The 144179-nt window shown below is 43.6% G+C and overlaps 5 protein-coding genes and 3 long non-coding RNA genes across 10 annotated transcripts in view; 5 read left to right on the top strand and 3 right to left on the bottom strand.

Moving 5' to 3' along the window:
• Positions 1 to 2735: 2735 nt before the first annotated feature.
• On the bottom strand, positions 2736 to 17074 carry sdc4 (syndecan 4). 2 transcript variants are annotated; one of them, XM_035388355.1, is made up of 5 exons: positions 16801 to 17074; positions 5532 to 5721; positions 5176 to 5207; positions 4848 to 5043; positions 2736 to 4549 (listed from the first exon to the last, which is right to left on the bottom strand). In XM_035388355.1, exons 1-5 carry the CDS (start codon positions 16852 to 16854, stop codon positions 4398 to 4400), a joined length of 624 nt encoding a protein of 207 aa, XP_035244246.1. In that variant the 5' UTR covers positions 16855 to 17074; the 3' UTR covers positions 2736 to 4397. The 2 variants fall into 2 exon arrangements, with proteins under 2 accessions (XP_035244246.1, XP_035244247.1); XM_035388356.1 differs by having other exon boundaries at positions 5532 to 5718.
• An 18970-nt stretch (positions 17075 to 36044) lies between these two features.
• gdf5 (growth differentiation factor 5) lies at positions 36045 to 41041 on the top strand. Its single transcript, XM_035387237.1, has 2 exons — positions 36045 to 37356; positions 39389 to 41041. The coding sequence occupies exons 1-2, from the start codon at positions 36612 to 36614 to the stop codon at positions 40252 to 40254; spliced, it is 1611 nt and encodes a 536-aa protein (XP_035243128.1). The 5' UTR covers positions 36045 to 36611; the 3' UTR covers positions 40255 to 41041.
• A 22107-nt stretch (positions 41042 to 63148) lies between these two features.
• LOC118211989 lies at positions 63149 to 65036 on the bottom strand. Its single transcript, XR_004762135.1, has 3 exons — positions 64618 to 65036; positions 63669 to 63733; positions 63149 to 63285 (listed from the first exon to the last, which is right to left on the bottom strand). It is a non-coding gene; the product is annotated as an uncharacterized LOC118211989 (long non-coding RNA).
• A 13211-nt stretch (positions 65037 to 78247) lies between these two features.
• Positions 78248 to 79073, bottom strand: LOC118210852. The gene is made up of 3 exons (XR_004761919.1): positions 78823 to 79073; positions 78410 to 78541; positions 78248 to 78312 (listed from the first exon to the last, which is right to left on the bottom strand). It is a non-coding gene; the product is annotated as an uncharacterized LOC118210852 (long non-coding RNA).
• Positions 79074 to 85555: 6482 nt separating this feature from the next.
• Positions 85556 to 104651, top strand: LOC118210611 (ubiquinol-cytochrome-c reductase complex assembly factor 1). The gene is made up of 9 exons (XM_035386929.1): positions 85556 to 85814; positions 86602 to 86697; positions 88332 to 88439; positions 89224 to 89296; positions 90494 to 90551; positions 93142 to 93250; positions 99501 to 99578; positions 100696 to 100809; positions 104051 to 104651. Exons 1-9 carry the CDS (start codon positions 85740 to 85742, stop codon positions 104183 to 104185), a joined length of 846 nt encoding a protein of 281 aa, XP_035242820.1. The 5' UTR covers positions 85556 to 85739; the 3' UTR covers positions 104186 to 104651.
• Positions 104652 to 113816: 9165 nt separating this feature from the next.
• On the top strand, positions 113817 to 122664 carry fam83c (family with sequence similarity 83 member C). Its single transcript, XM_035386740.1, has 4 exons — positions 113817 to 114771; positions 115595 to 115762; positions 116944 to 117068; positions 120283 to 122664. Exons 1-4 carry the CDS (start codon positions 114268 to 114270, stop codon positions 121523 to 121525), a joined length of 2040 nt encoding a protein of 679 aa, XP_035242631.1. The 5' UTR covers positions 113817 to 114267; the 3' UTR covers positions 121526 to 122664.
• Positions 122665 to 130438: 7774 nt separating this feature from the next.
• Positions 130439 to 131090, top strand: LOC118211760. The gene is made up of 2 exons (XR_004762084.1): positions 130439 to 130615; positions 130897 to 131090. It is a non-coding gene; the product is annotated as an uncharacterized LOC118211760 (long non-coding RNA).
• An 11016-nt stretch (positions 131091 to 142106) lies between these two features.
• mmp24 (matrix metallopeptidase 24) overlaps positions 142107 to 144179 on the top strand; it is a 25295-nt gene continuing 23222 nt past the window's right edge. Inside the window, exon 1 of one of the 2 annotated variants that reach the window (XM_035388737.1) lies at positions 142107 to 142640. In XM_035388737.1, coding sequence (XP_035244628.1) covers positions 142515 to 142640 — 126 coding nt within the window. In that variant the 5' untranslated portion in view covers positions 142107 to 142514. The remainder of the gene's footprint in view (positions 142641 to 144179) is intronic. The other variant, XM_035388738.1, reaches the window with a different exon arrangement.

Genomic DNA, 144179 nt, shown 5'->3' with positions numbered 1-144179 from the left:
TTTGTGATGTAAAAGACTGGGAAGCAAATTAAATCTTGAGACGCCCTCTCCAATGCAGACATGTTCCCACTGATGTTTGCATGCACAGCTGTACAAGAATGACAATAAGTCGGGGCTTGCCTTTTGGATGCGGTCACAAAGACCCAATAAAGGCACACGCACCGTGAAGAATTCCTGTAATGACCTGTCTGCTCGGCTGCCTATGGTAACAGTCGAGCGAGCGCCATTGTGTAGCCGCTTGTTTACGACTCCTTCACCTGTCTGCTGGAAACCCCCAGTGCCTGCCCCAGTGCCTGCCTGCCTGCCTGCCTGCCATACCCCCCCCCCCACCCCCTTCCTCCTCCCTGCAGGTCTTTCCACATCGAACACAGCATGTGCCAAGAAAAACAAAAAACAAGGAACGTCTGCCATTTGCCTAAGCGGGAAATTCACGACGCAAAGTAAAACAGTAACTATAATCGAAGTGGATTTGACCTTTTAGAGGGGAAAAACACTAGCCTTGCCTTGTTTTTGTGGTGGTTCCATTTCTTTCATTTAGGAACTTTCACATTAAAAAAAAAGTTCCATATAATATTCAGTTCAGGTGTTGTGCAAAGTTAGGAATTATGAAGGTCTGTGATTATCGTTTTTCTGTAATGATTATCTATCATTACCAGCCTGCGAATTTCTTAATTTTCACAAGAGATTGCGCAAATCCTGAAGAAAAACAGGTTTAAAAAAGAATAAACCTTCAAAGACTTGAGACACCTTGGCGTGTTTTCCCCATAGCACTATCTCTGTAGTTAAAATTCATATTTAGGTATAAAGTAACAGCCTATTAAAATATGACATTACATAAGGACACAAATAAAAACTCCCCCTATGTTTGAAGTCTCCAAATCATCTGGGCAGCTTCTGTGCTGTCCTTTGAAAGGGAGCAGCAAACATGCTTTGGCACGCTTCTCCTCACACACACCGCTGAAAGCGAAGCATTGTGGGGACAGGGGATTACTGAACTCCTGTTTTTTTTTATTTTTAGGTGGGGTAATAGTCACAGCACCCATTCCAGCGGCAGCAACACAAACACACACGCATTTCAAGAGAGTCTGACAAAACCAGAACTACATACCAGGGACAAGGCCAATTCCATTTCAATTCAGCCAATAGGAATTATATTTGCGAACTGAAAGATGAAGGTTTTTTTTGTTGTTGTGTAATTCAGGACAGAATCAGAAACATCTTTATGAATTTAAATGAAATTCCCCCCCCCCCCCCCCCCCCCCCAACCTGCTGTACACCCTCAGTCAGGCAGATTTGAGCCATTGGTCATGAATTTGAGCACACACAACTTTTTTTTTCTCCTTTTTCTTTTTTAATAAATTCAGTAACAGAACAACAGAATAGGACAATATAAATTCAGTATGTACAAAAGAGTGAGCTAGCCATCCCTCATTCCCAAATCGATCGGACTCGTTCGGCAGGACCCCCTCCCCCCCCGGGACAGGAAACCGTGCGGACGTCCTCAGGCGCGGGCGATGGCTCGGGCACACCGGGGTCCTCGCCCGGCACGTGATTTACCGGCACGCGGAAAGCGCCTGACGCCGCGGTGCGGCGCGGGGGGGGGAGGGGAGGACCCGCGCGTCTATTTACGGGCAGGAAGCAGGGGCGCGGGGGCAGGTACGTCCGGACCCGGCGCGTGACGTACATTCTGCCGCGCCGGGAGAGGACGGCGGTTATTCTCGTCGTCCCGTCAGAGCTCAGCTCAGAAACGGCCCGTGAACGTCGGACAGGCCTCAATCGGACAACGTGCGGCGAACCGTTGAAGACCCCGGTGCAATAAACAACGCCGTTCTTTATCGCACGCGGTGAGACTCCAAAGGCGTTGGCTGCTATTAAGCCCATTTGAATCATGTGTAATTTGAAATGTTCCTTTTTAACACTGAAAGCAGCAAAGCCCTTACGCTGCGCGCTGCGGAAGGGATCTGGGGTCGATTTGGGATGCAAATGGGATTTGCATTTTCATCAATTGGCGGCGCGACCGTTCAGCCAATCAGAAGCGAGCCCGAAGAGGACATCCACACAGAAGGGACACTCCGTGCCTCGGCTCCGCATGTCTCTAGAGCTCGGGTGTTGAGATGGCACACTTCGCACTAAAAGGAAAGGTTGTCCTTCTGCGGTTTATAAATCTGAAGAAAAGCCATGCAGCTTTCTCCCTCGGCTTAACGGACGTGCTAAATTCAGGGAAGGAGGGATTGCACAGGGCCATTACCAGCTGCGCAGCCAAAGACACAGCTCTGTCCTGAGGGTCCAACTGCCAGCTCAACTCTGGGCCATTTAAAGTGGAGGATTGAGCTTCTACAGCGCATTCAATTACTAACTTAGGAGATGGATGCTCTCCGACTAACAACCGTTTCCACCCCAACCCTCCCCAATCAAAAGAACCTTTTTTTTTTTTTTTTTCTGATTGGCCGCTTTAATTCCAGTATGACTGACCATTTCTGTATTAATACTGAGCAAGGAGTCCTCGTGCCAATTAAAAATCATTGCCCTTCAGAGGGAACGGACCTACGACCGCGACTCAAAATGACGCCGCCCAATTAAGAGTTTGTTTACCCAACCAACCTTTACAACTTAATCAAGTTAACCAATCAGACAATGGATGAAAGGCGCTCTGCGATTAGTTAGCGACTCAGATGTTAAACCGATCAAAACACAGCAGCATTCAGCATGAGAATGGGTCAAATAATTTAAAAAGCTAACATGCATTAAAATAGCTTTATTTTCAAAGAAATCAGATCCTGCATGCAGAAATCAATGATTCATTGACTTCTCCACTGGTGAGTGATTCACATCTCGTGATGAAAAAGCAGCAGAATTTTTCCCCATGCGAATGACACATGGTTTAATTCAGAAGTAGCCCTGAAAATGACATTGCATTCCTTCTACAAAACATAAATATAAACTGCTTAAAAATGTCTAAAAGAAATACAAACTTTTACAAAATAAAACCTATTTGCTTCTGAAAATCTTGAACTAGCGTATATAAAAATTATTATTTTTTTCACATATACAACAGCTTAGAGTCCCAACCTGAAAAAGGCAATAAAATATTTCTGACAGTTAAATTAATACCAAAAAAAACAATTCTTGAACTAATAATCTATCAAACACTGAAATAGAGAAACATTAGTACTGGCAACTAGCATGGGTATTAAAAAAAAAAAAAAACATCCCACAAGGTCTCTTCTGAGGTTAAAAACAGAAACCCTGAATTCCAGGGTTTAAAAAAAAAAAAAAAAAAAAAGTTAATGGAACATTTCGGGGGGAAAATAATTTGGCATTTAAATATTTGGTAAATAAAAGTCTGCCAAGACAATGGCTAAGTACCAAGTTTTCTGTTTTTATTCAAATGGCTATATACAGATCCCTGGAGTAGAAAGTCCATGCGCAGCGTTTACGTTATCGTTTCCGCTTTCGTAGCGCGAAAGGTCTTTAACTGCGCCACTTACGAGATCGGGGGGGGGGGGGGGGGGGAGAGATAAACGACAGCGGTAACGATGCGTTAGTTTGACGTGCGCTACGCGCAGCCTCCGGTAAAGGTGTGTCAAAGCTTGCCTTGTCCGTACTGGGTGGAACGTAGGCGTACTCAACAGTCTGCGTTCTTGAGCGACCGTTGGTATATTCACAACCGCTGTCTTCACAAAGACACTTCGATTATTATATATATATTTTTTAAAGTTTAAAAACATCATTTAACACGAGTCATTTGTATCGTCATCATCGTTCGTTTATTTTTGGAAAAAGTGAGATTCCGTGAGATTCTAATTGGCAATAGGGGGGGGGGGTGGATTGCGTTTCGCCGCGCATGGACTTTTTACAATTCCGTTACAAAGAATTCGTTACCATGACATCGTCGCCTGTAGCACCAGTGTTGACGCAAACATCGGCGCCCACTGCACATTGAAATTACAGACTACCAGTGGTCAGCGCAGACGAGGAACAAGAAATGTCAGTACCGTCGTGGCGGTACCGTGCCAATTCACCGGAGGCGAAGGTCTCGATTAAATTCGTAGTGTTGCGTTACAGCGGGGAAGAGGGGGGGGGGGGGGGGGAACAGAACACGTGACACACTGGGATTCGCTGCAGGTTTAGGACAAAAAAAAAAAAAAAAAAAAACTTCAGGCCATTAAACCATCTTTCGTACCGCGGGAAGCCGTTCCATCGGCTCCTCCCTTCGTTATCTCGCGCAACGGGCTTGCTTCCCGTCCCCTGGGTTTGATCAATTGTTGCATCTAATGGTTGAAAGCACGGAAAGTGTTTTTTTGGTTCTCCCTCCCCGAGTGTGTGAGGTTGGAGAGCGGATAGTGGAGGTTGTTTCTGAGGCACTGTTGAAGGAGTCCTGAGAGAAGCACACAGTCTTACGCGTAGATCTCCGTGGTGGGAGCCTTGGTGTAGATGGGCTTCTTGCCCAGGTCGTAGCTGCCCTCGTCTTTCTTCTTCATGCGGTAGATGAGCAAGAGGATGAGGAGGATGGCGAAGAGCAGGCCCACTGCGCCCCCGGCGATCAGAGCTGAAGGAGAAATGGGAGAGTGGTTAGGCACGCGAGCGGCGAGGTTCTCACAGAAACAGAGATATCAGGATCCCTTACAGAAATATCATAGATGTCAGGATTCCACACAGAAACACCAGAGATATCAGGATTCCCTACATAAATATTACAGATATCAGGATTCCACACAGAAATATCATAGATATCAGGATTCCTCCCAGAAACATCAGAGATATCAGGATCCTCCTTGCCCAAAAATGATGTCTATGAAGTAGTCTGGCCTTGCGATGCGGGGGGGGGGGGGGGGGGGGGGGCTCACCTGCGAGGACCTCGGGCTTGCTGAACACGCCCTCCTCGCCAGCGTGGGCCATCAGCACGTTGGGCGGCGCGTTCTCTTGCTCTGCAGCCACACGCGGAACCACCTCGTTATTCCACACGTCGTCGTTGTCGTTGGACTTGGGCTTGGGCCACACAGGCTTATCCTTATCTGGGATATCGTTGTCAATCACATCAGGCTAAGGGGGAGAAAAAAGCAGGTGTTACACATGAATACATAAACATTCACGCATTACATTCAACATAAATGAGAAATAAATATTTATACAAATATAAAGTATTAAATGATATGATAAGTATAGCAATGGTACCTTGGTGGGCACAACGTTGATCATTTCGTTGTCTGTTGGATGAAGAGAGCAATTAAATTGATTAATACAAAGAGAACAGAACAATGGCATTAATTAAATCCAACTAGGGCCCTGTGTTTGGGGTGCTGAAATAGGGCCCTCTCAATGTTATCAGTAAATCACAGTCACCCTAGTCAGTGATTTCAGTTATTAGTTTCATGACTAAACAATTTAACGATGACGGACTGTCAGCCAACCCCTTACCCAAATGTTAAAAAGTCAAAGAAACAAAAAAATAAACATCAACCTTCGAGGGCTAGTAGCAGTTCAGGAATCTGTAGTTCTTCACAGCGACATCAAAAAAAAGAAACACTTACCCCCATCTCCGGATCCTGAGAAGTCGTCCTCGTCGTCATCGTCCTCGTCGTCGTCGTCATCCATGCCGTACTCAGTATCTTCGTCATCGTCGTCGTCGCCGAAGCCGAAATCTCCGGATGAGACCGGCTCGTCCTGCGGCCCGTCGGTCTGAGACTTTATGGGCATCCATGTCTCCGTCTCCCGTACCTGCTGATCGCAAGACGCACACGCCCGTTAGAAGGCTCGCGCTCCAGCCATTAAAATCAAACAGGCCCAAACAACAATAACCATCTGTGACAATAACCTGTGACACGTACTGAAATACTGTGTTTCATCCAGGTCATTACTGCATTAAGTCCTAAAATGTTTGCATCCATATTATCATCCTCACATTTGGTTTTTGCAGGTCATACGGTCGGTCTGGTACGGCATTGCTCGTTATCTTATCTACATGATAAGGGCTGGCTGAGTAACTGTGCGAGTCAGACACCAGTGCATCACCGGCAGGAATCTTCCAGAAACTCCTACGGGCCTTGAGCAAAAAGCACAAAGGGAGTGTGCAGCTGGACGGTGGGAAACTAAATGTTACCCCCCTAACGAGGCGGTTGTCCTTGGTACCGACTCGCACGCGGTTGCGTAACCTCTGTAGAGGGTGTGAAGGATTGCCGTAAATAATGCTTCTTAGCATGCTGTTGACTTTGTGAGCAGGCAAGCCCTTTCTGCGTAAATAAACGGTTCTTTTAATAGGATCAAGCGTGAAGAGTTTCCCCCTCTTTATTACAAGACAAGGGTGGATTTTTCCTTCTCAACCCAACACTTGAATAAGCCAGATTTTGTGCAAATATACAAGTCACTGTCCTTATCATATTTCAATAAAAATATTACAAACCTATTGCACAAGATTTACACTCCTGTGGAAAAAAAATCTATTTTGACTGATCTAAAATGTCGGCAGACACAAAGAACCAATTATTTTAATAAATCCGGTTCACAAGTCCTAGGGGAAATGTCTGTGTAGAGTTCGAAGGTCAAACAGGAAGCGAGTGATCTTTGCCCTTTTCTATTGGCTCCACAGGTAAGACTGGAAGCAGCTGACAGGGGGTGGGCCAAAGAGGCTAACTGTCTTCCTGATTAGCAGCTTGAGTGGCAGCCAGTCCCCCGCCAGTCTTTGATGGCGTTTTAATACGTTCATTTTGTTCCCAGTTTTCACTTCCCCAAAAGCCCCAGGTGTGGTACTTGATGAAAGAGCCCTTATTTGTGGAAAATTCCAGCTCTCGTTGGTAGGCCCTTCCACTTGTTGACTTGCACAACTTTTTGCACAGCAATTACATTGAATCCATTCATAGAGCTGGATATATACTGAAGCACCGCAGGTTAAGTACCTTGCTCGAGGTTACAACGGCACTGCCCTACCGGGGAATCGAACCAGTTACCACTCCAGATAGACAGCTGTTGCTCAAAGACCTCGGTCTCGCTAATCACATTAGCGCGCTTTAAACCGTTGCCGATGGGGGCAATCGAATTATCGGCAGCAAACGAGATTAAAGGGAGCCGTCTTTGTGAGCGAGGCATTTACATTTTGCACAGGGGGGACCGGGGTGAAAAAGTGTGAAGTGGAGGAAGGGGAAAGGGGGGGGGGGCGCGTGGCGGCAGCGGAGGATTCCTGAAGCACATTTAGGCAGAACGTGTTTGGGCTGAAAGCTGCCGCCTCGAATGCGCGCCCCGTCAGATAGCATCGGGCGGTCGGGTTAGGGGCCGGTTGCCGAGCGATGAGGAGGCGGCGGCGGCGGCGGGCACGGGCCGCTGGTTAAACCGCACCTGGCCCGGCTGCGCAAACACGCGCTCCGTCTGCGATCGAAGCGACAGTCCTGCATTATTCATTGTTCCTCTGCGCTGGGGGGTGAGGGGGGGGGGGATCGCTTCTGCATGACTGCACACGGCTTTCTGAGGACTCTGTTCTGGGAGCCAGGTGGTCCACAGACCGCCCGCTCTTTTATGTAAACTTTACAAGACTCCTGTCTTTAAAATAAACGTATTTCTTAATAAAATAAAAATGTTCAAATAAGCAGGGTGTTTACAGATCAGGCAAGGAAACTGCAGCGATTCTACACAAGTCAATGATTCTCTACACTATGATGGATAGTAGGCCAGTTGTGTACGAGGTCAGTGTGGTTTTATTCTTCACTTGGAGGCTGCATTAATGTGGGGGGGGGTTGTAGTACAATCTGTTTTTGGAAAGGGATGAAATCAGCCACTGCAGTGCGGTCTTTCAAAGTCCAATCTGCAGTCATTTGTGAGCTTTCTGAATCTACAGCAAGACCGACTGAGGTGAACTTTTTGTAAAGCAATGTTGATCTTCTCGTACAATATGTGCTCAAAATCTAAAAGGACTTTCAGTGCTCAGGCATCTGAACATGGTGTTCATCTCAACAAAGGCCCTCCACACAGGTGTGGTTGGCCACCTTCTCCTGCCTTTTCACTTCCTCTCGAGAATAAAGACATCCTGTTCCAGTCTCCACTTCTGCACCATGATCTCTATTCTACGGTATGTCACATTCACCATGATCTCTCCATTCTACAGTACGCCACATTTACCATGATCTCTCCATTCTACAGTACGCCACATTTACCATGATCTCTCCATTCTACAGTTCACCCCAAACACCATGCTCTCCATTCTACAGCACGCCCCATTTGTGGAATGAGCCATTTCAGCCAATTAAGTTCCATTTGGCTTCAAGAATTCACAGCATATCTACTAAATCCATTCCTTTTCAGACACACCTGAAACGTCTGCGATTTCACAATAGCGAAAACACGCTCAACATGGGCACCAAAGACAAAGGACCAAGGACCAGAGCATCTACTGCCCCTCTGAAGGAGGATCGAAGCTTCTACTGCTTTTGCGTTTTGTTTCGGCTCAACAGCTCACAGGTTATACGGGGTGAGAGCCGGGCATTCCTCCTTCCCTGCCGGAAGCATTCAGACACACAAAAAAAAACAAAAAAAAACACAACCCTCGAACAAAAAAAAAAAACCCACATTCCTGCTCCAGTGTTGACTCTGTGGAGCCACCACGTTATCATGTTTTTCCTCAGATCACCCTGACAACACGCAGGCCTGCGTAAAGGGAATTTCAGACGTGAACATTTGACACAAACAAGTAAATTCTGTGCACACAAAATTCAAATGCAAAGTCCATGAGAGAACCGCTTCAGGCTGCTCCTAGTCCTATCAGTAAGACAGGGGCGGTTGAAGTGTTCAAAAGTTCAAATGCGTTCCCCGGCAACGCTGTGGACCAGCGAGACGCATTACCCACAATTCAGGCTCTCATCTGTTAGAAACGAGGTTCCCAGAGCCAGCTACTGTGTGCGATTGAAACAAACGAACAGCTACGTTCGAAAACGAGAACGCAAAAGGCCTAGCCGGCAAAATGCATCTGGCACATCTACATGCCAACAGCCCAAGTGAGCGGCCTTTGATTTGCCTTCATGGCTAAAAGACAAAATCAGCGGTTAAGAACGCGGATGTAATTAATGCTGGAGTGCGGCTTTGTTCTCCTGAAAGCCCTGATTGCAGCACAACACCTACTTAATTCTGTTAACCGCAGGAATCATCACACAATCAGCGCCTCACCATTTTCAGGGCAGCCATTACCACACAGCCGCTGCTTCAGTCCCTTAATGGCGGTAGGCAAACACTACGCAGGCAACCTGCATGTTTGCTTACCTTGGCGTACGACCCTTTGAAACAACGGCAGGCTATATTATGTTGAAGGCATAAACTTGTGTTCAGCAAGTACACGTTATCAGAAGTTGCATAACAAAGAAAGATCCAACATAAATCAGACCAAGTTATAGGCTATATGCTTGAACAGGCTATTTGCGGCCTATTAGAATCAGACTTAGTTACAGTGATGTGCCCAACTCAGCAATGGAATTTTATCACTTGGCCTTCCACTGAAGGCAGTCTTCGTCGCTCTGGTTACCACACACGCGTTTCCGATTCAAAAAGCAAGGAGAGCACAGCGGTGGACATTGGGCCTATTTTGAGCCATTTTCAGGCCCACTCGTTTCCAACGCTCACTGCGAGCCACTGCAGACCACCCGTTTCCAAGGCGACTGCTTGAGAAGAGAAAGGAAATCAAACCTAATCGCTCAGAAAGGTAGACCTACGCTAATTCTGCATTGGCCTCTGTAACATTCATTTCTTATGAGGCGATTGGAGAAACCACATTCCTATCAATGCTGCACCTGCCATTTTAAGACGGGGGACGGGCGCACCCCCTCCTTGATCTTCTCAGTATTTTGGTTACTGCTGAGCCGGGGCTGTGGTCTTTGATACAGAGCAGCAATGAAAGCACCCACGGGCCTGTAGGAGTCGATGCGTGCTGAAACTAGCGTGGTTTCCCCATTCTTTCAGTTTCCTCTCAAGCTTTGAAATGTCAGGCAGAAACACCGCACACAGAAAAAGTCCCCACAGCTCATGACGAGATGATTTGATTAAAGGAAGCAACCTTTAAAAAGAGAACCGTAGAACTTTCCCGTCAGGCGAGAAGAAACTGTTCGGCTCTTCCCCGTACCATCAACCACCTGTGACTAGCACAAACAGCGAAGTCAGGACTCGGCAAGCTACTGAGAACAGAAGTGCTAACCGCACAGTCAGAAACACTACTGCTAACAGCATAGTCAGAAACACAAACGCTAACAGCACAGTCAAGACGATCACTGCTAACAGCACAGTCAAGAAGTCCACTGCTAACCGCACAGTCAGGAACACAAACACTAACCGCACAGTCAGGAACACCAATGCTAACAGCACAGTCAGGGACACAAACAATAACAACACAGTCAGAAACACCACTAACCACACAGTCAGGAACACAAACGCTAACAGCACAGTCAGGAACACCACTGCTAACAGCAAAGTCAGGAACATCACTGCTAACAGTACAGTCAGGAACACAAACAGTGTGTTTGTCAGTCAGGAACACAAACACTAACAGCACAGTCAGGAACACCACTGCTAACAGCACAGTTGGACGAGGCCCATAATGCTCGCAGCCTGCAGTTCTCCACTGGGAGGCGGTTGTAATGTAAATGTGGCAAACAGCCAAGTGAAAAGTGCTGTTGCCAAAACGAAGAGGTGCCGCATTACGGATGACCTGTCCGCATTGGTCCCCAATGGGAAAGCACTGAATGCTTGCTTAGCACACAGCATAAGGTCAGCCAGCTTGCACGGATTACAGTTTACATATGAAATGTCTACAATTACATTTTGATACAATTTGGGTCTGGCGTGCTTGCACATGTATTGCCTTGACTACAGACGTGTCGTTAGAACAAAACATTTTTAAAGCTGACATTTACTGATAGTGTACCAAAGCCAGCCTATATGGTGCTTGTGGAAAAGATATGTTCTCATTTTCTAGTGACTGAAGAGGAAGAGAGACACCAGGCAGAGATGATGACAAGAACTGGAATGTTAGTGCACCTGTATCACAGCATATGTGGTAGAATGTTAGTTCATACAACAACATGAAAAACTAAGATTAAGGGTATGGATTCTATGCTACAAAGGATTCCTATAGGTGCTATCAGGCCATTGCGTTTCCAAGATAAATGAGCTGGGATCAAGTTGCTGAAGGAATTCCTTAAGCTTGCCTGAGGTATGGCTGACCTAAAGCAGGTTTAGAAAAGGGCATCTTATGTTCAGCAGGGTAGTTCCTTAAATAATATATCTACACCAGTGCTGTCCTCAACAGTACCAGAACTACTTTAAAGCCATTTCAATCACTGCTGTGGAAGTCCAAAGGAACTCTGAGGTCAGATCAACCTAGTACACAATGTCAGACGATTTTCAGAAGGGGTTGGTTGTGTTCACGTCTGTGGCAATGCTGCCGGGTGCCCAGGCGACACACAAATTAACAAATTAGCCGGCCCAATCTTGCCTTAACACAGTGGGTTCAGCAACCCCCCAGGAACAAAATCCCTCCCATCTGCTAGCAAATTCCCCAGCATATGCCCCCTTTCAGATAATGGCCGCCTGTTTACGTAGCTCCAAGAAAGGCTCGGGAAGGGACCGGGGCACAATGGCGAAATATCTCCTTACAGTTTCTGATAAGGGACCTCCTCCAGCTGAAGGTCAAAAGTCTTTCAGTGTTTTCCATACCTGCGCTACAGGGTTTTTTTTTTCTTCTTCTTCTCTGCAAAGCACTGTTGACCAAAGGTTGCAACATAAAACCAAGCCAACCACAAGCACAGAGGTTTTCTTTCCTCACAAAAGAGAGAGAGAGAGAGAGAAGGAGGAATGCGAGGTTTGTATTGCAAGTGTGATCCAGCATGGTTGTAAACTGAAAAATGCCTATAATGTTCCGTGTAGATTTTTCAATTTGTGAACTGGATTCTGTGAAGTGGCCGATGGAATCGCCCCCCACCACCACCACAGTGACCCTACACTGGCGACAGGGGTGCAATGCACCCGCCCGCCCTCCGGAAGGACAGACGGACGGACGGGCGCGGGCCCCCGCCTTTAGCACGTATACCCCACGCTCGCCTGTCGGGAGAGCGCCAGATTCCTTCCACCTTCGCCGCTCTATTAATAGCGCCGCATTTTCAACCTTCTCAAATGTGAGAGAGAGAGACAGAGAGACGCTCGTCTCCCTGTCCCCTGCGCCCCTCCGTACCGAACGGCATTTTAACCGCGGGAGGACGCGCGGACGAGGACGGGCAAGTTCGTGGAGGCCCAACGAACGCGAGCGATGCACAGTTCTGAGCAGTTCCAGTGTTCTGGAGCGCTACGGAAGTACAGCTGGTCCTGGTCCCAAAATCCACACGAGCCACAGCTGTAACGTCCATCGCCCGGGTTATTTGGACATCAGTAAAGCGGCGTCGGTGGAAAAAAAACAACTGCAGAACAAATAGTTTGAGTCACGTTTACTGGCGGTGGGCTGAGTCATGGGGCCAGAATGCAACCTGGCGGTTGACTAATCCCAGTGGAGCCGGTGGAGACTCATCCCCGCGTGTCCGAGGCTTGTCCGGTCCCGCGCGGGCCTCAGGTGATTCACTGCTTTAGCTGGGAGATCAGAAAGTCAAATTTGCCCCCGCCCGAGCGCTCTGGAAGTCCTCTCGTGACTAATCGCATTCCCTCGGTGGCGGGTCATTGCATCGCTTGTGCAAGCAGAAGCGTTTCTGGACAAAAGGCAACGGGCCGTACGGAACGTAATGGCTCCGCTCTCATCTTGTGCTCATTTGCTGGCAGTTAAACTTTTTTTTTTTTTTTAGATGTTTTTTTACTGAGCAGTACATTCACCCCCTAACACAAGCACACAAAGCAGTAATCCCCTCAAAGACATTAAACTGAAGGGATTTATTTTGTTGAGCCTCTTTTCCAGTCTGCACCCCCAGAGCAGCACTGGAATACTGATTATTAGCCAAACTGAGGTTGATTTTTAGCACTGATTAAGAGCCAAACTGAGGTTGCTTTTAGCACCGATTAAGAGCCAAACTGAGGTTGATTTTAGCACTGATTCAGAGCCAAACTGAGGTTGATTTTTAGCACTGATTCAGAGCCAAACTGAGGTTGATTTTTAGCACTGATTAAGAACCAAACTGAGGTTGATTTTGGGCAGTAAAACTCCCTTCTCTAAAGCTCTCCATTCCCTTCAGTCTCTTGGATGATTTATCTCTGAAAACACTTTGAGCAAAGAAGTCTTTGTTCTTTTTTTTTTCTGTGTAACTGAATTAAAGCACCTCAGGCCAAACTAAGAGTAAATGACTTTCCCTCATGACAAACTGACATTTTTGAGAGGTGCTCATTTCCAGATTTAACACCTGGACAGTGTGGGTGGCTCATTTAACCATCGGCATTTAGGGGAGTTTTGATTTCATCTGCAGAAGGCACCATGGTAAGGCAGCCATTTTGTGACTGCATCATTGGTGGGGGGGTCAAAAGCATGAAACCAATTAATTTGAGATGGCTACTATGGCTACAGCCACACTGAGGCCAGGACTCTACCATTATCGCTTCCTCTCATTGAGTAGTGAAAAATGCACTGGTGACGCATACAAGCACCCAATATTAAAACAAACAGAAAATTACGATCAGTCCCCATCTTCCCAATTCAAGAAGGTCGGCTGTACTTGTGCCTTGCAAATGTGGCCAACGACTTTGAAACCGGCAAAGTGAAATAATAAAATTCTTAACTCCTTTAGCCCGAGCTGGGAACAAAACCCTCTCTCTCGCTGCCAACATTCCACCCTGCAAAGGGATTTTATAGCCCAGTGGACAGCAATGCCGCAGCCATAATTACATCCTGGTGAAGTATTTATCATGTTCTCGCCGCGGCCTTTCACTGGCATTGAATTCAGCCCATCAGGCAAAAAAAACAGCCTCATTCTCGTGCAAATGACCTCGGGACGCTTTATGCAAGAACCGCATTCCAACCGCACGCTGCAAAACCGCGGAGGACCAACAGACAGCACCGGTCATCCTGAAAGCTGACAATGGCCGATGGGGAGAAACAGGTCGATGCCCGGGCATTTCAGCGAAGAGGGGAAGCTTTTAGCGGTTCACTTGCAGGAAAGCGTCGCCACTTTCCCTTCGAGAGTGCGGCTGCGGCGGCCAAGGGCATCGCCTCCGGCTCCGGTAACGGACGCGATGCGGGACGTAATGGATACGGTGGGAGAGGGGAAATGCCGAGCGTTTTGTCGGCTGGCGATCCTGGGCGCAGGACGGAATGAAAAGCAGCGCAGCAAACATGGTCTCGCTCGCGGCGCAGAGAAAATTCCAGCAGACCGGCTGGGTTTGTTACATTTGACTATACAAAACAAAACGGGCGGGGTAAAAGACCGAAGAGTGGAGCAGCAGCAACGTTTCTGCTCGAGCCTCTCTCTCTCTCTCTTTCTCCGGCCCGCTGGACGGGCGGGAGGGCCGATGAAAAAAGCCGGGACCATTTAAATCCGCCCAAGTGTGCGAAATCCCACAAGAGGGCCGGTCAAGGTCAGCAGGGGTCAAATTCCAGAGGAAAACGCGAAAGGGAGCGAGGCCGGGCTTCGGCGGGGCCCTGAGGAATGTAACAGACTCAATTCTACGCTCAGTGGTGCTTGAAAGTCTTGCTGAATCCAAAAGGCCATGTGGGGTCTTTTGATGTGTACGCAAGAACAAAAATCCCCTTCGGGAAAGGAGAGGAAACCAGCCCCAGCTATTCAACGACCGAACAGAGGCATTTTCACCCACCTCCGGTTTTCATTCCATACTTGGATGTCGCTCAAACCGCTCGCTTAATTGAAGTTTAAGACTAAGACTGAGGCCATCTGATGTGTTGTCCGCTTAGCCTCGTGTAACGCAGATCACAGAGCAATTAACCAAGCTACTGGGCTAATAACAAGAATACAGAATAGAGTATAGCCCTGGTGTGAACTTAGTCGTAGCTGGATGGCGAGCACTCAGACAAAAACTCCCCTGTCTCTTGTGCAGATGGTGAGGGTGTGAGGTACGCGTATCCAGGAAGGTTGTTATACGGCCGTGGAATTTAACTGCATCTGTCCTTGGCTGCAAAGTTGGCCAGTCACACGGGTGGCCTCTGTTCTCCTCCCATCCCATTCCATTCTATTCTAGCACAGACCCGTACTCACGACAAGGAGAACATTTGCACACAGAAGCACAACTCCCAATGGTCCTAAAGAAATGGTCTAAAAACAACAGCATGATCAGGTGGTCCAAAGCAAACAAACAGGCAACCAACTTTACAACAAACATACCATTGTTTGGTTGACATCATTACACTAAATTTTAGCCATTAGGGGGTTGTTATTATAATCAAGCCCCCTAATCTGCTGCTGTGTTGTGGCATTTCACAGTAATGGAAGATTCCAGCAAGTCCTATCATTCCCTTGGAGCACTCAATGATGACGCAACGAGAAGACAATTCCAATTTAAGAGTTTCCAAATGGCCGGTAAACCCTTATATGGAAATCCCATGGCACAGAAAATGTCACTCGGATGTCACAAAATCAAACATGCATTTTAAAAGCAGGGCTAGGTTTTTTTTTCCAGATTGGGGGGGGGGGGGGGGGGAGGATTCTCCTCCTAAAGCTGGAGCTAACAAAATTATTTGGGGTTAATCATGGGACACAACTACTGCTAGAGGAAAATGGACGCGAGAGTTAAAGGTCCAGGGGTTATATGATCATTTTAAAGGCAACGTTGGACTTCCTACGAAGCTCAGTGCATCTTTCAAAATAATTACACACCACAATCTTGCGAATCGGCAAGCAAAAACACACTTGACAGTCGCATTTCGTAGGCAAAATTAGCAACTGTGACAGAGGCGAACTAGTCGTCCTTAGCCATGATACTAACTAGCGAGTTAGCTAGCAACCCATCCATCCTCCAGCCAGTTGACAAGATAGTAAGATATTTTCTTGAGTTCTTCACACAAAGACTATCCAGCAAACTATGATTTCAGCTGAATTTTCCCACAACACTAGCGACATTGTATGTTCAAAACAGCAGCCACTAGGTTATCAGGACACTGGTCATTATGGTAAAAACCCCTCGCTAGCCTAGCCAAACCTAAAACCTGTAGCTATGTAGCCGACTAGCCTGCTTCCGAACTATAGCGATGGCGGGACGGTAATTAGTAGCTAGTCCGTGTCTGGACATTGGCTAGCAAACGAAGGCCTTTCTACATTTTGATTTAGTTTAGTGACATTCTCTTCAATAGTCTACTGCAGTTATCCTTAAAAAGCATTAAAACAAAGTTAGATAGTAGACTAAACTACTTTTTTTAACACCGAAGGTCACAGCTAGCTAGTTGCCACATCCAGCCATGTCGCATGGACGCAGCAAATGAAACATTATCAGCTGGGCAACAACATTGTAATACTTGCTAGCAACTAAACGCACACAGTAAACCAGATAGGCTACAGTAGCATTTTTTTCAATATTACTATCGGTAGTATAAAACAACTACGATGGCGAGCACATCTACCATGTTAGTCCAGTATGATGGCTATCTTAACAGTAAGCGAAAAACTTTCAGAGTGGTCAAATCCGCACAAAAGACCCACACGACCGTGCTAAATAAGACGCAGGCTGGCTAACGTTAGCGAATCATGTTTGGGCACTTGCCAGTTAGATTCTTTAAATAGCAGAATTAGACTGTAATAGGAGAGGAATTAAATTAACTAGCTAGCTCAAAAACAATCGTATTTCTTACAAACGACTAGTCATAGTACGTGTTGGAAAAGGAGAAGCTAATTAGCGAAATGACTTCGATTTACTTACCGACTCAGCATACACCGCCACGAATAAAAACAACAGGAGCCAAACTTTTTGCATGTTTCCCGAATCTTCGTATCAACAGGTAGTTAATGATAGCTTAAATTTGCTGGTATAAACCTTAAAATGAGCTACAGAAAGTGGCTTCCAGATAACGTACGATTGATGGTCCCTAAAATAAAAAATCTCACTGTTTCTATGACACTTTTATAACTTAATCCTTTATATACCTACCCTACGCAATAGCTTTTATCGACTGGTGAGAACTTTAAACTGAACTCCCTATATTTTCGTCGTGCAACGTGACTACCCCTCCCCTCACATGAACAACCACCAATAGGAGCCATAGCTACTTTCCTTTCGTCACAACCGTTACCGTAAATGCGTCCACGGGGAGCAACACATCTTTCTTTACTACGTTTTATTAAAAACATATAGCGTGAAATTACTGATGTTTTCATTTGTATTCTACAAAAGTAAAAATACCATGTGTCACATCAGTTGAGAATGAATGGCATCAGTTATTTGTTACTTACTAAAACCTATAGGCTAAATTATAAACTTTGTTGATTCACATAGTGTTCCTAAAACCTTTTTTTCATAATAAAAGGTATTGTTTAAGTATAATAGACTTGTTGAACATGCAGTTTGGATTTATTTGCTGGACAGGTGCGACGGCTGGATATTATAATTTCACGATAAATTGGCCTACATATAACCGTTTCCCTTTCACTGTTAAAAAAGAATATTGGTGATAACAATTTGGTAATAGGTACAGAGTTCCATTAACAGACCATTCCCACTGAGCCTCTATTTCAATATAGTTACATTACATTTCTCTTTCGGTTCGTTTTCTGACGATAGAAAACGAACAACTTTCCCGGCAAACGCCTGTATGGAAATTAGGTGGCGACTTTCAATTCTCGATGGAAATTTCAGTGACGCAATCTTCCGGAAAATTCTTACTTTGGGGAACTCCCCTCCCCAGATGCGTTAGAAAAATGAAACGGTAGGCCTACTTCATAGTTATAGCTAAGTCAGAAGGCACTTTTTTTTTTAAAGATCAGCAGGGGAAGTTAGAAAACAATAACACAAAGCGAGACACTTTTGACCTGAAGTTCTTTAACTTTCTTTGTCTTCGTTTTCGCTTTCTCATATTGTACTGCGGATGGCAGTAGAACTTCCTACCTTTGTAATAATAGCCTAGCAGTGCATAGACATATTATACGTAACACTATTACTTTTTGCGTTGCAATTTTGTGATTGACCTGTACATTAGTTTCGTATCTTAAAGCAATAAATTTGCGACTGGAATCTAGCTGATCGATGTAACACATTTTTTTAAAAATAACGATCACTGGCCACTGGTGATCAATATTGTTCTACAGAAGTGTTCGAATTACGCCGGGGACTGGCGGGGTCTGACCCCCCTAATTAAGTCGAAACATATATCCTTCTTACTTGTAATCTTAAATATTACAATATATTTCCCATCAGTGGGGTCACTAGGGTTGGTGTCTAGTGACGCCACTGATGGGAAATATTGTTGTTTTTACCTCTTTTGAGGGGGTCGAAGTCCTAATCCCCGCCGTAATTCGAACACTGATCTACAGAATCTGAAAAACAGATTGGCACCCCCGCACCTCAGTTCCGAATGGGCACGCAGTCTCTTGGGATCAAAGCTTTTTTCAGCACAAAAGGAGAAAAAACCCTTTCAAACGAACGGGAATGAATAGAATTGGGCGGGTTCCCTTAAAATTCCAGTTAAGAATTACATTTTTATATATGACTTAAGCAATGGAGCTAAGGGGTAGTAACACGATGAAGCAACCATGTGTTCAGCTGCAAAATACAGCGCAAATTAGTTGTCCTATCAGAACAGTACTGGAGCTCTTTAATTTTCTACACGCAACACTGGAATTAATTAATAACCTATTTAAATGTCCGATGCTAATTTAAATTGAATTAAACTACCCATTGCACAGCATGATTATTTAAATAAAATCTTTTTTATTTCTGCAGACACTGAGTGATAAACCACTGTCATAAAGTGAACTTTTGGCCTATTGTGATCAACTGTAAGCAAGTAAAATAATAACTTTTTTTTATTTATGTCTTGTGCCAATTTTTATCTCTGCAAATATTGAATTGCATTGTACTTTTAATTTAATGAACCAATGATCTATAGTCATCAAATGCCAAGAGAGGTTTTTTTCCCCAACCCATTAGCCTATATTTTCCTTCTTTACATTTTGTTTTTGTTATGTATGCACTAAGAATTTTGAAGAAATTGACCAAGTTCCTGTTTTAGTTCGCTTTAATAACTTTGTATAAACATACAGTTATTAAAGCATTTAGCAGCAACGCTGTGGTTAGTTCTAGCCAGGTTTAACCTGCCTGCAAAGATTAGCAGTTGAGTTGGCATGAATCATGGCCTTTGATTAGAATTCCACCTACTGCAAGCCCTTTTATCATTTATTAGTGTGACCGGATTCACATTACAGATAGCATAAACGGTGAGTTAGAGGTTCCTGGGAAGGATCATATTGCGAGATTTGTTTTTGCTGTGTGATTATTATTATAATGACTGTGTGTTTTATTAGAGAGTCCTAAAAGATTTTTTTTAAAAAGGCAGTATATGCAACGGCCCTTTTGCACAGTCACACGCAGATAAGGGGTTTTCTCACTTGCTTGTGTGGTTAGAAAGTCATTGATGTCCTTTGTGATTTGCTGTATTATACACATTTAAGTTTAAGGCTTGTAGTTATTCAAACCTCCATGAAGAGACTTAGTGAGACAAACAATTGTGATCTGATGCTGTGTGACTGCAGTCAGAATGTGATTGGTCAGAACCATCTGAAAGGCAGAAATGGCAATCTCTTCCTCATTTCTCATTTTAAAAAAAAACTCATTTTAATGAACTCTGTTGAATATCTCCACCCTTATAAACTGTTGCTGATGTCCTCTGCCACAGCCTGATTCTGCTAAGAGCTGGAGAACAGAAAGCCGGACTCTGCTAAAAGCATGACTGTAGAGCAATGATAACAGCTCTATCAACCCATATTTCCGAAGTTAGTTGTTGCAGCTTGGCACTAGATCACCTTAACAAATGAATTCATGGATGAACTAGTTTTATTTCTTTCATAACCCTGAGTATTGGGGACTGAAGCAAAGAGAATGTTCAGGTTCTGGCCCTGTAGGAGTGTAGTATCATGATCCCAGGTGGACCGATGTTGACATGTTTGACTACATCCATCCATTATCTATACCCGCTTATCCTGATCATGGGGGGTGCTGGAGCCTATGCCAGCGTGCATTGGGTGAGAGGTAGGAATACACCCTGGACAGGCCACCAATCTATCGCAGGGCACACACACCATTCACGCACACATTCATACCTATGGGCAATTCAGAGTCTCCAATTAGCCTACCTGCATGTCTTAGGACTGTGGGAACCCGGAGTACCCGGAGGAAACCCACGCGGAGGACATGCAACTCCACACAGAAAGGCCTTGCTGTGAGGCGACAGGGCTACCCACTGCACCACCGTGCCACCCCTGTTTGGCTACAATGCATATCAATTTAACTTTGTTCAAATGTTTGTTGTTGTTTGGTTGTGGTTGGGATTATTCCTGCTGTAGTTGAAAATGTAAGAGTGCCAATGTATATGGTAATGTTGAAACTAGAGTAATTATGTACAGGTAATCAAAATTAGAATTAGATAGTCAGGGCACATTATAGAATTATAAGGTGTGAACATCCAGTTGTAAATGCAGCATTCAGCATGGTCACCCACCATCTACTCATCTCCACACGGGCTGAGATGGGCATTTCTGGGACTGCCCTTTCTTGTTTGCCTGCTATCTTGCAGATAGGTCCTACCAGGCTGCCTGGAAGGTCTGTCTGTCTCTGTCTCTGTGCCTCATCTACTTGTTACAGGAATCCTGCAGGGATCTGTATTGGGGCCTCTTCTGTTCTCCATTTACACCAAATCTCTTAGCTCAGTCATTACTTCACATGGCTTCTTTTATCACATCTCAACATGGGTAGCCATGCATCACCTGAAGCTGTTGTACAACATCAGGAGGATTTGACCATACCTGACCATGTACTCCACCCAGTTACTCGTCCAGGCCATGGTAATCTCCCATCTAGATTACTGCAATTCCCTTATTGTAACCCACCAGCCTGTGCCATATAGCCACCGCAACTAATTCAAAATGCTGCTGCTCGACTTATCTTCAACCTTCTAAAGTTCTTGCATGCCACTCCCATGCTGAGGCCACTCCCCTGGCTACGAGTTGCAGCCAGGACCAGGTTCAAAGTCCTGACTCTGGCCTGCACTGCAGCCAACCGGACAGCCCTTGTCTACCTACCGGATATGATTCAACCTTGCACGCCAGCTCGACCACTCCGCTCGGCTGCAGCAGCGAGACTTGTACTTCCTGCCATCCGGGTGAATGGTTCTCGCTCATCCTGACCATGGAGCTTCTCCACCCTGGCTCCCCAGTGGTGGAACAAAGTCCCCATTCCTCTACGAACCACTCCGTCACTGCCCATTTTCCACCATAGTCTGATGACACATCTCTTCAGACTGTATCTTGACTAACCCTAACACTACTCCTCTGCAGCATTGCTCCCAATCTCGGTCACAGTCTTATATCACTTGTATTCTTGTATTTTGATCTTCTAGCACTTTCATGTCACATTTGATCTTCATCTAGCACTTTTGTGTTGCACTTGTACTATCCTCTTGATGTTGTAGCTCTTTACCATATCTCTTGTGATCATGTCTCACTTTTCTAGATTGACTCTCCATAACTTTACTGACTTAGCATATGTTTACTGCATGAACTAGACTTGATGTTCAAAGCTATACATAACTGATAAGTAATGAGAATTGTACCTCATTGGACCTGTGTTCTATAGTTGTTCCAATGACCTTTGGTACGCACTTATTTTATGTCCTTTGGTTTAAAATTGTAAAATGTAAATGTGATGCTAATTAATTAGTAATAATTTGTGATAATTTTTGAGAGTAATTAATGATTGTTCTAATAAAAATAGAAGAGATTATTACATAACAAATTAAGCAATGCTGTGATTGATTTGTGGACCCAAATGAACAATAATCAATGGTGATAACTATTATTGCATAAAAATACCACCAGCAACAGAAAACACTTTCCGTCAAGGAAATGCAATGTTTTTCAGTATATTGCAAATATGTTGACTTATTTAAAAATATAATGATAAATATATTTCACATATAACAGTTTTAAAATAAAATAATAAAAAAAGAAAATTTAAAGCCAACTCCAAAATTGGTAATAGTGGAAATAGTTACCCATACATTTTGAACTGCTTCAATATATTGATAATATGCTTTATTTCAATGTGTTTTCAGTATATTCCAGTGTCTTAAGACTTCTTAAGAACTAATTAGAAAATCAGAATGCACAGTCAGTTCCATGGCCTGTGTCTCAGCCTCAGCTGGGGAAGAAAATGTAATTCTTGTTCCCATATCAGAAACTCCATCGCTCTTTCATGCTGCGTCATGGAAATGTTAATTTTACACAAAGGCAAGCTACGTCTTTTTGTTTATTGAAAGTAAAATATGATTTCAGGAGCTATAAAGCTTTGAGATGTACAATAGTGTTATTGATACCCCAACGTGATACAATACTGTCAAAGTACATTACAAACGGATTTTAGTGGGCAGTTGTGAATGTGAGACACTGAAGGGGTTTTCCGGGATTAGCTCTCAGTCTGTGAGATGTTGTCTCTGTGTACAGAACATTTCCCCAGCCGATGAGATAAGAAAAGTCTATGAGATTAGAAAGTCCAATAAAGTCTGGTACATTCCCATTTAATTTTGATATAGCCTGGGGAGGCATGCCATTCTTTTGTATTACTTTGTTACATTGGCTCTTGAATGTTATTGAGAATATCAAACACATTTTCTTGTTTTATCTTTTTCCATAAGGTTGTGATTGTGACAATTCACCACCCCTATACCTCTGAAGGTGTAAATACGAACTGTCTGGAGCTCAAAAGAGGTTATATGTATTGTTTAAGGTTTCAGCTGTTATTTCAGTTTCATTAGAGCAGAATTGGTCCCTTTAGAACTGAAATACGCATTGTGTTTAATAAACCGGTTTTTCCGGTAGTATTGGTTTACCATAACTGAGTTTCCTCAATGAAGAAATACGTTCATATTTATTCAAATATGAAATGTGAAAGTAGGAGTTGTAGTTAAAGTTTGCCTGGGGAAACTAAATTTTCTGCATAAATTAACTGTTCAAAAAGAAGGAAAATACGTGTCAAGGAAGTGTGTTCAGTTGAGGATAAAGAGCACGTTCAATGCAGGTATGACTACCTGTGCCAGTCCCAACCCAATTAAACAAGGAAATTCCACTTGGAATTTCCTCATTTCCCCATGCATACAGACGGTCCGATATACTGTACGTTAGTGGAGACTGTGCCATAAATATTTGGAAAAAAAAAAACAAAAAACAGGACGTGATTCAGCCTGGGTGGTAAACATACGTTAAGTGAATAGTGAATATGTGCCACCCTCAAGATGCAGTGGAAAGAGTGTAGTTTAATATCACATGGAAATCAGTTCACAGCTCTGTGACAATGGAAACATGACTGGCAACAAACTTACAATATATGTAATAAGCATCATATACTTGCTCCATTCAAACAAAAAATACATTTTTACATGATGCCTTACATTATTATTACAACCTGTTAAATTGGCTTTATCTACTGGGGGGAAGAAATCCCTTGTACCTTCATTCTATTGTATCAGCTGTTGCCAGCACCATCCATCTCCACCTCTCCACCTCATTCCCTCTATTTTTAAAATGCATTTCTCTTGTCTTTGATGTCCAAAGACAACGTCCTTCTCCTGACCACGTCACTCCAGTCCAAATGTGTTAAAGATGACCAAATGCATACAATATTTCAAATGCATTATTCCGTAATTCTCAATGAAACTATATTTAATACTACATACAGACCTCCATAATGATTGAAACAAACTTATTTTTTTCTTGATTTAGCTCTTAACTTTTTTAAAGACAATTTTAGATTTGTAATCAAACAATTTAAATGTGATTAAACTTCAGATTCTCAGATATTATTAATGGGTATTAATAATTCCATGTAGAAATGACAGTACTTTTTATACATAGTACCTTCATTTCAGGGTGCCATAATGTTTGGGACAAATGGTTTCACAGGTTTTTCTGATTCATTGGATGTCTTCCTTACTGTAGGCATAAGAGAGCTTTTTGTATCTAGACTTGATTCTAGGCTTTTGATTTCCTTTGGAGTCTGTTGTCTGTCATTTTTCAACATGAAGACCAGATTTGTGTCAATGAAAGACAGAAAGGCATTATGAGGCTGAGAAATAAGAAAAAAATAGTCAGAGACCTCAGGCTTATCAAAATCAACTGTGTGGAACATTGAAAGAGCAATGTTCATAAGAAGAAAGAGCACTGCTGAGCTTAGTAATCACAAAGGGCTTGATAAGATCTGTACAGGTGATGACCAAAGAATTCTCACCTCAATATATAGAAGAAGCCCCAAACACCTGTCCAAACAGATAAAAAACACTCTTCAGGAACCAGGCCTGGATGTGTCAGTGACTACTGTTAGCAGAAGACTTCATGAACAGAACTACAATCGATATATTGAAAGATGCAAACCAGTAGTTAGTTGCAAAAACAGGATGGTCGAGTTCTGGAAAACGGTCTTGTGGACCGACAAGACCAAGATTGCCTTGTATCAGTGAGTGACGGCAAGAGCAAACTGTGGAGGCCACTGTGAAGGAGCTGCTCGTGATCCAAAGCACCCCCCCTCCAAACTCACGGGATGCTTCATCCCACAGCAAGACAATGATCCAAAACATACTGCTAAAGTAACAAAGGCATTTTTCAAAGACAAAGACTGTCCAAGTCATTCTCCCAAGTTGAATCCAACTGAACATGCCTTTCGTATGCTGAAGAGAACGCTAGCCCCCGAAACAAGCAGGAGCTGAAGACGGCTGCAGCACAGGCCTGGCAGAGCATCACCAGAGAAGATAGCCTGGACCAGGTGATGCCTATGGGTTTTCAAGCAGTCACCACACGCAAGCAATATGCGACAAAGTACAAAGCATTACAAGCATTTACAGTAACATTAATTTGTCCCAAATGTTATGGTGTGCTGCAATCAGGGGGGACTATGTATAGTAAGTGTTGTAGTTTCTACATGGTGAAACCAAGGTGTATAAATATAGCCTTAAATGAAACCAGAGAACGAGCAATTTAGTCACATGTGGATTGTTTACAAATTTAAAATAGCGGAACACAGAGCCAAATTAATGTACGGAGCCTAGAGTATAAGCGATATGAGTGGCTGCTTAGGGAAGTGTGTTTAATATATTTGCATACACACTTCCCTAAGCAGCCACTTACATCACTTGTACTCTAGGCTTCTGTAAGCCATGCGACATGCAAAAAAAAAAAACTTTCCTCCACAATCCCCTCCACAATACCCTACTGTAACCTACTGTTCATTAATTCAGTTAGCTAATTACAGATGTGTCACTGTTCTCCTAGAAACCAGAGCAACCACTGAGAGTAGCAGGAAACTCCCTGCCCAACTGTCTGTCATAACAATTCTATAATGCTCCCAAATTGATTTGTTTATCTGCCCAAGCATGAAAAAATACCTTCTCATCCATGCACATCAGAAACTCTAAAAGTGTTGTTGAGAGCAAGTAGAATGGTGAAGTTTTGTGTAAGACCCATTTCCGTTAGCTCTATTACAATAAGGATGAACCATTAAATATTAAATAGAGAACAATTCTCCTTCATTCAAATTTGAGCGAGAAAGCGTCCATAATTTAAATCATTAATATGATAGATATCGCATTTCATCCACTGAGTGGAGAAATTGAAATCCCGTTATAAAATGTTCATGGAAATGCACACTTGCCTATCTATAAATTTAAAGCTGACCATAAAAGGGTTTTCTAATCTAGAACAACCACAAGCACTTCAGGGAATTTTTCCAGTCTAAAAAGATCAGATGTTTTTGTTACCTCCCTTTCTCTAAAACAAAATAAATCAAGGTTCCAGAACCTATTCCTGAATGACTCCTGTTTCGGTAGCTTTGAAATAGATCTTATATGAGAAATTTGGTTATATCCAGAAGTATAAAAACCAATTGAATTGGTAAAATTCAAGATTCAGAATTATTTACAAGACTCTTTAAACCGAACTATTAGCAATATAAAAAGTTTGAGTCTGTGAAAAAATCATAAATAATATACCCAGCTGCAGCAGTTCCTCTTCTGCAGCATCACAATCTACTTGTGTGCTTAACTTAATAAGCTGTTACTCTGGAAAAGCAATTAAACAACGATTGAACCACACAGCACTTTGCATCTCCTTCTAAAAATTCCAAAGTCCATAACAGACATAAATGTGTGTCTGGCTGGGAGCTGTTTCATATCTTTTGCAGTGCTCAAAGCTCCTCCCACTGTTTGTGAAAAGAGGTCTTCTTTGTGCGAGTTCTACCGTGTAGCTGTCATAACTTTGACTTTAGACGACCCGCTTTTCAAAAGACCCTTGTGGGCAAGTGCGAACGTGTCGCCGTGTTCATTATTTCTATATGATGACAGTAAACATATAATGGACGTGTTAAGTTCTGGGCTCTTTGTCAAAGTGCCGTTTTCAGAGCGACGGGCCCTTCCATTTTAATGACAATGGCGTAAGTCATCAGGGGATCCTGTGGGGAAAGTAAGACGGTCGGAGTTCTCGTTTAATCTTTATTGTGTTGCGCGGCATTTACAACGCACTTGTCTTTACAAGCCGAGGGAAAGTTCCTCGCTTTGCATGAGAACTGGGCGCTTTATGTCCCGGTGAGGGGATGGGTCCTGCTCCGCTGGCCGTGCCGATGGGCGTGCGGGGGACGGCACAATAGGTGGCATTTAAGGACACCCTCGGTGGCGTGTCTCTTTGGCCCCCGGAGCCCAGACTGATCCACCCAGCTCGCCTCCCTGCCCCCACTTGTCCTTCAGTCATCCTGTGCTGCTCAGGGCTGATCGGAACAAAAGAAAAATGAAAGGCCAAGTGTGGGCAGAGCTCCATGTAGTACAAAAACAACTGCCAAAACGAGAAGCGATGCTCTTATCAGTAACTGCTTATTGTAAAACAACAGGCCAATATTTATATGACACGGGACACCCATGGTACTTCCTGGCTACTAGAAACCCTGGAATTTATGGGACACTGTATGCTGCCCTCTTCTGGAAGACAAAAATGGTCACCATGGGAAGTATGGGAGATAGTCAATAGCTTTTTCAGTGATTAACAGTTTTAGGCAAGCAATTATGAATACTTAATACTTATTATTTTTCTTCTGTTTGTTCTTCTTGCTAAAAAATTTACTTTGGCCTAGAGAGTAGAGTGTATGTGTGTGTCTGCATGTGTGTGTGTGTGTGTATGTGTGTGTGGGTGGTTGGGTAGGTGTGTGGGTTTATTATATTGAAGTCACTCCCTCCTCCTGGTTTTTGTTACCTGACACCCTGCCTTACCGGTCTCTTTACCACACCCCTTGCACACACCACTGTTTGGAGGATTATTCAAGGATAGACTGTGAGCTAAAGTATACCACCCCCTGGTGGCTCTGTAGAGGGATCACAAGCAGAAGCTGTGGATGGAAATGCGGACTTGCATTTTCATTCTGGAGATGAAGGGCAGGAAGAATTCTGGCTCTAGAGCAGTGGTTCTTAACCTGGGTTCGGTCGAACCCTAGGGGTTCGGTGAGTCGGTCTCAGGGGTTCGGTGGAGCCTCCGCCGCAGAGGTCCACCCCTCAGTCTAGTCTGCAGTTAGTTAGTTTTTTTACTAAAGAAGGGTTCGGTGAATGAGCATATGAAACTGGTGGGGTTCGGTGCCTCCAACAAGGTTAAGAACCACTGCTCTAGAGGCTGACAACAATATCTTATTTCCAACAGGAAAAGGCAAATTAAATATTTTTCTGATCACATCTTGGTCTTCAATGATACACAAGTGTCAAACTCATAAATAAATATTTGATTGATGAATTGTTGATCATTCAAAACATTCTTATTGTTTTAATGGTTTTACATTTATGCTCACACAGGTTCTTGTCTATAACAAATTCCATATAAGACAATAAAGGTTCATGCATTCATTCATTGTGCTAATTAACTTATTTTAAATATAATAAGTTTATGGTTGAGTTTTTTAAGCACCGCACTTGATATTTGTCTGACTCAAGTTACTTTAAAGGCAGTTCTGAGAGAACCTACACCACTAAAATATACCAGAGGCTCATTAACTCACAGTTTTCAAACCTGGGTTAAAGACTCATGTTTTTAATTTAGGATACACGAGGTCTATATGATTTTATCGCTATTCTTCATGAGCTTTCAGTTGCTATCTTAGATATCCCTACTTTGTCAATATCACCTTCCTGAATATCTTGATTTTTAAACAAATCGATTCTTTACCATTTAGCAGGAATTTGCCACTGTGGCAAATGTGCTTGTCTCCATTTTTTTTTAATTATTCAAATGCACCATATGTGTATAGAATTACGGTTCACAACAAATAACTATTTAAATAAATAAATAAATAAATAGGCCTTGTCACTGGTGTCAAACAGGAAGTGACTCTTCCCTATCATTGGTTTACATTATTGGATTATTTGTATTACAGTTTTTTTTACAATTGCTAACAAGTGTACCTATACTTAAGATACTTTTTCTAAACTCTTAACACAGCAACACACCTACATCACACAATTAGCGAAATAGTTAATTTTCTGCTCAAAACCACATTTTGTTCATTAAATACCAACTATTTCAAAATGCAAAACAAATTTCTCTACATACACTAACTCTACCAAAACACGGCAAACCCGACTCAATATCAAATCATTCTGTCAAAACATTAGCTCGTGGTTTCTATCCAAGAGGAACATCTAGTCAATCATAGCACAACGACTTTCAAAATACTAACAGTTGATGGCATTACAAAAACTGCATTACTTTTCATGTTTCAGTTCTACCTGCATACAATAGACAATAGGCAATCCATTGTTTTTTATAATTTCAGTTTCCTTTTACGGTGAACCACTCTACATTTTTTGGTTGAGTGTCGAATGTGTGCATTTTCGGCAACATACTATCTATAAAAGTGAATGAGTCATCTTTACTTTATAGAATGTAGTAGAAAAAAATAGTAAGTGACAGAATTGCTGCAATAAAAGCTTTATTAGCAACATGAAATTGCTGCCAGTGATCAACAAAAAATCCAACATACATGGCCTTTGGTTCCAAATGTGTAAAAATAAAATACACAATTACAGTAAATCAGCTATTTCTCAATGTTTCAATGATCTGTTCGTTCAAAAATGCTTATCAGCTGTTTCAATATAGCTTTTGAGCTGCTGTTGTTGCAGAAGTAGAGGTTTTATACTATATTTAAGGTTTTGAACATTAGGTTTTCTTTTCTGGCATGCTGTGTGCAAGCATTTGTAAATAAGACAAGAAAGGTCCATAATTTTGGTACTGGGTAAGCTTGTATGTAAAGAAACTTTAAGCATTTTAGAAACGTGTTAATTGACTGCATATTCTGTGAAAACAACATGCATTGTGTTAATGGTATGGTCCACAACAGACGGATGTTGTGCTAATTGTGTTTAGAGTTTTGAAAATGTGACTACAGATTGAACAAAAGGATGTTACCGATTGTAAAAACTGTAACATAATAATTAAATATGTGAAATACTTGAGTGGCATTTGTGCACACACGTCTTCTAGAGTTCACCACAAGATGGAGATATCTCCTCTCAAAACTGCTTTGATAAATAATTTCAGTTGAGAGCTGCGGCAATCGTAATGACTGCACTTTAAGGGTGTGAACAGGCCAATACCACATATAAGTATACGCCTGTGATCTGTCTGTATTGAAAGTCCACTTGCATGTGCAGGGTGGCTGAGGATATCATATTATGAACAAGACTTTTGTCCTATATCAAAATATTCTGCGCAGAACTCTCAGCGTGAAAGCATTGTTTTGTTTTGAAGAACTATTTAATATTTTATATATTTAATGTAATTGAATACCGCAACAGCCGAAGTAGTAAATAAAAACACCGGAACGTACGTTTCTTGCATAGGCTATTCATGAAAAATGGTAGTCAGCTAGGCTAGTTAGCTGGGGTCCCTGTTCTTCAGTTACAGAGAAAATGAGGAAGTGCACTGTGTTCGGTAGCTCTGTGTGTCTGAGGTTGAAATATTCTCCCGGAGTCATTGCCAGATGCCAAATGGGAGAGTGGAAAATGGCTCTCAAAGCTCCCTATGAAACCTGAATGCGAAGATGAATGAAGGTGAACAAATCACCGTGAATTAACGGGTGTGGCGGTAATTATTAGTGATTGAGTTTCATTCAGGTCTTTCATTAATGAGAGCGCTCACAATTGGCGCTCTGTTTGGGCCGTGCCAAGGCCTGGTACTTGGGTTTATTTTATCATCTTAAATCTAACGGTTAATACCTGCATATTTCCAGCATAATATTGTCTCTGGCAGAGAATGCTAGAAAACGCAACCTCGCGAAAATAAACCGGTGCGTCTGAACAGGGAGCAAAGAGAGGGCCATGTGCTGGAGGGAGCATGGCGAGGGAAGGGAGGATGTCGCCTAGGAAACGCCAGCGAAAGTTTGTTGCGGCTCCACCCATATTGGTTCAATGAAACCCCACTCTCTCTAATTGCAGGTCTTATGACGTCTATAAGTAAACATTAAAAGTTAAAAGTCTTCAATAATTTCATATCAATGCCTTCATTTCCTGAGTGTGTAGGAGCACGATGAAAATATTATCGTTATTTGTTTGTTTTAACGTCAGTATCACTTCAGGGGTGTTTCAATGTATGGATCTCTCAGAATGGTACTTATTTCAGTGTTGCATAAGTTAATGTTTACCACAGCCATTATGTCTTACATTCAAACAAACAAGATGAAACATTTACAAATTTAAATGTGCATGCCACCAGGTTCATGCATGACGCAATGATACCTTTATTTCCAGAGGAAATCAATTTTACTTTTGCAGAACTGTGAAAAGGAAGATATAACTGTAGTTTTTCATTCACCTTAAATAAGAAACTATGATGCATCATGTTTACAAGAGAGAGGGGAAGGAAAGGGTCAGCAGGTTGGCAACAGTGAGAGTTCCAGGCTGCCATTGGCCAGAACATACTTCGCAGCTGACCAATAATCTCATCCTTTTCTCCAATCACAACCACCGGGTGCCCTATCTCCAGGCTTGCACATGATCCAGAAGACTTTTTTTTTCTTTTTTTACAGCCAAGACCAGAAACACCGACAAGGGCATCTTATGCCTGTCATTACAACAAATGCATTGACGTGGCCTTTGGTTTATTATGACGAAGGTTCGGGCCGCCGCAGGACCGGAACGCGAACGAGACGGAAGCGTTAAAACGGAACGCCAGGGGTCCCCGTCCCCGCTGGGGAGCACCCGGGCCAGCGGAGAGAAGAAGGAAAACATTTCCATCCCAAATTTGAACCGAATGAGGCCTGACCACTCAAAGCCACAGGCACGAAAAGAAAACACCTGCAGCTCAGGTGGAAAAGCACGGTGGTGAGCGGGGGTGGGGGTGCGGAGGGGGGGTGCATAGGCGCCTCTTTCTTCGGCCCGCGGGGGCCTATAAGGGGTGTTGAGGAGAGGGCTTAAAGCCACACTCATTATCTGCTGAGGGGTGCGGTGCAGAACTGGGGTGCAATCAGGTCAGGGTCTGGAGTCCCGCCAAGGGCCTTTAAATGTAATGTATGTCCGCTCAGGATAACTAAATAAATCCAGGCGAGGAAAAAAAAAAAACTCAACTGAAATTTTCCAGGGAAAGAAATTGAGGAGTCCGGTGGAAAGTAATTATGTTTTCAGTGAAAAAAAAAGCATATCCAGATCTTAGTAAGGACAATTATTTTACACATAAAGTTGTGGAGCATTTTTAATCCATTGCTGCATTCATGTCTTGGTTTATTCGACCTAATTTTCTTACATTAGTGATTGTGATCAATTAAGATCACTGGTTTATTTTGCTGAAAATTGATTTCTCCAAATATTCAAGCCAATACAAATGAATTTTATTCCACTGAAATGAATATTTCTCCTAAATATATTAGGTGCTCTTTTCAAAGCCTGGAGAGTCTCAGTGGCCATACAGTAAGTATCTTGTCAAAGATAATTCTATTGGACGATACGGTAATCTGATGTCATCTGTTATGTTTTAGAGCCAGCCATTGCATGATTGACAGGTGGTAAAGGGGTGGCCATGCAAACATCATGCCTATGCAATTTGCCAGTCAAAGCCTTCTGCCTGTGTGTGAGTCATTGTACAGGTAGAGTGCCCATCAAAGGGCACCTGGTCTGCTTGGGCGTCTCCCTCTCATCATCCAGGGATTTGCCTGGCAACCATTGCCAAGCGCCAAGTAGAGCGTGTCATTGTGGCGGCATGACCTAACGTCTGCTGGGAGCTCCACGACCATTCTGCCCCATAAAAATCACCTCAGAGCCACCTGTGCTCACTGCAAACACAAATCACACACACCTCACACTCAGTGTCTGCACTGCACTCAACCAGGATCAGTGTCTGCACTGCACTCACCAGGATCAGTGTCTGCACTGCACTCAACCAGGATCAGTGTCTGCACTGCACTCACCAGAATCAGTGTCTGCACTGCACTCAACCAGAATCAGTGTCTGCACTGCACTCAACCAGGATCAGTGAGTGCACTGCACTCACCAGGATCAGTGACTGCACTGCACTCAACCAGGATCAGTGTCTGCACTACACTCACCAGGATCAGTGACTGCACTGCACTCAACCAGGATCACTGTCTGCATTGCACTCACCAGGATCAGTGTCTGAACTACACTCACCAGGATCATTGTCTGCACTGTACTCAACCAGGATCAGTCTCCGCACTGCACTCACCGGGATCAGTGTCTGCACTATACTCAACCAGGATCAGTGTCTGCACTACACTCAACCAGGATCAGTGACTGCACTGCACTCAACCAGGATCACTGTCTGCATTGCACTCACCAGGATCAGTGTCTGAACTACACTCACCAGGATCATTGTCTGCACTGTACTCAACCAGGATCAGTCTCCGCACTGCACTCACCGGGATCAGTGTCTGCACTATACTCAACCAGGATCAGTGTCTGCACTACACTCAACCAGGATCAGTGACTGCACTGCACTCAACCAGGATCAGTGTCTGCATTGCACTCGCCAGGATCAGTGTCTGCACTGCATTCAGCCAAGATCAGTGATCAGTGTCCGCACTGCACTCAACCAAGATCAGTGTCCGCACTGCACTCACCAGGATCAGTCTCTGCTTGGCAACACTGAATTTGTGTTTCCCTTTTACAGAAATGTCTTTCAGAGAGCAGATTTTGAATTCTATAGGTTTGCACTACAAAATGATTTTAGAATTCATTATCGGCTCTGCAGTAAAACTTTGTGTCATAACTCAGTCTGAGAGACCAGTGCATCTTGGGCCAGTCATTTATACATTCCAGACATGCACCTTTTTGTAAGTGCAGTTGAAATATGTTGCATGAATATATTATCTGGAAGGGAACCTAAAGGGGGCACTGGTGCATGTGTTTTCGACAGTTACGGAACATTTTGTCTTGGACAATGCGCAACAACAAATGTTACGCAATATTTATCAATTACAGGTTGGGGACTCACAAATAACAGCTGAGTGTTGAACTTCAAGAAAAGGAGCATGGTGACAGCCATTCATTATTCATAATAGGCCTGAGCCTATACTTAAAAACAGGGGCAGATGAATCTTTGTGAAACTTTCGTTTTGATTTCTCTTCATAGCATGCCCCAGGTTTAATTGAGCGATGTGTGCAGTGAAACTATTTTTCAATTGTTTGCGATTGTCATCGCGTCTCCATAGCATTTCTTCCTGCCGTTAGCCGCGAGATTATTATTACAGCAGCATGCTAACGCTGGAAGTGAGCTCAAGCGTAAAGTCGCACAAAAGAAACGTTCTTGCCGGTACATGCCAGTGGAGTGCGAGGTTAACCGCGGGCTGAGACAGATTTCCTCCCGGGATTTAAACATCCTGACCGCAGAACACATCCCGGACAGTCGGTTGTGGAATCGGCTGTGTTGTGGAATCCTTTTTTAACATGGTACCCTGGCAGCTAGGCCTTCATCCATTCATGGATGAGGTGCATCAGGTCTCTCTGTGTTTCCGTAATTCCAAGGCTCACCTCGTTTATAAAATCCAACTTTCACTGAACTTTGGGCGAGGCTCCACAGTCTTCTAACAGCTACCTTTCTATCAAGCACAAATACCCATTGTGCTAATCAGAAACAGCCTTAATCAATATACCAATACAATGTTCACCCTCCAGTCTTTTGTATAAACACACATGCACACACATATAATGAATTCACTGTTCCTGAAAAATATGCTGGGTACTGGACTGCCTCGCTATTTTGTTGGAATTGGAATATTTATCCTTTTCACACCAAAGGGGACACGAAAGGCTGCCAGCATTTGAGAGAGAGAGTTCTGGCACGAGCCACGCACTCTGTCCACAACCCCCTCTTATTTATGACAGGAGTTAAAGACAGAGACTTAATGACATTATAAATTCAAGCTGCCGTGTCCCCCCCTCTGAGAGCTAACCTGATATGTGGAGTGAAGGGTGAGAGAGAGAGAGAGAGAGAGAGGGAGGGAGGGAGAGAGAGAGAGAGAGAGGCCCCAATCAGGCCTGGCCCCTATACAGAATATGAATCAGCACAACGCTTGTATGCTGACTGCAGACGCTTGGGAACTGGAGTTTCATGTCATTCCACTCTTCTTAAAGTCATGTGCCATTGAGGGTGACTTATGGAGTGACATTAATTTGACCACAAGAAAGTTAATTTATCACCGTGGATTGATTATGCTGTGCTATTATTATTCAGCAGTCATTTTGTTGAGATATGTACTGGGGTGTGCTGCAGGGCCTATGGCACATCTCACCAAAAATAGTCAGAGAGGACTGGTGGTTGTATTTTTGATGACAGTGATAATGATTATCTTGTACAATGAGTAAACAAAATAGCTGTCTCTGCATATGGAGTACAGTAGTAATGTTGACAGGCTGTAAACATGGGCACATAAACTCGGGATTATGGACAGGCTGTTCACCATTCTTACTGCCGTGGTAACCTTTGGAATGGGGGTCTGTTTTTGAAAGCATTTTCCTGGAATGGTTTTCCTTGTTCCTGAGTGAAGGTGCCTTTGCACCTTGTGGTCACGCACTCACAATTGATCACTATGTTAAATTATATCATCCTTAGTTTTAATGTATAGGGTGTTTTATTCCACTAAGAAGCACTTTGAGTAGCTTGATTCAAAGGTTCTCTACAAATAAAGTTTTTTATTATTATAATTGTCCAGTTCAACGTTTTGAAGCTTCGCCCAAACAGATGCACGTAAAAAATTTTATCTTTCATGGCACAAATACAAAAATATGTTTCTAATTCTAGGATTAAATAATTGTTGCTATTACAGATATGGATGTAAAGTAACAATCAAGGAAATTTTACGATAAAATATGTTATGACAGAACAAAAAAGGCTAATAAAAAGGCTAATAAATACATTTATAAAATGACTGACAATGATCTATATCCCTTTATCCTGCAAAAAAAACAAACAAACAAACAAAAAAAAAACATTATTTCGCCTATTATTCTCTTCTCTAAATTTTTTATGCTGCCAAGAAGATATTGAATAAGTAGCTTATAAATTGTTTTATGTTGTTACACACGTTATAAAAATAGTTTACTAGACTACTAACAAATACTAAGACTACCCTCTTTTTTATAATTAAGCACAGTTCAAAAGTGACAAAAATAAAACGTGATAAAAATGTTTTTTTAGCAGTGTAATAGCCCTGTGTTTAATACATCAGGGAACGGTAAGAAACAAAAAAGTAGGCTACATTACATGAGAATATGTCGGTTTCAAACTATAGGGCTGACCTAGCCTTTAGTCTACCCTTTTAACCCTTGTGTTTAAAGAACTGCAAAGAGCTTGAATAAACGGCTGCTTTAAATGACATAATGCAAAGAATAGGTCTTAGTACCGTTTTCATGTCGAGCATGACTCATAGCTGTGGAAAGAGCAAAGAAGATTTTAAAAGAAATATTGCACTTAAATTAGTTTAGACAGCATGACATCAGAGAGTAATTAAACTGGTTTTTGTTGGAATTCCGTTTCCAATTCCTGAGTTCAGGTTTGTAAAGATTTCTGAGCACCTGCAGGTTTCTGTGTGTGAAATATTTTCACTGGACGAGGTTCAAAACTTAGAGGGGGAAAAAAACTCTTCAGCGGCAGCATTACGCCATTCTTCCCTCTTGGAAAAAGTGGGATTTAAACAAGTCTCTTACAAGATATCGAGCAGAATTGCAGGAGTTTAAGGGAAGTCAAGTTTCCCCTCTCAATGCAAACCGTTCTCCCGGAGTGCCTTCTCTTCGCTGGAAAGCACAGCAAGAAGAAAGCGATTTGTATCACTATGGTACTGAATAGCGGAGCGGGAGAAAACGGTTTGCACACTTTAATTCTCCAAAGGAAACTGAATTTCAGCCTACATCTGCTCTTTTGCAAAGTCGTTCATGTTTTCTTATTTCAAACTGGAAGAACCTGTGAGCATTTCTTTCTCGGTGAGATTCAAAGGAAGATCAGACGATGAAAGTACAGAAACGTATCCCTCTTTTCCTGGGGTGTTGGACTCTGTTTTACCTGGAATTTATCCCCGCGATATTGAGCCACACAGGGACCGCACACGGCGCATCTGAACACTTACAGGAAGATAACACGGGCGTTGGACACGAGGGATCACAGCCCAGGAGCGCGGGTACAGCTAAACTCATGGTGGGGAATTACGGCACCGCGCTGCGAAAACCCACGAATGGAGCGCGTATCACGCGCATAAGGACGGGACCCCCGCTGATTAAAGGCGAGTCCACCAAAACCAAAACTTTGACAACAGTGACAGCGCGAAGCAGCGCAGCATCTAGTCAAGTTCGAGGGGCGATAAATTTAGGAAGAAAAGAGGCAGCGCGCTCTTGGGTACCTGGAAACACCGCTAGAGCAAACGCCCCTACAGCACCATGGGCTTTAGCCGCACACGCAGGCAAAGCCCCGGAAGGACGGGGGAAAGTAAAGACTGTCAAAACAGCTTCGACGCCGACCAGGACAGGACAGCAGAAAACTGCTGTTTTGCATAAACATGCCTCTCTGCTCGCGCAGAGGAGTTCGCAACCCGCTGAGACGCCCGGTGATAGAGACACTCCAAAGCACCCGCTGGTGACCCCACATGACTACATGTTGTCACTGTATTGGTCACTGTCCACGGGAGAAGTCAACAGCAGCGTGTTACACGAAGCTGGTTTGGCCAATACTATCACCAGTTTTGTGGACAAAGGACAAGGTAAAACGCGAGGTCATATTTGCAAAGGGAAAGAGTGAGTCTACTTATGAATAACCATGTTCCACCTCATCCATCTCTCGCTCTCACGCGTACATACACTCACAGTATAGCAATGCTTTTCAAACAACTTCACAATCAAACGCAGATGTTACAACCACAATAATCAGAATGGGAAATATCTCATTTGTTTTAAAATAAAGCCTGTTTTTTCAGTAGTTTTTAACTTGTGTGCATTAGTCATCAGGCCTGAGCGTCAAACCTGAAAGTCATTGGAAAAGTTTTTTTTTGTTGTTGTTTCCGCGGGGCATTTCAAGTAAATGGGAATATATGTACAACACCTGATGCAACCAAACACATTCCAATATTTGTATTACCGTACTGAGCTCCACGGTTGTTGTTCTGTGAAAGGCGATTGTACTGCACAGCTGGGCCAATACAAAAGCAACACAACAATGTGCTGTGATCCCTCTATGTTGAAGGAAGACAATCAGTAAAGAACAAACAGAATCTGAAGCAAATTGTGGCCAAAGTAATATATTGTACAGCTACTACTACTATGTATTTGATAGTTGACTGATTTTCTAATGATACAGGCATGTGTGAACACATTAATTGCAAATGTTACTTGACATATTTGAGATTGGATATAGGCTACACAGTTTGGATGTACATCTTGTGAGAAAATGCAGCACATTGGGCTGTGTCTACTGTTGTGGGAGTGGATTATATAAGTAGAAAAATGTCATTGAGTTCCCTTGAATATGCTTTTTGTTTAGCGATGTGCATTTTGCTCAACTTTCATAACTCATTTTAAACACAGGGGTTTTTCCCTTTCTTACATAACATAAGCATTACTGTCAGTCACGATTAAAGTCATAATTCTGAGTAACAAACAGTAAAAAGTAATGCATTCTTATATTTTTTTTTTGTCAAAATGGAGGACAACGCAGGGGACAAGATTTTAATAGAGACCAGAATTCCAATTGGCAACTCATGATTATTTAATTAGTGTTACTACCTCTGGCAGATATTTCTCATGTGTTATGGACGTACTCAAAGATAACAGCAAATGTCGCCATCAAGCAAAGACAAAGGTCAATAAAATGAGCATAAATTAAAATCTAAAAGCGGTTAAAATAGTATTTTCACAAAGTACAAACAAGCGAGCGACATTTTAAGAGCGGCCCGTGAAACAATGGAAGCCTCGTTTGCCAGCTTCCCGTCTGTGGCGGAATAATTCCGATCCCCCGGCACTGGGGTGTTGGGTTTGTCGCCGCGTCAGTCGGCTGCTGCACAGCCCTCTCACGTCTGATGTACGGCTCCAGAAAGGTAAATAAACACAGACTATAGGGCTACAAGTAGGTGGCCTCAGTGCGTTATTTTCTTTACCAAGCAAAACCGTTTAAAAGAATGTTTAAACAATGTTTGTTTAATGTTCCTAGCTGTTAAACGTTTACATTCAAAGTAGTTAATGTACTTTTAATTTGTACTTTATTTATACAACTTGTCTTTTGCACATTTTAGCCCTGACCTCTTCCCTGTATGGACAGAAGTGGCCTTCCTGATCTCTATAGAAAGATCTTATATTTTATAATGTCTTAAAAATTGAGTACGACATCCTCTTGTTCTTGTTCTCTGCGCTGCCCTCTCATTTCATTTTCTTATTTTTCATAAGAATATTGGTAAAACATTGGTAACACATATTGGGTTAATAATATCACAACAAAATTCTATGTGCACAGTACAGCACATGTCTGTTTGTGATCATGCACAAAAATCTGTTGAAACAAAACTGAAATTACATTGAAAGGACTTATTATTAGTAGTACATATTTTATGATGGTAAGTTCATTTGGTTTAAGGCTCCCATTCCAATGTTCCCAGGGTATAGGAATGAAAACGTGTTTTTAGTGTGTTTTTTGGTCATTCTGTCAAAGCTGCCGTTCCTGGAGCACGGTTTGTATGGGGGCATTGGACCTGGACCTGCCGCTCGGTCCGGTGTGACGGTGTTTCTGGTCGGTTCTCCCCGCAGATGAGTGGCAGCCGCAGCTGAGGAGGCAGAGGTACCAGTTCAACATCAGCTCCCTGGAGAAGGAGGGCCTGCTGGGGGCGGAGCTTCGGATCCTGCGGAAGAGGCAGGCGGACCCCCGCAGGGCCCGGTCCACGGGGCCCGTGTTCAGCCTGAGGCTCCTCACCTGCCCCGCAGGTAAGCAGAAGGCCGCGCTGCTCCAGACCCGAGCCGTGGAGGACCGCGACGCGCCGAAGTGGGAAGTGTTTGACATCTGGAAACTCTTCAAGAACTTCAAGAACGCGGCGCAGCTGTGCTTCCAGCTGGAGGCGGCGGAGCGCGGCGGGCGGCCGGCCGACCTGCGGACCCTGGGCTTCGGCCGCCAGGGGCGCCAGACCAAGGAGAAGGCCTTCTTCCTGGCGTTCGGCCGCACCAAGAAGCGGGACCTCTTCTACAACGAGATCAAGGCCCGGTCCGGCCACGACAACAAGACGGTGTACGAGTACCTGTTCACCCAGAGGCGGATGCGCCGCGCCCCCGCCGCGCGGGGCAAGAAGCCGCTCAAGAGCCCCAGGCCGCGCTGCACCCGGCGGCAGCTCCACGTCAACTTCAAGGAGATGGGCTGGGACGACTGGATCATCGCGCCCCTGGAGTACGAGGCGCACCACTGCGAGGGGGCGTGCGACTTCCCCATCCGCTCCCACCTGGAGCCCACCAACCATGCCATCATCCAGACCCTCATGAACTCCATGGACCCCGACTCCACCCCGCCCACCTGCTGCGTCCCCACCCGCCTCAGCCCCATCAGCATCCTCTACATCGACTCCGCCAACAACGTGGTCTACAAGCAGTACGAGGACATGGTCGTGGAGTCCTGCGGGTGCAGGTAGCGGTTCTATGGTCGCCGAGGAAACCCGCCGTCAGCGTCCCACCCCAAATCTCACAGGGATTCAGAGCCTCAGAGCCTCTGATCAGCCTTATCAGACTACAGAAAGGGTGCTGGACCTTGCCCCATGGTTGGCCCTTGGTTTCAAGTCAAGCCTACCCATTAGCGAGAAAAGATTTGGGTGATTCATATCAGTAGATGATTCATATCAGATCTGTTGACTCATATCGGTTGGTTGTTTCGATCCCTTATCACATAGACTTAGTTTACTGGTAGCACTGGCAGATTAATGAAGTGTCAGGAAGTTTCTGGTTAATGAAGTGCTTCCTGGTGCAAAATTCCACACACAGCAGTCAGTGGTGGGTCGAGAATGTGGACCATGTTCAGACCCAGAATGCAAAGTGCTGCTGAATGACACTAAGTGCCCGCATGGTGCCTTCCTGCACTCAATCCCCCACCCCCACCCCTCCCCACCACAAAATGGACTGTATGGGATCTCAGGTGTGTTGCCAATGGGTGGATAAAATCAGCAGAAAGGGAAAGATCCATACAGTTTTTATCTAAGGCCACCATTGATTTGAATCCCCAAACTTCCAAACAAACCTGCCAATTACTGGTTAACTGAATGTAAGAAATAGCCATTATTCCGTTATATTGCTATGTGGAAACCAGTAGATAACAGCATTGTAGAATAATAATAATGCAACATATAAATTAGAACATATAAATTAAACTTCCCATTCATTGTGTATATGTTTATACTGGTTTTGAATTAAATAGATTGATATTTTGTTATGGAGTGAAGACTTTTATTTACGACACAATGGGAACGTCTATTTGTTTGCATTTATAAATTTATAAAAGCTGTACGACGCGGTTCTCTGTGTGCACGGATGTAGCTGCTCTCAGCCTCCGGAGTTATGCTCATATCTGAAAGCCAACAGAAAGGAGATCCGGGCCATCCTTTATGTTCGTTTAATCACCTAATGGTAATCAGCTGTTTTCCAGCTGCTGATTTTGCTCTGGAATCGACGTGTGAAGGAGCAGCACAGGATAATGAGAGCTTTATGTTGCCTATAAACTCTCAGGTCCAGGGCTCACTTCTCTGTACGAAAAAAAAAAACAAACAAAGCAAAGTTGTGCAAAGCTGTTATCATATTTGGACCCCCGATGTCCATCAACTCACAAAATGAAAAATATATTAAAACCTGATTCAAGAAAACAAAATAAACCAGGGGAATAACTGACTTTCCTTTATGCCTCGGCGTTTGAACTGATTTATGGAACGGATCTGGATACGCGCATTCCCAAAAGGAAAACTTCTAATCGGATTACGTTCTCCAGGCAGTATAGAGTTGTTTTTTCAAACGTAGAAACGTCTGCAGTTTTAAGCAGAAACATGAATTGTTTACAAGATTAGGTTTCATTGTCACTGTCAGTGGCCCTGGATTGTGGCAAAGTGTCAAACTGAATCAAATAGTACAGGATCAAATGGTATTAAAGCCAAGTCTTGTGTTTCCAGAAATAAGCAGAAACACATGCAGGGGCCAGATACAAAGAGGCTACACGTTCGCCAGCGGTGGAGCACATGCAAGGAGCCTGTGTGTTCACCAACAGCCTGATTTACTGCCCCTCTCTTTCTCGCTCCCGCTCGCTTTCCTCCGCGCCGGTTCGACCGTGGAATCGCGGGGACCCGTTGGTAAACGCGCGTGTGACCCGCAGGACGGCGGTACGCGGTACGGGGCCCGGGTGCGCGGCGACCGTCGCGCGCGGCTGTCGGTTCGGAGAGCTAAGTGCTCCGCGGTCACGGTTTAGCATTCTTGTCGGTTTTATTATCAGATCTGGCCTCGCTCGCCTGACCGATGTTTAACATTGTGTAAATGCTGTCTTGAATTTCCTAGACAGATGTTGGAGGAATTTTATCATGTGGCCGGCCAATATTTTTTAAAAGCGAGAGGCAAGTTATATCTGGCCGTACGCATGACAATTTGTGTGCTGAGCAGTATATCAAAGCTCCAGCTCCAGATTCGCAAATGGAACCCAGGAATTGTGTTAAAGGACACAATGCATTATATCAATGTACATGTCCCCAAAAAACAGATACATTTCTTTATTTCTACAGAGTTCATAACCCCCTAATGCCCCCCCCCCCCCCCCCCCCCCCCCCCCAACGTTCATGCAAGTAAACGCATCCCTGAGTTGCACAACGTCCTCCCAGCAGAATTTCCTAACGGGGTCACTGAGTGGATGCTAGCGTTGAGACTGAGCCACACAGAGCACGATAACTACCAGCAGGAGTGGACGCACAGACAGACACACACACGTATGCGCGCACGCACGCACGCACACACACACACACAGACTCACACTCATTAAACAAAACTAAACAACCTGAAAATTGATCTCATACTGTTAATGTTGTGTACTGTATATTTCAAATTTTAAAATGAGGAAAAATGTTTTTTTCTTTGTTTTACTATTGTGCCCTTCTGAAACAACCAGAAGTAGCTGTTTGACACACTGTACAGACCTTGTAATTTTATGTACTTATCCCTGTTGGAGGGCAATTGTTACTTCTAGTATGATCACTTACCAACAGTTTAGATTCCTGTTGGCACATTGAATGCTCATGAGGCATTCAAACTATTTTAATGGATATTGGAAATCTTTTTCGTTTGTTGCTAACGATCTGTCTTAAAAAATGTGAGGTTAATGTTCACAGAATTGCCATGCCTTGGTCGCTGTAAGAATAAATGGAGTGTTATTTGGCTGACATTTCCGTGTATCAAGGCATTCTTTGTGAGACAGATAATTTTTCTGTTTCCTTTTATTTACATTCTTTACATGACAACGGCATAATCTAGTGTTCCGTCATGGCTAGACACATTAATGGAGATGTTGCAGCTTTTGTAATAAATCCCCACTTCACATCTGTGCGGAGCAACTTGGGGGGTGGGGGGGGAACGCGGCCAAGTACCTGTCTCTCTCTCCGCGCTCCGGTTTCCTGTCTCGGTTTGCAATGTGGCGAACACCTGCAGAAATGTATGGATGTTTCCAATTGTCACTGAAAATGGACTCTCCCGTAATATCTGCAGGCCACCCTGTGGGGAATATTTATTTGCCGGTTTATGTCTTTTTATTGTGTTTATTGTAGTATGCCAACCTTTTCTGGCCGAACTGAAATGTTGAGAAAAGACGGCTCTCTTTGATAAGTCAAACATGACTGGGGGGTTGTGCCCCGGCGCAGTTTTAAACAGTGACTCGTTTCTGAGCTGAGATTTAAGGAAGCGGCACTGGCATGCTAAAATGCTAAACGTGCTAAACCACCGAAAAGCAACACCCACCCTACTGCCTAATGACTGAAAGACTGAAAATGTATTTTCTAGAATTTTCTGGGTTTTTTTTGTTTTTTTTTGTTTTGTTTTTTGTATATCGCAAGGATGCCCAACTTTTATCCATGATTGAATTATTACAAACTAATACGTAATATTGAGAAGAATGTAGGGGTTTACTACATAGATTTATATTAAAATATGAAGAAGAGAACTTAGCAGAAATGCAGCAATCTAGTGCCTTTGTGTAAGATGCTATGTTTTGTAGTCCTCACTGAGCAGCAGGCAGTTACAGGTCCAGGTCCTGGTCCTATCCTATAATCAGAACAATAAACTAAAGCTTTTATGTTTAATGTTCCATGGCAGCCCAGCATTAGTCAGTACACAGAAAAATTCTTAGTTCCAAATCAACTTTAACAGGGTTTATACAAGTTCAGTAGAGACCAAATACTGAATGCTCTTTTCGAGTTCAAAGTACGCCATCAGAGTTCATTTTACACTGCATATTTTACCCTTTTTAATTTTTCCTGTGCGTATTATTTGATTGTGAGTATTCATGGACACATATTCTGACTCACAGGTCAGGGTAGCTGATCAAGGAAGTCGTATAATTGCTCTACTGTTCATGGTATGCATCTTGGACAGGATGTGGTTTATGAGTTGTCATACCTTTAATGAGCACCTCTGTCTCATCGGGGGTGTGTTAGTAAACACACCTCTGATCCTTAAATATGGGTACAGATGACCCTGCTTTGCCCACAGCGACACAGTAAGACCAGGAAGCGATGAATAGTCAAGCAGTGCTGGGAATAAGCAATTTAGATAAGATAGTCCTCACAAAAATAACTCGAAAATAATTTTCCTCTGGGTGGCACTATTTGTTCCCAGGAAAATGGTAATTTACCTCTTTAAAGCAACTTAGTGTCTCTGTTGGCACTAGAAGCATTTAACAGCTTTTGGCTTTTATAACCTCTGAGTACAGTGTGTGGTGCAGGGTACAGTGCACACTGCATCAACATCACATCTTGTTGGGTATTGGTTATGGCAGAGAGCTCTCATCGGCAGAAATGACTCTGCAAATCCACTGAAATCTTGTGTTTTGGTAATGTTATAAGTCTCGCCATACCTTTTAATAATTTTTTGATCTCATCACAATTTAAAAGTATACATTAAATAACCCCAAACGAATGACTTTGGTTCGATCAGTCGAGGAACTGTACATTTCATTATTTACTTATTACTGATCTTACCAAAAATGGCTTACTCTTGGGTATCACCACCGGGCAAGCGAGTTGTGAATCGCTAACCTTAATCAGCGGGAATGAGAATCTCCATCGTCTCCATTAACTGGCTTTTCTGTGGAGACTCATCGTTTCTCTAAACCGTGTTCTCTCTTGGCTGTGCTGGGATCAGCGTGTTTTTTTTAAAACAGGCTAAAGACTGTGTACCCTGTGGGACTTGCTGGCTCTGTATCAACTGTCAAATGAACTCGACTGGAGCTTGTATTGGGATTTAAATAGAATACAGGTATGTTTTGTTAAATTTTATTACATTTGGCCGGAGTATGAAACTCGAGCCGAGAGGGTAAATACAGAGTTATGCCATTTTAAACAATGCTCGCCCGTTAGTAGTTGAGAAACTGCCTAAACTCCATGTATACAATGATGTCATTTCCTGCATAAAATATGCATGTGCCCTGTGCGCTCAGTGATGACCACTAGGCCAGTTACTGAATTCAGTGTTACAACAGATACATCATTACAGCCAGTGTTACACAAATGATCATGAAAGACATCATTACAGAAATTATAATGACTAAGTTTGCATTACAACTTTTATATTTGAATTTGAAATTTATATTAATTGCAAAAATTATATTTTAGTGTTACCAGCATTATATCATATTATGCACAAATTATGTAAGTAAATATATAAAATATCAGGGCCAGCCCGTGGCATAAACGCTCTATGCGGTTGTTTAGGGCCACACAATCCAATGTTTATCTATGGTAAACAACGTTATTTTCTTAAGTGTGTTATTCAACCTCTATCACGGAACTAGCGTTATGAGTTTGAAATGGAATGGCAACAGAGCAATGTAAGAAGGATTTTGCCCCCACCCCACTCAACAGAATCCAACAGCATGCACCCCCCCCCCCCCCCCCCCCCCCCGCCCCGCTGGACAGAATATCCAACAGCCCAAGCAACCCCCCCCACAACCCCCACCCGCTCGAAAAAATCGAACAGCAGCCCCACCCCCCCCCCCCCACCCCCCCACCCCCTGCTTGAACACATCCCACAGAATTGTTTAGGGCCACCAAAATTCTAGGGCCAGCCCTGTAAAATATATATATATATATAATTAAGGCAGTTATAAAAATTATATAATAACAGCTAACCTTAGAGAAATTCAGTAATTACATTAGCATTAAAACTAGCTTTAAAAAAACAGGATGAAGCCAACAATTTTATTATTTTCAAATTTTTTGTACTTCACACAATCAATGCTTTAGTGCCTTGTTTTTCAATAAAGGATTAAATTACGAAGTTAATGCAGCTTAAGCAATTGTTGCACTATAAAGCCTTGCATTTCTTTTAAGATATAATATATCTTATCTAACACAGCCTATATATTTAAGATGAGAGTTAGACTAAATACTGACGACAATTTTACTATCAGAAAATTATCATTAAAATACTGTGTTGTACATAGAACATTTTTTTATTTGATCAGTCATTATTCTGGTTTCCCCAGAAATTATATTTCCAGGAATGCGCACAGTTTCAATGGTTAGTATGCTTTGACAAACCATTTCTTTATACATCCCCACCTCCTGCATCTGTTCAAATACCTGTAATCATTTTCTGCAGCAACTGCACACCATTCCCAGGGAGAACTTTCCTGATCTTAAACAAACATGTCCTTAGCTCTTGCTTGTCCTGTTATGCTTGGCTGTCACACCCTGTACCACATCCCTCCCATTCGCCAAACCCACACACATGCTCACACACACACACACACACGCACACATACGCACACACACACTCACACGCACACATATGCACACACATACACGCACACAGGCACACATACACACACGCACACACGCACACATACACACACACGCACACACACACACGCATACATATGCACACACACATACATACACACTCACACACACGCACACACACACACACACACTCACAAACATACACACTTAGACTAACACACAGATACACTTGCACATGCAAACATACACATGCACACGCACTTCAAACAAAGGACACACAGACCCAAACACGCACAGCTCCTGAAGGACTTTGTGCCCAACTCCTAATTACATAAAAGTTACCCCTACAGGGGCCAGGAAGATTCAGCTTGGCAAATATCCCCTAGGAGTAGGGGAGGGTTCGATTTCGGGGAAAAGCAGCAAATTGAACAAAGCCATACTGAGCCCTGAGTGAAATGGTCAAACCATAATAACGTGTTTTAAAAAAACATTTGTTAAAAAAAAGTTGTTATTCATCTCCAGGCAGAAAGACCACATTTTAAAGTTTAAAAGTGCTACTGTACGTGGATTGATGGTGTTTAATGTAATATTAAAATGCAATTTGCTTTAAATGTGTCTCTCTGTACAAAACTTTGACTTGAAAAAGTGAGATTGTATTGGGGGCATACACACTTTGCCCGGTTCTGTGTGTTCAGAAGGCATCTAAGCTGCTTGTTCTCTTTGTATTTGTCCTAAATGATTCAGCTACACAGTAAAATGTTCAGTTAATTCAACTCTGACAGAGTACACATGAGTCCAATAGGGGCCATATGTACTCTGTAAGAGTCGATTCATTAAACCGAATTTGGTGACACAGACACAGAGGAATTAGTTCTTTGCTGATCACATGTGTCAAGTTGCATCCTTCGTTGCCATTCTGCATCATCTCTTATCTTATTAAAATTTGCTTTGATGGATTTCAAAGTCAGTTAACATATTTTACTCTAACGCCTGTTATAATCTGATGGGTGATTATCATCCATTAATGTCAGGATGTTTGTGGAGTTGACCAGGGGTTACTTACGATATTTCAAATCTCGATACAGTTCCATTTGGCCTCTCTCGGGTTTCTCCCATGTATTGAATACCCCTTCAACCAACCATTGCTGTTTTTAGTGCTGTGAATCTGTGAATTTTCAGCATGAGCTATAATATCTGGAAGGGAACACAGATTCTTATTGCTTTATACCCACTCCCACATATGAAAATAACTCTGAGACACACTATAACCGTACAACCATAATAAAAATTCATTTAACACAACTGCTTGTGAAACACTGAGTGACTTTTCTTACTGCATCTGAAAAATACAGCCAAAACAGAGACTTGTAGACACATTAGCGGCTGGTGTGCTGATGTATTGAAGCGTGTTTTGCAACAGTATATCTTTACTTTTTTTTTTCTTGTGGCTTGGAGCAGCGTCTTGTTTAGAGCAGCATTTTGTTTGAGCAGTTACTCGTCTGGACCAGCGTTCCATGTTTGGCGCAGCACTCAGAACTGTGTTTGGACCAGAATTTGATTTGGAGCAGCATGCGGTTTAGAACAGTACTTAGTTTGGATCAGCAGTTGGTCTTGAGCAACATGTGGTTCGGAGTAGTGCTTGCTTTGGATCAGCTGTTGGTTTGGAGCAGTGGTTGGAGTGGCCATGACACCTATTCTGACCTTATATACTGTGGATGTGTGACAGGGAAGATTACACACAGCTCTGAGCCCGTACGAGAGCATGCACGCACACACATGCACACACATGCACACACATACCACATTCACATATACACAAATACACTCACAAACTCACATACACACACACACATACACCCACACGCACGCACTCGCTCGCACACACACATTCACATACACATGCACACACACACACACACACACACACATACACACACATGCACACACATACCACATTCACATATACACAAATACACTCACAAACTCACATACACATGCACATACACAAACACACACATACACCCACACGCACGCACTCGCTCGCACACACACATTCACATACACACACACACACACGCACGCACAAATATACATGCACACACATACACACACACCACATACACAAACACACATATGCACACACGCTCAGACATGCATGCACACACACACCACATACATAAACACACAAATACACTCACAAATACATGTGAATGTACTCACAAACACACACGAACATGCACACACATGCATGCACACACACACACACACACACACACACACACAAAATAACACACACACTCATGAACAATGGGCCATGAGTTGTGAATGTCTTTAGGATCATGTTTATGAAACTTGCCTCTTGATTTTCTATGAAGCGTCAATAGAGCATGCCTATTATTTTCATCAAGCATGAATCATAAGTCAACTTTTCTCTGCCGTTTTTCACATGGTTTTCATAATTTCATTTGGATTAAAATATAAATATAAACGTATAAAGTCAGTTAATCGACTTCAAGGACCCAACTTACCATGATAAACCAGTGTGCCTAATGCAGAAGGGCCACATTAAACCCAGAGGGTAAGTGCTCGCAAAATGAATGTCTTTATCTTTTAATCTGGGCCCAAGTTGGACCTGCGGTCCCTGGAGCTCGCGGTCTGACGGAGCCTGGTTCTGCGCCCGCCCCCCCGAAACGTGGCCAGGTTCATTTCTGAGCCTTTTTTTCGCTAAAGGTTTTTGCATCTGGCGCTTAAGGTAAACTTCGCACATCGAGAAGGCCTCGGGCCACACGATCCCGCTGACATTTTCACCTACTGCTCGTCATTAAGAAAACACCGCTTCTCCCTCTGCAAGGTGCCGGGCGAAAACGCGGCTCTTTGAAAAAAGAAAACATGAGCTCCTTCTGAAGCCATTTCCTTTCACACAGCCTCACTCACAAGTGCCACTTTGGAGCTCAGGACTTCAAAAAAAAAAAAAAAGACAGGAATTACACTTTTATCAGCTTTCAGGGGGAAATTTGGTTTGTTAAAATAACATGACTTATGCCTAGCAGTTACGGTCTTTAAAAAAAAGAGAAATAAAAGGTTTGTTTGTGAAGATGATTTTATGTCGAATGCCTGTTTACCAGCTGAAAGGGCGAGATGTAATGAAGTGATGGCCGCAGTGTAAAAGCCGAGAGGAACAGAACAAGTTCAAGAACTGGTTACTGTAAAGCTGCGTACAATATGAAGGCTGGTAACTATATGAAGGCTGGTTGCCATAAGGCTGGTTACTGTGTGAAAGCTGGTTGTTACAGTGCCTCTATTATTGCATATTTTTCACACAGAATTGTTTCAGATCTTCAAATAAAATCTACTACTAGACAAAGGGAAACTGAGTGAACACAAAACACATTTTTCAATTTATTATTTCATTTATTCAGTGCAAAAGTTTGCCAAACACCCATAACACTCATGTGAAAAGTAATTTCCCCCTTAGTTACTCAATCAACCAATTAACTACATTTAATTGATGATTACATTCATCTGATTGAACACAGCCAGGCTTGATTGCAGCCAGCCCTGTTGAATATAAACTTCACTCACACTGAACAGTAACAGCAGAGTGAAGTAGTCACCACGAGGTCTCTCTCAGCGCACTACACCACGATCAGAGGAAATTCCAGCAGAGATGGAAAAAAAGTAGTTGAAATGTATCAGTCTGGAAAGACTTACAAAGCCATTTTGTGTCTCCATCAAACCACAGCGAGAGCCATTATCTCCAAATGGAGTACACTTGACACAGTGGTGAATTTTCCTAGGACAGACAGTCCGCCAAAATTTCTCTAAGGGCACAGCAACAACTCATCCAGGAAGTCACAATAAATCCCAGAACATCTGTTCTGGTAGAATGAGCTTCCTACTGCAGTCAGAACAGCAGAAATCCTGACCCCCTTTAGATATCTTTCCTTTTTCTCTTCTTTGGGCTAATCTCATAGTAATACCTGCGTAAAGATAGCCAGCTTTTATCTATATATTTATGTATCCAAAGCGCTTTACAATTGATGCCTCTCATTCACCCATTCACACACAATCACACACCAACGCCAAAGGCGAAAGGCTGCCATGCAAGGGGCACCAATCAGCTTGTTGGGAGCAATTAGGGGTTAGGTGTCTTGCTCAGGGACACTTCGACATTCCCAAATATTGAGGTTTCTTATGTTAAAACGTCTCTCAACCTAGATTTCAATCTCACGAGACATCTAGAATCTGGCTTTTGCTCATTGGGTAGTTTATTTGTCTAGTGGTACTTTTTTTTGTTCAAAACAAATTGTTGTTTTTTGGTTACCATTGGACTTATTTATTATAAATGAGACTCTGTGCCATCTTGGTGACACCACATTTTTGCACTGCTGAGAGTTACACTGATGTTCTCCACTACTGTGTGTCAGTGCGGATAAGAGCATCTGCTAAGTTATTATAAGGAAATGTACTGTCAGCAAATTACAACCATACAAATTTCCATTGTGCCTTCCAAATTGTGACAATTCTCTTAACGTGTGTGTGAGCATGTGTTTGTGTGCACGCACGAGTGTGTGTGTGTTTGTGTGTACAATTTATTATTATTTTTTAAAGATTAATGTAATACAGAGAACGATAACATCTTCGCAGTTCGGTCTTCATCAGCACATCCGATGAAATGACACCTTTTCTGTAACACAGTTACTATGCATGACAAGACTTATCTCATCAACAGGATCTTACTTGATGCGAATGAAAGGAAACACACTAAGTAAACTGGATGTAATTGGTATCCAGGTCTAATACGTTTAGTACGATAGTGGATTGATTCATGCACTTTTTTTACATATCGAACCATTGCAATTTCGTTGTCAATCACATCAAAACATAACATGTTCAAAGAGGTTTCTATATAAGAAGGGGTATTCAGTCATTCCTTATCAGGAGGTGGTCAGATGAGATGTGTTTAAATATACACAGCAAACATATAGCTGCTAATGTCCTGCTGATGGCCACTGTTATACCGCTGTTAGCCAGTAGTTCCCTGCTGGTGGACCCAGGTCACTCCAGGTCACAGATCTGCTGTGAGCACGTTGCCTCCCTCTGTGACCTCACCATTACCCATCTTTAGCACGACAGTGGGGCTCCACACGTGGCAACCGCGCTCATCCACAATAAACAACAGCAACAGTAAGAACAGTCAGTTCCACAAACACTGCGAACAGACTCGTGTACTGCTGAAGCTGGGAATGTACAGTCCCTGGTGTTCATTGGTTTAAGATGTGATTCCTGATTTTTTAAGTTTTATCAATTCCATTTTCAATTCAGAGGTACATCATGTAACACTTAAAACCAGAAGGCTGGACAAAGTGTCTCTCAGTAGGCAGATGTTTATTGATATTTTTGTCTACACCCATACAATCTTCCAAAAAATCATACAACTGTTTAGGTTACAGAGACACATATTTATTGTGCCATTATCAGGTTTGTTAAAAGGCTTGAGCAAATTTGTGAGTGGTGTTGAGACAGTTGCATGTAGTTTTGAGACTGGTATGAATATTGTAACAAGTTGAGACAGTAACAAGTAGTGTTCAGACAGTTATGAGTTATCCTGAGGCAGTTATGAGTCATGTTGAGGCAGCTGTGTGTAGCATTGAGGCAGCATTAAGTAGTGTTGAGGCAGCTGTGAGTAGCGTTGAGTCAGCTGTGAGTAGTGTTGAGTCAGCTGTGAGTAGTGTTGAGGCAGTTGTGTGTAGCATTGAGGCAGCTGTGAATAGCGTTGAGGCAGCTGTGAGTAGTGTTGAGTCAGCTGTGAGTAGTGTTGAGGCAGTTGTGTGTAGCATTGAGGCAGCTGTGAGTAGCACTGAGGCAGCTGTGTGTAGCACTGAGGCAGCTGTGTGTAGCATTGAGGCAGCTGTGAGTAGCACTGAGGCAGCATTAAGTAGTGTTGAGGCAGCTGTGAGTAGCATTGAGGCAGCTGTGTGTAGCATTGAGGCAGCTGTGAGTAGCACTGAGGCAGCTGTGTGTAGCACCGAGGCAGCTGTGTGTAGCATTGAGGCAGCTGTGAGTAGCACTGAGGCAGCATTAAGTAGTGTTGAGGCAGCTGTGAGTAGCATTGAGGCAGCTGTGTGTAGCACTGAGGCAGCTGTGAGTAGCACTGAGGCAGCTGTGTGTAGCACTGAGGCAGCTGTGTGTAGCATTGAGGCAGCTGTGTGTAGCATTGAGGCAGCTGTGAGTAGCACTGAGGCAGCTGTGTGTAGCACTGAGGCAGCTGTGTGTAGCACTGAGGCAGCTGTGAGTAGCACTGAGGCAGCTGTGTGTAGCACTGAGGCAGCTGTGAGTATCACTGAGGCAGTCCTCCCTAAAGGGGTCCAGCTTAAACAGAGGGGCTGTGGGGGCTCTGATGCCAGGCTGTGTTGTTCCTGCACTGGGCACCCCGCCCTCCCCTGGCCCTGGGCTGCACACAGTCCCACACAGGGGCTCACTGGACCGCATCCAAGCTCCATACAGGCCTCCAGTCTGTGAATAGAAGACAGATGGGGCCGGAGAGAGAGAGAGAGAGAGAGGGAAGGGAAAAGAGGAGAGGACAGAAAAGTCCCAGATTTGACCTAACATCAGAGGCCTCCGTCCTTAACTCAGAATTTTGTAAACTCAAGCGAGTGCTGATTTTCAAAAAGGTTTATGATCATTTAGCAGCATTGGAGAGAAATGCATGTCATAGTTATATAGTGCTTTGAGATTATTCATCTCTATGAATTTTTCAACGGATTACTGTATACTTTGGCATATGAATAATATAGATACATATATGTACGGCCGCATAAGCACCTTGGCTATAAAGAGAGTGAAGAGAAAGAGGGAGAGTGAGACAGGAGGAAAGATATTTTGAGAATCTGATACAACAAAATGGGCTAATAAATGTTTCTGTATAAAACTACAATCATTATTGCAATTGCAGTGATCCTCGTGTGTGTTGTCCGGATTGTTTGTGTGTTTGTCGCTGCTGAGTTTCTGCGCGTGCTTTTATGTACACCGCACAAGGAATTGGCAATATTTACAGCGTGTATCGCATGCCAGTAAAGCACTTCTGAGTTGAACCGAGCGCAAGATAGGGAGGGGGTGGGGGTGGGGGGGGGTGGGGGGGTGGGAGAGGTAACACACTTCAGAACTCCGAATAAGTGGGGCTTTTGTTTGGATTTGGAGCTGCAGGGACCCTGCAGGCGGAGGTGTTTAGTGGAAGTGGCAGCTGTGGGCCGGAGGGGGAAAGAAGGAGCCCTTTCAGGGAGCAGCCGGTGACGGCCGCTCAGCGCAGCGCTGACTGCCACCTTGGGAGCACGCAAACGGCCAGCTCCTCTCCCTAACGAGCGCAACTTCATTAATAACCGCTCCTCATGGAAGTGCGGATGACCGACTCCGTTAACCCTTTACCGTCCCGCTGGAGCCCGGCCTGAGTTTTCCATCCCGCGTCTCCTGGTTCAGCCAATCGGGGAGAGAGCGAGGGACAACGGGTGTGGTTTCATTGGTCAGGAAGATGTGAGTTAGTCGTGGTACTGGGAAGAGTGCTGTCTCCCTGAATGCAAAAGGTATTTGGTGGATTTGGTGTTTAATAGAGAGAGGCTGCTTTTATATTGCTGCATTTTGAGAAGGAGCTTAAGAGAAATCCTGCAGGAGCTGTCCTTTGCTTCTCAAAAGAAACACACACTTTGTGATCATTATTCTGAATGGATTGCAAGACTATCACTGTGCATCTCAGCCTATGTGAAAAAATATAGAAGATAAACAAGCTCTCTGTTGAACTTTTGAAACAACAATAGTACAAATCTTATTTGACTAAAGCACTTCCTGCATAAGGGAGAAAAATAGCACCCTTTATGTCAGATCCATTTAACTATTAAAACAGCTTAAAGTAAAATATTGTAGGTGGCTTGAAAAACCTTTCATGCCCTCTTTTTCGTAATTTTGGTTTTTAAACACACGTTAAAAGTTCTTATCAAGTGCTATGTACCGCCCTTGGTTGACAACTGAACAACTAATAAAGCTGGTTCAAAAATCCCATGTAGCTAAACCATAATATCATGCAAAAATTTACCAGTATTTTTTGGAAATACAGTTTTGATTGCAATAAGAGCACTACTGGGTGTAACACTTTATTTGTTAAGGGGCAGCAACTTGCAATGCAAAGCATGCCATTGGAGAACAATGGTGAAATAATCAACCATGTGTCATTCTTTCTCATTTCTGGAAGTTTCTAGAGATTCATTCTTTTTGGAAAAGAGCAAACCCTACAGAGAAGAAGGAAGAAGAGCATACATTGTTGTGCTGAATCTAGCAGTTTGAGCTACATTTTATGCATGAAAGGTGCTATATAAATAAATATTATTATTATCCATCCATCCATCCATTATTTATACTCGCTTATCCTGAGCAGGGTTGCGGGGGGTGCTGGCGCCTATCCCAGCATGCATTGGATGAGAGGCAGGAATACACCCTGGACAGGTCGCCAATCTATCGCAGGGCACACACACCATTCACTCACACACTCATTATTTAGGGTCTCCAATTAGCCAACCTGCATGTCTTTGGACTGTGGGAGGAAACCGGAGTACCTGGAGGAAACCCACGCGGACACAAGGAGAACATGCAAACTCCACACAGAAAGGCTCCAGGCCGAGATTCAAACCCACAACCTTCTTGCTGTGAGATGACACTGCTATTATTATTATTATTATTATTATTATTATTATTATTATTATTATAACAATAATAATAATAATAATAATAATAATAATAATAATAATAATAATAAAGTAAATCTGCAACAGTAGCAAGCTAGCAAAATGCATGCTTGGTTCCAGTGAGATTTTCCCAAAAAAAGGTGTTGGTTATTAACCATTTTAGTGCTGAATACTTGATGCTTGCCATACAATAAGAACAGTGCATTATTTAGTGTGCTTGGAATACAAACAGCTGAATATTCATGTATTAATTCAATGGAGGCCATGTGGTTCAAGGTGCAAATGCTGTACTCTTGAATTACAATAATTCTTTTTTCATCCCATGACATTGTGGTCTGTTTTTTATATAACAGGGTCATATTTGGCCCAGGTTTGGAGGCAAATGGACTAACCTTGGCTAACACAGTAATTGAGGCTTGGCACACAAAGAGTTGGCATGTTTGCTGTTAATGTTGAAGTGATCAAATCTGCATTAGTACTGACTGAGAATTATGGGGGAATTGTGCAGAATGTTTTAATTGTTGATCATGATTTTTGCAGGGTGACTTAAGTTACCTGCTTTTGAGTTAATTAAATGGGAATGCATAAGTGACCTCTTGCTAATCTTGCATGTACACTTGGCTCTGTTACTGAGAAAGAAAAGGGGAAAAACCTGTTAATTATGAGACTGCCGTGTTTATCTACATAATTATCTTAATAATATTAGAATATTGGCAAATGTCTAGCCTACAGTGCTATGCCTGAACAAAATACAGAGCAAACAAAATGGCTTGAAACACATGATGAAGTAATTATGCACTATTTATTTAAACTATACTCATAAACTAAATGCAGGTTCAGTTGTGTTGTGGTTTGTGTGAAACTAATGTACAATTTTACAGGTGGAATTGCGCAAGCCTTAAGCAGTTTTTTAACAATCACCAGATTCATATTCTGAATGAAGAGAGGTGCATTTTTTATGTCTGTACATGACTCCGGGCCCTAGGAAGCTAGGTGACTTCCTCCAGTCTTGGAGAAATGTCATTCCATGCTGTCATGTGTTGAAGTGAGGGATCATTTGGTTCATTATTCATATATGTTTTTATATGGCTTAAATCATATGATCTTCTAATTGGCTGATCCTGTACGGCAGCCATCTTATGTTCCTGTTTGCTTTGTCAGCTTTTGCCTTCAGTCTTGTCTTCAGCAAGTGAAACGCATGTTCAGTTGGATTCAGGTTGGGTGACTGACTTTGGGCAGTCAAGAACATTGCACTTTTTTGCACTAAAAAGTCCTTAGGTGCTTTAGCAGTATGCATGGGCTCATTGTCCCACCATAAGTTGAAGCACCATCCAATGGGTTTTGATGCATCTGGTACGATCTGTGTAGATAAGCTTTTTATGTATCCACCAGAATTTCTCCTGCTGCTGCTGTCAGAGGTAACATTAATAAAGTAAAGTGATCCAGTTCCAGTAGCAGCCATACATGCTCAAGCCACAACACTACCTCCACCTTGTTTCACAGATGAAGGGGGTGCTTGAATGAGCACTTCCTTCCTTTACGTACTTTCTTCTTTACATCACTTTGGTGCTGGTTAATACTCACCTCATCTGTCCATAAGACTTCATTCCAGAGCTCTACAGTTTTCTTAATGTACTTTTTTGAAAACTCTAACCAGGCTGTTTTTGAAGCTTAACAGAGGCTTGTGGTGAACCCTCTGAGGTTATGCTGGTGTAGTCCTGCTCTTTATGGTAGACACTTCAATGTCTACATCCAGGAAAGTGTTCTTGGTTTGTTTAACAGTTGAAACTGGTTTTTTCTTCAGAATTAAAAGGATGCTTTCTGTCATACACTACAATGGTCTTCCATGGTCTACCAGGTCGCTATTTCTGAATTCACCAGGGCATTCTTGCTTCCTATCAATGTATCAAACAGGTAAATTTCACACCCAATGTTTTGGCAATGTCTCTGATCGATTTATTCTGATAGTTCAGTCTTATGATGGCTTGCTGGCATTTGGCTCTTATTTGGTCCTCATGTTAAGAGACAACAGCAACAGACTCCAAAGGCAAATGCCACCTTTTGCTAGCTTTCTTGTGCATTAACTAATGATGCTAAGACATGCAGCTGTACAAGAAACAACTGATCAACCATTTTGTTCCCCTAAAATGGGGAGATGATGTGTAATTCCTACACAAATCACCCGACACAGATGTATATACCCTCAAATTAATTCTGACAGTCTGCACTTTATCCTCATACCTCATTGTTTCATTTCAAATCAAATGTGCTCGAGTACAGAGCTAAAACAACAAAAAATCTGTCACTGTCCAATTACTTACAGACTGCACTGTATTTTCCAGATATCTGAGGGGAAAAAAAAAAAAGATCACAGACAGCATTTATCAGCCTAAACAGCGGAATCTGACAACAGTTGTGTTAGGTCAAAATTTGATTTTGGCCAGGCATTCAAAACAAAAATGTAAATATTTACCCAAGTTCGGGGGCTTACTGGCCGCACCGTGGACCCGACTTGATCACTTAGCGTTTGCACGCACGACTTTTGATTGTTTTTATGCAGACGATTGGCGACACATTAAGGAATGACTCTCAAAGGGGAACATTTAGGGTGACTTTAGCAAACAGAGAGAAGCAAACATTAACACAAAACAATTTTATGCTGCATCTAAACAAAAGGTCTGTAGAGTTGTGAGTTTCTCCTCCTGTTCTGTTGAAAAAATTTCCACTTTAAAAATAGGTGAGGAAAATCCATATTATTCTGTTGCATCTGAATAGCTAGTCATTGAAATAATCAGTCATTGAAATTCAAATGAATGTAAAATTTGGTGTTTTGGTCCATTGGATTATAAAAAAATTTGAAACAACCAAAAGGAGAACCGGAGAACAAGCCATGAAAGCAGCTCCGTGGAAAAGTCATGCCTGCAAGTAAAACCTCTCAACTGCCAAGCCGAAATCAAACCCTATCTGTTCTATGAAAACACCAGGCTGCATTCGGTCTGAATGAAACGCAAACAGCGTGAGTTCAGAATGGAGCTGTCGAATAAGATGGGCACGGGGAGGTTATGGGAGATGAGAGCAATGTTTTTTGGATTAGTCACAGTGAGGAGGAGGCGGTAGTAAGCTTCATGGGTGAGCTGTGTGGTGTGGTGTGTTCGGACGCTCCTCCGAAGTTCCTCGTTCACAAACCTTCCCTGTTTCTGGAATCATCGGGGAAGGAGTTAAAGAAAAACATCAAAGGGTTGGCTTAATACCTGAGGACTGTCCTCTTTTTCCCTCTTCCTACTTCCTCTTTCTCTTTTTCGAGGCCGCGTTTGTTCTCGCAAAACAGTTCCAGCTGGCCCCCCTGTGCGTGGCTATTGCCTAATCAGGTTTGGGGGCAATTAAGAGCTTAGATAAAAATCTCATAAACAAACATTGTGTACAAATCGTTCACTTAAAAAAAAAAAAAAAAGCCCCCTTCCTGGGTTCCCTAGGTTTTTCTCGGGATCTCGCGAAAGCGGGCTCTGGGACGGGCTTGCTCAAAATCCGGACCGTAACACAAACTGCCCCCCCCCGCTTTCCTTTCCTTTCCCTTCCTTTCCCGATCCTGTTCATGCGAACGTCTCCCCGCGTGTTTATTTACTCTCGTGGGGAAGGATGATTAGGAGGGGCGCTCAGATCTCTGAGAGCCCCTCTCTCTCCCTCTCCGCGCCGCTCCGATACCGCGCCGCATGAGCGGCGGCCTTGTTGCGCGCTCGGGAGCAAACACTTGTGTCATTGAGTTTGCCCCAACTATTACGGCCAATTTTATTGCTCAAGTTGCAAGCAGCCGGGCACAGCTGCCTCATTATTTTGTCACTGCTTAAAAATACAGGCATATATATTACTGGTTCTTTAAAAAAAAAAAGAAAAAAAGAAAAAAAAAAAAACAAGTTTATAGAATGGAAGTACAGAAGAGGCTTTTGGAGAAATGAAATTTTTCCCAGATACCAAGTGAGAAATTCAGAATCCCATCAACAAAATGTTTTTCGGGGCATGCTGGTTTAATTCAGAACAGGTCTGAGAAAAGGGAGGCTTTTAGTTTACATGTAATTCCCTTGTCAAACACAATTTACAACAAGATAGACAACAAATAGTAAAAGAACTGACTGCATTGAAGTAGATCCCGTAATTAATTCAAGAAGGTGCTCTCCTTGGAGATAAACAACATGCTCTTATAATCACAGATATAAGCATGAGGTCTGTCAGGATGAAATAAACATCTCAAAATGAGATTGGAAATGTTTGATAAAATAACTTTTCCTTTCATTTCCTGAGATGGTCCTACGTCGATATGGCGTCTGGTCCTCGTTCCGTCACTGAAATAGCTGCAATAATATAATGCTTATAATTATATAGGGATAATATGATAACCGTAGATTTCAGTTGAAGATACACACAAAGATTCATCCCAAAATGTCTCAGGAATCTTGTAAAATCTGCCACAAATTCTTCAGTTAAATGCAAAAAAGGATAAAAGAAATCAAAAAAGAAAAAGTAATTATCGCTTAGTTTCAGTTTTACTCAGCTTGCGAAAATGGCGTAATCTTCTGTTTGTTTATTTCAACCCACAAAGGTTGAGGAGAAGGATTTGCAGGCAAGCACTGAGGTAGACTTCCCCGAAAACAGAACGCTAGTTTTTCACGGTTCACTGAAACACACATCACACCTGCAGTGACTCACAATCTGGGGTAGCAGGCCCGTTCTTGGCCATCAGAGTTTAACCCATGTGAGCAGAATCTACACAAGAAAGGACTAGTGTTTGTAATGCAACTTTTTGTTTTATTTAATTTACTTTGATTTGTAATGATGCGTGATTTTCCACAAAGAAACACTGTAGCCATCATATACTGAGAAATATAGCAAAAAAGAGGCTATACTGATAACAGAGACCTGCAAGTACCATGACAGACTACTCCAAATCTACTTTGTCTCACTTACATTCAAAATGGCCTGGTCCCTGTGCTTCCCGCAACTGAATAAATTGCGCACTTCCTTCTGCTCAAAAAACAAACCCATGAAAACAGACACAAAGGGTGGACTGTAACTTCAAAAATGCAGAAAAAAACGTCCCTGTGCCATGTTATGATGTCATTGTCCCGCTACTCATTTTAAGGTATCAGCTCAATTTTTATTGGCCAACTGAGGCTACAAATGCTTGCCTCGGCCCAATAAATTCTACAGAGCTACGTGCGTACAATAATTTGCGTGAACTTTTTCCTACTTTCTTTTTTATTTCCTTATAACACTTTGTAACACTATGTCTCCTACCTACTGTTAGAAACACATGGGAAATGATTTTGATACTTTGACCACGTCTGAAAAATATTCAGTGACAGGAGTAATGTCATCAAAGCTTGCTCAAAAATGTCCATTCCAACAATGGAAAATAGCTACATATATATTTTACAGAAAATGTGTGTTCTAATGTACTCATAATTGAACAGCATGTCTTCATTAGGCTTCTTTATTCGAGTTCATGTCGGTATGTGGTTAATAGTCATTCACTTCAGTGTAAAATGTTATGTAACTTAAAAGCAATACCCTGCAAGCACCTGAATCTGGATGGAATCTAGACATCTAGAGGGATGAAAATCTAGGTTGATGTTTTGACATAAAGGAACTAGGTTAGCTCAGGTAGGTTACAATTCAGCTCAGGTTTTACCTGGATATAGCCTGGCTATGTCCTAGTCCACTAGAAAACTTTCACTTGTCAATATAATGTAGCCGGGTTTTCACAGAATGACTAGATGGCATTTATGTTTGTTAAAATATCTCTCAGCCTAGATTTCCACTCCTCTAGACAGCTAGATTCTGTTTGTCGGGCTTGTGCTCACTGGTACTTGCTCAACTGCATGGTTTAAAGAGAAGGACGTTGCAGTCAAACTGAACGGGGAGCTTAATCTTCACTATCCTGCTGAAGAGCAAATGGGGAACACAGCACAAGCAGTGTTACTTCAACTTCCTGACAAAGACTCAGATGAATCCACAATGCATGACAGGTACTATGTCAGAGTTGATTTTACACTGAGCATTTTGTGTATAATTGAATTAATCAAATTTGGTCAATCTCTCGTCTAATTTAGGCTATTTAGGTGATTCACTTCTTATTAGTTGAAGTGCATAAAATCATTTCAAAGTGTTAATGCATTAGTTTCATGGCTTTTCAAGCCTTTTCCCATAAACATTATCGCACACTGTTGGTAACGGCTTAGATGAAGCTTGAACTGGAACGGTGCAGTGAGTAAGGTTGCAGTGAGGGTATAGTGTGTAAGGGGGGCTGAGGTTGTCTCAGGGTTGGATGGATGGTTCTCGCTCTACAGCCGTGTGTTCGTGGCGCTCGTGGGGTCTGAGCTGACCTCACTTCCTCCGGGGGGGGAGAGGAGTCTCCGGTCCTGCTCGGCATCCCGGAGATCCTCTCCTGTTAAGCTCAGGATAAACACGGCGAAGGAAAACACGAAGCGGGGCTTCACGGCCCAAATCGCTAAACAGGCTCCTCGCTTCCGCACGCCAACCGCCCGCTTTCCCACCGCATTCCTCCGCCCATCCCAGGGCGAGCGAGAGCGGCAGGTCTCTCTGTCTCTCTCTCTCTCTGTCTCCCTCTCTCTCTCTCTCTGTCCCTCTCTCTCTGTCCCTCTCTCTCTCTCCTTCTACAGTATCTCTCTCTCAGTCTCTCGCTCCCTCTCTCTCTCTGTCCCTCTCTCCCTTCCTCTATCTTGCTCTCTCTCCCTCTCTCTCTGTCTGTCTGTCTCTCTCTCTCTCTGTCTCCCTCTCTCTCTGTCCCTCTCTCTCTCAGTCTGTCTCCCTCTGTTTCTTTCTCCCTCTGTCTCTCTCTCCCTCTCTCTCTTTCTCGCTCTCCCACTGTCTCTCTCTCTCTCTCTCTCTCTCTCTGTCTCTCTCTTTCTCGCTCTCCCTCTGTCTCTCTCTCTCTCCCTCTGTCTCTCTCTCTCTCTACCTCTCTCGTTGTCGCTCTCCCGGCATGTTGTTGCAGTTTGTAATTTACGAGCCGAGTGGCCCTTGAACCTCATGTGCTGACATCACTCATCGGGCCCTCTTTATTGCACCTTCCAGTTGTTTACATGACTGGGACTTTTTTATTATCCAAACTACTGTTAGATGGGAAAAAGGCCTCTGTGGGGGTTTAATGTTTTTTTTCCACCGGTGGCTGCATTAACTTCCCAAAAAATCTCAGCATTTTACTGAGAGAATGAACCAAGTTTAAGATGAGAGTGAATTAGAGAAAGTAGGCAGAGCTGTAAGAGCAAGGTCTGACCTTGGTGAATTGATTAGACTTTGTGTGTGAGTGTATGTGTGTGTGTGTGTGTGTGTGTGGGGGGGGGGGGGGGGGGTTAGGGTAAGGATCCCTTGGTGAATTGATTAGACTGTGCGTGAGAATGTGCGTGTGTGAGTGTGTGGGGGGGGGGGGGGGGCGGTTAGGGTTTGGATCCCCAGGTGAATTGTTGAAATTAGAGGCAGAGAGGGCTGCAGAGGTGAGTTTGTACATGAGGACAGTTTTGGGGGTGCACTGGCATGGGGGTGCTATCGCTGTCGCGGTAAAGAGCCTGATGGGACAGGCTGTGAAATACCAGGCTGCAGCCATAAAACCACCGTAAAACAAGGAGGCAATGAACAGAGCCGCCCCCTACAAGGGCTCCAGCAGCCCAGCACAGCCCAGCACAGCACAGCTACACCTCAGCCACATGGACAATCACACGGAGAAGCACTCATCCATTAAACAAAAAAAAACTTGTTTGAACGCTAGGTTCACAAATACTTTTTAAAATATAGTTTACCATGAAATTCTTGTCAGAAATGCAAAGAAATGCGGTGATGCTGGTGATTGAGTAATGATCAGCTGATGAGACTTGCATGAGATTGACATTGAGGTTCACCCAGGTGCAGGAGCAAGGATTCAGGGTCAACATCACCCCCTGGTGGTTCACTAGAAAACAGCATGTCTGAGGTTAAGGCAATGGCACAATTACAAGGAGCATATTAAGTCTCAAAACGACTCATAATATGGATTTATATCATACAATGGAAGTTTTTAGGGATCAATTAAATACTGATTAAATGTGCTTAATTAGTGGCATTGATATGTTTCATAATTTAGTAGTGTTGAATAGCTTGAGGTTTTGAGTATTGTCTGTGCAGTGTGGTTTGGAGCTGAATAAAATAAATAAATTAGTAATTAAGATTTGCAATTAGGAGCAAATGGAGTGTTTCAGGCCCCTAGGGCAGGAAATCTGAAGAGCAGGTTTCTCCACTGTTCAGCATTGGGGGAGTGATTACACATTACCAGAATCTTTAAAGATATGAGGTCACCTCTTGCTGGTGTGTGCTGGTCCCAAGGCTAGTGCCAATCCAAACAGGATGCTCCATCCACTCAGCTACCCCAGAAAGAGACAAACGTTGGCTTGCGTTGCCAAATGAAGTTTTCAACACTTGCCGAGGTCTTAATTCCCCATAAAATCTTTGCTTTAAACAGCAAAACATATTGCCTCAAGATGTTGAAGTCGTAGCATATATTATTACAGCCACTGTGGTTCATAAAAAAAAAAAAAAAACAGATCAGCACAATGCGCTTTGGGAATGAGAGGTCAGCCGTGTGTATGGCCCTGTGCAGTTCTGCAGGGCCGTGACTGTACTAAGCAGGACACGATGGCTTATTTTCTCTCCACTGCAGTGGGTTCACAGAGCAAACAGCTCATCGACATTCTTTAGGCTGAATCTCAAGAACGTGCTGATTGAAGCACAAATGTTGCATGAATAGGTGACTCAAGCAATATGTAATGTTCCTATTTGCCGGTAATGTGTTTAAATTGCGTCGCTTCGCAGAGGTCTGCTGAGATGTATACAGATCTTTGATCCCAGTGTTTTCCACACAGTTGTACTTGATTGTGGTTTCTGTGACCCCTTAACACAAGGGTCTAGCAGTAGTAGAGCGTAAGAAAGCCTGAAGTATATCAAAATATTACACAGGCAGCGTTCGCTGTCCGTTTAGCAGTGCTTATTATTTACGGCGCCTTTGTTATGTCACAGTTTCCCCTGACCCCCAAGAAGTGACCCACCCCGAGCCCCGGAAACAAAAGCCCCATAACATTTGAGACAAAAACATAGTTTTGCTTGACTTAGCTATGTACTTCACAGTTTTAGTTTTGTAATCAAACAGTTCACATGTGGTTAAAGGGCAGATTCTTCGGTAGTATTAAAAAGGGTATTTTAATACATTTTGATCTCACCATGTATAAATTACAGCACTTTTTATACATACATTTTTGTGGCAAACCAGTTATTTGTATCTTGCAATGTAGCCTCCGTAGTTCTGTTCCTGAAGTCTTCTGTGGACAGTACTCTCTGACACATCCACGCCTGCCTCCTGAAGAGTGTTTCTGATCTGTCAAACAGGTGTCATGTTGACAAGTGCCAATAACAGACTCCAAAGACAATCAAAAACCTAGAATGAAGACTAGATACTGAATGCTGTCTTATACCTGCACTAAGGAAGCAAATGAACACAGCTGACAAATCAGAAACACCTGGATAGAAGCCACTTGTCTCAAACATTATGGTGTCTTGAAATGGGGGGTTTATGTATACAAAGTGCTGAAAAAATGTATTTAAAATGCCCTTTAATAAAAGCTTAAAACTTTAACTATATGTGAATTGTTTGTGAGGGAGATAAGTAGCATTGGTACAGACAGCATGTGACTAATTTTTTCTCACTGTAATTCCACTGCCCCAGTGTAGTTATTTCCAGACCAGAAATATCTCCCTCTCTCCATCAGTGACCATCTTTACCTCCCTCTCTCATCATAGAAACCATCAATATCTCCCTCTCACCAATAGCACCAATCAGAAACAAGGCCTTCGGCCAAATCCTGCACCCACTCAGGCCAAAGTCTTCAACCCAAGGGTTTGCCGAGGGGTACAACTTCCAGTTTGCAGCTTGATTCTCGGAGACCCTAAGTGATGTGAACTGGCTGGAACTGTACCCCCATACCCTCCCCCCTCCCCCCCTCCTCGTAAAGATGGAGCAGTTCCCTCAAGAGGACCTCGTTTTCACACCTTGTCCTAGGTAGCATTTTGATTGGGCCTCGTTCCGTCATTTAGATAAATATACAGAGACATCGGATTACCCCCCCTCCCCACTCGCTCCTAATGAGGCACACCAAACTAGAGGCCGAAATAACAAGAGAAAGCCGAAGACGTCAGTGCTCAGAGACGCCAGGGTTCAGGAAAGGTCCAGGTTCAAACGGTCTTACGTTTCACACAATGATTCTGAAGACATCCGTAACACCGTCTCTGTGTATAAAAGGGAAAGTTCTTGAAATCACTTTATGCGAATCGCCGGGGAGATTTGCAAAGAAAGCTCCCAAACTCTCATAATGTTTCTCCTCTGAGGTCAAACTTTCTCCACGTGTATAAACGATTATATAAGCAATTACTCGCCTTTTTTTTCAGCAGGCCAGCGCTTCCTACTGAAGCTTCTCAAAGTAAATGTTCACATAAGATCAGGTGTCTATCCATTGGTAAAGGTCAAGGCAACACCTTTTACAGAAATTCTATTATGCGTCTTCCAGGTTTCAGGCCCTTGAAAAGCCATCCATCTTCCAAAAAGCTCCTTTCACTATTCTAAGAAAAGAAAACAAGTCCCTCAGCTGGAGCCTTGTTTAAGACCCGCTGTGTCAGCAGTTTGTGAGAATCCCACGTATTAGAGAGAAAAAAATGATAGTGGACTTTGAATCTCCTGTCAAAGTGCTTGTGCTGTGGTGCTTCGGCTGTTTACATTTGTGGTATTGCAATGCAAGTCGCCCTTGGCAGGTGTTTGCTTGGCAGAAAATAGTAGTATTATTTAAAAGAAAAAAAACATATATTCCTCTCCCGACCTGAAGTCCCTCATTTTATAAGCTGAGGCAAGTTTCACCCTTCTGTTGCCAGATTTGACTTTCTGTAGAGAGAGCCATTGGCTGAAAGGCCTACACTTGCTCATTTATAGGAAAATGCTTTTCCCTTTACACGGAGATACTAAAATAGGGATAGAGAGCAGCTCCACCAATCATTACATATATTGGTAAGAACCAATGTTAACAACACTCATGGTGATTGGTGGATACATCCAGACACCCAGTGGGTATCCTGTAAGTGGTGTCCACCAATCATCGCTGGCATTGCTGTATAAATTGCTAATACCATACTCTCTGGTTGGTGCTCCCTGTTTTCTTCTACTAGGGTTATTTCACACCTTTCCTATCCCAATTTCATTACTTCTGCTCCTATGCGCGAAACGTTATTCCTCCACCACAAGCCCCTGAGCTGAGGTAATTTAGTAGCTGTGTATTAACAGGCAGTTTAGCTAGACAGCAAAGTTGAAATGCAGAGGCTGTTTCTGTTAGTGGTGCGTCAGTGCTGATGTCGTTATAGAGGCTGTTCCGGTTAGCAGAGTAACAGTGCTGACAGAGTTATAGAGGCTGCTCCTGTTGGCGGTGTAGCAGTGCTGATGTAGTTATAGATGCTGTTACTATTAGAGGCATTTAGTGTTCATGTACACAGTGAAATGTCTAGCATTATTTCAACTGTAACAGAGCACATTTGAGTCCAATCTTGATCATATGTACTCTGTAAGTCGATTTAACACTAAATATTTTGCTGTGTAGTTCTAGTTACTGGTGTTTTGGTGATGTTTCTTCATTGCTGATGTAGTTATAGAAGCTGTTCCTGTTAGCGGTGTAGCATTGCTAATGTAGTTGTAGAAGCTGTTCCTGTTAGCGGTGTAGCATTGCTGATGTAGTTATAGAAGCTGTTCCTGTTAGCAGTGTAGCAGTGCTGATGTAGTTATAGAAGCTGTTCCTGTTAGCAGTGTAGCATTGCTGATGTAGTTATAGAAGCTGTTCCTGTTAGCAGTGTAGCATTGCTGATGTAGTTATAGAAGCTGTTCCTGTTAGCGGTGTAGCATTGCTGATGTAGTTATAGAAGCTGTTCCTGTTAGCGGTGTAGCAGTGCTGATGTAGTTATAGAAGCTGTTCCTGTTAGCAGTGTAGCATTGCTGATGTAGTTGTAGAAGCTGTTCCTGTTAGCGGTGTAGCAGTGCTGATGTAGTTATAGAAGCTGTTCCTGTTAGCGGTGTAACATTGCTGATGTAGTTATAGAAGCTGTTCCTGTTAGCGGTGTAGCATTGCTGATGTAGTTATAGAAGCTGTTCCTGTTAGCGGTGTAGCAGTGCTGATGTAGTTATAGAAGCTGTTCCTGTTAGCGGTGTAGCATTGCTAATGTAGTTGTAGAAGCTGTTCCTGTTAGCGGTGTAGCAGTGCTGATGTAGTTATAGAAGCTGTTCCTGTTAGCAGTGTAGCATTGCTGATGTAGTTATAGAAGCTGTTCCTGTTAGCGGTGAAGCAGTGCTGATGTAGTTATAGAAGCTGTTCCTGTTAGCGGTGTAGCAGTGCTGATGTAGTTATATAAGCTGTTCCTGTTAGCAGTGTAGCATTGCTGATGTAGTTATAGAAGCTGTTCCTGTTAGCGGTGTAGCAGTGCTGATGTAGTTATAGAAGCTGTTCCTGTTAGCGGTGTAGCAGTGCTGATGTAGTTATAGAAGCTGTTCCTGTTAGCAGTGTAGCATTGCTGATGTAGTTATAGAAGCTGTTCCTGTTAGCGGTGTAGCATTGCTGATGTAGTTATAGAAACTGTTCCTGTTAGCGGTGTAGCATTGCTGATGTAGTTATAGAAGCTGTTCCTGTTAGCGGTGTAGCAGTGCTGATGTGGAGCAGCATGCTGAAAAGCTCCATCTCTGACAGTCGATTTCCTCCCCGTCTGTCCCTCTACGTTTCACACGCTTCACTCAGAATGTTTATTTCTGTAAGGAAAAGGAGCAGGGCCATTGCTTCTAATTAGATTAAGGTTTATTGTTTCACAGGCATGTGTGTGTTTGGTGGATGAAATACAGTGTAATATGCTTGCCCCTGATTCCCCATGCTGATTTTGGAAAGCCCCTTTGCCAGAAGCAGTAGACTGATATATTTGCTCTGCGGAATATCCAACTACTGGAAATGTGATTTAAATAAATGCTTCAGGGAGGGAAATTGCTAACTGCTATTGTCATTCTTTAGACGCATTTAAATTATGGTGCTGACCTGCCCAAGAGAAATGATGCGAGGACTCTGAGATGCATATATATCCTTAATTTAAAATAATGATAATAATAATAATAATTGAATGAATTTATATAGTGCCTTTCTCAACCATAAGGCACGCTCCATTGAAAGGAGGACCTTTAATATATATAATTTATACAATGCATGAGACATTGTCAGACCTCTTGCCATTAAACCGGTAGCAAATATAAATCTCTTTGATGGAAACAAAGCTGCTTTTCTTTATGCGTGTTAGCATGTGTGCGTGATCCCTGTTTCATGTCCAATGGGACTTCCACCAGGTCGACAGGACAAACCAACCCCCTCCTCCCCCCAGGAGCTCAGGATGGCTGGCTCACACTCTCAAATTTATGGCTGCTTTCTTTCCCAAGTTTTCTCACAGGAACGGGAGAGGGCCAGGAATCTGATGTTTCCTCTCCTGTCCTCATGAATCACCCTTTATTAATATGCACAGAGCCTCTGTGTGCGCAGCACCCGGAAACGCGGCCAGTCAAACCCTTTTAATTGGTTTGATATGTAGAGGTCACGAGATTGACTTTGTAGCTATGAAATGAAAGCTGGATATTTGTGGCACCTTAGCGCTCGCCCCTGCCCCCGAGAGAGCGTTGCACAACATGCTTACAAATATGCTAATCCAGTGAAGCCATACCGGGGTCTTCACCAAATCAGCACTTTCAGTAACCACGCTTTGGCCCTTTCTTTGTCATTTTTAGCTTTTACGTTAACATCTGGCAAAAAATATATACGAAGAAGTCAATTCTTAAACATGACTTCTTTGTACTGCTGCATGGGACCGCTGATTGATTTGTCCTCCTTGGGTGAGATCACTGAGAGGGATGTATCATGTGACTCTTAGGAAATGCCAGTGGCTGGACTGGGTCTGTCCAGCTCTAAGCAGACTCCACATTCCCACCAGCTTTCCTGTTTGTGTTCACATTGTCCTCAGCTCTCTCTGCCTTTATCAGTCACACAACAGAAAGACGCCATTAATTAATCCCTGACAGGGCTTTGAAGAGCAAGTCATATTGGCTACACCTGAACAATCATTCTAGCACACCAGTAGCACGGCTATCAGAATGTCCATATTTATTGTCTCCAGACACAGAATGTGTGTATTGTTATTCAACTTGCGTTTCCAGGGCTTCTCAAATAGATTATATCCTCTTCCTCACAGTTCAGCCCAGGGGCAGAGACAGAATTTTACTGTAGAGGTTTGAGGTTCACTTCACCAGTCTTGTCCCCCCAAATTTCAGCGAAAAATCCCTGGGGAGTCAGTGAATTAAAGACATTTGTTCTATTTCACTTCAGCACAGTGATTATTTCATTTAAAAAATCAGCTACAGCAACCTATATTTTTACCGCGTAAAATGGAATATCATTAAAATACTTGTTAAATTAGTTGGTATGAAATCCTTGGGAAATGTGGTTCACAGCCATTTAAATGGCACTCTCTTTTGTCCTCTACCACCAGACCTTTACCAGGGCAAACAGTTATTCGCACAGCGGCACACAAAATAATCTGATTGGCTAACCTTTATTCCACACTGAAGTAATGTTCAAATAAATGCGATCTGATCATCTACCCAACAAACTGGCTTTTGGTTCTTCGACATCTGTGGAATATTCATCCATGTCAAAGCTTCTGATGAAGTTATTCCTTAGAGTTTCGTATGATCTCATCCTGAAAGCATCTTTTTGAAACGTGGAGCACGACCTCAGTTTTCACCACCGTCATTATTCAAACATCCAACGCAATGTCCAAAAAAACACATTCAACCTGTCTGTAAAGAGTCAATGTGATCATTGTACTGAAGGATCAAGGCACTGAAGTGATTTCCAGCTAATGCCGTCCGCATGGATGAAATGGTCCCAAATGCTTACCTCTCGGATACAATTTACCTTGAACGACATCCGCTCTCTTGTGAAACATGATCATATCCCAAAGGACACGGTGGTTATGCAGTGAAAAACACAAACACGATACAAAAATAAAAACCAGCAGCCCTGAGGTGTAAATGCAACATACGAAAACAGGAACTGTAGTGGCTGTGAAGTACAAAACACAAGCACACACAAACTGTCGACCCTGAGGTGCAGATGCAACATATAATGGTGGGTTGTTTGTGAATGACTCGTTCTTTTTAAACTAATCTTTTAGATGATCAAAATGAACTACATCACCTCCATGCAATGATTTGTTAATTTGGTTCTTCTCATTCTGTATTTGTCTGTGACAGTCAGAAGATCACATTCCCAATGAGAGCCAATACAAACAGTTAAGAGAACGAGAAATTAGCACATCCAGTTCCGAAATGAGCGACGCGCATGGAATGCGCAGAGAAAGTTCGATTAGGAAACTCTTGCTGCAGCTGTCACGACAAATTTCATCCTCCCTATAAATCAGAGACTGTAAAAAATATGGACGAAGCCACTGTGACGTCACCCATTGCCTCTCCGTGGGTCTCTAAAACACGTTTTGAAGCTCAATGGCGGGCGCGGTCATTTTCTCGATTTGGAGCCAAAACCATATGAGTTAAGCGGTCTTGTGATTTTTACAATGTGATTGACAGTCCGGTGCGGAAAAGCTCATCAACCTGAACGAACGATTGCAGAACGAACTTGAGGCTAGCTGATTGTCTGCGTTATGTTTTAAAATATATTATCAAATGTTTACGGAGTTTAATTTCCATCCGTGACTGTACTGTGTCATGTAATCACGTTATATGTATGACATTAATAATACAATTATGTTCAGTTATCTTCAATTTATGTTTCTCAGCAAAACGAATATGCTTAGCTAGCATATCAGCTTGCCAGTGAGCTAGGTAGGCTATCCGTGGTTAGCTCACGCATTAGCAATATGAACCACAGGGGAAGAACATCGACTACACTGATGGTCAATCAATCCGAGATGTGTAGGCTACTGGTGATTTGACTAGGCTAATTTTCATATAACTGTCTGGTAGACCTGCTGTTAACCGAGCAAGTTATCGTCGTAGGTTTTCGCCACAGTCAGTTAATGAGCCAGTAACTGCTACTAGCTACTCCATCGCCGTTTGCTGGGTGACACTAGCTGACCGATCGTTCGCAAGTCACTTTCTACATAAAAACATGTTCCTTTCTAAATGCCAGTCTTACAAAGATGGTAATGGTAATGTTTATCCAAAAATCGGGATTATAGTAGCTTTGCCACATGCGTGAAGCATGGCCCAGGTAGACATTTACGGAATGTACACGACTGACAAGCCGTCAAACACGTTTGACAGATTGAATATTTGCCGGTTAGGGTTAGCTAGCTAGTCAAATAGCTTGGTAGCCGAAGTTGCATTTGTAGCTATTTTTTACAGTCTCTGGTGTGCACCCAGCCATTTTGTGTTATGGTAGCTAGCTGCAGCTATACTGTTGTTTAAAGGAGACAAAAAAGGCCCTTCCCAAATAAATAGAAATGTTATCGGAAACTTGGTAATTCGATAGTCTAACAGGTGCTTTCTAAAGCTGTAAATGACCACCTTACGGTTCCAACCTATTCCTAGCCAACGTTACCCTGATTTCAAGTAAATTGCATTTTACAATTGCAGAGGAACAGCTAGCTAATTCACTTGATTGATCTGTGTGCTTTGTCTTGAAACACTTCACCTTAAGCAGCACAATAGCATCATCTGAATAATAATTTAAGAGCAAATCAAATATAGCAATGCATATATATTTTATTTTTTCAAAATATATTGGCCAATAATTTTTCATATGTGATTTCTCTTAGTCATCATCAGCACCACATTATCATGCAAAGACAGAAATACTACAACTAATAATATAACCAGTTTGCACCACCCACTTCCCAGAGTCCTAGGCGGCACAGCAAGATTAAGAGAAATATTTCAGAATCAATGTTTTTACAGTTATTAAAAATATTCAAGTGTTACAGTCGTAAACTATTATTAGCAGTAGCTTATATTTAGATAGCTACTGAACTAAGGTGGGTGAATTCACACCATGTGAGAGTTTAAAGAGTATTGTCCTAGCAGTATCTAGGCGGGAGAAATGAAATACAGCCTCTCCGATGCTGCATTATTGTGAGCGCCTACGTTTTTCCAGGAGCTGTAAATTTATAATTTCAGTTAGAGTCGAAGAGGGAGGACTAGAGAGTGAATACTATATTTGTATTTGGCAAGTGAGTGTTTTATTAATGGTGAAGTATTGCAAAAATAAGTTGAACGATTCAAAAACTCGAAAATTCGATTCATTTTTGTACTGACCCGAATGTACTGATTCATTTTAATGAATCAAACTTCTCAACACTAAAGATTAGACCAGGACAGTTTTTATGTGATATGCTACATTTATCAGCATGAGGCAATGGCATTTTGAATAATTTCCACCTTGTACTGCATATGTTTCTATCAGAGTTCAGGAGAGTAAGATTACAGAACAGCAAATTGTATAGAAAGGTTTTCTTTGCCCATATTGTACTTGATGATGAAACTTGAGCCAATATATTGCATTTTACTTATACATATACAGAAATACAAAGCAAATATATGTTTTCATTATATATAAAGCTTATTGTTTTCATTGAATAAAAAATTAAATTTAATATTGAGGAAATGCTTTCTTTCATGCACCACACAGGCTTTCAAGACAAAGCAGGTTGATAAATCCAAACCTAGTGAATTATATTAGTTGTTCCTGTCTGCAACAAGTGCTTTTCAATGATGAATTCAATGCTTTTTGCTTGACATCAGTGTACAGTTAAACTAAAGGACACCACAGGCTAAAAAATAGCAACCATAGCAAGCTTATTTACGGCTTCAGTGTTAGCTTGAAATTGAATTATTTAGTTATCAACCACTTGTACTTATATAGGAAGTCGGCCGTCTATCTCAAAACAGTAGCCTACCTAGCTAGCTACAATAACCCAGAATGGCTGATAAACAAACCATAACATACTAGCGAAATATAGCAAAGCTACCTGGTAAGCTTGCTATAATTGATTTTTAATTTCAGTTAGAAGTAGCTAGCCAGCTAGGTAGCTCGATAGCTTATTAGCTTGCCAAAAATAAGTTATTTATTTAGCTAGCTAAACTCCTCTTCTGTAATTCATAGTCTTTCTAACTGAATGTGTGGCTGGATACTATGAAAATATCGACTACCTTATCATTTCTAATTTGCAAAAACTTTTGAGATGTTAGAAACTGTGTCACAACGAGTCACTTGTTTTCTTCCATAAAATCCTGTAGCTAGCTAACTTCTTGTAATCTTCAGCTGTCAGCTCTCAGAGCTCGCCTCAGTGGCCACGTTGTTGCTCTGCGTTCACCAGTTCACCGCGATCCTTCAAGTTTAGCTACCCAGTGCGCATGCTCTGGTGCCAAAAAGCCCCATAGTCAGATATGGCAGCCTCCATGGCTCCATGTTTCATTATATCGTTTGCAGCATTTATTTCTGAGCAAAATAACATTTTCTAGCTAAGCTGCATAATGAATGGGAACCATAAATGATACTAAAGCATATCACATAATCACACACCAAAATATGCATTAAAAGCATAAAAATATACCACTTTCCTTTCTTACCATGGACTACAAATGCCGCCATTTGTCATACTGTGACGTCACCAATGCTGAGGTCGGAAAAATTGGAGCTCAGAAATGATGCCCGAATTTCCGACCTATAATTCCGAGTTCGATGACTGTTCAGTTGGTTTTTTCACAAGCTGGACCATGTTTTTTTTTTACTAGTTCTGAGTTGTCTTGAATGCAGAAATACTACAGAACAGGCCATTTTAGGCAGTGTAGTTTCTAGGCCAAGGCACTCCAAATACTGTGCGTGAGTAGGAAAAGATGTGGGGAAAGATATGAAATTGTTCATTTACTGTAGATTTGCCTGGACAATAAAATATATATTCACAATAGGCTTTTCATATGAAATGTAACCTTTAATGGAGTTTCAAAATGCCATCAGTCAAGTTTTATATTTTGCCTTCAGAATCTGATATTCCTCATTCACTTTCATGAGGATCTCCAACGACTTGCACTCTCAGCACAGACATGCACGTTGCAGGCTTATTTCCGGCGGCTTCTCTGGTTAGGCTGGCTAAGAGCGGGCTTTTCTGTCCTGTTAAATGAGCATGTCTATGGTTTTGCCTGGCCACACGCCAAGGGTCCGGCCTGGGCGATGACAACAAATGCTTCTCTCCATGAATTCAAGCAGGTCTGTGGCCTTGACGTGGCACATACATGCTGTGTGACCCAAAGAGGGCACTGTATCTGCTGGGAAAAAACCTGGACGGTCTGTGTGTTTTGAACAGAAAAAGGCCTAAACAGGGATAAAGGAACGTTTAAAGATTGATTGGATAATATGAGATAATACCCATCCTGAGGAAGGGTAGTGAAGATCATCAGGCCATGCTCATAATTTGCACTGCCATGTGGTAATGTTATACTGGTCTTATGACCGTTTTAACAAGAGGCTGACAAATTTAGGCAAACATTTCACCAGAAAACGTTACATGCATATCTAGGGATACAAACACAAAAATGAGGGCCAAGAAACTCTCAAGGAACATGGGGTAGTGACACTCAAAAAAATAAAAAAGAAGCAAGACTTGGCCTTGGTTTACCATTTGTTTATGAGGGAACAGAGGAATCAACTGAATGGAGTAATGTTCTCACCTACCATGAAAAGCACACTGAGAGCAACCTGTAGACAACCAAAACATTACCTCACTTGCTCCCCACTGTGAAAACATCCCCACTTCAAAGCTGCCAGTGTTTTTGGTCCTGTGCACATGTGTATACTGTGGGCTTCATGTACCTATTATTTCTCTCAATCTCTCATGCAGAAGCGGATTACATATTTTGTGATTCTTGGACGAGGTCGGACAGGAAACCGCCCGATGCTCAGATGCCTTTTTGTAGGTGCAGCGATGCACGCCGTTGCTTACTTTAGAGCTCGGGAGCTGTGGAATCAGGTACTTAAGCAGAATTAATCTCATACCAGGTCCCAGCCACTCGCTACTTTCTGAGGCTGTACGTTTTTAATTTGCATATGGACCGTACATTTTGCATGGTGTGTTTAAATGACTGTTTGTGCATGACTGGCTTTGGAATTTTGATCACACAGACCACAGTCTGGAGGGAAGAACTGAACGCACTGCATGTTTTCATGCGACTATCTCTCAAATTCCTGTGCAGAATGGAACCTCCAAAATAGCTTGAGAGCAGCACCAGCCCTACAGTATGTCTGAAAGGAGATTACAAATGACACAATAATAGGAAATTTTTATTACTTATTTCAGGGGGAAAGGGGCAGACCAGCCAAAACGGCATGTTTCAGTAAATGTGTTCTACACTTGAGTGAACCATATTAGCCCTGGCCGAAGCAGGTTTCCCATGAGCGTCATAGTCTGCTTTAGCCAGACTGTTTATAAGGACAGTCTGGCTAAAGCAACATGGTGTGGTTTTTGAGGCTTTGAAAAATGGATATGCGATTTAACAGTGGTCTACATCGATGTAGTGTCTTAAAATGCTTTCCTTCGGCCAAGTAGTGATTATGCTTGTCTTTTGTAACATGACTGACTTTCTAATTGGGCATTTCTTGTTGTTGTTACATCCAATATTGGTATTTAACTATTTCCATTTAACAGGCCACATACATATAATGCATTCAGGGCTCTTCCAAAGCAGTACAGTGGTGGTATGCACATGACACGTGATACGGGGCGAGGATTTATTTTGAAAGTCTGAGAACATGGAGACAGATGGCAACTCAAAACAAAATTAAGTGAGTGGCATTGAATTTCTGAGCAATGAAACATAATGATTATGTTGGGAATATGATGATTTAGGGGTTGCAACGAAAGAGAAAAGAAACAAACTTAAATCAAAATGCAGTGCAGGGGTGGGGATGGGGGTATGGAAACATGACATCATGCATTTAACACTCCCTATCTGTAAAAGAGTTAACTACTTTGCTTGTTCAGGTGCCTTATTTCCAGTGAGTGACAATGCGTCAGCGTGCTTCTTAGACCACTTGGTGATCAAGGAAGATTTGAGCTCCACTAGAAAACACAGAACTCACTAGGAATAACAAGCACAATGGAAAATGTTTTTTTAAAACATTACATCGACATTACATAGTTATTTACCAGGTCTGCCTGTTCCTTATGAAAAATAAGTCACCGACGAAAACACAAACCCAATGAAATCCACCGAATACTGCAGCCCCTGAATCTTTTGTTTCAATGTCATCCTCCTGGTACCGTGGCCCTGCAGTGCTGACCAACAGACACTCAGAGGTAACACGACACGCTAGGGTAATATACGCAAAAAAAAGAATGTCCAGTTCAAAGTTCAAAGTTGAATTGAGGCCTAGGAACCATTTGACGGTTGCTATTCCTGTGTAAACACCATTACATGCATGCATGTCATTGAGGCAAGCTAAAATGCCATTCAGTGAAATTTAAGCAAAGAGAAGGGGGTTTATTTAATCTGTTTACAGTTTAAATACTGTTTAAGTGCAAATTTCTTCAAATTCAAGTGCAAACACAGCCAATAGTGTCATAGACAATACCTCAACCAAGTCAACCACCCATAAAGTTGTCCAGCTCGAAAACCAATACATGTAAAACAATCCCTGTTGGAGATGCAGTGGTCCCAAGAGAAGAGGTTCAGATCTGCACACAGATCCATGAAGGTGGTGAGGACCTGTTGGAGGCCGAAGGACCTGTAGAACACTGGATGCAGTAATGAGGTCAGACTTTCTAGATCATAATAACACAGGCTATGATGGCATATTTCACACCCAGGGTAAACAGCTCTGAGCAGATAGTTAACTCATTGCTTTGACATGTGATCTACCACCAGCACCCCTACAACAGAGACCAGGCCAGTCACACTGCCTGCAAACCTCCGCCAACACAACTGCACCTGATGCTATTGCCACAGAGGAGCTCTTACCTTTACTCGTAGCTCAGCCGTACTTCTACCTGTACCACAATCACAGAACAGCAGGGCTATTGTTATGGATGAGCTTTCATCTGTATTCATAAAACAGCATATAGGCGGAGTTTGACCTCCGCTTCAACACAGACTTCTGGTCCAGCTGCTTTACTCTCGTCGTCAAATGAGAGCCAGTTTGTGTTGTCTCTGCTCAATGTGCCCATAATGGTGGCTTAGTCATACACTGGAAATGTCTCCTGATCGGATTGAGGACATTGGGCCCAGGAACGTGTGAGTGTGGGCTTTGTGCCTTCAGTACATCTCACCGTGTCTGTATTCATTCTAGGAAACAGAAGGTACAGACCTGCAGTCAGAAGAGTTACTCACCCAAACCCTGAACACCCCCCCCCCTCCATTCCCTCCCCCATCCCAGGCCAACATTATTATTCATCAAAGATTCCTTAAACAATCAGTGATGTACAGTAAAGAATTAAAGTGCTGAAATAAACCAAAAACCAGCAGACACTACAGCACAGGATGGGATCTTGAGATCCCTGTCGATGGGTGATTATTAAGACAAATTAATGGGGCAGTCCCAGGAAGGAGCAGACTTTGCTGACTACTGCTCTACTCTTTCAATACCCCTCCTCCTTCTCTCTCTCTCTCTTTCTTTCTTTCACTCTCTCCTCACCACAGGGTAGCTGTCCTGCTCTATTCTGTCAGCTGTACTTCCATCAGCAGAGAACTTATTTTCAGCTTCAGGGGAAACCATATAAAACCAAAGTGTGTGTGTGTGTGTGTGTGTGTGCATGTCTCTCACCTGCTATTCATCCCATAGAAGTCACTGCAGTTCGTTGCTGTAGCTGGCCCGTGCTAACTGCAGATCTGCAAGAGAGGCAGCAGGCAGTCAGAAAGTTGCCACTTGAGATTAGGGTTATTATGAGTGGAACAAAAAAATCAACAACAATAGATTTCTACATACTTGAGTAAATGTGGGGTAAGATGTGACCTCCAGCAGCCTTCCTCTCTCCTGATGTCTTGGGTGAAGATTCGGAGACTGAAGAGACTCTGGAGAGTCACGTTCATGTAACATGTGTTCCCAATGTTAGGGAACCTGTGGAAAAGACATGAAAACATCCCTACTCTTTTGTTACTGTACAGAAGTCAGACAATAATAGGTTATTCACGTGCATTAAATGGGCTTGTTTTTACATCATCCAATACAGGAACCAAAACAAACAGGAGACTGGCTGGGAAGCTGAAGAAAAAAGATGGTCCTGCAAGAACAACTGATTTGTTTTTCTTTGACACCTGTCAATATGAAGCAGCACATTCAAGAACTGAAAAAAAACATTTGTTCTATCCTAGTTTGAATGAACAGACTGCCATTCTTACCCAAGGACAGTGATCAGTCAGGTTCCTCTGGCTCTGGGTCTCATCCTGGTGTGTGTGTTCCTCCAGTAACTTCATACAACTTTGGAATTCCAGCCTAGGGAACGGAAATGAGTAAAGGATAAGCGTGTTCAATTTGTTCTTAGAAATTTATTGCCTGAGCAGCAAACGGAAGTGGCAAAATGAAATTAAATGAAGAGAAAAACACTACCTTTGTTGTTCTGTGCAGTCAATGGACAGAGCAGGCTTCTCCATGCAGCCGATGGTAAGACCCAGCTCTACACAGTTTATGTTCTGGGCCAATGTCTCCTCTGTGCAGCTGATGTTCTGGGCCAGTGCCTGCTCTGTGCAGTCGATGTTCTGGGCCGATGCCTGCTCTGTGCAGTCGATGTTCTGGGCCGATGCCTGTTCTGTGCCGTCGAGGTTCTGGGCCGATGCCTGTTCTGTGCCGTCGATGTTCTGGGCCAGTGCCTGCTCTGTGCAGTCGATGTTCTGGACCGATGCCTGCTCTGTGCAGTCGACGTCCTGGGCCGATGCCTGCTCTGTGCAGTTGAGGGTCAAGAACACTAACTTTGTCTTCGTCCCTTTCTTTTCTTATTTTAAGGACTATTTCTTTTTCTTCTTCTTTTGCTCTTCCTGGTCAGTGTGATCAGCATTCAGGGATGATGACTCTATGCAATCAGTGGTAAGAGCTGGTGCTGCACAGTGGATGGCAACAGCAGGTTGTTCTGCATAGTGGATGGTAACAGCAGGTTGTTCTGAGCAGTAGATGGTAATAGCATATTCCTTGGCGCGGCTGATGGAAACAGCAGGCTCCTCTGTGCGGTTGGTGATAAGAGATGGGTCGTCTGCACTGTGGATAGAATGGGATGGCTGCTCTGCACAGCTGATGCTAAGTCCTCGCTGTTTTGTGCAGTCAGTGTTCAGAGCTAAATCCTGCCCTGCTGGATCCTCTGTGTGTTCAGTGGGCAGAACCATTTTCTCTGCAGACCCTGACTTTGCCCTTTGTCCCTTTCCATCCTTTCTTCAACAACCACTTCTTTTTCTTCTTTATTTGTTCTTCCCGGTCTGCAAAATTGAGTGTCAGGGACAGTTGCTCTGTGCAGTCAATGGTAAGGGCTGGGTTTGCTGCACAGTTGATAGTAAGAGTTTTCTCCTCTGTGCAGTTGATACTAGGAGCTGGTTCCTCTACGCAGTCAATGGTAAGATCTGCCTCTCTTGTGCAATTGATTGTAACAGCTTGTTTCTCTATGCAACTGATGGTAAGAACTTGCTCATCTGCGCAGTCGATGGAAGGAGCTGGCTGATCTGCGCAGTCAATGGTAAGAGCTTGCTCCTCCTCACAGGTGATAGCTGCAGCTGGCCCTGCACAGTGGATAGTCAGACCTTGTTCTTCTGCACGGACGGTGGTAGGGGCTGGCTTATCTGCGCAAGTCTCCTCAGTGAAGTCAATGGCCAGAAATAGCTTGGTGCAGTTGATAGTATTAGAAAGCTCCTCTTGGCTGTCAATGGTAGGAGCTGGCTCCTCTGCACAGTCAATGGTAGGAACTGGCTCCTGTACGCAGTTGATGGAAAGAGCTTGCTCCTCTACACTTTGGATAGTAAGAGCCTCTTTCAAGCAATTGTTTGCAACAGTAGACTCCTCAGCATAGTCAGTGGTCTGACCATGCTTCTCTGCGCACTCAGTGTTAGGAGCTGGCTCCTCTGCACAGTCAAGGGTAGGAGCTGGCTCCTCTGCACAGTTGATGGTATGAGTTTGCTCTTTCATGCATTCAATGGTAAGAGCTCTAGCCCTGCGCAGATGATGGTAACAGTTCGGTTTTCTCTGCAGTCAATGGAAACAGTTGATTCTTTTGCATAGTCGATGGTAAGACACGCCTCTTCTATGCAGTCGATGATAACAGGCTCTGCGCAGTCAATGGTACAAGTTGGCTCCTCTGTGCAGTCATGGGTCAGAGCTGGTTTTACATAGTCAATTTTAACAGCAGGCTCCTCAGTGCCGTCGATGGTAAGAACTGCTTCTTTCGCGCAGTCAATGGTAGGAGCTGGCTCTGAGCAGTTGATGGTAAATTCGGCCCCGCTGTGTGGTTGATAGCAAAAGATGTCATCTCTGCACAGGTGGTGGTAAGATATGACACTTCCACGCAGTCGAGAGCAGGGGCTGGCTCCTCTGTGCAGTTGATTGTAAGAGCTGGCTCTTTTGCACAGTCGATGGTAAGACATGTCTCTTCCATGCAGTCAATAATAACTGGCTCTGCACAGTTATTATTAATGGTACCAGTTGGTTCCTCTGTGCAGTCATGGGTCAGAGGCTGGCTCCTCTGTGCAGTATTGGCTGCCCTTCACATGGGAAAAAAATGATTGAGTGCCCTCTAGGGTGCCCCTTCATGCAATAAATTATGATGATGTGCCCTCTAGAGCAAGAAAATTCGATAACGTGTCCTTCTAGTGCCCTATAAGGTGCCCTTACAATGGTCTAAACTTGACGTTCCCTATGGGTGCCCTTTCAATGGAAAAGGGTGCCATTATGAAGTGCCCTCTATGTCGCCTCTAAACAAAGTTTGCATGACATTGTAAAATCGTAAGCTTACAAAACACAGGGCCAAGTGACTTGGAAGAACTGAGGAAATATTGGGTAGCATTTCTTTGGAATACATCTTATTTAATTTCGATGAGGCAAGATAGGCATATTGTTTGTAGTACCGTAACTTGGCGTCATTTTGATATCAATACTTTTAATGTATTTTGGCAGTCTGAATGAATGAGTTATAGACGGTCTATGTCTTGTATGTGTGAGATACTTGGCATTTCTGTACGTTGAGAACGTGTTTTTTATGAGATTATATTATACGGCTTTGCTGAATACTCGATTCTGATTGGACCAAGGGTGGGCATTATTTAAGCAATAGCTCACGACAGGCCGTGGTATGGTTATTATCACAGCTAAGGGGCGTCGTTCAGCCCGACGCGAAGCAGATTTAACTCATGGCTACGGGACGCATTTTCTATTTAACTCATGGCTACGGGACGCATTTTCATCCCTATTTTTGTGAACGATTGCGTTTATAGTAACCACTGTTTTGAAAACAATTCAATAGTGAGATAGCTAACTAGCTGGGATAACAAGCATGCCGTGAGACCATTCTGGCCTAAAACCAAGAATTTATAGGCTAGGTAACAAGTGAGGCCGAAGCTATTGCAGCGAGACAGAGCTCCATCAAGAAGCTGCTCGTAGGCAGTTAGAAACTCAATAAAATTTTATCGAGGAACAAAACAGAAAGCAAGACAGTCCAACAAACACAATTCAGCTAGCACAAGAACACATATTTACACACGATAAATTCACTTTTTGCACGTATTTACAACTTACAGTCCCACACGAACTAGTTCGCGCCCCGTGCATTCTGGGAGCTGCCGGCGCAGCCTGCCGGAACAGCCCCCGGACGTCACACTATCATAAAGCTAGCTGGCAAACCCGTTTCAGAGGGTTTTTTTCCAATAACGGGACAGCCCGTTGCGGTTTATTACATGTACGACGGGGGTGGTGATGCGGCCGAGGCGAAGCCGAGGGTCTCTTAACCAGCCCGGAAGTACATTATTTTCCAATAACGGGACAGTCCGGAGGGGTTTATTCCACTTAAACAACGGGTTACCAACAATGACTATATATAGTTACTTTAAGCCTATATGTATTGCTCTGCCCGTGTAACGTTAGAGGCTATTAGAACTCGACATTTCCCCCCCGATTCCGAATAATAACGAGCAGCTTCGGGTAGAAGAAATATCTGTTTCCATCGCATTATTCGTGCTTTCCCGAATACAGTTGGATTCGGATGCATCCCTAGTAGGCTAGTATCATATTTACAAATGCATTTTACTCAGTAATTAAATATTTAAATATTAGCAACTTCTAGCCTAATTATGTTAAATTATATCATAAATAATACCAAGATAAAACATAACAGACAAAATACTCCAGATTGAAAAATGTCGTTTAAAGATTTGATTTTTTTTTTTTTTTTTTTAAATAGTTGTTTTATTTTATATTATATTTATCCCAGGTCTGTTTTGTGGGGGGGGGGGAATCAATCAATTCCTGAGGGGAATAACATGGACTAAATAAAAAATAAAGATTATACTTACCGGAAAACAGCACAACAATGAATACCAGAAGTTCATTCGGATAATTGTTTGCAGTGTTTCGTGTTGTGTCTGGAGAAATTGTGGTCAATGGGAGCTTATATTCAACATGTACGTCTGTGACATCATTGTGAAGTAAAAATTCTAAACTTAAAATGATTGTTATTTTACTGTGACGTGCATGGGTTGTTTTTGCATTGTGTTGCCAGAAATGTACCCCAGGTTATTTGTGTGTAAACAAACAATTATTGTTCATAAACTTAGTTACAGAATTACTATAGCTTGCACGTGTCCATCCGTTGTAATAGCTAATTGGTAGATTAGAACGTCACAGTGTTGTTTCCTAACATTCTGAATGGGTATAGCCCAGGAAATTTTCGCTAACTTACACCATCAGTTTGAAACAAACAAATTATCGCCGTTGCTAAGATAAATTAATAATCGAATATGGAGTAATTGTGATCAATGATTATCGGCTTAGCCTCGGGGGAATTTAGGCTACTATTACCGCATTCGGACATTTAAACTGCGCAATGCCGGGCCCTCGGTCATTAGTTTATCCCTCAAGCCATCTTTAAAATCTTTTTCTTGCTAGGACATTAATTTAAATTGATATTACAGTAAAGTCAAGTAACATAACGAGTTACTGCTTGCCAGTCCATATTCAGTATATAAATGGTGAAATAGTTACGTTCAAACCCTCTGGTTAAAACTCATTGTTCCGTTCGAAGTCCATTGTTTTTGCAATATATGTTTCCTCCTTTACCGACACAACAAATTCAATACATGATTCAAGAAATATTTTTTATCGACAGTCTTTTTTCCAAAGTGGAAGGCTTATATTTATTATTTACAAAAGTAACCTATCCACCCTCCCTCCACAGTCAATAATTCGTAGATAGGCTTTTGGCAGCAATTGCAGTGCTGAGATTATCTCGGGTATGTTATTATTAGGCTTGCAGATTTAGATTTGGCATTTTTTTTTTTTTGCCAAAGCATCAATACAAATTTGGTCCAACTCCAAGTTTACCAGAGAACAGCCATTTTCAGGTCATATCGCAAATGATAAAATTGAATTTTAAAACAAACAAAAAAACTTAAATATCATTAATCCAATAAAAGAAATGCAAAATTATATGTTTAAAGTCATTTATATTGAAAAATGTATTTCACTGAAAAATATGATTACATTCTACTCGTGAAAAACTCTGGATCAACCTAAATCAACGACTAACCCTTGTCATTACCTTAACAGATTTCCTAACTCTGACCCAAACCCTTGCTGAATCCTCATTTGAACCCTAAAACCTAACTGTAGGCACATGCATTTTCGTAAACATCTGATTACTTTATTTAAATGGGATTTAAGTCTGGGCTTTGGATGTCCCATTTCAGAATACAGACTGTCTTGTTTTTAAGCTTTTTTTTCAGGTTTTTTCCATGTGTTTTCGGTCATTGTCCTGTTGGAGTATGAATCTTCACCCTAAATGCAGATCCCTTGTAGAGTGCAAAAGGTTGTCCTCAAGGACTTGCCTGTATTTGGGCACCATCAGTCTTGATCTTGATGTCAACAATATTCCCAGTCCTATCTAATGAAAAACAACCCCATAGGTGACAACCCCATGATGTAGCCATTATGCTTGATGGTCGGAATGGTGTTACCTGGTTGATGGGATCTTACCACTCTCCCAAAGAGGCCAAAATCTGCGAAGTGCTAAAGAGATTGTTATCTTTAGTTTTTCCCAATTCAGCAAATGAGCTCTGCAACTCTGTCATCATTGTAGTTGGCCTCTTAGGTCACTCTGACAATTGGCCTTCAGTTATATAGGATGGACTGAGCTTGACAATGTCTTGGGTGTGCCGCTTAGTGGAGTTAATGGGAAAATTCAAAACTTTGCCAATCTTCGTATAACCTCCATATTTTTGCCTACTAAGAGCTACATCTCAAGGTGCCACTTTTTCACTCCTCACAAGAATCACAAATGCTCTACAAAAAGTCTTGCTATCTAGCCTAAATTAAAATGACAGGGGAAGATGAAAGCCTTGCATTTCCTGTATTACATGAAACTCAATAAATATTTTTTTAAACGCAGAAGGCTAGCATGCCGTGTTTGGGCCATGGACCGTATAAAAATAGGTTTGGGCCCTCTGATTCAGACCTTACTGGAGGTTTTGGTTTTGTGAAGGTTCAAGTAGGCTATAGTGTGAAGTTGATGGGGAACGTCGACACAATTCCTTAAGCAGTATTTTTGCCTAGCTTCGTACTAGAATTATATCAGAATCGCCTTCTAAAATTTAGAACCAAGTTGTCGGTGAAATGCACATAATTTGGAAATAAGGATATATACGCACGCGATTAATCCTCGATGGGTCTCACGCATGGTACATGAGACTTCAGAGCTCTGTAGCCTGTACTGAACACTATTACGAATGAATTAGGATATTTAGATATATGCGGATAATACAGTTAGGTGCCGACAATGGTTCAACGTCACCACACAACACTAAACAATGAATATTAATAGTATTTGACTCTCCAAACAATATAGGCAATCCCTCGTTAGACGTCGGTTCCTCTTTCATGCGGCGGAATGTTACTGAGGAAGCATGCGTTTGCAATACGGGAATATATAGCTGTAGGACAGATTCCTTTGACATTGCGCTGGTAGAGGAGGGACAATTTCAAAGTGTTACAAAACAGGAAAAATAATTGAGAAACTAAATTGTTCCCCGCGTCTTGGCTGCAATAATATCTTATTGTAGCTTACGTTAGGGGAATCATGTATCGGCGAGTTTTTCAGTCCGGCGTTAGACGTATTATAAACGTCTCAGCATCCAAAGCCACATTTGGAAAGGTAATACGCTAGCTAGCTGTCTTGTTATTTGCTTACATGATTAGCCTACACCAAGTTAACTTGCCATTTATTTATTGACCAGCTAACTATCGGCGACCACTTACCTAGTGGTAGTTTGTTAATTATCGAAATGTGAGAAACACTGTTTATTTATCCATTTCGTGTTTTATTTCATTGCTAATTGTATCGCTAGCTACCTAGCCAGGTACGAAGAGATACATTCAATGTGATTGTGAGCAATATGGCTTAGTCTTCAAATATGTCACAATGTATGAGCTCGATGTGGAGATTTTGTTAGCTTATAATATTATACTTAATTGTAACAGGCTACAAAGATAAATAGTTAGCTAGAAGGTCTTGGTGCCCTTGCTGCATGTAACCAGCTAGCTACCGTTATTAAAATGTATCTGTAAAGTTAAAGTAAACTGATTATCAAATGTTAGGTCGTTTTATGAACTGTTTATCTACGCAGTTATAGTGTTCAACGAGTTGTATAGGTCTTAACGTTAAGGCTGGCAGTAATGTTTACACAATTCTATTGAAATATGGTTACCTGATGTGTGCATCAGGTAAACATATAGCTAGCTAGTTACAGCTTACTGTATCATGACTGCATCCCCCCCAAGATAATTACATAATAATGATATAGCTAATTAAACTTTGAAAAGGACCTCTGCCAGGCAGGTACCCATTCTCTTTAAGAGTCTCTGAAACAAAAAGTTAGAAGGTGCAGCTGTCATATATTTTGATGGTTCATTGTACCATTATATATATTTTTCTTGTACAGGCAGTGGAACAAGAAGCATGTTTATCACGAGCTTTAGCGATTTACCCCTCTACCCCGCCTCAGACACAGTGCCGGACACTACACAGCACCAGAAAGGTAGGAACACCACGGGGACATGTCGCTGGAGGAGGGGAGTGTGAACGGTGTATCTTCTCTTAAAGACTGCATTGCATCAGAGCACAAACACAGTCCAAATGAATCTTTGGGGGTTTGGAGAACGTTTTGACTTTTAAAACCTTATTTTCATTTATTTCTACAAGGTTTGCCTGTATATTTTATCTTACATGGCTAGAATACTTGAAAAGCACTGTGATTCTTCATTATTTTAAATTATTTTAACATGGAAGTATTATACAAGTAATAAATAAGTAAAAGTAACATAAATAACAGTGTTTATTACCTAGCTGCAACAATAATTCTGCCTGCCACTGTTACTGAAAACCCACTGAAACTGATGTGTCAAAGCGTTGGAGAATGACAAAGAGACTTAGTCTGACACAAACAGAATGTTCACCCAAAGTGGACAAAAAAAGTACTTTACAAAATGGGTACTTCCATATTCCTAAGAAATATAGTAATAATATCCATGCTGTACTCAGAATGTTTTTTGTAATATGGGCTGTACCCTTAGTGTAGTATAATTCTACTACCATAGAATGAATGTTATTTTAAGTAACTTACTTGTTTACAGTTGGCTAGCTGCTCATCGTGCTGATGTTTATGCCCTGTAGACCCAATGCATGAACAACATATTTGCACGAGCTAGAATTTGGGATGTTTTTTATTCTAAATATCTACATGCAAGTTCATTTTAGCCTTTCCCAAGAGACAGAAAAAAATGAGATTAATTAGGTGTTATTTTTTAATTTAAATTTTCTGTTGCCATTTTAAGTACAAGTGTAGATTATTAGAAAGTTATTTTTGTGTGATGTAGTACCTTGAAAAATGTACATTCTTGCAAATAACGTGTGCAAAAAGCATTCTTCACTATAAAGATTAGTACATAGTGTGGGTTAAAACATCCTTTTTGTTTGTAGAATTTATCTCAGTTGACAACATTATAAACCCATTCGTTGCATAAATCTAGTCGGCAAGGTCTATCATCATGTTCTAATATAGGCCAGTTCTTCATAGTTGCCGTGAGTCCCAGATGAATTCGTTTAATAAAAGAATCAAGGGGTTGTGGTCACATGCATTCATTGATCCTGTATGACTGGGTCTCTGGCAATTTTTGACGATTAACCAGGCTTCCTCATTAGAATTTCAGGTCCGATATCAAGCAGAGAGCTGAAGCCTAGTGTGTGCTATAATCACACTGTGATATAGGTATTCTAATGTTCACTGTTGCACAATGTTATGGCCATTCTAATTAAAGCATACTGGTATTGGAGGGGGCTTGTTTTCATCATGTCATGGAACAGATGTGTCCTTGCATTAAATTAATTTGTCCTCTTCCCGCTCATGTCTGAAAATAAATGTTACCATTGAAAGTATGTGCCACCTGCTGTGCCTTCATACTGCTGTATATGATGCATGCATACCTATGTGACCGATATGAAATAATGCAAAAAGGATTAGCACTATGCTGCTTGCATGTTTAAGTGTATATTGCCATTCTGCGTGTGTGCGTACGTGCGTACTGTGTGTTTTCAGTGTGTGTGTGTCTCTGTTTAGTGCCCCTCCCCCTGTACTGCAGTCCCAAAGAGAGTAACTGTGCCATCTCTCTGCAGCTCTGCTCAGTTAAAGAAACCCCACAGGCCACAGAGGAGGAGGTGGGGGCCTTCACCAAGCTCATAGAGGCCATGGGCTTCACCGGACCCCTCAAATACAACAAATGGGTAAACGCCCCGGCTTCTCGCTCTCACCCCTGCAGCTCCAGCGAAGACAGGAATGGGTTTGCCTGCAGCTGAGTTTTCGACTCGTTCGTACCGCTCTCCCCGCGAGAGGGTGACGAATTGAGCGATTTTGTCAGCTGAGGTCTGGATCTCACGAAGGCGGCTACAAGCCTGGAGGTTACATAGGCTGTCAGAGGCCCGATTGTCCATAAAATCATTTCTAATAAAAGATTCGGTTGGTGGCTTTGGATCTGAGCCTTTGGAAACCAGCAGCGCAGAATGCAAGGCATGCGGCGCTGGGCTTTTTACTGCTGGCCCGGGCTGACTGGCGTTCCGTGCTCTGTGGTGCGGTGTTGTGAGGAGAGGGAGGGCGTGAGGGTCGAGCTGGAGCTGCACGAGGCCCTGAAATGACCGCACGCGCCTCGCGACCGCCAGCCGTACCCCCGCGCCGACTCTGGCTGCCCCGCGGTGGGACTCACCCGGGGACCGCATTCCTCCCTCCTTACAGCACCGGCCCCGCCAGCCAGACCCCCGCTTTTACAACGTGCGAATTTGAATTACGCGCCCGTAACGGTCAAACGTAACAAAGGTGGCATGAAAAAAAAATCTTGACAGGTTTGGCCTGGATCAGCTAAAGTATCTACGCTTTTTTTACGCTAGTCTAAATTCAGTTACCTCCCAGTTCAGCTGCAGCCAAACTCAGGATTACTGCCTATTGGACAATGCTGAAGAAAGTCAAGGAGTCTATTGGTTAATGTTGAACAAATGTTTCTTTCTCCTTCTGCAGAAAATTAAGATTGCTGCCTTGCGTATGTACACATGCTGCGTTGAGAGAATCAATTACGATGACTTCTTTGAAAGTAAGTTTGAAAGCACTTGGAGAACCGTACTGGGGCGTAATGGGAACTTAAGCATTTGGACAATGACTGGCCAAAGGCTTGATTATGTTATAAATTGTAAGTAGTTCAGGGATGGCCAATGCGATTAGCTTATAGCCTTCAGTGGCTATGAAAACGTACTGCTTAAGGCTTCTGGCCAGGGTGACTAAACAGCAAAGGAATATTTGTGGCTGACCAGGGCAACACTGAGGTGTGGGTTTAAGCTAAGGGTGAGGCATTTTACGATTTTCTCAGAACGATTAGCAAGCTGATTTCAAATATTATTTTTTAAGTGTGCCCGAGGCCAGTTGTGCAGAAGCAGACCTGCTTAAAGGCAGTAGGCTAGCCTGTGGGGCAACGCTCTTTCGATAAGATAAAAGCTTGTTTTGAACTGTTAGCAGACACAGCTCTAACCTTTCTGTTGCTGTTGGAGAGATTGCGGAATGTGTGGGGCGGGTAGAACTGTTTGGACTGTGGGGTGTGGGGGGGACGGGGGGGGTGTGCTTTTCTGTCTATGGTCTGTGCCCTGATCTTAGAGGAGTTTTAGGGGATGTGACCGGTGCCTGTAGTACAGAGAGGTGATCCTGTAGTGGTCTGCTTTCTTTAGGAAAGCCAAGAGGGGCTGTACTGCACAGTTTTTCTAGTTAAAAATAATAGCCGAGTCCCAAAGTTACCAACACAAACAAAAAATGTAAAAATGCGCCTACTGGGAAAGTCTTTCATTGGCGCAGTGAAATATTTATGTGGCACTTTACAGCTTGGGCATGCTGTTTTGTTAGCAGGGGAAAAACAGGTGTAAAGTCTGGTGGTTTGGAATAGAGGGCTGGGTGCGAACTCCAGGTCGGTTGTGGTTTTGGAATAGGGCTGGGACTGCACTGTGTGCATCGGTGGTGATTGGGGAATGTGGCCTACAGTCAGCGTGTATTCATAAACCACTATACACAACACAGTCAGCGTGTATTCATAAACCAGTACACAAAGTGTTCTGTATAGTGGTTTATGAATACTTGCTGACTATGTTCTGAATAGTGGTTTATGAATACACGCTGACTGTTCTGGGTAGTGGTTTATGAATAAACGCTGACCGTGTTCTCTGTAGTGGTTTATGAATACACGCTGAGTGTTCTGTGTAGTGTTTTATGAATACAGTGGGTTCTGAAGTTGTTCCCTTGCCCGCAGAATGCTCCCTCCCAGACACGCTGAACTCCTGGTTCCTGGTGGCCCAGCTCCATGTGTGGTGAGTACCCAAAACTGACCAAAAGGACACTCCCTTCACCAGAGGTCCATGACATTAGATTAGGGATGCACAGATATCAAAATTCTGGACAGGCTGATGGTGTATTGTTCCAGCAACACAGTCAGCCGATACTGATATTTTGTTATTTATCATCCTAATTGTGACCTGAAAAATAAATCAAAATTTCACTCTTCAGTTCAATCATACAAATATATGGCACTGTGTTTATTGTAAGAATGTTTCACATAGCAATGCCTTTTTTGAAAAACAAGCGTTTGAAACATGTTTAGCCCCAGGCCTGGCTATTATTTTAGGCATGGAACAACGAACACAAAAAACAGTAATCAGCTTCCGAAACCGCACTTCCTCCGCATTGGAGCAAAGCTGGTCACCTAAGGCAGAAAACTCACCAAACATCACCTTTTTAGTAGTGCCATTTGATCTGCCACTGTCCCTAGTGTTGGCCTCTCGAACGCTTCGATTAGCGAAGACTGAACTTTCACACTTTTTTACACGTTTTTCCACCTCTTAAATGTGACGTTAATCAGTGTGTTGACTGCACATCTGCAATAGATATCACAAGAGCGAATTTCTTGTTCTTTCAGTATGCGTTCACATGAAGTATGTTTGTGAAATGGAGGAATTATTTGTACTTTAACGTTTGTCTTGATCAGAACAGGCCGGCCAGCTAGCTTTAATGGCGTTTTTCCTTCTGTTAAACGTGATGTTATCGTGTTTGTCGTTTGCAACCTTAGTTGACAAATCTCGCCATGGGAGACTTGCTGGTCTAAGGACTAGTATTGGGGGGAGTGGGGGGTGGGGCTGAGTAGGGTCCATCTGTCAGTCAGAAAGCTTGAGCGACGAGCAGTTACCTGCGATTTAAAGCGGTACCGCACGGTGAAACCCGAGCCGATGCCGTTTGTTAGCCACGGCGAGTGTTTATCACCGTTGCGCTCTTGCGTCACGGCCAGCTCCGCAGGCGGTGCGAGGGCCGTCGTGGTCGCGCTGGAAAGTGTCCGCGTGTCAGAGGTGGACGTGACACCGGGTCCAGCGCAGGTAAGGGGGGGGGGGGGGGGGGGGGGCTTGGCTGGCGTCCACGTTCCTCCCCTTTCCCCTCGTACGCCGCCCGCTCGACCTCGGGCCGACACGGGTCTAAATTAAACGACCTCGGCTTACCCAGCATGCTTTGGGAGGCGTTTCTGTGAAGAGTGGTCGCAGTGCACTCTCGGGAGTTGCACGCTGTAGTGGAGGTGCTTTGTTGTTTGCTTTGGGCTATTTCAGTGTGGTATTATGTCTGATCCTCTTAGGTCCTGACTGATTAGGGGAGGTTTTTAAAGGTCTGGGTTGCTGAGCGTTGTCTTGGCAACTGTAATTGTTGCCTGGAGATGACGTCGCCAGCATTACAGGTTACTAATTTAGAAATTCAAATAGAGAGGTCATTTGAGTATTTTACTCCATAACAGGCCTCTCCCACAACACTCTCATGACTTTTCTCCTTCCACTCCCCTCTGCAGTGACCTGTGGGTAATGTTGTTCATTTAGGGAGACTGTGGAGGTCTCACCCATGTTGGGACTTTGGTGGTTTGGTGATTTGATTGAGGCTTTTATATTCATAAAGGGGATAAACTAAGTGAATTACAGGAGGTTCTATAGGTTGAGTACTGTTAGTAGAACGAGGGGACATGGGAATAAATGGAAATTAGCAAAAGGTAAATTCTGTACAAACAATAGGAATGATTTTTTCACACAGAGAGTAGTCGTTGTGTGGAATAGCCTGCCAGGTCATGTAGTAGAGGCAGAAACTCTGGGGATGTTCAAGACCAGGCTTGATATGGTGTTAGATACTATCTAGTCTGTAGGTAATCAGAGCAGTATGTACAATTTAGTCAGGAAAATGGCGAGCATTGTTGGGCTGAATAGCCTGTTCTCATAATTATGTTATGCTATGTGTCTGCTTAACAGTTAAAACTAAAGATGACTAAGGATGTGTCTGTGCTAAATGGCTCTGCTCCCTGTTGCAGGATGTGTCTGTGCTAAGTGGCTCTGCTCCCTGTTGCAGGATGTGTCTGTGCTAAGTGGCTCTGCTCCCTGTGCAGGATGTGTCTGTGCTAAGTGGCTCTGCTCCCTGTTGCAGGATGTGTCTGTGCTAAGTGGCTCTGCTCCCTGTTGCAGGATGTGTCTGTGCTAAGTGGCTCTGCTCCCTGTTGCAGGATGTGTCTGTGCTAAGTGGCTCTGCTCCCTGTTGCAGGATGTGTCTGTGCTAAGTGGCTCTGCTCCCTGTTGCAGGATGTGTCTGTGCTAAGTGGCTCTGCTCCCTGTTGCAGGATGTGTCTGTGCTAAGTGGTTCTGCTCCCTGTTGCAGGATGTGTCTGTGCTAAGTGGCTCTGCTCCCTGTTGCAGGATGTGTCTGTGCTAAGTGGCTCTGCTCCCTGTTGCAGGATGTGTCTGTGCTAAGTGGCTCTGCTCCCTGTTGCAGGATGTGTCTGTGCTAAGTGGCTCTGCTCCCTGTTGCAGGATGTGTTTGTGCTAAGTGGCTCTGCTCCCTGTTGCAGGATGTGTCTGTGCTAAGTGGCTCTGCTCCCTGTTGCAGGATGTGTCTGGTGAGGATGAGGCAGGAGGGACGGGAGGGGAAGTATATGTGCCGCTACATCGTCCACTCCATGTGGGAAGATGTGGAACAGAGGAGCAAAATCATGGGGGTGAGTAACACACCTCCACCTACAATTCGCTCCCATCTTAATGCTACCCACTGCATACAATCAAATTCTAGATGAATCTGTGCTTCCCCAGCGGTTTGGGGAAGACCCTTTCTTGTTTCAGCATGAAAATGCCCCCGGGCAAACAGCGAGGTCCATATAGAAATGGTTTTGTCGAGAAGGGTGTGGAAGAACTTGACTGGTCTCCACAGAGCCCTGACCTCAATCCCATCCAACACCTTTGGGATCAATTGGAAAGTCAACTGAGAGCCAGGCCTAATCGCCCAATCGGTGCCCGACCTCACTAATACTCCAACTTCATACATAAAGCCTTCCCAGAAGAGTGGAGGTTGTTATAGCAGCAGACAAAAGCATGCAGGCTTGTGCAGCGTATGCCGCATCGGTCATAAACATGTACTCCCGAATACCTCTCCTGCATGGATACCCGTCGTTGGCCCCTCGTCAGCAGTACCCTGGAAGAGAGCGTGCTGGTGCCGTGTTTCCGCTCGGTTCTGTCCGGCACGCGTCGGTCCGGTAAGACGCGGGAGATCCTGCTCGTCACGCCGGCCTCTCGCCGTTCGGCCTCAAGTCGCCGCCGCCGCACGCCCACTGTTCATTGGCTCCGCGCCCCTCCCCGCCGGCGTCGCGTACGCGCTTTTACAGCCAGGAGGTCCCGCTCAAACCTCCGGGCCCGGAGAGCTCTGACACGGGCGAGACGCGGCGCTAAATGCGTCCTCTGTGCTCGCGGGGTTTACTCAGAGCTGGGCCGCGGCCCTGAGCGTGAGCCCATGCCAGCCTGCTGGCCAGGGTTAGCCACCGCGCGCTCTATTCCAGCGCTGATCCGGGGGGGGGGGGGGGGCGGGGGGGATTTCAGCTGCACTCGCTGACCCTGCGAGGTCTGCTCAGAATGCGGCGTCATTCTAGAAAATATTCTGTAATTGGTTCTCAGTTTTTGGCGGAACGGTGTTTGCTTTTGGTTCTTTCTTTGAAATTTTCCATTAACCCTCAAGATAAAGATGTACACTTTTTCTGAATTAAAACAAGAAAATAATAAAATTTAATTTGCCGCCATGACATTTTATATCGGAAATGGATTTACTTTGAGTTCAGTTCTGATTGGTAGCCCACTGAAAAGATGGCCCAATTATTAACCTGTAAATTGACTTTCTTGCACAAGTAACATGATCTCTAAGAGAATGTCAGTTAGTGTGAATGAACCCTAAATGTTTGGAAGAGGTATACCTTTAGACCTGCTGTCTCCCACATGGAAGAGCGCAGAAGGTGTGTGTAATGTTTTATTGAAGTGGTTGAAGTGACAAGTGAAGAGTGAGTTTAAGGTGGTGAAGAGCGAGTTTAAGGCAGTGAAGAGCGAGTTTAAGGTGGTGAAGAGCCCTGTTTAAGGCGGTGAAGAGCGAGTTTAAGGCGGTGAAGAGCGAGTTTAAGGTGGTGAAGAGCGAGTTTAAGGCGGTGAAGAGCGAGTTTAAGGCAGTGAAGAGCGAGTTTAAAGCGGTGAAGAGCGAGTTTCAGGCAGTGAAGAGTGAGTTTCAGGCAGTGAAGAGCGTGTTTAAGGCGGTGAAGAGCGAGTTTAAGGTGGTGAAGAGCCGCGTTTAAGGCAGTGAAGAGCCGTGTTTAAGGTGGTGAAGAGCTAGTTTAAGGCAGTGAAGAGCCGTGTTTAAGGCAGTGAAGAGCCGTGTTTAAGGCAGTGAAGAGCCGTGTTTAAGGCAGTGAAGAGCCGTGTTTAAGGCAGTGAAGAGCGAGTTTAAGGCAGTGAAGAGCGAGTTTAAGGTGGTGAAGAGCGAGTTTAAGGTGGTGAAGAGCTAGTTTAAGGCGGTGAAGAGCCGTGTTTAAGGTGATGAAGAGCGAGTTTAAGGTGGTGAAGAGCTAGTTTAAGGCGGTGAAGAGCGAAGTTAAGGTGGTGAAGAGCGAGTTTAAGGCAGTGAAGAGCCGTGTTTAAGGCAGTGAAGAGCGAGTTTAAGGCAGTGAAGAGCCCTGTTTAAGGCGGTGAAGAGCGAGTTTAAGGTGGTGAAGAGCGAGTTTAAGGCGGTGAAGAGCGAGTTTAAGGCAGTGAAGAGCGAGTTTAAGGCGGTGAAGAGCGAGTTTAAGGTGGTGAAGAGCCGTGTTTAAGGTGGTGAAGAGCGAGTTGAAGGCGGTGAAGAGCGAGTTTAAGGCGGTGAAGAGCGAGTTTAAGGCGGTGAAGAGCGAGTTTAAGGCGGTGAAGAGCGAGTTTAAGGCAGTGAAGAGCGAGTTTAAGGTGGTGAGGAGCCGCGCGTAGGGGGGCCGACCGAGCCACCGTACAGGTCCCTTGTGCGTCACAGGGGTTTGATTCCCCACCGTGGCCCTTTCTGTGCTCTAACCCCTGTCTGCCTTCTGCTTTCCCCATCTGAACAAAGCGGGAAAATACACCAGGAGGGCAGACTGTCTGCTCTCCTTTTTTAAAAAAAAAACTCAAATGAGCTTTTTGTATAAAGAAACTGAACGGTTGAAAATGGAGGCAGAAAACTGAGGGTGAAATCACCGCCGTCCTCTCGCCACCGTCCAGCGGCTTTTCCATGGCGTAACACTCTCTCCGGGGGACGCTAAATCAGAATTACATTTTCAGCCTGATTTGTATTAATGCTGTCACCGGGACTGCGTTCATGTTTATGCTGGTGTGTAAATATTTATGTCATTATCGATGTGGTTTAGCCGCGGCGTGGAGTCCTGCCAGGGAACTGCAGGCTAATGCTCAGGTGGAGGGCGCGCTCTGCACATTTTATTGGCCTCTTTAAACCGCCAGCCAGCTCAGGTTTGGGGAAAAAGGGTTAAACTCTTTCAGTTTGCTAATAATGAGCTGATGCAATCTTGGGACTGGGGGAAACAGGGGACCTTGTTACACCCCCCCCCCCCCCCATCCCCTTTACAGGGCCCTAACACCACCCTGCGTGTTCCTTTTAAACAGGCTACACAGAGCCTGAGTACGCGCTGATGTGGCGTGGGTAGAGGGAGTGCTGTGGCATGGCTGTGGTAGGTGTGGTAGGATTCAGGTAATGGTGTGGTATGCTTCTGGTGGTACAGTGTGTTGTTGTAGTGGTGCTTTGGTGGTATAGTGTGGTGTTTTAGTGGTGTGGTTCAGTAATGGTGTGATATAGTGTGGTGTGATATAGTGTGGTGTGGTGTGGTATTCTGCAGTAATGGTGGGGAGTACTGGTGTGTTAGTGGTGTAGTAACGGTGTGGTGTGTAGAGGTGTGGTATGGTGCAGTATTGGTGCAGTAACAGTGTGTTAGAGTTGTAGTAATGGTGTGGTGTGTTAGTGTTGAGGCTCTGCAGATGGCCTCCTGAGGTGATGGGGGCAGTAGAGTTTACTGTAATAAAGGAGCTCTGTTAACACAGGGGGCCATGCAGCCCTGTTTATACAGGACCGCAGCGCACACGGACGCGGTCACCCTTACGCATACGATCGCGCGCGGTCACGCTCCCGTGCACGGTCACACTGTCACACTCACCATGGCGCTCGTGCGCGCTGTCACGTTCACACTATCCGGTGCTCCCCCCACTCCGGCCCACACCGCTGCTATTCCTGTAACCTTAACCTTACCGCTGCTGGACGAATAACAGCATTCAGACTATGTGCTGCACAGCCGCCTCTCACCTCCTGTAGCAAACGGAGCCAAACAACAGGGACTCCATGACTGCTAATAGGGAGGCTATGTCACTGTTAGCTGGCTAATATTCACTCTCGTTTACAATGGCAGTAACAATCAAAGTTTAAGCTTTAAATCACAAAAGTGCAATCCGAGGAGTAAAAGCACTCATAGGCTGGCAATTCATAGTTCCCTATGTTTATATGCTTTGGACTCCATTTCCCATCAGCCCCCGGTGAAAAGTTCAGTCTTTCACTTCCGGTTGAAAGCGCTCTGGCTGTATTCTGAACAGTCTCTTCAATGAGCCCACCACTGGACCATACTGATGATTCATTTTCCACAACATCGCTGTGGAGTGGTATTAGTTTTCATTTTTAATTTTCATGTCATTTGTTCATAATTACATTGCTTTACCATTGGTTTTGGGGTTTACGCTCAATTATACTGCCTACCGTATGGCAATGTGGCAGCAATTTGCTTTTTCATCCCAGGTTTGCCGAAATTGCGTAACTCTATGGTGATTGTATACAGGAAGCCGCAGTTAAATACATTCAATGTACAGATAGACCGGTATTCCCACCTACAGTATTTTGTTAAAGAGGAGCCAACCAGGTTGAGGTTAATTCTCGTGGAACTAGCTAGGCCTGCTTCCTTTTACATCAGTGCATTTATTCCCTGTTATTAATACACTTACGTTAAGGTGCGTAGAGGAGAACTGCACTGTATGTTATCCTTCCCAGACAAGGCCTTAACTTTGTGCCTCTTCATTTACGTGTGGTGGTGATGTATGGAGTTTAAAGGGCAGCTGAAACCCGCACGTCCACCAAAGACTTTGCCCTCTCATGGGTTGTGTTCCCCCAGGGAATTCTGGGTAGGAGCGCATTTTGACCTCCGTCCAGAGTTAAAAGGGTTACTTTTTAACCAGGAGTAAATGCACCTTAAGCATTTTCAATGCGTTAGATTTTCTTTTTTTTGTTTTTTTTTTAAAGGCCCGTTTCAGGCGGAGTGACTGAGCCGCGGGAGAGCTGGGAGGGGTCCGGGCTCGGCCGTTTTCGCGCTTTGCGCTAATTGCGCGGAGAGAAAGGAAACACTCGTCGCTGGCCGGGGCGCTGGAGCGGCTGCCAGGTCTTTCCCATGCGTGGGGGCATGTAGCGGAGCATGCTAGGTAGGCTCAGCAGCTGGGGGGGCGGGGGGGGGGCTGTTAGCGCAGTAACGCAAAGTGAGATATGACACTAATTTCGAGCGAAAGGGCAAGGCGGAGGCTGCGTGCGACTGCCGGAGCGTGTTAAATGTCGGCGAGATGGAGCCGTGCCGGGCCCCGCCTCTGGGGCTAAACGCTGCCACATGCGCGTAATTACCCGCAGGTGCCTCCTTACCCCACGTCCGCCACCGCCGCGCGAAAGGCCCTAACTGATTTTGAATAAACAAGATAATTATGAAAATGAATCAGGGAGACCGGGGGGCTCGGCCCCTGCGACTTTCGCTTCTGCACGGGGCCATTTCGGACGAGGCGTTCTGAGCGCGATCGTGTTTACAGACGGTGTTCTCGCCCGCTTTGTTCTTTCGAAAACCGAGGTGCCGTGAGCATCGTGTGCGCATAGAAATACGGGAACACGCGCGGTTGTGTAGTAGGGCGGCAGTGTAGCACAGTGGGTAAGGAACTGGGAACTGGGCACTGGGCTTGTAACTGAAAGGTGCTCATCGCTGATAATAACCGACTCGGTGGTGTCTCTTCCCGCGCTGCCTGACCTGAGGTGTCGCCGGCAGTTTCTCCTGTGGGTGGAGCTTTCTGCCGTTTCTCTCTGTGATTATCATTTTTCATTTAATTCCCTCCACTCCACCCGAATCCACCTGCATCTGGTCTGTCAGCCTGCGCCCTCTGCTGGCTTACCAGGGTATTGTAAGGTTGTGAAACTGGAAAGTCTAGCTTTGTGTCTAGTTTTTTTATTCACTAGTCAGTACAAAGCAGGAGACCAATGCTCCTTTGTGATTCTATGGTGTCATCCTCTGATACACGTGACTTAACTGCACGTTCCTGTCTCTTTAAGGCCTTAAGTAGGTAATTTGTGCTACAGCTTTGAGAAAATGTGCAACACACTAGTTGTGTGGACATTTCATAGACGGGTGTTTTAATGGAAGTCAATTGCTCTGACTGTTCCGTGGCCAAGCTGTGGTGCTGTAATGGAATTGGCGATGGAAACGTACACAGACTATGTGCATTTCAGCCTGGCTCTAAAACACAGGGAGCTAGCAGCTGGCTTCTTAATTGGCTCTCCTGTACGTCTGAGCCCAGACCTTTTCTGCCGCTCAAACTCCTGCTTGTGCAGGTTTAATGGGGCACGTTAGCGTTAGCCCCGCTTTGTGTCGGTGCCCAGTGCTGGCTGGCGGACCGCGGGGGCCTACAGGCTGCGTACAGCGCGGCCTACTGGACGTTACGAGGAAAACCAGCCCGGAGAAAACGATTAGTTTTACAGCTGGGGGGGAAAAAAAAATACCCTCGGCTTGCCGTGGAAAATGTGGTCAAATGCAAGAAAGCCAGGAGCCCTGGGGTGTTTATCCAAAACGGTGCGGTAACCGGCCCCCGGGCGGGACGACGTAACCGGGGCCTCACCGCCTGTTTCCTCTGACGCAGATCGATGCCGTCCAGCGCAAGGAGAGCATGAGGTCCATGACGGAGACTTTCTACGCTGCTATTTTTGGATACGATGAGGTAAGAAGTGCACTGCATGCAAACACTCTGCCCTAACGTACGGCATCTCACACACTCTGCTGGTGTTGTAATATTGTGTTGGTCATACAGGCTGGTGTTGTAGTGATGTGTTGGTCATACGGGGTGGTGTTCTACTGTTGGTCATATGGGCTGGTGTTCTAGTGTTGGTCATATGGGCTGGTGTTGTAGTGATGTGTTGGTCATACGGGGTGGTGTTGTATTGTTGTTTTGGTCATACAGGCTGGTGTTATAGTGTTATGTTGGTCATATGGGCTGGTGTTATAGTGTTGGTCATACAGGCTGGTGTTATAGTGTTGGTCATATGGGCTGGTGTTGTAGTGTTGGTCATACAGGCTGGTGTTATAGTGTTGGTCATATGGGCTGGTGTTGTAGTGTTGGTCATACAGGCTGGTGTTATAGTGTTGGTCATATGGGCTGGTGTTGTAATGTGTTGGTCATATGGCCTGGTGTTATAGTGTTATGTCGGTCATACAGGCTGGTGTTATAGTGTTGGTCATACAGGCTGGTGTTGTAGTGTTGGTCATATGGGCTGGTGTTGTAGTGTTAGTCATACAGGCTGGTGTTATAGTGTTGGTCATACAGGCTGGTGTTGTAGTGTTGGTCATACAGGCTGGTGTTGCAGTGTTGGTCATATGGGCTGGTGTTGTAGTAATGTGTTGGTCATATGGGCTGGTGTTGTAGTGTTGGTCATACAGGCTGGCGTTGTAGTGTTGGTCATACAGGCTGGTGTTATAGTGTTGGTCATACGGGGTGGTGTTGTATTGTTGTTTTGGTCATACAGGCTAGTGTTGTAGTGTTGGTCATATGGGCTGGTGTTATAGTGTTGATCATACAGGCTGGTGTTATAGTGTTGGTCATATGGGCTGGTGTTGTAGTAATGTGTTGGTCATATGGGCTGGTGTTGTAGTGTTGGTCATACAGGCTGGTGTTATAGTGTTGTAGTGTTGGTCATATGGGCTGGTGTTGTAGTAATGTGTTGGTCATATGGGCTGGTGTTGTAGTGTTGGTCATACAGGCTGGTGTTATAGTGTTATAGTGTTGGTCATACAGGCTGGTGTTATAGTGTTGGTCATACAGGCTGGGATTTTCCCTGCAGGGAATCCTGTCTGATGACTGCGTGTTGTCGGCGGCGCTGTGGAGGAACCTGTTTAACCGGCAGTGTGAGGACCCCAGACAGGTGGAGCTGATGGTGGAGTACGTCCGAAAACAGGTGAGAGGGTCAACAGAGCGGGCTGGGAAGTGCACATACACGTGCACGAGTGCACACACACACACACGCGTACACACGCACACACACATACACACACACACACACACACACACACATATCCACACACTCACAGGTTATGCAGAAGAGTCTGCTGTAGGCCCTGTTGGTTTTCCTGTATCCTGTCTGGTCTCATTGAAATGCACCCTGTGTTTACACTCAGCTGTTAAACCTCAGCCCCTAAACCCATCCCTTGAGCTACCTTTCACAGCAGAGGTGAGCCTAACCTGCTGTGATGTGTGTGCGTGTGAAAACGCACTCCCAACCCAAAAAGCATAAAGGGACAGGTGATTCACTGACTCTGTTCCTGCCACCCGTCCTCCCTGTGCACTTTACCTCAGTCCCAAAACTGAGCACGCCTCCGGAGCATGACCAAAATCAGTGGCTGAGTCACACCGTCGACGGTACTCATCTGAAGTGACTCATCTTTCTCGGCTCAGTTTATCCCATTTTCCTCTTTTGAACTTCTGTAGTCCTGTCCTCACGGCACCCCCGTTTCTCCTCAGTCGGTTACTCGAGAATGAATGATCTCTTTAATTGACACTTCTGGCACTTCGGTCTTAAGACCTACTCATGCAGGAGATTAATTGATGGCACTTGAAGATGGTGTAACTCCAACCCAAGATGCAGCATTCAGCCTTCAGGTGCTTTCAGATATAATTGAGTTTTTTTTTTTGGTCATCAAAGTAATATTAGAAATCTCAATCTAGTTAACGAGTCTGCTCTTAGTGGTCTGGCATTTTTTCTCTTGTAGAAGGATTTTTTCAGTTTTTAGCCGAGCACCCACTCAGAGAAAATCTTTTTAGTAAAGATTTTAGCTATCACCCGTCCTCCTTTTGTTGTGATTGAACTATGTCAGCTATGAACAATCCTGTCGAATTACATCTTTTGAGCCACAAGATAAAGATGCGTACTTACATTTTTCAAATGAATAACCAGGAAAACCTCTGTTAAAAACAATGATATTCTTTTGCATTATGTTATGTACACTCACTAGTAGAGCAGTGGGTAGCACTGTCGCCTCACAGCGCAAAGGTCCTGGTGTGGAGTGTGCATGTTCTCCCCAAGTCCACATGGGTTTCCTCTGGGTTCTCTCCGGGTTCTTTCCTCTCCGCCTCCTCTGCCCGTGCCGAACAACGCCCCGGATTCCACAGCCACGCGCCCCCCCCCTCTCTCTCCCGCCGTCCTGCTGTCGCCGTGGGTGCCAACGCGCGCGGTCCTGCCGCAGTCGTGCGAACCTGCCACGTTCGCGACAGCGCTGCCCTGCTACGGTCGGGATTTCGAACACGCCGCCCTAGCACACCCACGGTCTCAAGCCTGCGGTCCTCCCGCCCCGGTTACCGTGGGCGCCGGGGACGGAAACAGACCGCGTCGACCGGGCGGTCGCTACCGACCAGCCCGGGCTGGGGGGGTGGGGGGGGGGGTAGCGTTCTGCGTCCCAGCTGCGTTACAAGCGAACGCAAGAATTTACAAGACGCGGACACGTTTCCAGGAATACGAGCAAGCGAACGAACGCGTTCCCGCCTTTCGCTGAGCTTCTCGGGGGGGCGAGCGAGGGGCGAGCGAGGAGGAAGAAAGACAGAGGGAGGGAAGGGGCGGCAAAGAGAATGAGCGCGTAATCACGGCCGAGGCCGCTTCATCGCGGGCTCGGCGCGTAAAACGCCGCCCGCGCCTGATGACAGACCGCAGAGGAGGAAACGGCAGCCGGGGCTCTCGGGTGAAATCGCGTACGGCAGGTCTCCGGGCCGGCACCCGCGCTCGCCGTCACTCACTCGCCCTGATTACCTTCGCCGGATATGAGCTCCGCCGGATAGCCCTTCCATGAGCTCCGCCGGCTGCTTTAATTAAGACTCCAGGCCTCGCTCTGCGCCGGTCACATCCGCTGTGCGCTGTGCGTAGTCCCCGCGGGAGAGTGACAGCGCCGTTACCCGGTCTCTGGGGCCACGTGCGCCACTGCCATCTAGTGACCGATCCTGGAACTGCGCACGGCTGCGCCTTGTTTGGTTTTGGAACAGGTGGAAGTCATGATACACCGGTCAGCTGATGGGTTTTGATAGGTGTTCATATTTGGTTTTCCTTCAATACGGCATACCACAGCAGAATACATTTATAAATCAATGAAATATAATAATAATAATAATAATAGTAATAATAAACTAAATTTGAGTGGCAAAGTAATTTCTTCACAGAAAACATGAAAGAAATTTAAACCTAATATAGTTCAAAAAAATCTCAGCCATCCAGGCCTTCCCAGAGTGCAGTTAGGTGATACAGTACCACTGAGAGAGTTGCACCAGCTTTACCAGCGGAGGATCCGATACTTCCTGGTTGCACTTCTGTTGCGTACAGGTCTGTGGAAAAACAGTTTTACTGTGACTTGGGTCCAGTTAGTATGGCCTAAAATCATCATGGTATATTTCACTGTTTTTTAAAATTTCTTATTACAGTGATTATCATGATGCACATGGAATAATTTTGTGTACAAGACTGCTCTCAGTAGGGTGGGCTCTAAATGTGATAACCACATTTGCTAGCTATCCAACCTGTCATCAGTTCAAGCCTTCATCAAAGCACTGTCAGCCAGCCGGCTCGTTTTCAAAGGCTACAGTATGCTATTGTAATCTTTGTCCAATGGTTGCGCTGTATGGAAGTTCTGGGGCCGATATAATTGGCTTGAGTAATGCGTCGCCTCTCTGGCACGTGTATTGCATCACCGTATCGACCCATCGCATCTTTATCGGCCGATGCTGAAAAGGATGTCCATTATCTGCTGATGCACGAGCACAACCCCGATCAGTTTTCTTTGCTGATAATGTAGAATTTTCTTCCTGACTTGGCACTTCATAACGTGTAGTTTTGTAAAGATAATATTCTTATTAGGGATTCCTTCAGCCACAATAATTCATGGGAAGGGCCGTCGCTGGGCTTACATGACATTACAGGCATTTAGCAAACACTTATCCAGAGCGACTTACACAACTTTTTACGTAGCATTTTACATTGCATCCACTTATACAGCTGGATATACACTGAAGCAATGCAGGTTAGGTTCGTTGCTCAAGGGTACAACGGCAGTGTCCAACCAGGGAATCGAACATGTGACCTTTCATTTACAAGATCAACTCCTTACCCATTATACTACACTGCCACCCTAACAATCCACGTCGCTGTTCTGCTCTCACAGATGCAGTTCATCGATGCCCTGGACGGGGAGGACCTGCTGCTCACCGGGGAGGTCAAGTGGCGCCCCCTGGTGGAGGAGAACGCCCAGAGCATCCTGAAGGTCCCCTCCCCCACTTATAATGACACGGGGCTCTGAGCCGCCCCCACCCCCCCACCCCCCGCTGCCATTTTGGACACTGCGGACAGGGCAGACATAAGAGCCTGTCCCCACCTGACCTTCCCCCCCCCCCACCCTGCCCCCTCCCCATCACAAACCTGACTGGCAGGGAATACTGTTGGCATCATTTCCTGTATCTCTCGAGAGTAAGAAGATAACATTTTGGGATTTTGCACTTTTCCTTTCTAAGCACTCAGAAAGTATTTTTGGTATTTATGTTTTTTTCTGCTTTACAGATTCCACGATATTTATGAAAGTGCACACAGCCTGTTTTGTACACGCCCTGTGTCTTCTTTGTTCGGTGCAAAGGTTCCACGTTTTTTGTGCTCTCAGAAAATTATGGGAAATGTTTTGCCTTGAGGACCATCGTTCTGTATTGAATGGGGCTTTCCTTTTAAAATGAAATAAAATGTTTTCTGGGTGTAAACCAGTCATGTTTCCAAAAGGAATCTCTGCTTATCTTATTTCCAAGTAGTGCACCCAGATTTGCCCTGGAATTTCAAGCGAAACGTTTTGTCTTATACTTGCTTCCTTGTAATTGTGTTCATTGTGTACACCAGTGGTTCTCAACTCAGGCCAGAAAGGGCCGGTGTGGGTGCAGGCTTTTGTTCCAACCAAGCAGTTACACACCTGATTCTACTAATAAACCTTTGGAGTCTTTACTAAGGACCTTGATTAGTAGAATCGGGTGTGTAACTGCTTGGTTGGAACAAAAGCCTGCACCCACACCGGCCCTTTCTGGCCCGAGTTGAGAACCACTGGTGTACACTATTATTGAATGTCACATGACTCAAACTCGGGGGGCGGGGTGGCTCAGTTGAAAGGTTACTCCTGTGGTTGCGCCAGTGAATGCTTGTCTCCATGAGAACCGTTGGTGTGGAGTTGCAGTCTTGCAGCCAGACTGTGAAAGGGGCCATATTAGATTTCCTCGAGCTCAAAGCAGGCAAAGGCTGACTCTGTTTGGCGGTGCAACATCAGCCCACCAGGGGGCGCCAGTGCTCGTTACAGACATGGTAAGGAAAGTCTTGTTCACTCTGCGTCACTGAAATGCAGGAAATGGCTTGTTGCCATTGGAACATATTCTGATGATGAGCATGTTTTTTTTCTTTGAAGAAATATCAATGTCAAAGCTTTCAAAAGCGATGTCCTTTGTGCTTCCTACCAGGAAAAAGTACTGAGGGAAAAAAATCTCACGTTAAATAGTTCAAAGTTTTTATCTGTACATAAGATACTATCTAGTCTGTAGGTAATCCGAGCACTAATTTAGTCAGGACAATGGCAAGTGTTGTTGAGCTAAATGGCCTGTTCTCGTAATTATGTAATGTTATGTTACATTTTTATTTATTTATTTTTTTTTTACTATAGGTGAGTTTACAAGTTGCTTTTTTCCCCACTAGGTTTTGTTTTTATTGTTGAACATTTCATTTAACCAGTAAGTTGTAAATCCTATTTGGGTCAGTGTTTACAGGTCAGGTGGTACACCGTAAAAGCGGATTGTGCGACCGACTCCCAGTGGCGAAACTCGGTGTGCCTGTGACACGGTCGCGTGACGACGTGAACCCGAAGCCGCTGACTCACCGCCTGGTGTCCGCTGGCCTCCGTGACGGCCTCATGACCAGGGCATGTCACGGCTTGCTTTTACGCGGTCATGGGCGTGCCGCGCGGTCCTCGCGAAGTCCGCGAGCGGAAACGGCTCCTCTGAAGCGAGCCGTGACTGGCTGATCCGGGGACGAGACGTACAGCGGCTGTCACAACTGGTGCTTTTTTTTTTTTTTTTTTTTAACTCGCAGAGAAACATTCAACTGAAAAAAGAGATCTATGAGTTGTCAGCGTGGCGGTGCGCGTGGGCTCCCCGCACTTTGATTCTTTTACGCTTTTACGACCTCCGACGCATCCACCCCCCCCCTCCGACTGCGGCCTTTGAAGTCCCGATAGCAGGTACGCCGCTGAGGGGGGGGTTTCGCTTTCGGCGCCGAGGCTCGGGAACGAACCCAGAGGCAAACGGGGGCAGCGAAACGCCGCGGGCCATCTGTCACTCGGGAGAGAGGCGATTAGTTTGCCTCGCGCGCCGCGCGTAGCCGGGGAGCGAGCTTTGACGCGACGCACGCCACAAAGAGAGAAGCTAAGCTAACCTCGGGCTCAGCGATGCGCCTGATCGTAATGCTATGTTGCATTACAGTCGTGTGGTAGACGCTCATAGCCAGGGCGGTGAACAAAAGAGAACACCGGTGTTACTCTTAGGGATACATGAAAATCAATATCGCTAAGAAGGCCCATTTATAATCACTGAGTGTAATATTAACCTTGCAACTATTTGCACTGTAATGAGAAGGCATGGGGTCTGGGGGGCGGTGGCAGGGAGTCCAGCAAAGCTGCAGTAATCCAGACGGGAGACCACACAGCATCGGGACTGAGCAGGGTTGAGTCCACGGTGAGAAAGTGGTGGATTTATTATCTGGATGATGTACAGGAAGAGTCTGCGGGCCCAAACCCTGTCATGATGTTTCCAGAGAGGGGCAGCTTTTGTTGTCCAGTACATCTCAGATTCCTGAAGATAAAGAGGGTATTAAGACGAAGGCGTTTATTAATGAATGCTTATGCACTTCAACATCATGTATGTACACATTTGCGTGTTTCAACGGCCAATCCCGTCTTCTGGAGAATGCACATCTGCAGTGGACTGTGTGCACGCATGGAGTCTCCTTTAATTTTGAATTATTGCGCACAGTTGAGTATCCCGAAAGATTGGTTGTGTAATTTTGATTAAGGCCTCGAAGGCCTTGTCCGGGAAGTGACTACTCCGTTTCAAATGTACATAAGAGAAACACTGGCTCAAGTTATTTTTAGGATTAGCAGTGGTATTGTACTGGGTCTATTGACTTCACGGTTGAAGGAAAGGAAACGTCAGGTCGGCCGCAGTAATAAGCATCGAATTCCCAAATCCGAGGTGGACCATATGAATGGCAAGCACGCTCGGATTGGGAAAGCCCATTCAAACTGTATAGTTATATCTGCTGTTGGATGAGCTATTTATGACTCATGAATTTAGGCAAGTTTTTAAAAAAAAAACAATCTGAGCTGCAGAACAGCCCTAGCAGAGTGCCAGTTGGCTAGAAAACTGGTTCCAACTCGCTCTCAATTTTGTTTTCTTCACAAAAGCCATATAAAAGTAGACTTAAAATATAAAGTCAAAGAAAACGGAGATACGAGATAGAAAAACATTTACGGACCACCAAGTACGTCTTTGCAGGGATGTCATGAGATCTTCGGGCACCAATATTCGCCAGAACGGAATCCTGTGGCTACAGCAAAGTTGTGAAATGTTTTACCGGTAATGACGCAACGTTAGTTTCTCCCTCTGTATATGCTTAAAGGCCTTTTGGTTTTCGAAACAATAAGGGCTGGGCCTCGAATCTGCGTTTCGATGTTTTTAGGAATGTTTTCATGGTACGTATCGTATGAACAGCTCGGGAAAGGCCTTGTTATGGTCAGGAAAATGTGCATACGCACCCACGGGTTTTGGAGACAGAGGCCATCCCAGACGCTCTGTAATCATTCGTGCTGAGTTCCATCACAGGAGACGTTTCAAGGCCTGGAAGAATAAGCGTTCTCTTGAGCCCTTGTGAAGCGAAATGCACTGTATTTGACTGCGTGAAGGGTGAACACTAATGGTGAAGCCTGTGCTCGTTTTGTTCTTATGACGGTTTGTTTAACTTGGAGATGTAATGAGCCACAGTCTAAGCCTTTTAGACTTTATTTTTCCTAGTCATGAAGACTGCATATCATAGACTCTGATTTCTAACAGTTTTATATCGTATTTAAAGTCCCGGATTCGTTCTTAAAGAGCGCGAGCAAATTTATACAAAGGCTATCATTAGAAGGTGAGCTCTGAAATGCTCTGGCATTGTCGTAGAGAGTCTTAGACGTCTTGTAGTAGTCGTAGTCATGTCTTAAATCGGCTAGTTACGAAATGTCCACTTTTGACCCCAAAATGAATAGTTACTGTCAGAATTCTGGATCTGAACATCCATATTTTCAGCAGACAAGCAATAAAATATTTTTTAATGTAAAAATTCAGACACATACTTTATGACACACACTCTACTTTATAACAATAACAAGTTAAAGCTTGTTACTGCACAGAAATATACAAGAGGTGATACTGATTATATGCATAAAACAATGTATGACTAACCACAGGTTGTCACCTACTGAAATGTCAAATAGCATTCCAAACCTCTCCGGTATTACAGAATTACGTAATTGGCAAAATAGAAAAATGCAGTTGGTGTTTGTCTGACAACCTTTGTTTGTAATAGTGCAATTATGCAACTCAAGCTCAACACGGAATATTACAGATTTACTGGGTAAATTTTGACCCTGACTTTTTAGTGTGGTCGTGGATACACATTCCCTAGAGTTAATACTTATGCTAATACAGTAATGATATGTTGCAGCCCAGGCTTTTAATGCATTGAAAATCAGCAATGGAACATCTTAATCAGTTCTCAAGTGTGGCTGTGTCCACTGGGTTCAATCTACCACAGCTTTTTAAAAAAGCAATTAAAAGTTTATCTTTAGTTTATGTTAGTATTTGGTGACATTGCTTTTTAATTGCTTAACTTGAATCAAATGCTTGGGGTAGCCTTCCACAAGCTTCTCGCAATACTTTTCCAGAATGTTTTCCCATTCTTCCTGACAGAACTGGTGTAACTCAGTCAGGTTTGTGGGCCTCTTTGCTTGGACACACTTTTTCACTTCAGTTCACAAATTTTCTATGGGATTCAGGTTAGGGCTTTGTGATGGCCACTCCAATACTTTCACTTTGTTGTATTTAAACCATTTAAAACTTTGGAGGTATGCTTAGGATCATTGTCCTGCTGGAAGTCCCAGTTGCGACCAAGTTTGAACTTTCTAGCTGATGTCTTGTGTTGGTTCCGTTGCTTCTATTTTCCAAAGTGCACCACTTCCTTTTCCAGCAAAACACCCTCACAACATAATCCTGCCACCCCCATTCTTCACAGTTGGGATTGTGTTCTTCAGATGAAAAGCCTTACCCTTTTTACTCAGAAAATAGAATCAGATTAGATTATCTAGAAATACTGAAGCAACACCTCAAGACATCAGCTAGAAAGTTGGAAGGTGAACTTTCACCTCTGCTTCTAGTTTTTAGTGGACTGAAACAGGTTTTCTCTCAGTTTTTGCCTGTACTTGGTGCCGCACTTGATTTCTTCAGATCTGAAGACCCAGTCCTTGCTAAGAGAAGCATCACCATAGCACGATACTGTCACCCTCGTGCTTCACTGTAGAGATGGTGAAAAGTGGAACATGTGCAGTGTTAGGTTTGCATTTTGGCCAAACATCTCTATTTCTGTCTGACCATGGAACCATTTGGCTGAATTGCTGTTGTGCTTCAAGATGAGTTTTTGTAAGAAATGACTTATTTTTGTCCCTGTGCTATACAGGTCAGGTTGTTAGTGCTGTTTATATTGTTGATGGATGCACGTTTTCTTCTGAGATAACTTTATCCCTGATTTGCTGAAAAGGCTCCTTGGTGGTAAGTTTTTCAGTCTTTCCCTCAGATCTGACCAGTGACCCTCCGAAAACAGGTGTTTATTGTGAAATCTTGATAATAACTCGTAAGTAGACAAAAGCCTATTTTATGTGCAAATCTTATTGTGTGGTTTGTTGTGATTTCTTTCTTTGCATCTTCATTTTGGAGCTGGTTGAATATTAATGTAATAGCATTTCTCCATTTTAAATTCACTTTGAGTTTCTAAATACGTTTTAAAATTTGTTTTTGTCTGAACATGTGTGGCTTTTATAACAACTATTAGATCTGAAATGTGAAAGAGAAAACTATAAATAACTGAAAACTTGAAAGAAACAAAATGTGCAGGTATGCAATGGGGAAGTGTTGGGGGGGGGGGGGGGCAGTACAGAATAGGACCGTTGGGACCTTTGTGTCCTATCCGATTTTAAAACAAATTTCTTAAGTTTCAAAAAGAGAAATGCTTTATTTATTTATTTATTTTTATAACTGTTGCTTGTATTTTATCCTCACGATTAAGCACAGGGTACCATGAGCTTTTAAAGTGTAAAAGTTTTTTTTTTTTAAACCTGTAAGCCATGCATCTCACCATAATACTGAGGGGAATGACGCGCAGCCGTTCTGCTTCACTCATGACAAGACATGGACGTGAGGGAAGCAGCCTTTTCACCTCCGTGCAGGAGGGCAAATCCAGGCATGCGCTGATCCAGAACTGCTTGCACACCATTTCCATGTTACCTTATGATCCACAAAGGCTTGCATTATACAAAAAATTACCACTGGCACTCATTAAAGCAGCGGTGGAAAAACCAGTTTATTTTAATTACGCCGTAGCAAAGTCATTCACATCATGGAAGGAGTCGGCAGAAGTCACTTCAGGTACGCGGGACGACGTGACGGTTAAATTGCGCGTTTTGTCAGAACCAATAAGGCGTCTGTTTTAAACGGAGAGGAAAATTATTTTGGTCATTGCCGTTGTTCAGGCCGTTTTTATTGGAATGGTCGCGCCGTGCTCGCCACAGCTGGGTTGGAGACGGTCACATGGCCACACGCGCAACCTTGTGAGGCCCTGCCCTTCCTGCAGGGCTTTCGTTTGCATTTACGGCAGCGCGGATGGCATCTAAGCATTAATCCAGCACCTGTTGCTTCTGCGTTTCGCCAGTCGTCCCATTAGAAACGTTCGCACTTCACACACTCCTGGGCTTCACAACTGGTGGCTGAGGAAAGATCTGATCTCCTGATTCTTTTATGAAGATTTGGTCCCCTTTACTCACCTTAAATAACACGTTAATTTGGAATTGTGTGAAATACAGATGCGTGGATATTGTAAACATGTCGATGTGAATTAGGTTCTGTTTTAAATATAGGGCACTGGCTGTAACATGTGCCCACATGTCGCGAAAGCGTAAAGACAATATTAGCATATTTGTATGCATTATTATCTGTGGCCGTTTTATTGCGATTGTCTGTTTTCAAGGGACAGAATCAAAGGTGTTCTATAATAATTAAATATTTGGCAAGTTGCTTAAATTCTGGCTACGTCTGATAGATTTTACATTTACATGTATTCCCAGATTTGGTTTGCTGTCATTGCTGAAGAATTACAGTACATTAAAGAAAACCGAAGTGAATTAAATAAACACAAGCATTTTGCTTGTAATAGAGGCTGGTTTTCCTGTTCTTCAACACAAAAAACAGTTTTTTTGTACAATGGCTTGAGACTGAGGGCAGAACAGAGCAGTGCTCTGAAACAGCCACGCTGAGCTGGAACAGCCGCGAGCCTTTGCCTAAATATGCACTTCACTGTCAGCTTGATTGTTTTATTGCAAATGCTTTGTTGCTGACTACATCATCGACTGCCTCCATTGTGTGCCTTTTTACCTGGAAAAGCTAATACTGTTGTTTGTAACTTCTTTTCTTGTTGCAGACAGAGTCTGGTAAAACTTGATCGGGCAGTTCGAGAAGGTGTTCCATGGAGCTGTACGCCAAGCAAAGTGTTCTCAGGAACTAGCACTAAGGCTCGGCCTAAAATAATCTAGGGCTGATATTACACCAAGCTACTGGCTCTAGACAGGATGGTTCAAAGGGCCTCATTGATAAAGTGCAATAGGGCCATTGGAAATTAACTGAAGATGGTTCGGCCCCTCTAGAGGTATCTTGCATGTAGAATTCTGCGGGCAAAATGTGGTGGACCAGTGATGTGTATGCGGCGTAGTGCATGCAGTAGATATGACCAGAAATAAAGCAGAACACGTCACAGTCCTGGGTTTTTGTGTTTATTTCATCAAGGCCTTAATTTGACTGTATTTTGTGAAAATGGCAAAAAAAAGAGTTTAGGATGATTGAGGTAGACCTTTTCATGCAATATAACAAAAAAAATTTAAGCATTATTCAAATAGAATCACAAATCCCAGGTTAAAAATGATTAATAACTGCATTTAAACAGTGTAAATGCAAAAATATATTTGTTTTTAAAAATAAATATTTCTTGTAAAATGCTAATTTATTCAGATGATCTGAGTCTCCAGTAGTTTCTGTGGTTTACTACCGGCTTAGGGAAATTAAGCTCTTCCTTTCACAGTACAAAGCATTGAATGTGATCTAAGCCATGGGTTTTTGTTTTATTTAAAAAGTAGATGCTGTTTTCTTGGAATAATTATGTGTGTCAGATGTATTTCTCTTTTTATCATATTTCTATTTACTTTTCTTGTATTGCTAAGTAAAACTGGGGGAGGGGGCTTTAAAAACACATGGTCATTGCAAAGAAGAAATATTATTTAATACAGTATGCAGCATCAGGCTACACATTCCATGAGTTTACACTGGCTCGGTGAAGTATTGCTCTGAGTGTCTCTAAAATACATTTATCAAATCCCAACAAATGTATTTCTCTACAGAAATGCGTATTGGTTCTGCTTTGTTATTGTGAGTTGTTCACTGAGTGCATATGTATTCTGGGGCATATTTCATATTTGTGGATTATTTTGTGGTCATCTTCAGAGTTTATACAATCTACGAATATAGTAGGCTTAAAAGGCTCATGTTTAAGCAAGTTGCTTTAGCAGACAGTCGAGGTGAAACATTAAAATTGTTTCACTGAAGCTTCAAGTCTGTGAACCTCCTGCTGTCGTTTAAATCATCAGGCTGGTTTCTGCCTGAGAGCCCCGCTTGGTAGATTCTAATGTAAATTGGCCCTGTGACTGGGCAGTCTGTCCCTTTTATTTGCTATTCAAATTAAACTTGGGTTAAGGACACAGCAGTCAGCCGTTTTAGAAGAGCTACGTTCTAATTACTGTTTTATGAATACAGTATACGATCATGATGAGACTGTACGTTATTAATTAGGACAAATATTACAATCTCACAAGATGTTGCTTTTTTTTCTCAGCACAAATCTTAACCTACGGCCGCAGGAACCGATAATGGGTTAACGCTTATTTTAAACCATGGATTTTTACGCACTTGACACAACAAAAGGGAGGCAATTCCATGTAAGACATCTGTTTTTATCAAGAATCGTTGGTCAGTTTCAGACTTATCCACGTGACATGATGATTGTAAGTCGTAGCCTACTTGGTAAACAATGACGTTTTCACATTCAAATCCTGATACCCTTGATAAACTTTTTTTTTTTTTTTCATATGATCTCCCTTTTACGAAATCACTTATAGTGAATCATACGTGATGCTATCGTTTGTCCTACAGGGAATTTCCTCGTGCGATGTGTAAGATTGTTTTTTTTTTTTATGTGTCCATTTGTAAAGTAGCCTACTGGCTGTCATCGCAAAGCCCGAGGCAAAAACAAGACGGAACCAACTTTATTAGTGCTTTAGTCACAGGTGTGTCAATTCCGGTCGTTCGAAGATAGGTGAATGTTTGCGTACAAGGAACTGAAAATGTCCACAATATTTTCACATTTCACGCATATATAAAAAAGTGGCAACAAGTTTAAAATATTTTTAATGGTTGGTTTTCCATAAATTTAGGAATATGGTCATTTAACCTAGTCAACTACAATGCTGTAGCAGCAATGCTAATCCCTCTTAATTACCTAATAACCTAATAACTTGATCCGATTTTCGAAAGGGGGAGGGGTGGAATTTTATTGTTAGCTTTTAGGTTGAACAAATGCTTCCAGCGTAGAGCCATCCTATCTGCTCAGCAAGATGAGCGACAGGAAGGAATGTTTTTTTTTTTTTTTTTTTTTTTACATGCAAGGTATGGGTGGAGCTACAGCACGTTTCAGCCCACGACAGGTAGCTCGGTACAGGTGAACGAGAGGCGTTTCTCAGTGAACTGACGATACGAAAAGCCCCCGGGACCACAGTCAGTACAATGACAGGGAACGACAGCGACTAGTCAGATGCAACCTATATAAAACAGATCATTTCCTGCTGTTGTATTTAGACTAATGCAGTGCTTGTCGTTGTTTTCGGCAGTACATTTCGCGTGAAATATAAGAGAACGCGAATATTCAATTATCTGGTAAGTGTAAAACTTTACCAGAACAATGCTCAGCTCAGAGTCGTTGCGGCCGAACATTCATCGTAAGGCGCTCGGCAAACTTGCCACCAGACTGGAGGAAGTGAAGAATCCATGGCGACAAGTGTCAACCTTGGAGTTGAGCCACAATGAGGCCGCTAGACTGGCCACAGATGCCCTGCTGGAGTCCGGAGAGAAAGAATACCGACGGGTGCTAACGGAGGAGAGAGAACTGAATTTTCTTTCACCACTTGAAATCCAATACATTACTGATAGCGCCACCAAAAACGTCTCCGATAGTAGCGGCGCAAATGGATCTGAGCGAGAGTTTGGTGAGGCAGACGCGGTGTCGGAGCTTACGTCTGGGACATATTTTCCAATGATGTCGGACGAAGATGCGCCTGCTCTGGAACTTGGCTGGCCGGATCTCCCCACCCGGTACGGTCCATCGGAAACGCAGATCTATTTCCAGAGGGACAAGTCTCACAATGTCAAAGATCTCATTCGTTCTCTTATCAATAAAGCAAAAAAGGTATGTAAGGCATGTCATATAAGCTACCACTATATATTATTTGGTCATATGTGTATGCAGTATGTTATGTAAAATCATGGTAGCCATACGGAGCGGTCAGACAATAGTTTCGTAAGAATTGAAGAGGCTTGTTGAATACTCGGATGTCCTGTCTTACGTGCAGGAAGACAGCCCTACAGGAAAGCCTATTCACACATGAAAAACACAAGTCAGACGTGTATAAGCGATACGGCCATAATTTAATAGAAGGATATATATATATGGTAAATGGTAAATGGACTGCATTTATATAGCGCTTTTATCCAAAGCACTTTACAGTTGATGCCTCGCAATATATATATGTGTGTGTGTGTGTGCCTGTCTGTGTGTATCACACATTTACATGATCACTTTGAAATTATTTTGATGTTGTGAGGGAATTAACTTTCAAACAAGTTTGATTGCATTTTGGAATGCACCTGTACAAAATGCATAGGCCGGATTTTAATGGATTTATCTGGCTGAAAAATAGTACAGGAAATGTAGCATTCCATATACCTTAGCTGAGCAGTGTGACAGATTGCTGAGGTCTGTGAGGCGGTAGGTGTTTGTGAGGTGCGTACTGTGTGTCTCAGGTGGTACAGTAAGTGTCTGTAAGGTACTCAGCGTAGATGGGATAGGCCAGATGAACAGGCCCTGGGGCTTTTCCTAAGGTGATTTGGAATAGAGTTCAGAAATGGTGGGAATATGTCAATTAGTAAATAAAAAAACTACAGTTTTCAGACAAGGATTGAGTGTTCCGATGAATGTTGTTGATTGCTTTCATGGTTTCTTCCAACTGCAGGTCATTGCCATAGTGATGGACCTTTTCACGGATGTGGATTTACTCTGTGATTTGATGGAGGCCTCAAACAAACGCAAGGTCCCTGTGTATATTCTTCTGGACAGCCAGAACCTGGACTACTTCAAGGACATGTGCATTGCTCTGGACATCCGCAACTCCCATCTGAGTGTAAGAATGAGGACAATGTCCTATCCCACAGCCCAATGTTAATTTTTTTACTGGCTAATCTTCCAGATTTAGCCAAATCACTTCTGCATTAGCAGAAATGCAAAGTTATTACTTGGTTTAGATGAAACGGAATTGTTCATGATTCTTATCCTTATCTGACAACTACTGATCTTTTTTCAAAGTTCCTGAATTCCTCTGCTGGCTAATTAGGAGGGGGAGAAAAAAGGATTAAGAAAACTTTAGCCTGAACTTTGTGTGGAACTGTGTTGTAAAACTGATATTATTAACATGTATTTCTAGAAGTGAATGGATGCTTAGCAGTTCAAACAGTCACAATTAAAACTGAAAGACGGTTTGCACAATGCTGTGGGATAAAGTGTGATGGTTGATTATATGTATTTGATATTCAAATGGGGTGGCACAGAGGTGCAGTGAGTAGCAGTTGCCACACAGCAAGAAGGTCCTGGGCTTGAATCCAGGCCGTAATGTGGAGTTTGGAAGTTCTTTTCATACCCACGTGGGTTTTCTTTGGGTACTCCGGTTTGCTCCCACGGCCCAAAGGCATGCTGGTTAGGCTAATTGGAGAGTCTAAGCAGCCCAACGTATACTGTGGACATGCTTCAAGTCCCACCCCCTATGCCCAGGAACAAGTGGATTTGATAATGGATGAATGATATTCAAATGAATAACACACTAGCACACATCTCTTATACTGAACTGCTGCTTAACCAAATGTCTCTTTCTGAACTGATATGTGGCACTGCGGCATTCAAAAGCATCCTTTCATTTCTGCCGGAGTTTTTTCGGCTTTGCATTTTTTCAAAAACACGTGTAAAAGCGTAGCTGAGATATGTTGTATTTGATCAGTTCAGGCATGCTTGCTTACTGGAGATAAATTAAGCCCCATTTATTTTGGCAAAATGTGTTATGGTTACAGATGCAGGAAATTCATCTTCATTAAATATCCTTATATTCAATGGAAAACTCTTAAAACAGCAAGAGCTGAACATTTTTAAAAAGAGAAACCAACTGAGCCAACACATATCAGACTGTCTGGGATTGAATAAACCCAATTTATCTTGAAAATGTATCAGTTTTTTAATTTGAAGAAATATGGTAAGTCTACCTACAGGTGTTTTTTTTTTCAATCTCATTTTAATTAAATTCTTATTACTTTACAGAATATGAGAATTCGCAGTGTGTGTGGAGAGACATACTGCACCAAATCTGGGAAAAAGTTTACTGGCCAGGTACAGGAGAAATTCATGATTATCGACTGTGAAGAAGTTATTGCTGGATCGTATAGGTGAGGAATCTTTGCTTGCTTTTAGTTACATTTTGTTCCCTCTCAATCCCAGTTAGGAAGGCTCCGCTTTCACCAAGCTTAATAGAAAAAGTGTTTTGTATTTAAATAAGTGACATGTGTGCATTTATTTGTAAAAAAAAAAAAAAAAAAAATGCAAATAAGGACAATTGCTGACTACATGCTGGCCAAAGTTGAGGTTAAATGTTGATTAAATCCAGTCCAAAAATAATGACAATTCTGAATTGAATACAGGGAAGATTTAATGGTAAATTATGATGGAGTCAAGGTCATAAAGGTCATTACAACTGAACTAGATATTGATCCCACACCATTTCTATGCCATGGATAGTGCCTTTAAGCATTGGGCCACTTGACTGCTCTGTATTGTGCCTATATGAATTTTCATGATTCAAATGTTCTCTTCCTTAGTAATGATGGATGATGGTATTAACTCTAACAGTGGTTGGCCCTGCTCCCAGCTATTATGACCTCATATGCTGTGTCAGATACTGTTGCACTTTAATGAAAGAGAAGCACTGCTATAATTTGACTGTCCATTACCTGTGTTATTACTGTTTTATAAATTGCTTGCAGGGTGTTTTTTACTATAAGTACTGTTAGTAGTCCTTGAGAAGAATGTCTGTTTATCAAGTAGATTGTTCTGTAGCTGGTGATATTGGAGATTTGGGGCAGTTCACAATGAGAGTTCCACATTTGGCTTCATAACCTGTTGCACTAACGATAGATACACTAATAGCTACGTTCGGTTCTCCACTTGTGTAAATAGTAGTAGTAAATTCTGTCAGGCAAAAAAGGCCAAGAACCTGAGTGAGATTCGCTGCTTGTTGCTAAAGTGAATTTCGACTATGTGAAGTGCTCTACGAACCGGAGTCTTGGCTCTTGTCCTTGAACTGTTGAAGGAAGTCTGAGCAATCAACTGTTTGTTCCGGTATTGATGTTTTAATTTAGGGTAGGGAACAGGGCAGACAGGTGCCTAAGGTTTAACTTGTGGGTGAGTGTGCAAACACTGTTAGCACTGGGCAAGCTTTTGTCAGAAGATTTTCCTTCTTGCTCCTGGAGAGGCAAGGCTGTTTATTTATCTGAGATCACTTGAGATAATCTCTGTGCCTCTCTAAAGGTGGACTTGTGGACATCGTCAGACAGAGGTCAATACACATTTTAGGGTAAAAAGAGCAATAATAAAAAGTCAAGGGTGTTGCTACATTGTTGTTACAAAGCCTACAAGGCTTCATATAGGAATTATAATTACAAAACAACATAGCTGCACTTCAGTGGCCATTGTTCTCTGATGAACATTCAATAGTTTCTTTCCTGAACATCAGTGACTGCTGTTTCAAAAATTGTTTTGCCAAAAACACCATTTCAGATAATTGGTGATAAAAATAGTATCAAAGCATCTCAAAATGGTACTGTATGCATTGCGTCATTTCAGGATGTGGTTCTCATTGTATCTCAGTCTTTTGAAGGTTACTGTATTTATCTGCAGAAATCCATATTACCTAATTTAGATATGTATAAGGGAACAAGGCAAGGGATTTACCAAATAACTTTGAGTGAAAATTAGTGTCATTATGATCGTAATTAATTAATTTAATAACATATGTGCACATGTATTAACCATACAATTATGAATTCCTGTTTGATAGTTATAAACATGGAGATAATATCTGACTTTCTTCAGTTATATAATTCTTGTTTTATCTTTGTAATCAAAGGGCTGTATTTTAGCACAGCATTTTAATAGTAGTAAATGGGCAAAAATAAATAAGAAAAACATCATATTTACAAAGATACTGAAAAAATTTAACAAAATAAAAAGCAAGAGATTTAGCTTGGGGATTCCTTAATGCAAAACAGCTAAAATACATACCACAGACATGAGGTAGCAGGGAACGTGAGCCAGCTATACAATACCTCACTGTAGTTATGCAAACATGCAAATATGACGCCAATCGATGTTTGTCCTCATCATGTACAGCATGTTTCAGAAGAAGTGGTGTTAAATCTGTAATGACGTGCAAAGGTCTTCCAGTAAAGAGTGCATGGCTATGTTCGCACAAGGACATTCTACAAATTTCTGAGGAGGACAAACCAGTTGCTCATTTAAATAATGTTCAAAGTTTGTCTCTTTATGTTTGTTAGGTTGTTATAGTACACAGGTGTCCAATTGTTATCTGAAATGGGTCATTGTGGGCGCTGCTTTGTTCTAGCCCACCACTAATACACTTGACTTGATTGAAAATCATCATCAAAGTTCATAATCAAATCTGGGTTCATAGCTCTGGGCTAGAACAAGTTCACACGTCACTGGCTGTTCTCGGTTAAGGTATTTCGCTTAGGGCGATCACTCTGCTTTTGTGTGCCATTCAACGCTGATTCAGTTTGAGCTGTTATGACCAATTACTTCTTCAACCCTTGTTGAACCCTCTTCCCAAACAATCCTCAGTGCATTTCCATTAACTTCTGTGACTATGACAAAATGGATCCTTTGATAATGTGGGTGTGGCTGTGATGTGCGTGACTGTGCTGTGTCTCCCTGCTGTGCGTGACAGTGCTGTGCTGTATGTGATTGCTGTGTGTGGCTGTGCTGTGCCCTGTGTGTCTATGCTGTGTGTGACTGTGCTGTGCTGTATGTGACTGCTGTGTGTGTCTGTGCTGTGCGTGACTGTGTTGTGCTGTGTACCTGTGCTGTGCTCTGTGTGTCTATGCTGTGTGTGACAGTGCTGTACTGTATGTGACTGTTGTGTGTGTCTGGGCTGTGCGTGACTGTGTTGTGCTGTGTGGCTGTGCTGTGCTCTGTGTGTCTGTGCTGTGTGGGGCTAGATGTGTAGCTGTGCTGTGCTCTGTGTGACTGTGCTTGGCTCTGCATGACTGTGCTGTGCTCTGTGCATCTGGGCTGTGCGTGACTGTTCTGGGCTGTCCATGACTGTGCTGTGTTCTGTGTGACCATGCTGTGCTGTGTGTGACTGTGCTGTTCTCTGTGCATCTGGGCTGTGTGTGACTGTGCTGGGCTGTCCATGACTGTGCTGTGCTCCGTGTGACCATGCTGTCCTGCTCTCTGTGTCCCACAGCTTCTCGTGGCTGTGCTGTGTGTGGCTAGGTGTGTGGCTGTGCTGTGCTCTGTATGACTGTGCTGTCCATGACTGTGCTGTGCTCCGTGTGACCATGCTGTCCTGCTCTCTGTGTCCCACAGCTTCTCGTGGCTGTCAGGGCAGGTCCACAGCAACATGCTGCTCCACTTCTCCGGCAGGATCGCCGAGCGATTCGACTGCGAGTTCCGCTGCCTCTACGCCGACTCCCAGATCATAGATTACTTTTACAACCCGGACGAGGAAGGCCTCCCCTTCTATGCTGCCTTCCCGCCCATGTTGCCCGTCACTGGGCCCAGAGACTTCCAGGACCGCGTGAGCTCTCGGGAAAGGCTGGGTTCGGACTCCAGCAGCCAGTCCAGCAGCAGCCTCTCCAGCGTTAAGATGGCTCCCGGAATGGCCGCCACCGTCTACCAGGTCACCGACAACAATAAAGAGGCCAACAGCCCTTTCACGAGCCCAGAGAGAAGAGGGAGCCAGAACTCCGACGCCCACACCCAGGGGCCAGAGAGATGGGGGGGCCAAAGCCCCATGGCTCACAGCCAGGGATCGGAGAAAAGAGAGGGCCAAAGCTCCGCCCCTCACAGCCAGGGATCAGACAAGAGAGGGGGCCAAGGCCCCACCCCTCACACCCAGGGACTGGAGAGAAGGGGGGTCCTAGGCCCTGCCCCTCACACCCAGGGATTGGAGAGAAGAGGAGTCCAAGGCCCCACCCCTCACACCCAGGGACTGGAGAGAAGGGGGGGCCAGATCCATGTCCAGGGTGGCCATGCAGCCAGAGGCTTTTCTAATGCCAACGGTCACAGCGCAAGCGCAGAATGGGCATCCCCGGTGGCGGGCCAAACAGGGCTAGAGTGGAACAAAGCTGAAACTCCCGATTACCTACGGGGTAATTTGGGAGGAACTACCTCAAAGGTCCAGGGCCTCAATCTGTACGATCACAAGCCTAACTACTTTCACAGTGGCATGCCCAAGACCAACCCTCAGATGGACACCAAAATGACCGGCAAACACAAGAACCCTACCAACCCCCTCCTCAACAAGATCTCCGACTTCTTCCAGTACCCCTATAAGGAGAGGGAGACCTACAACCTCCGCAGGTCCCCGCCTCAGAGCACCGCCTTCGGGGGGCCAGACCTCACCCAGGCCGAGCCCGAGAGCCAGCAGCCACTGCCCCCGCCTCCACCCCTGTCCCCCGAGGCGTCGCCCACAGACGTGGGTATGAACCGGCAAGATGCCAAGAGGATGACCCTGGGTCACAGCAAGCTGGACCTGGTCAATCACTACAACAAGATGAAATCCAAGCACATCTACAGCAGGTTTGAGCTAAAGAATAACAACACCTGAGATGAGAGGCTGGCCTTTCCTTTTGACCTTGGGACCTTGGGAGGAACAATGCCTTGGTGTTGGGGGAGAAACACCAGCACAGGAGGGAGCAGTCCAGCTCCATGTCTTAACACTGCCCACAGTCTAAAGAGTGCATTGCACTGTACTGACCTTGTGGTCACAAGGATACTGTGACGGGAGTTTTGTTTTTAATGAGTATCGATCCATAAAGGCACTCCAGTGCACGCTTTCTCCTAAGGAAGGCCTGAAATAATCTCTTGTTATGTTGTTTGAGTTATTCTGTGAATATAAATGGTAGGCTACTGTTGGCTGAAGGTTAAATATTTAGGCAATGTAATCGTAATTGGATGGCAGATTCACACATGCTTGATAAGATGAAACGGCAAATGCCAAGTTTTAAGTCTTGAAGGGGACGTATGTTGATATCCCATGATAGGGAGTCTTCCAAACTATGCATGTGAATTTACAGGCAGAACGCTTGGATGAGGATTTAATATCATGACCAAAACCCTAACTTAACTTAAAATGTATTTAATGGCAACTTGTAATTAGATTTTAACCCGCTGTACAACTTTTGTAAATAATTCATCAACTTTGTTGAACTCATCGTTGAGTTCATCTATGCAATGGGGTGACATGTTAAGCAGTAGGGTGGAGGACCACAACAGTATGGTTGGCTGTTATTCAACACCAAGCCATAGTTGAGAAAGACTTAAGCTTCTGTTTGTCACCTGTACATTGAAAAATGTGGTTTTTTTTGTCACATTATGGCAAGCACAGGAATGTAGTTCTACTCATCACCGGAATGCCCCATGTGCAGATCGGTTTTTTTGTTTGTCTTATTTTGAGTACTCTGTTCCGGCATTGTCTGTCAACACTTCCTTAACGCCCTTATCAGTTTTTTAATCTCTTTTGCATAATGTGATTTTTTTAAATGAAAGAAAAACATTGTTTTTTTTCTCTCCCCACGGAGAAGAGCAATTTGTGTATATTTGTAGATAGTCATGGTTTTCTGTTTTTTTATGCTTTGACTTTTTCATTTCATTAAACCATGTTAATTTTTGCTGTGGCTAGAAAGAAAGTATTTGATTACAGTGTTACAGACAAAACATGAATGCAATAAAGAAAGATGGAACGAAGGGAGACTGTAATCTTTCGGTGAATGATGTAGGCTCTCGCCAGACTGCTTTTTGTGTGGAGGTTAAAAGAGGAGGTGTACGCACGCATATTTTTTATTCTTCCACTGGGTGTGTGCATCTGTTTGTCAAATGATCATCGATGCACACCAGGGTCATTTCACTTACTTTCAGTACGTAGGACTATGCAACTATTTTTAGAAAGCCATATTAATTGTGCCCTTTAAGCTGCTAAAGGCCTCGTTGGAGGATCCTCGTATGGGGTGAACAAATGCCACTGAATGGGCTGGTACTCACAGCTCATGTGAAAGGCCCGGGGAGCAAGTGTAACGCCATCACTGGAAGGACGGGCGTATGTCTGCCTTCAAAGATCAGCGGTGAGTGAAGTTTTGCATAGAATTCCCCAGCTCGTGGCATACTCGCACGCAATCACACGCACAGCATGGAACCTTTGGCAGGTTTTTACAGCTATGTTAAGGATGCTATGAAGCCAATGATTACTGGAAGGCCCGCAGCAAGAACGCAGAGTATTACTGCGAGCCGGACGCCAAACTTAAAGCAAGCTTGTAAGTGGATGTAAACCAGTAATATTTTTTTCAGTCACTAGTGTATATTCAACCTTTTGCTACTTTAATAACTGTAGGTCTGAGTGATATCTCTGCTTTAGCCAGGTTGAAGTGTGCGGAGTGGGTGGAGGCTGGAAAACTGCATTTTGTCATGCCAGTCCCAATTATGCTGAACAAGCGGTTTCCAACTTAACCACTCTAGGCTCTGTTCCACTCTTGTGAGAGCGGGAGCTCATCCTCCAATTTCAGACGTGCTTTTAGATCAGGTAACATGCCCCTGCATGTTTAAATGGGTTGTATGTGTGCTTTCGACATAGCCCATGTGCAGAACCAGACTTTCAAATATGATGTGACGTTCTCATATGTGTTACAGCATGATTGCATGCCGTTTTCAGAGTAGTGTTGAACTTCTTTTTCGTGCTTTGGATTGCTGGTTCATGTCTGTTTCCATGGACATCCGAGGGACAGCCTGGGTAACAGAATCTCGAGGGCTAGAATTTCAGCTCGCCGTCCTCATGAATCCTCAATGTCGCTTGCATGTAGCGTAGCGTCCTTCGTTAGCAGCCTTGTTCATTTCACAATTTCAGGATAACAAAGTGTTTGAAAGGCCTATTTTTCATGTCATGTGTAGCACAAAGCTCCTTAATCAACAGAATTCCCATGATTTGATCTGAGCATTGGGGGCATAGCCTCTGGGTTATTTTCAATTCGGGAATAAAATATACCAATCATCCCAAGACGTATTTTCACGACATGCGTCGATAGAAACGGCAGGTGTCGGCTAAAATATTTTAAATTGCAAAGCTTCTCTGTCAAATTAAATCCTGACGTGCGTATGGAGATACTTAGTGGAGGTGTGGTGACGTGGGATTGCTCAATTGCAACACACATGACATGTCTGACTCCGACACGAAAGGCGAGTTTCGTTCAAGTGCCTAGCGGTCATGTCGTACAGTCCGTTCCCCCAGAGAAAGGCCGGCACTGAGACGTGAGACCACATTGCATGGCTACCTTCACCAAGTTCTCCGCTCGCTCAGAATAGACACACGCATTTTTATACGGCTGTTTCAGCTTTCTTTGATAATCCTGCTGTTTACTCCCCGCAGTCTCCTTCCTGTCGGGTGGTTAATTAGGTGAATTGCCAAATGATGCGTCACTTGCGAAATTCGTCACCACTGGCATATATGTTCTTGGCATCTCCCTTGGCGAGATCATTGCCGGCTGAGTCATTTATAAAGAAATGTCCCTAATGCAAGATTGAATAAGTTCATGTGGACCAGTGCAGTTCACGTGACCCCAGAGAAAAGACTGGTACTGACAGTTCTGCATTTATATTTACACTCATGCAAAAGTAGTGTTAATTTACAGAGATGCAGAAGCATTTTCTTTAAGAGATGTAGAAACACAGGTTCATTTATGGAGGTGTAGAAATGTTTTTATTCATAAGGATGTAAAAATACAAGATAATTTATGGAGGTGTATAGAAGTGTTTTTATTGATAGAGATGTAGAAACACAAGTTCGTTTATGGAGGTGTAGAAACGTGGTTTATTTTCAAAGCCAAGAACAGCTCGAGGAGGTGACTCAAATGGCCGACTGTAGATCATACTAGAGTATGTTTTATGGCCTCAGGAATAAGACCCAGCTGATGAACTGCATTTTATTGGGCTTTGGGGATTAGCTGTTTTTCTTCATGACATTAATGCATGCCAGTAATAAATGACACACAAATCACTCCCAAGAAGTCAAGTGGTTTAGCGTGATTTTCTGTGTTCTGTTAAACCAGTTTACTGGGTCATGTGCTAGCCGTTTCACTGCAGGCAGTCCTGGGTTCCACAACTTCACACGCATGCTTTGAAAGTCTACTGTCTATTGACTGGTACCAACAACTGGAAAAATTATTCAGAAGAGCTGCCTGGTTCTGGAGCTAAGGGCATCAACATTTGGCTTCTGTTGCACATCCAAGTTTCATTTCAGCACGGTCAATATCAAGTGTGAAATTTTCTGCTTAGAGTTTTTCTGACACTATTCAGACAAACACCTGAACAGTATTCTAGAATGCCGTCTGAAAATGAATCTCACAAACTCGCTCAGTCTTATTAGTCGCCAAACATGTGTCGTCATTTTAAACCTCCATGTCACAAATCATAAGCACTCAGCATTGTGTGCAGCAAATCCTTTCTACTCCATCTTTATATCAGGTAATACGAAATTCTGTGAGACTGGTGATTTAGGCAGAAAAAGTACATTGTCCAACACAGTCTAGGAGTCATGTCTGCCGGTCTTTAGGTAAACCACATCCGCCTGCATGTTCGTACAATTCCCATTTGATTCCACTGTTTGATACACCATGTCATTGTGCCTCGAAATTTCTGAATTAGTTTCCTAATTTTTTAGTAAGGTAGTAGAGTCTACTATTTGCACTTCATTACATTGTAAATATATGAATACACCAAATGTGCCTGGAAGTCTTTGTTTTCCGACGAAGCGAGAATGTTTAATTGTGAATATTGAAGTTTGGCTTCTGGTTTTTAAACTACTGTGCCTTGTTTGAAGAATGCCAGTAAAAGTCTGACGTCTCAGCAGAAGGTATAGCATGCGGCTTATTTGCAGGAAGGATCACGTGGGAAAATTCCACCAATGTGGCACGAATAGGCAAAACTGCACTTATTTCACCCGGAATAGTCTTCTTGGTAGCACTGACATCTAGTGCTGAGACAAGTTAGTGCTGCATTAGGCACACTCTAGCACGGCATGCAGGTTAATTCATGAGAATTATATGAGAGATCCACAAATGTGTACTAGACATCGTTCTTCAAAGTTGGTGCCTCGTATGATTAACAAAAATATTTAACAAATATTCGAATATCATTTTAAATAATTTATTTCAACTTAAATTCGAGTCTTTGTTTGCATTTTTAAATTAACATAAATATAGGCTATAAGAGCGTGTTTGAAGCACCATCGGGTTCATGAATGCAACTCTATTTTCATTGCCTATGTGCCGTGGGTAACTATACAGCATAACGTCCCCTGTGACATCACAATAATAAAACAAACATGATAAGTTGACCGTCTCGTTTTCCTTGCCAATATGAAGTCATGCGTGTCCAGCACAATGGCCAGGTATCGTAACTCAATTAAACTGCAAGAACGTAGCCAGCGCCCCGTGAAAATTATTTACCTTCTCTTCTTAAGCTTTAGGGAAGTTGGATGGTGAAACAAATTGAACAATTTACCAAATGTGCATTTGTATAGTGCAGGCAATCCAGACTTTGAATATGTTTTATTTCATGTTTCTCTTAGGAATTAACAGGTATTTCCCCCTGTTAATAAAATGATCGCAACCGCTAGAATAGTTGGCGCGTTCGCCTTTCGCCGCTATGCTTCTGCAGCTAGCCCATTCTCCGTTGCGCAATGGTCCTATAGTCTAAGGTCGCTGGTTGTGACTGTATCTACGTTGAAAACGATCATTCTGAATGTGGGACAATGTTGAAATGCACTTACTTTGTATTGTACATAAAAAATACCGAGCCATGGCGAATTGAATCACTTAGCAAGTTTGTAGCTAGCTATGAAGGTAGCTAACAAGGCCCTATAGCTTGCATTATTATCTGGCAAGTTAGCAGCTAGCTACTTGCTAGACGATAAAGTCAAATGCACTAACATGAGCACCTTAACCAGCCTCGCCACTTAAAAGACTGAGCGCAACCTCATCGTTCTGCTGGCCATTTAAAGGTGACTCCTAGTGAGGGCAGCAGGTTGATGCTAGGTTATTACCTCAATCCATCTCAGTTGGGGAGTAGACGATGGCTTTTTTTTAGGTTTCCTGTACCAATATATGGACACAGTGCGGCGTTTTTTTTTTTCTTTCTTTTTTCTGTTACGTCATGGTTTTTTCAGCTTGAGAGGCACATTTAGGCCACGCTGTTTTGTTCTTATAAACTGTTATGTTGTTCCACTGCTGCCTTTGTGCCAGACAGAACAGCAGTGGCCACCCGTCGGCTATGACTAATAGAGTATAAAGTACCACTCGAGTAGGACAGTGCTGTACCCACGTATAATGTTCTCATAGTGCGAGACAGTAACAAGCTGGGGGCCCGTTTGAGACGTTCTGTTCTTTTAGTTTAAAATGTATTCTCTTTTATTTTCATGTACATGTGTGTTGCCAACTTCCATTTTTTAATTGAAGCAACAACAACAAAAAAAAGACCCAAATAATTCCTACCAAAGATTATCTTTCACTTTAAATCCATTGAGTTCAGAATTTCCTAATGGTGAACAGTGCACCATACACACAACAGTAGCTCACTCACACACAAACACATGCATGCACACTCACACCCACACACAGACACAAATGCGCCAGCACATGCATACACACACACCCAGACAGACGGACACATGCGCAATCTCATACACAGACACACAAACGTGCATGTGCACAATCACATGCATACACAATCATGCATGCACGTGAACAATCACATGTATAGACATAGGCACACATGTACATGCCTGATCACATACGCGTAAACACACGCATGCACACGAACAATCACATACATAGACTTAGACACACACACACACACTCACACAGACAGACAAACACAATAATTCCATACACGATTGTTCTTGGCATTTCTGCTTGCCTGTGCGGTACAGGGATCATGCACCAGGACAAACAGACAGAGCAAGAGAGCCCAACGCAGTGTGCTGTCAGCGGACACTAAGGGAGAGCGCTGACTCACTAAGGCTCACATCCTCAGGTCAGCGGGATGTGTCCGGAGAGCAGGGCGCCCTGGTCCTCCCTTTAAGCACAGTGACATTTCTCTCCCTCCTCCCAGCTGCTGACCTTTTGTCATTTGAAAGAGAACGGGAAAGGGGAAATTGGCTTTTCCATTTTGATTAGGGATGTGAAATTACTGCAAATCAGCCCCTTGTTTCAGACGAAGGGGATGACTCACCCTCTTTGATAAGCTCGATGCTTACTGAGGCAGATAGCACCACCCACCCCCCCCCCACCACCCCACCCCCTCCAGCCCGCTCCCCCCGCCCCCCATCCCTCTCCTCCTACACATGGAGGCATCCAGCCTGGCTCGCGTCCCCCAAACCTTTGCCAGTTTTGTGTTTTGTTAGGGACACAATAAAACAATGATAAAAGGGCTCAGGCAGCCTCCTTTTCAGAGCAGCCAAAGGGGCGATTAAACACGCCGCCGCCCGGCCGCGCCTCGGCGGGCCGTCTCCACCGCGCTTATCTCAGCTCAGCGCTCCGCAGCCCCGCTCCCGGGGAGCCACGGGGTCTGCTGCTTGCGGTTGTCACTCTGCTCTTAATTGATAAATGAAAATGGTCGACTGCACCGTTACCTCACGTCACCTGGTTTCTTAGGTCTGAACTTTTGAGGGTAAAACAAAAGCCATTAGGCCCTGCTGCAGACCCCCTGTTTCAGCTCTATCTGGGGCAATTCATCAATGTGTTCCTGCTTGCTGTTGCCTTCAGAAGCCAAAGAGAAAGTAATTTATTAGATGCACAAGTGGGTGAGAGCAGCTTCTTTGGACTAAAGACTTTCACCCAGAGATACTCCAGTCTAAAGACTTTCACCCTGAGATGGTTCAGTCTGAAGACTTTCACCCAGAGATACTTCAGATCAGGGCTGCCCAACCCTGTACCTGGAGATCTGCTGTCCGATAGGTTTACTATCCAACCTCAATTTGGCACACCTAGTTCTGCTAATTAGCAGCTCAAAGAGATATCTAGCTGTTGAATGAGGTGTGCTTTGTTAGAGTTGGAGTGAAAACCTAGAGTATGACAGATCTCCAGGAAGAGGGTTGGGGAGCCCCACTTTAGATGCCTCTACCCTCTGCAGAATGTGTCACACTTTGAGGCGCGAAAGAGAGTAGGGCGGTCCCAACCATTCGCCTTCTCCGCAGCCACGCCGGATTCTTAAATTGAAAAAGCATTTGAAATCTCACAGACGCATTACAGCTCCGGTCAGATCTCAGCTCAAAAATAAATTTAATCAAGAGAAACCTTTAACATCGAGTGAGGCATGATCCGTCGCATGCCCAGCCTCGGCAATCAGGAATTATGTGAAATCAAGACCTCGTTACCCACCAAGAGAATCCAATGAAGAAAATGGCTGTAAGATCGTGGCTGTTATTTTTACTTGTAACCCATTGATTTCACTAAGCAAATGCTGCTAGCGCTGCAGTGACGCCAGGACCTCCACACTTGAGTCACCTTTAAAGGCCAACGATGACGTCTGCGGAACACCCGTGACATGCCGGCTTGTCTGGAACATGGGCTTTCAGAAATGTTTAGCGAGTTATGTATGGCATATAAAAAGCATCATACATATCTGTCAAAGTTTCTTGCTTCAACTGATGACATAGAACGCTATTTGTAAAGAAATAAATCATTTTTTTTGTATTTGCGTACTGAATGCATTGAATATGAAATACAGGTACTTCAGGAGTTTTGTGGATCCAAAGATAATAAATGGATTTCTCATTTCTCTGTGCCTCCACACAGTAAATTGTTAAGTGTTACATCAGCTCTTACAGAGTTTATATGAGCCCACTTTGGGCAGAGTGGACTCATACAAACTTTACACAGACCATTTTACAGTGCAGGCTGTTTCGCCTGATACTGCACCCTCCTCCTTTTTTCTCTCTCCCTCCTGATAGGGCGGACCGGGGGTGCCTTGCACCGATGAGCCCATATGGCCAGGTCATCACGTGACCCCTTTCTCCCGCCCTTGGCTCCAAACGACGGTGACGGACGCGCGCCTCCGGCTTGTTTTTGTCCGCAGGTGCCGGCCGTAAAAACCAACACGCGGTGAGGCGGCAATCGCAGGCGAAGGCGAGCGGAGGCGCCCGCTTCGAAGGCTGCCGGGGAAAAGTGGGACATGACCTAGAAGGGAACAGAGAGATTTGGATGGAAAATGAGGTTGCGATGGATGGAGGCGAGGAAGACAGAAGGAGATGGGGGGGTGGGGGTCGGGGGGGGGGGGCTCGGCGTTTCTCTCCTCAGATGCTGTTTACTAACACAGATTGGCTGTCTGCTGTGTGGGCTCTCTGGACGGCGGCATATCTGAGCCCGGGCCAGACGGTACGGTGTACGCGCGGAGCTGTGCCTTTTTCCAGAACAGACCGTCCGGAACGCACGACGGGTGGGGGGGGGGCTTGGGGGGGGGGTGGCCCGTTCTTCGAATCCGTCAAGGTGTGTGAAAGAAAGGGGCCGGGCTCCGTAACGGCGTGGAGGGTGGCAGGGCACGCTGGGTCCTTTCGGCATGGAAGGAGAAAGTATAGCGTGAATATTGGCCTCTGCTGAATGTGCTGGCACTGTACTCTCTCGCATAACCACATTCAGCTGCACTGCTGCGAATGGTACAGTACCTTTATTTTTATTACACATTTCTTACAGACGAAGATCAGTAACGTTCTGATAAATTAGCTATGGTTTTTGCATGTTTCTTTCTCTCTTTTGTGTTAAAGAAAAACGAAGACTTTTTCCCCCCTCTAGTGTTTCCTTTAACCAGATTGAGTTATCTGATAAATTCCTGTTGATGTCGACGGGCTCTGAAACTCTGGGGCTCTGGTTCCTGTCACTGATTCCTGCTTTACAGTGCTCTTAATTAAATCTCCACTTTGTCTTTCTTGCCAAGCAGAGTCCTCTCTGAACAGAAGTGCAATAGCGAAGGACTGGACAGCCTTGTTCTGGATGACAGGTGTGCTGAATTGCCTCGTTTTATCCTGGCCTCTTTCCTGGCATCGCTGAGAGGATTTGGGCCTAGAGTGCAGCTCTTGAATTCTGAGGTGAAAGGAAACTACAGCTCGAAAAAAAAAAAACAAAAAAAAAAAACTTTCCCTTCGCTGGGCTGCGGTGTAAAGTGTCCTGCTCCGCTCCATTTATCCTTCCAGATCAAAAGCTCTGGAGTGGCTCTTCTCCGGCACCCACGACGAGCAAACCTGTCCTTGTGCCGTTTAATTGGCTCCCACCAAGCAGATCACAAGCCCGCGATCGCGGATGTTCTTAAGCAGACAGGAAGAAGGAGTGAACCGTTGCGTAATGCGATAGAAAGCGAGTAGCTATTGGGCGAAGACCCGCGAAGCGTGGCTCCCTCACTCATCGCACGGGACAGGGCGGTGAGGACCGGGACGAGGAGTCCAGGAGAGAGATAGGGGGAGGCGGGGAGCAGGAGGACAGGGGGAGCTGGTGGAAGGGTGATACGGAACGGGCTGAGGAGGCGCGCAGCTAGACGTGATGTAAAGCAGGGAGGGTGTGGGGGGGGGGGGGGAGGTGCAGAGCAGGATGAGGAGGCGTGGAGCAGGAGGAGGGGTACGGCGGGAGGAGAGGGAGCGGGGGAATCGGGGTCCAGATGGAGCGGTTGTGGTTCTCGGTCCCGCCTCCCTGCTGCTGCTGCTTTTGGAAGAGCGAGCAGCGCCCTGCCATCCCTCAGCAGGAAACAGAGCTACAGACTATGACCCAGATACACAGTCTGCTGGCTCAACACCCCCAATAAACAGGCTCTGTTTACCTCCTTCACCTGCTCCTATTCTGTGCTTCCCTTCGCTCTGTCCCTCCGTCTTTCTCTCCCACCATCTATCTGTCCTTCACTCTCTCACTGTCCCTCCATCTCTGTCCCTCTCTCTCTGTCCCTCCATCTTTCTCAACCACCATCTCTCTGTCCTTCACTCTCTCACTGTCCCTCCATCTCTGTCTCTCGCTCTCTCTCTGTCCCTCGTTCTCTTTCTCTCCCACCATCTCTCTGTCCCTCTCTCTCTCTCTGTCCCTCCATCTCTCTACCCCTCTATCTCTGTACCATACAATTGTGGAGTGGCCAGTCGGCTGAAGACCTAGCACCATGCTTATAAACAGCCAGTGTTTATTAAATGTGATGTATTTTGTATTTTCTGTATTTTTACTCAGGGCCTGTGATGAAAATCCAGAAGCCTTACGACCGAAAAAAAATCTCCTGTGAGCTTATCTGAGCTATTTTAATATGTACCTCAGATAGTGGAATCTTATTTGACCTATACTCATATTTTCTTAGGTTAGCTAATGTGACAATTAACTGTTGTATCTAGACATGACGCAATTCTAGCCCTCAGAAATGCTGATAAAACCATACTTATTAAATTTCTGTTTGCAATCTAGCAACCTGTAATATAACAAGTTCAGTAAATAAATGAAAGCACCATTAACTCTTGGTTCTCCCTTATGTGGAAAGCTCAAGTGATAATCCTTTCTTGTTAGCTATCAAGCTATTCAGCTAGTTGACTGATTTATACCACACTGTAGCCATACTAGCCAAAGCTATAGCCTAACTAGGATAAACTAGAGGGATAGCCATTTTTTAAGTTTAGCTACAAAAAGAAAACATTACATGTCAGATGCGGTTATAGCTTCTGCTATTTAAGAGTCCTGCTTTATTTGGAACATGGAGCAGGTGTTTCTATTAATTTTATAGCAGCGTATGCATGTGTATGTCTGTGTGTGTGTGTGTCAATGTGTACAGTATTTGTGGTTGTGTGTTAATAGTGCATTTGAATGTGCGGGTGTGCGTTTGAGTGTGCGTGTGTGCATGTGTGTGTCAATGTGTACAGTATTTGTGGTTGTCTGTGTTAAGCGTATATTTGAACGTGTGGGTGTGCGTTTGTGTGAGTGAGGGAGAGAGAGAGGGAGTGAGAAAGAGGGAGAGTGCGCACTGCGGGGTAGTCTGTTCGCAGGCAGAGTGACTGCTGTCTCAGTGCACGCTCCATCGGTTTTCCATTTGCAGTGCTTTCCGCAGGTAATTTGAGAGCATGCGAAGATGATACTGGTCAGAAGAAAGATGAGGTCTCTCAGGTGATGGTGCTTTACCTGGGTGAATATTTCTCAACGCCCAGGGGAATTTGGGAGAGAGGCACGCTTGGCTTCACAGTGGAGCTGTTTTACGAAACCACCACCTTTATTTTTCAGTATGAAATACATACATTCAAATTTGTTTGTGTTATAATATACGCGTCAGTCCTGGCCTGTAGTGTCTTGCAAGCCGTTGTGATTGGATGTGTGCATGGCCAAAGTTTAAGTAATAGTACCAGTGGAATTATCTCATAGCTGGACATCTGATGACACCAGATACCCATGGACATGAATGATTAAACTGAATTTTCTATCTAAAGAAGAGTGACTAATTTGCATGATGGTTGCCCATCAGCATTACAGTGGATCTGCCTATCAACAGGAGAGGTATCCATCCATAGCTTAAAAATAGCTTGTTTGGGAAAAAATACCTCATATCCTTTGTGGAAATATGTACAAAATTGTGAAATGTCAGCAATAACTAATAATACCAAAATGTTACATCCATTTTTCATACATTATCAAATTTAATTTCTAGCAGTTTTGTAAAGTTACTACCTCCTATAAATGATTTTAGGATAGGCACTGCAAAAACCCCTGAGGGTCCTTGAAGGCACTCTTATGATCACAGTCTCAACCCAACCATTCCCAAGGCTGCCCACCCTGTGCTCCACAATTACAACGTCAACCATCCACCCCTCCTTGACGGAAATGGAAATCGGAAACCCCCAGCTCCAGCAGTCCACAATTCCAAACGCCCCCCCCCCCCCACCCCCAACTCCCAAACACCTAGGCTCTTTATAAAAACTTACATATAACCCTTATGATGGGGGGTCCCTGGATCACAAAAGGTTGGGAAGGTTATTGTCGGCTGAAGTACAAGCGCTGCACGGCAATTTGTGTGAATAACTCCAGTAGTGTTATCTAATTAACACTACTAATGGAACCTTGATATGGCAGGTTGCTATGCATCGTATGTACCAGCTTTTGGCACCAAAGCGTAGTGTCAGCTTTCGTTCTTCATGCCTCTCCTGACACGGAGATGCGTGGGAATCTCCGGTTGATAAACGGCGATGCAAATTTTCACATTAAAAACGTCATTGGCCGGAATGAATGTAATTTCTTGTTATCGTGGGTTTAAATCGTGATTGATCGCTCCTTTCGCCGTCGGTTGCCGTTAACGTCCGTCGCACTCGCGAGACGGGAGGTGTCTGTGACTCCGAAAAGGTGAACTGCCACGGGCGTAGCGCGGGCCACTTTCTGCTCCCCTACTTTACCTTCATTTGTTTTGCTAAAGATCAAGTGTGTGCGTTAATTATTCATGCGCGGGCTGCCCGGGGGGGTAGGGCGCTGACCTTTCTCCGAAAGGTTTTGCTCGCATATCTAAAAATCACGCGCGCCGTCAAAACACGGAGGCGTTTTCCGTTTTCAGCTCTTAGTTATCGAATTTTGAATAAAGTGTTGGGAGGAGGGCGGGAGCGCGCCCGTTTCGGTCGGGGGAGAAGCCCGACCCGTGGCTCGCGGCTCCTTGGCGCATTCATGTTTAATGACGGCTGCTGCTCGGGGTCCGTTTCCCTCCATTAATTCCCCCGTTTTTAGAGAAGCCGGGCCGCGGTAATGCTGTGGCGATGCTGTCGAAATGGATTCCTCGCTCGCTCGCTCGCTCCCTCCCTCTGGGCCGGCCGTGACTGCTGTCTGCGGAGCTTCAGGACGGGCACACCGCGTGCTCCACGTTACAACGTCAGGAGGAGTCCATAGGAGGAGTCCATAAGAGGTCCGTAGGAGGAGTCCATAGGAGGTCCGTAGGAGGAGTCCATAGGAGGCCCATAGGAGGAGTCCATAGGAGGTCCATAGGAGGAGTCCATAGGAGGTCCGTAGGAGGAGTCCGTAGGAGGTCCGTAGGAGGAGACTTGGCACAGACACGTGTACAGATCAGTTTAATTAACGTAATACATATTTAGTGAAAAGTTTAGGATAACAAAGAGAAATAGCTTACAGAGGAACTGAATGAAATGAAGGTACAGAGGGCCTGTTTCTGCAGCAGCAGGTAGGTGTATGGGAAAACTACTGCAACAGGAAGCAATGCACCTCCTCCCCCATAAACTACCAGTGCCACCCCACTCTACGGGCTACAGCACCTCTGTGCCCATGCAGACAGCAGGACACCTCTATGCCCACCAACAACGATGTGAGCAGGCTGCCAAAATATCCACCACACCCCTGGGAGAGACCTCCTCTGATCTGTTCCCTAGCCCAAGTTCCGTGGTGCATTTAGACATCACACATATGCATCACAAATTGATGAAAGAATATGAATATTGCATTTTTTGGTAAACTTGCCCTTTAAATGGCTGACATGATGGGAATGTCCTTTGGTCGCCTGCTAAAAGCTAGGGTCTGGTTATATCAAGCAGTTTTGTAACAAATAAGCATTTGAAGAAAAATCTACCACAACTTCTAAGACTTGAAGTCTGTGAATGGGGAGCAGTGGAAGGGAAGAAAATCAAGTCAATAAAAAAAAGAGATCATTCAGCAAAAAAGTAAAGGTAAGGTTTCATCTTAGGGTGACACCTGAGTGAAAATCCAGTTGGCTGATCTTCCTTCAGCTTGGCATTTGGTTGTTGTTTTAGTCTTTCCTGTATATTTTGGATAATCTGCCAATTGGATTTTTTATGATAGAACTACTCGGAGCAACCTTTAAATTCTTCTTTCCTCTATTAAGCCTAGGATCTATTTTTTTCAGTTGTTTAATTAGTGTACTTGCTTTCACATTAGAAAACATGACATTTTACCTCAGAGCCGTTTGCAAATTTCAGTTTCAGTTTCAATTTCAGTTATTGAACCAGAAAAATACACAAACCATTGACCAACATTACAGTAGATCATAACGTAAATATATTAAATATATTAAAAGTATTTGCATTAGTATAGTCTCTTAAATACAAATATCTTGTGCTCTTCTACTCATAACCTGAACACTGTGTCTTGGTTGTTTTATTTAAATGGCAGTATTTCAGTGACTATACAAATACTGACCAAATCCCCAGTTAGATCTGTTAGTTAATGCTGTTAGAATTGGCTGATAGCCCAGGTGGTCTCCTTTGCCTTGGTAATGTTATTCCCTGGTAAAAACCTGGCATTTACTAAAAGCACAGCATAAACTGTGTTGACTAACAACAACAAAAAAAAACACATAAAACCCGAGTGTTACAATGAATTATAAATTACATAGTGTACATTTTTCAATTTGAGAAGAAATGCTAATAAAACTGGTTTACTTTGAAATCTGATGAAACTGGCATAAAATGGTATAACAGTTATTTTCACACCCAAAGATGCAAGTCTTCACAATCGCATTTGTGACTTCATAGAACACAAAATAATTGGCAATTGTTTTCTGACTAACCATAATGTTGAAGGTGCTTGCACCCTGATGAGTTTCAGTAATGTAAGCTTCCAGTCTGATTGCCCCTATTTCACAAATGTATATTTCCTGTTCCTTTGACTTCCTGTTCCTTTGACTGCAAGCTGGGGCTCTGTCCAATCACTTATTTTACCCATCCTTGTCTCCTTGGTCCTCAACTGACCCAGAAACCGATCAAGTTCTGCCATCTTTAAGGACGTTCCAACCTGTTAAATGCTCCTTGAAGGAGCAAGGAGCTAGGAGGCTCCCAAAGGATGCTTGTGCAAGGAAACATGAGTGCATCCTTTGTATTTTTTCAGAACGCATGACAAACATTATCAACCTGTGGATCCACCTCTTCCCATCTGCCATGGCTGTAATTGATGTGGCTACAAATTGACTTCTATGTATAACTGTTAGCTCAGAGGAAAGGTTACATCATATTTTGTAGTCAGATAACATTAAATGAATCCTGTTCCAGTAGCATCAGGTAAGACTACATGCATTCCATTCACACTCGGATACTTCCGCTGTTTGGTGTGTCTGAGAGGATCCTTACAGCCTCATGCACATTTCCTCGATTCCTCCATCCTCACATCCTTTCCTCAAATCCTTCCTTGCGTCCTCCATTGGGTGGAGCTGAGGAAGCAAGGAAAGGACATGAGGAAAGGATGCAAGGAGGTAAAATAAGCGATTGGAAAGAGCCCCTGGCCCTCATGCCCATGACAATCATCCAGGTGACTCAGAGAGGCTGTCATTCAGGGTCTTGCTGCAGTGAACGCAAACCTTCCCCCAGGGCACTTGCCTCACCAGCATTTCTAACAAGCATGGGGATCACTTTAACAAACACTTTGCTGCTCTTTACCCAGTCTGGAAATGGAAGGAAAATTTTCAGAAGTTTCCTCTTGCTGGGTCTCTGGTGATTTTTAAGCCCCTTAGGAACATGATTTTAAATGACCTTATCTCACACACACACACACACACACACACAGACCTGTCAAAATTAATCTCAAAATAATATGAAGGAATGAGACAGGATGTGTGTGTGTGTGTTTTCAAATGTCTGCATAAATGTGCATAAATGTCTTTATATGTGCACCATTTTACTGCTGTTTTTGTAGCGAGTCCCTCTCGGTTGCATAGCCCTTATCCCCTTCTGTAGTCCCCCCTTTTTAACACAAGAATGGAAATGAAATACCTAAAATAAAATTGTTACTATTTGTGAACCCTTTTGACTACAGGCATAATCCTGGTCTCTTCTGAATGAAAGGTATCCCTTGGGAGTTTCTAAGTCACTTTTACTCTAAATTATTACTGAAACAACGAAAAAGAAGCTCAAATAGAGTAAATGCGGAGGTTTTTTTCTCACCTAAACATTATTTTGAGTGAATCCAGGTGATTGTGAATACAGCTTGAAAACACAACGGAGCCACAGGCACAATGCTGAACAAATCCTGGTTCAAATTTGATGACATGTTTCCAAAAAGGCCATATGGAAACTCTGAAAGGACACTTGGTACCCAAATGATGTAATGGGTCTTTAGGGGTGTAAAATACTATATATTGTATACTATATGCACGTGGAAGAAGTGTGCCGAAATTAGCTCACATTCTCCCTGCCTGTCACTCTCCTCTGCCCTCTTCTTCCGCCTGTTCCATCCCTTTTCACTTTCCTCTCCGTGCTCTCCCCTTGCCACATCTGGCAGCATCAGGTCTGGAAGATGGTAAATGGAAATACCCACAGTACCTATCTAGTTTGATTATCCTTCGATTGAGGTCCATTGATTGAAGATTTAGACAAATACCCCACCCCCGTCAACATGTCAAACACATTCCACAAATTCACATCACATTTATTATAAAAAAATCAGACTTACTCCTTATTTATAAGCATGTTGACTAATAATAAAAATGTTTTCAGAACATATTTAGATGGTCTCCAATATAAAATGACAATTTCTCCAGAGAATTTCTAAGACATTTCTAACACATCAAGACATTCAGCCTTCAGTTGATCTTTGTTTGGGGGGGGGGGGGGGGGCGGGGGGCTCTGTCTTCAGTCTCCACTTCAGCACGTGAAATGTTGGATTGGAGTTAAATTAGGTGATTGCCCAAGGTTGCCCGTCCAAAACTTAGCACTTTCCCCCCTTGATGAATACTTTTCTTACATAGGTAGTGTGTTTGGGGTACTTGTCTTGCTTCAGGAAGAAACACCAGCCAATGAGCTTAGATGAATGTCTTTATACATAGCCAGACAAAGTCAGTCTGTACACTTCTGAATTCATCCTGCTGCCATCCTCTGTAAAAATCATCAATAAAGAAGCAGCCATACATTCCCAAGCCTACCTCCTCCATGTTTCACAGATGAGGTGGTATGCTTTGGATCATGGGGTGATCCTTCCAACACATTGGTAAAGGTTTATCTTGATCTCATCTGTTCATAACATTTTCTTCCAGAAGTTTTCTGGCTTGTCTCTGTATTTGTTAGCAAATTCTAATCTGGCCCTTCTATTTTTGCTGCTGACAAGAGGTTTGCATCTTGCAATGTAGCCTCTATAATTTTGCTCTCTAAAGTTTTCTGCATATGGTGGAATGTGATATATTCACCCCTGCCCTCTGGAGACTTCTGGCGATATCACTCAGTGTTGTTTTCCAGGGTTTCTGTTAACTAAACATTTGTTAACTAAATTTTGCACAGGTGAAAATCAAGCAAAGGAACTCAACGCAAAAACAGCTGTTTCAGTAAAACGGTAAAATGCATGTAAATACCGTGTAATAAAAGTTGATTGTCTGTAATTTATGTGTCTCATTCATCTTTTGATCTCTAATCCGAATGCCTCAGGCATATAGCAAAAATAAAAATTCACGATTTCAGTTTCCCATTAACATACATTTGGAGAGCACTGTGGTAACTGTAGCACTAGTTGCCATATCCAGATACTATACTAGTAGTCTCTGACTTCCACTGTGATATAGTTTGAACCTTGTAGCACATTTCTTCCTAAGCAGGACTAAAACCTCAGTTCAGGAAAAGTTTGTTATTTGTCAGGGTAAATATGTGGCTAATGCACTGTGTGATTCTGTTTCTTGACTTTGAAATCCCAGATAAGCAATAGAAGCTTTTCAGCCTAGCCAGTTTAATCGGGAGGAGCTCCTGCTCTGACAGTTACGAATTTGGCTTCTTGTGCAGTCATAGGAAAACTCAGAAAATGGAAGGCCTATTATTTCCCTTTATTCTGAACACAGAAATCTGTGGTTTGGCTGCTATAGAGGTATATTAATGTAAGAGTTTACAATATTGGCATGATGAGGGTGCACTTACATGAGGGTGCATTAATACTACGGTGGATAACATATTATTATTGTTAAGATATTAAGGTCTATAAGATGCATTAATACAGTGCCATGAAAAAATATTTGCCCACTTCCTGATTTCCTCTATTACTCACATATTTGTCCCACATATATGTGATATTTAGACACAATATCTAATATGAGTAAACACAAAACACATTTTTAAAAATTATTAATAAAACAAGTTATTAAACACCCATTTCACACATGCAAAAAAGTAATTGCCCCTTTAAACCTACAAATTACTGACAACTGGTTGCACCACCTTTAGCAGCAATAACTGGAACCAACACTTCCTATAATTTGTTATCAGTCCTTTACATTACTGTGGAAGAATTTTAGCCTGCTCATCTTTGCAGAACTGCTTTAATTCAGAAGAATTGGTAGGTTTTCAAGCATGAACTGCTCATTTCAGGTCCTGCCACAGCATCTCTATTGGGTTCAAGTTGGGTTCAACTAGATCACTCCAAAACATTAATTTTGTTTCTTTTTAGATATATAGATGTGGACCTTTTTGTGTTTTGGATCATTGACTTGCTGCATAACCCAATTATGGGTTAACAAACAGATGTCCTGACATTCTCCTTAATAATTTTCTGGTACAGAGCAGAATTCATGGTTCCTTCAATAATGTCAAGCCGTCCAGGTCCCGAGGCAGCAAAACATCCCCACACCATCACAATACCACCACCATGTTTGACTGATGGTATGATATTCTTACAGATGAATGTTGTATTTGCTTTACGCTAGACATACAGTAATGGGACCCATGTCATCCAAAAAGTTCCACTTTTGACTCATCTGTCCATAGAACAATATCCCAGACAAGCTTGGGAATCATCCAGGTGCTTCTTTGCAAATGTGAGATGAGCAGTGATGTTTCTCTTGGTCAGAGGCGTCACTAGGGGGGTGTGGGGGGTGCGGACCGCACCGGGTGACACCATCAGAGGGGGGTGACACCGAAATGACTGGCAATAAATTTTTTGTGCAGTGTTTTGTGTAGCGACGGGTTGAAACATTTTTCAGATGCAGTTTCCTGCCGGTTGATTTAATTAGCGGTGTTAATGTGACGAGAATCGCTTTGTCGTTTGAATGCATAACCCCATTTGACAACATCGATCAGCACCCCCCCTCCCCCCCCCCCCCCCCCCCCCCCCCCCCCGCCGACAACATCGGGTGACATCAACGGTCGACTGCACTGGGTGTCACCAACCCTAGTGATGCCACTGCTCTTGGTTAGCAATGGTATCTGCCTTGCTACTCTCCTATGAATCACAATTTTGCCCAGTCTTTTTCTTATTGTGAGGTAATGAATACAGATCTTAGCTGAAGCTATAGAGGCCTGCAGTACTTTGGATGTTCTTCTGGGATCTTTTGTAACTTCCTGGATGAGTTGTTGCTGCACCCCTGGAGAAATTTTGGCAGGCTTGTCACTCCTGGGAAGATTCACCACTGTTCCAAGTGTTCTCCATTTGGAGATAATGGTCCCAGTGCCTTAGAAATGGCTTTGTAACCCTTTCCAGAATTTTTTCTCATCTCTTCTGGTATCTGGAATTTCCTTTGATCGCATAGTGGTCTTGTAGAAACTTTGTGGTGACTAATTCACTCTGATGGTAAGGTTCAATACTATATGAGTGAAGTTTAGATTTAACAGGGACGGCTGTGTTCAACCAACTGAATCTAATTATTAATTCAATTTTGTTAATTGGTTGATTGAATAACTAAGGGAGGATAAATTTTTCACATGGGTGATAAGTTATCAAATGGGTCTTCGATTACCTTTTTCAAAAAATGTGTTTTGTGATTACTCAGTTTGCCACTGCCTAATATTACATTTCAGTGTGACAAATATGCAATACTAAGGGAAATCAGGAAGTGAATACCTTTGCACAGCAATGCATTTGTTTGTAATATTAGCATGCATTTTATTAGAGTGCATTAGTGTAGCAGTATAATAATACAATGTTTTTAGCATGTATTCATATTTGAGTGCAGCCATGGGCTGGACTGAGGACCCTTCCCACAGAATGTCCTTATACTAGATCTCAAACAGTTTCTGTCCACATGAACAGGTCCCCACAAACAGGGTTCAAGAATTTTAATTAAGGAACAACAGAAAAGAAACTTGTTTTCCATCTATTACAAACTATTCTATAATTATTAATGTACTCACAGAAGCAAATATGGTGTGTGTGTGTGTGCGTGCGTGCGTGCGCGCATGTGTGTTCTGTTTTGTCACTGACTATGTTTGTATGGTCGCACACAATATCCAGTTGCAGTGCACCATTAAGGAAATACAATTGCCCAATACAGTACAGTTGCAAACACAGTGGAATCCAATTCCATAATTAAGTATTTAGCTGGAGAGAGAGAATGCTTGCCTATGACAGCGCTTTTGCCTGTGAGTGTGTAGCTGCGCGCTCCCAGCTCGTCTGTTGATGCGATGCGTTGCTACAGCATTCAGTGAGACCCGTTCGCCAGCTCGGCACCGCCTCCGCTCAGCGTGCAGCTTTAAGAAACTGAGTCTGCGCAATGGGGTCCCGAGTTTAGTGGTTGGGCTGCGGTGAAAATTAACCAGAAAAATATAGAATAAAGGAAAATCATTCTACCAAGGAATAACGATTGGACCCAGGACCTGAGACTGGAAAGCCGAGGCAGACTGAGGGGGGAATTTGGGGAGAGCCATGGCGGGGGTGGGAGTGAAGAGGAGGAAAGCGGGGCTCCCGGGTTTCTGCTGGAAAACCTGCTATTTTCATATTTTATTCTGGGTTGTCTCAGTCTGTGGAGAAGAGAAGACCTTCATCGTTGAGGTAGGTCAGAAGCACCGAAACGAGGGATGCTATAGTTCAATAACATGACAGCATTTATCTCCACTGTATTCCTCAATGAAATACATCCGACGCAAACACAGACACCGCATCATTCTGAAGAAATTAAGGTTTCACATCTACTGATTGCAAAACGTGTTATTTATGTGAATATTTAGCGGGATTTATTTACGGACTATAATCATGAGAGCGCGGATGTTGTCAAATGAAGATGGGGAAAAAATAAATAAATAATGATGCAGTTCAAAAAAACAACTTGAATTTTTTTGTCCCGATAAACAGTTCACTGCTGTAGAAAATGTAGTTTATTGGCATACGTTGCTTGATTAGTGTAGCTCATAATACTGCATTAATGTCACGCATAAATATGCAATGTAAATCATTTATAGTTTTACAGTAAATGGGAGGCTGTACCCTGCTCCCTGCACTGGAATGCAGGACTGTAAATGAAACAGCCTGATCTGTTGTCGGATGAATTTCTAGGTTGATGAACAGACGAGTTTTCTTGAATGGACCACTGAATATAAATTCGCCCTCCTTAATGGGATCTTCACAAACACTGATTAACACTCTTATCTTGAAATTTTCGCCGAAAAGCATCGAGTTATTTCCAATGAAATGAAATTCATTAGAATAAACAATGCGTATTTCAGACATTCTTATGCTTTTTCACCGTTATTTTGTTTTGTGTTTGCTTTAATGACAGTTTCTTTGTCTACAATTAGGACTTTGGCGGCAAATGAGACGAGTTTTTGTCGTCATTACTGATATTAATCAGATGAACTGGGCCCACATATATGTAATTTCATATGCGTAGTTTGTATTAATCTAAATATTAAAGTACCTATCAAATAAATCTCACTTTCACTGGATTTGTTTTTCACTGCAAGAATCCATTTTAATGTCGTTTACCTCTATTACAGTCGTTTGGTTTTTATTCCAACAAAATACGCTCAGTCTGTGGAAATGTCCAAGCAACGCCGAAACAACAGCCTTGCCTTTCAAGTGTACAGAACAAAGAATTCAGAATTTTTCATGATTCCAAATATAGCGTCTTCCATAATTTATCGAAACAGCAAGGAGACGCGTTAAAGCAGATTGGCACTGGTGACACAGAAAGAAATCTTACTGCATATTCAATAAAACAATTTTCTAACCGCGTATAAACAACAACAGGGGCCATCTCCTTTCAGATGTAACCGTGAACGTATTTGCAAACAGGTCCGAATGCAGTACATCGCTTGTAGTGTGTTCATAAAAACACATAGTGTACCCTACCTTTAGCTCTGAATGGGAAGGGAGTAACACCGTTTTATTGTTTGTCTCGATCTCTTTTCTTTCTACGAGTCAACCCATTGCTAAATACAGGCACATGATGCATTTTGGTTTAGGTTACTGCTTTTGTTTTGATTAGCAGCCCATATGAAACAGATGTAATTGCTTGCTTGGGGTCCAGGATATATTTTCTCATAGCCATGTCACATCCATTTAATGTATCTATTTCATATCCTTATTACATGT

The sequence above is a fragment of the Anguilla anguilla genome, chromosome 13, assembly GCF_013347855.1.
Source record: "Anguilla anguilla isolate fAngAng1 chromosome 13, fAngAng1.pri, whole genome shotgun sequence".
NCBI lineage: Eukaryota > Metazoa > Chordata > Actinopteri > Anguilliformes > Anguillidae > Anguilla > Anguilla anguilla.
The sequence above is the reverse complement of the archived record's forward strand: the minus strand, read 5'-3'. Positions and strand labels throughout refer to the sequence as shown.

Excerpts from the sequence above, each read along its gene's own strand:
- sdc4 (XM_035388355.1), bottom strand. The coding sequence starts at position 16,854 with ATGCAAAAAGTTTGGCTCCTGTTGTTTTTATTCGTGGCGGTGTATGCT. Across the intron at positions 5,208-5,531 it reads CTCAGGATCCGGAGATGGGG|ACAACGAAATGATCAACGTT; the intron begins GTAAGTGTTTCT and ends TTCATCCAACAG. Across the intron at positions 5,044-5,175 it reads TCAACGTTGTGCCCACCAAG|CCTGATGTGATTGACAACGA; the intron begins GTACCATTGCTA and ends TCTCCCCCTTAG.
- fam83c (XM_035386740.1), top strand. The coding sequence starts at position 114,268 with ATGCTCAGCTCAGAGTCGTTGCGGCCGAACATTCATCGTAAGGCGCTC. Across the intron at positions 114,772-115,594 it reads TTATCAATAAAGCAAAAAAG|GTCATTGCCATAGTGATGGA; the intron begins GTATGTAAGGCA and ends TTCCAACTGCAG. Across the intron at positions 115,763-116,943 it reads TCCGCAACTCCCATCTGAGT|AATATGAGAATTCGCAGTGT; the intron begins GTAAGAATGAGG and ends ATTACTTTACAG.
- gdf5 (XM_035387237.1), top strand. The coding sequence starts at position 36,612 with ATGAAAGTACAGAAACGTATCCCTCTTTTCCTGGGGTGTTGGACTCTG. Across the intron at positions 37,357-39,388 it reads TTTTGTGGACAAAGGACAAG|ATGAGTGGCAGCCGCAGCTG; the intron begins GTAAAACGCGAG and ends TTCTCCCCGCAG.
- LOC118210611 (XM_035386929.1), top strand. The coding sequence starts at position 85,740 with ATGTATCGGCGAGTTTTTCAGTCCGGCGTTAGACGTATTATAAACGTC. Across the intron at positions 89,297-90,493 it reads TTACGATGACTTCTTTGAAA|AATGCTCCCTCCCAGACACG; the intron begins GTAAGTTTGAAA and ends CCTTGCCCGCAG. Across the intron at positions 100,810-104,050 it reads TGGAGTACGTCCGAAAACAG|ATGCAGTTCATCGATGCCCT; the intron begins GTGAGAGGGTCA and ends CTGCTCTCACAG.